The 144,179-nt window shown below is 47.0% G+C and overlaps 1 long non-coding RNA gene across 1 annotated transcript; it reads right to left on the bottom strand.

Annotated features, from left to right (window-relative positions):
* Positions 1 to 38,963: 38,963 nt before the first annotated feature.
* Positions 38,964 to 137,183, bottom strand: LOC147124039 (uncharacterized). Its single transcript, XR_015079515.1, has 3 exons — positions 137,057 to 137,183; positions 47,915 to 48,008; positions 38,964 to 40,532 (listed from the first exon to the last, which is right to left on the bottom strand). It is a non-coding gene; the product is annotated as an uncharacterized LOC147124039 (long non-coding RNA).
* Positions 137,184 to 144,179: the final 6,996 nt, after the last annotated feature.

Below are 144,179 nucleotides of genomic sequence, written 5' to 3'. Positions count from 1 at the left end.
GCCGTACAGTACAGCTGCAATTTTTTCAAAGATCCTCTGGGGATTCTTTCATTAACGTTCTAACCTTGTAAAGGGCAGGTGCAGCAAATAAGTTGACACAGTTAGAAACGATGGCTGATTTAATTGGCACGTTGAAACAGCAGATGCGAGGTTCTGGAGGAGTTACTTGAAAGAACACTGGTGACCTTTAGAAGTCGCGGAGGATTATGAAGGGGAATTAATAATTCAGCAAAACCTGATATGTGAAAATGTGAGAGGAAGCACGGCAGGCCAAGCCTGGAATTTTCAAACTGGGAAAAGAAAACCGTGATATTAACTGAAATCAAATTACAACCCAGTTTCAGATATATTGAGGAAACAAAAAGACACAGATGTGCACTACTCTGGAGATGCTTTTTCCCTGATATTGGAAAGACGTCAATCCAAATGGGAAATCTTCAAAATAGTTGCACAGTGGAATTATGTGCAATTTTCAGTTCTGCAGCAGTTTTAAATAAAAATGTCCAACTCAATTTATTGTGTGCAAAATGTCTTATTTAATTTTGTAAAAAGTTTACCCTTATGTTTATGGTCACATATATTGAGAGAGATTTTTCTGTTCATGTACCTGGGCATCTTTGAATTCCTGAGCTCAGTGGATAGAAGAAAATCAGATGGGGAGGACCACACGCCTTCAGCGCCTTGGGACGTTTTACTATGTGAAAGACGCTATATAAATTTCAAGTTGTCGTTTCTGTTGTAAGAGAGCCTGTCCGACTATCCTTCCATTAATTTAAATGAGCAGAGAATCAGGTGGACTCCCTCCTGGGCGTGCACAGAGCCTAGGTGGGCCTCAGTGTCAGCTGTGGCTCAGTGGGTAGCACCCTTACCTCTGAGTCAGAAGGTTGTTGGTTCAAGTCCCGCTCCAGGGACTTGATCACATAAAGGCTAGGCTGGAACTCCAATGCAGTGCTGAGGGAGTGCTACACTGCCGGAGGTGCCGTCTTTCAGATGAGACGTTAAACCGAGGTCCTGTCTGTTCTCTCAGGTGGACGAAAAAAATCCCACGGCACTATTTCGAAGAAGAGTGGGGGAGTTATCCCCGGTGTCCTGACCAATACTTCTCCCTTACCCAATATAACCAAAACAGATTATCTGGTCATTATCACATTGCTGTTGGTGGGAGCTTGCTGTGTGCAAATTGGCTGCTGTGTTTCCCACAGTGCAACAGTGACTACACTCCAAAAGTACTTCATTGGCTGTAAAGCGCTTTGAGACATCCGGTGGTTGTGAAAGGTGCTATATAAATGAAAGTCTTTCTTTCTTCAGGTGATCCAATATACTCAGCCCCAGGAACAGGAAGATCTGCTACAGTGGATCATGTTCATATTGTGTGTGGCAATAATTTTCTGTGAATCTATAACTGTAAAGTAAAACTTGATAGATCTGTTTAAAGGTCATATGCGAATTAATCTGTCGAAATCTTGAAATGTAACAAAATCATTTTAGGATGCAAACATGAAAGAAAGGTAGCAATATCTTTAATTTATATAATGCCTTATCACATCTTGTGTGATTAAGGGTTACAGAGCCAAGGTGGGTAGATGGAGTTAAGATACAGATCAGCTACCATCTAATTGAATGGAGGAATAGGCTTGAGGGGCTGAATGGCCTACCCCTGTTCCTATGTTCCTATCTTACAGAAATATCCTAAAGCGCTTCGCATGCTGTTACTTTGAAGTGCATTCACTGTTGTTTTATGGACAAACACGGCAGCCATTTTTAAAACTCCAATTATCAATTTGATTTTTGCAATCCTATTCTTAAAAAATCATATGATAACCTCTTCCCTGATCCCCACATGCCAGTTGGTTTGTCAAGGAAACATACGATCAAGAATTGTGGACACTGTTGATTATATTCTTCGGCTAAGGTGAAACAACTCTATAATGTTATAGATGATAAAATGTCGTGGCTTCGCTATTGCTATGGCACATAGGAAGATCCTCTGCGATTTTCATTTGAAACCACAGCTCCTTAAATCAGACAAAACTGCACCTATGTTAAGGAGGTTAGGTATTTTTTTTTTTAGTTCTGTCACAGCCACTTAGGCACATTCAGCGGCCAGACATGCACCACTGAGCAAATTCTCAGAGTCTGTACCAGCAGCTAGGTACCTCAATGGCAAACAGCACATATTGTAAAATTGCGGGCAGTGCGCTCATGATTATCCGATAGATGCTGGCATTGGGCATGGCATCTCGTCATCAGCATTGCCTCCGAAAACCTGGGCTTCTGTGCCTTAATAGAGCCATGGGGGAAAAATTCAGTATCGCCCCGTTTGGGGCGCCATTATCGACTGTGTGCAAAGTTTAGCGCCTGGCGCTAATTATCGCCTCTGACGGCAAATTTGGCTTTTATCGCCCCTGGAGGTGATTGGAGCGCTAAATCAGACACTTCACACCTGTCTTAAGGCGCAAAGGCCGAGGAGCGAGGCGCTACCTCAGAGCGCTGGCGAAGCAAGGAAGGGCAAATCAAAATAAACCTGCAAAGTGCTGCTCAGTACTCAAAACTCCTTCAGACAGCGTTGAATCTCTCCAGAAGTCTCTCTCTCTCTCTCTCAGAATGCATGGTGCAAAAATGTCACCAACAAAAAAAGGCAGGAAGCGGTCACCTTTAAATAGCGCTCCCCCAGTCCCTTCATGACTGCAAAACACTCCCCTCAACCTGTCGCTGCTAGCAGCAGGTGGTAAGGCAGGGGGCGCCACTCAATATCTGGTCCAGGGCGCTAATGGGGCGTTGCGCACTCGGCTGACGTCACGATCTGCCAGCGCAGGAGATCATGGCGGTAGTGTTTAGCGCTGCTGCAAAATGTCTAGTAATTTTGCGAGCAGCGCAAATATCGCCACGCCCAGGCGCTGGTTGCTTTGCGCCCCATTAGCGCCCTCTTAAGGCACTAACGGGAGGCGCAAACAACTGAATTTTGCCCCCATAGAGTCATAGGGGGTGATTTTAGCTCAGGTGCGGGATGGTGTCGTGTTATCCGAATTTCGTGTTTCTCACACAAATCTAAATGGGTGTGGGAGATTGATGCAATTTTAACTCAATTGGCCAATTGATTTCCAACGTGTGGGAAGCCTTTGCAAAGGGATTTTTCATGACTGAAAGTCCCCTCCGATGATGTCATTATTGCTGCTGCATTTAAGGTCTGCAGCAAGCCTTGCTTCTTCTGCAGACTGCTAACCTTTTGCCCTTTCATGCTAGAGGGACCTATGGGCAGAATGACAATCGAGAGACCTAGATCTGCTCCCAGGTTTGATGATGTGGCCCTGCAAGCATTAGTTGAGGGAGCAGGAGCTCAGAAAGAGGTGCTCTTCGCTTCTTCAGGGAGGAAGGAGCCTCCCTAGCAGACCAAGGCTGTGTGGATCCAGGTGGCAGAGGAGGTCAACTCATTATCAGTACCCCGCAGAACCTGGATTCAGTGCAGGAAGAGATTTCATGACCTTCTGCGCACTGGAAAAGTGAGTATGGATTTCCCATCACCCTCAATCTGAACCCCATTGCCTTTCCTCATCAGCACTCAGCTTTAGCAATCGCTTCCTCCACATCCCACTTGACACTGACATCCATGCACCCTTATCCATTCCCTTTCTCTCTATGGTCATATTCACATCACTATTCGGCTATGCAGCCCTCACACTCCCTATCATTCTGATGCTTTGAACACAACTGACAACACACAGGGAGGGCCCTTGGTCTTGCCACCTCACTCCATCTTTGTCTCCTTCTAAGTATCTATGCTATGGAATCTCTACACTCACTCCTTGACTCTCACTCAAACTCCACTTGTCTCCCTCATTGCAGGAAAAGAGAGCTCACAATAAGTGAGAAAGAGTGAGGACAGGAGGAGGGCCACCCTCAGTAGCCCACCTCACCCCCTGGGAGGAGGCGGTCCTGGAGATCGTAGGAGTGGAGGAAGATGCGCAAGTGGGGGGCGGACAGATGGGTGCATCACAGCAAGCTGGAGACAGAATAGTTTTCCATCTCTCTCATTGACATTGCATGAGTCGCTGATAATGATTCTGAAGCTATAACAGATGGACTTATGATCATCTGCAATATGCAGTGTGCAAGTAACCTTGGCATCACATCTCTGACTCTTTCCTTTACTCCCCCACCGGACCATCGCAAGCAGCTGTTCCCACTAGCCAGGAGGAACAGCCTGAGCATCCAGACTCCTCAGAGGAAGCCGCAACCTCTGAGGGCGCAGCATCAGCAGAATGCAACGCACCCAGCACCAGCACAGACACTCAAACCTCGGTGGGACCTTCGTGACATAGAGTAGTATTGTCACCTGGTGTATCACAGCTCACAAGTGAGCATCAGCAGATTGTGGAGACAGGGACAGCAGTGGAGAGTGCTAGTCAGAGGGCGCAGGACTCTGCCAGCTCAGCTCAGCTGCATGTCAACCCTCTGCCTCTGGGTCCATCCATAAGATCAGCGGTGCTGGAACTCCAGGAACAGATGCAGGAGTCTCTGGCAGGTTTGGTCTCCAGGGTCGATGCGAGTGTGGAGCGAATGGAGGAGTCCATAGCGAACATGAGCAGAGCCTTTGTGGAGTCATTGGAGCATCAACGCATCACCATGGAAAGGATGGCAACCTCTATGGAGGAGATAATTCACCAGAGTGCAGAAAACATGCAGAGTGTTCATAATAGAATGACATCTCTGGAGGAGCGATGGTCATCTATTGAACAGAGAAAACAGACCTTCATGGAAGTCCTTCTGCGTAGGACTGCCAGTGCAGAAACGGATCCCCATGGCCCCCTGATGTACAGCAAGGTGCTCTCAAGCCACTTCCAAGCGTTGGCCCCTTCTGGCCTGTGCAGCTTCAGGTGAGTGAGCAGCAGCTTGGCGCTCCTGTTGCTGCTTCTGTTACTCCTGGTTCTGCTGGTGCCGCGGCTGGTGTTCGAGCTCATCTAATGCCCAGAAAGGAAGGAAATAAATGGCTCCCATGCTTCTGGTATATGCCTCCGTTGAGGGAGCACTGAGTGAAGGTGGCGAGCGGGGTTTCCCAGGAGGTCACACTGCAGATGGGTGTAAGGCTCCAACCTTCCACAGGTGTGGTTAAGGCTTCTAAAAGTTGCCCCATTTTTTGCGATTTTAACCCCCCACCCACCTCGCGGCCCAATAAAAATTGAGGCCATAGAGTTATACATCACAGAAAGAGGCCCTTCGGCCCATCGTTTCTGCACCAGCCATCAAGCCCTGTCTATTCTAATCCCATTTTCCAGCACTTGGTCCATAGCCTTGTATGCTATGGCATTTCAAGTGCTCATCTAAATGCTTCTTGAATGTCGCGAGGGTTCCTGCCTCTACCACCCTTTCAGGCAATGAGTTCCAGATTCCAAACACCCTCTGGGTGAAAATGTTTTTCCTCAAATCCCCTCTAAACCTCCTGCCCCTTACCTTGAAACTATGCCTCCTGGTTATTGACCCCTCTACTAAGGGGAAAAGTTCCTTTCTATCTGCCCTATCTATGCCCCTCATAATTTAGTACACCTCAATCAGGTCCCCCCTCAGCCTTCTCTGCTCTAAGGAAAACAACCCCAGTCTGTCCAGTCTCTCTTCATAGCTGAAACGCTCCAGCCCAGGTAACATCCTGGTGAATCTCCTCTGCACACCCTCCAATGCAATCATATCCTTCCTATAGTGTGGCGACCAGAACTGCACACAGTATTCCAGCTGTGGCCTAACTAACGTTTTGTACAGCTCCATCATAACCTCTCTGCTCTTATATTCTATGCCTCGGCTAATGAAGGCAAGTATTCCATATGACTTCTTAACCACCTTATCTACCTGTCCTGCTGCTTTCAGGGATCTATGTACATGCACACCAAGGTCCCTCTGATCCTCTGTCCTTCCTAGGGTCCTACCATTCATTGTGTATTCCCCTGCCTTGTTAGTTCTCCCAAAATGCATTGCCTCACACTTTTCAGGGTTAAATTCCATTTGCCACTGCTCTGCCCATCTGACCAACCTGTCTATATCATCCTGTAGCCTGAGGCTTCCCTCCTCGCTATTTACCATTCCACCAATTTTTGTGTCATCTGCGAACTTACGGATCATACCTCCTACATTCATATCTCGATCATTAAAGTACACTACAAACAGCAAGGGACCCAGCACCGATCCCTGCGGTACACTACTGGACATAGGCTTCCAGTCACTAAAACAACCTTCGACCATCATTCTCTGCCTCTTGCCACTAAGCCAATTTTGGATCCAATGTGCCAAATTGCCCTGGATCCCATCTTGACCAGTCTCCCATGCGGGACTTTGTCAAAAGCCTTACTGAAGTCCATGTAGACTACATCAACTGCACTAACCTCATCCAGACACCTAGTCACCCCTTCGGAAAATTCAATCAAATTGGTTAGACATGACCTCCCCCTGACAAAGCCATGCTGACTATACTTGATTAATCCCTGCCTCTCCAAGTGGAGACTAATTCTGTCCCTCAGAATTTTTTCCAGTAATTTCCCTACAACTGATGTTAGGCTCACTGGCCTGTAATTCCCTGGTTTATCCCTACTACCCTTCTTGAATAATGGTACTACATTAGCTGTTCTCCAGTCCTCTGGCACCTCCCCTGTGGCCAGAGAGGTTCTGAAAATTTGTTTCAGAGCCCCTGCAATCTCCTCCCTTGCCTCACACAGCAGCCTGAGATACATCTCGTCTGGGCCTGGGGATTTATCCACTTTTAAGCCCACTAAAACCGCTAGTACCTCCTCCCTCTCAATGCTAATTTCTTCAAGTATATCACAATTCCTCTGCCTGACTTCTATGCCTACATCGTCCTTCTGGAGGTGGGGAAATATATGATCAGTGGAGGTGGGGAAACATGATCCATGGATGTGGGGAAACATATGATCAATGGAGGTGGGGAACATACCCATTCATATACCAGTTTTAGTTTGAGAATTTAGTTACATTACTTCAAAATCATTAAGTGGTGTTGAGTTTAATGGGGTGTTCGTGCTACTAACTGTTCGGGTAAGGTAGCATAGTGGTTATGTTACTGGTACTAGTAATCCTGAGGCCTGGACTAATGATCTGGAGACGTGAGTTCATAATCCCACCATGGCAGCTGGGGAATTTAAATTCAATTAATTAAATAAATCAGGAATAAAAAGCTAGTATCAATAATGGTGACCATGAAGCTACCAGATTGTTGTAAAAACCCATCTGGTTCACTAATGTCCTTTAGGGAAGGAAATCTGCTGTCCTTACCCAGTCTGGCCTATATGTGACTCCAGACCCACAGCAATGTGGTTGACTCTTAACTGCCCTCTGCAGTTCAAGAAGGCAGCTCACCACCACCTTCTCAAGGGCAATTGAGTCCATGAATGCCGGCCTTGCCAGCGACGCCCACATCCTATGAACGAATTTTTGAAAAAGCTCCCTATGCGTGGGTCTCATGCGGTGGAAGTAGCCACAGAGTTCATTTCCTGATTCCCTATAGTCAGCTGCCAGAAAGACCCAGTAAAAACAGAGCTTTCTTGTGGCGTGCCTCGGCAAATGCGTCAATTTTTTTCTGGGGTTGGGTTGGAATCGACAGCACCAGCACATTATCAAACCCAGCAGAAAAGCAGTATTGGTGCAATTACCCAGTGGTTTAGATCCAGAATGGAGTCAGTGTACAAGATAGTGTTTATAAACTAGTAGCGAGTGGCTGAAAGGTACTACATGTAAAGTTGTTATCAGCAAAAACATAGAAACATAGAAAAATAGGAGTAGGAGTAGGCCATTTGGCCCCTCGAGCCTGCTCCACCATTCAATATTGTAATGTATATACCTTTAAGGGGGGAACTACTTTTTACAGCTCATATATACTGTAGTACCGGCAGTGACCACACCTGTATATAGCACTGAGTAGTAATCTGTACAGTTCAGTTCCAGAGTGAGCCACGTTGAGTAAACACCTGTTGTACTGTTCTCCTGCAGTCTGGTGTCTTACTACTGACGGACACAATATTGGCGACGAGACAAATTCGATCATACCTGCAACTCTGCATCACCTCCCAGGGATTCGTTCCTGGAGACCAGTAGATTGGAGGTCAAGGCCAGAGACACGGGCGTCGACCACGGGCAACCGCCCAGTCATCCAGCAGAGACTCGAGAATTGCGGGGGAGGCTGTTGAAAGCCAGGCTTGGCTTTCCAGTTGCGGTGGTCCAGCGAAACGGGCTGGCAACAGGTAGTGCGCAGACCCTTCCCGGACAGCGGCAGGCTAGAGACGGACCAAGTGGCACAGCAAAGGGCCGAGCAGCGTCGACGGGGGAGAGAGAGAGAGGGCAGAGCGCACAGGGCGCAGCCGGTGTTCAGGGGCCGAGTAGCATCGAGGAGAGGGAGAGAGACGTGCAGAAACTCGCGAGGTGCCGCCATTGCCACGAGGACCGCCGAGAGCGGCGTTGGCAGCAGCGCAGGAGAAGCGCGTGAAACCTACAGGGTGCCGCCATTGCCACGAGGACTGCCGAGAGCGGCGTTGGCAGCAGCGGGGGAGGAAGGAAAGCGTGGGAGATGCCATTTTAAGCCATTTTAAACCACACCCAAAATGCTGAAGAGTGGCAGTATCACCGCATTTGACAATGAAGTCGAAGATTGGACTACATATGTCGAACGAATAGAGGTATACTGCAAGGCAAATGAGGTGTCAGATGACAAGAAAGCGCCGGTGTTGTAAAATTTAATGGGTGCAAAGACGTATGGCTTATTACGAAATCTAGTAACCTCAACGAAGCCAGTGGAAAAGAGTTTTGGAGACATAGTGACGATACTAAAGGAACATTTAAACCCCACACCGCTGCTGATAGCAGAAAGATTCAAGTTTCACAAACGGAACCAGCATAAGGATGAAAGCAATGCTGAATATTTAACAGAACTGTGCAAACTATCGAAACACTGCCAGTTTGGAACGGGGCTGGCAGATACCTTCAGGGACAAGTTTGTGTGTGGTCTTCAAAGTGAAGGAACCCAGAAATGGCTTTTATCTGAAAAGGACCTTACGCTGGACAAGGCTTTCAGCATTGCGGTATCATATGAAGCAGCAGCACGGGGCGCTGCAGAGATACAACAGAGACCGCAAGAATATGGCACAAATGAAATGTCAAAGAGAACAGAGAAGTGCTATCGCTGCAGCAGAATAACACACGACCACAATGATTGCTGGTTCAAAGACAAAGTATGCAGACAGTGTGGAAAAGTAGGACACATAGCACGAGTCTGCAGGTTGGGAAAGAAAACCAGCAATAAGAAATCTCCAAAAGAAAAGTACAAGAAGGTACATAAGGTGACGGAGAATAGTGCAGATGAACAAAAGAGTGATACCAACTCCGAAAGCAGGGAGCTGAGTTGTCTGAAACTAAATAATGTGATCAAAACGGAGGATCACCGAACCATTTGGGTCACTCTCAAGATAGCAGGAGTCCAGGTAAAAATGGAATTGGACACAGGATCAGCCCTAACAGTCATAAACCGATGGGACTACGAGCGGCTATTCTCACACATACCCTTGAGAGACACAAAAATTACTTTGAAGACGTACACGGGGCAAAAAGTCTACCCCAAAGGAAAAATAAGGGTGACCGTTATATATAACGGTAAGGAAATACCAAAACTAGACCTGTATGTATTGCAAGATGGAGGACCACCATTACTGGGACGTGAATGGATCCGGAAAATAATAATAATAATAATAACAATCAACTTTATTGTCATTGTTAGTGCACAAGTGCAGTACAACGAAATGTAAGCTTGCGGCTCCCGAGAGTGTACATTTTGATTAAGACATTTAACATACATTTGACTTGTAACATAAACATAAACATAAACACAATAAAGTGCATTGGCAGATATGCAGGCTTTAGAGTTTATTTGCAGAGTTCAATAGGATGACAGCCCTGGGAAAGAAGCTGTTCCTAAATCTGCTCGTTCGGGTGCAAATGCATCTGTAGCATCTCCCAGATGGCAGGGGCGTGAACAAACTGTGGCTGGGGTGGGTAGGGTCTTTGATGATGGTCAGTGACCTCCGTAAACAACGTTTCTGGTAGATGTTCTCAATGGTCGGTAGCCGGGTGCCGGTAATGCATTGGGCAGTTTTGACTACCCGCTGCAGGGCTTTCCGGTCATAGGAGCTACAGCTGCCATACCACATTGTGATACAATTCGTCAGGATGCTCTCTATTGTGCAGCGGTAAAAGTTAGAGAGGATCTGGGGTGACAGGTTACACCCCTTCAGCCTCCTTAGGAAATATAGGCGCTGCTGGGCCTTCTTCACCAAAGAAGAGGGATTGAGGGACCAGGAGAGGTCTTCCATGATGTGGACTCCGAGGAACTTAAAGCTGTCCACCCTTTCCACCACAGCCCCATGGATGTGGATGGGGGTGTGTCTTCCGCCTTTAGACTTCCTGAAGTCCACAATGATTTCCTTGGTTTTCTTGATGTTAAGGGCCAGGTTGTTATCGGCGCACCACTTCATGAGGTGCTGGACCTCCTCCCTGTAGGCTGACTCATAGCTGGATACAGATGGATTGCCATTCCATACAAGCACTGACTGTGGCTGCCAAAAAGGATGACGACGTCACACCTGGGCGACTGTCAAAGATCCTAACCGACGCGCAAGAAGTGTTCCAGCAAGGACTCGGAACACTAAAAGGCATGACCGCAACAATTAAAATCGAAGAAAACGCAAGCCCAAAATTTTTTAAGGCCAGACCGGTACCTTATGCGATCCGCCCAGCCATCGAAGCAGAGCTGGAGAGTTTGGAACGTTCAGGAGTACTGTCCAAGGTAGACTGGAGCGAGTGGGCTACACCCATCATCCCTGTGATGAAAAAGTCGTTGAAAAGCCTGGGGAACCAAGGAAGGTTTGCATCTGTGGGGACTTTGAGGTAACAGTGAACCCAGTCCTTCACACCGTACAATATCCACTTCCGCGGATTGAAGATATTTTCGCCTCGCTATCTGGAGGGAAACGCTTCACTAAGATTGATCTGGCCCAGGCGTATCTGCAAATGGAGGTAGAAGAAGCATCAAAAAAATCCCCCACAATCAACACCCATAAAGGTCTCTATCAATACAACCGGCTGGTATTCGGGGTAGCATCAGCTCCGGCTATTTGGCAAAGGGCAATGGAACAAGTCCTGCAAGGGATCCCAGGGACCCAGTGTTATTTGGACGACATCCTGGTCACGGGCGAAAATGACAGTGATCACCTCGCCAACCTGGAGCAGGTGCTCACTAGATTGAATAAATATGGGCTCCGAGCTAACCGCCCCAAATGCGAGTTTTAAAAAAAACAGATCTCGTATTTGTTGTGTCTGTGTGTTGATAGAGACACTGAAGACAGGAGTTTGGTTCATAGGTGTTTACTAAACAAAGTCTGGAGGGGAACTAACGGATACAACACAATATACAGTCTTATATAGCCCGAGTGGCCATTACCGGCATTACAGTACACATGGGGCTCTTAAAGGCACATACACTACAATTCCTCCCCTTTTAGCGAACCAGTACATAATATTTTAAGTAATTATTAATTACATGTTATAAGAAAAATAATATACACATTGCTGCAGTTAATTAATTATAAGTCAGTCTCTCTGGAGGCTTCCTGACTCGGTCCGGATAACGCTTCGGTGGTGTAGTAGTTTCTGGTGGTGTAGTAGGTTCTTTTGGCAAGGCTGATTCGGCTTGAATGCCAGTGTCGGGTTCATCGGGTTCCAGTATCACCGGATCGGAGGTAGATATGGGTATCTCTACTTCATCGTTAGGCGTATAGAGTTGTGGTGTAGGTTGTCCCTTTTCGGATGACTCTATGATTTGGTCAGCATGGCACCTTATTATGCTTTCTCCGATGTCCACGGTATACATCAGCGGTCCTAGTCGTGTGCAGATAGTTCCAGGCTGCCATTTCTCGGTACAGTAGTCCCGGGCCAAAACTTGTTCACCTATCTGGAAGGTTCTAGTTGGCCTTTCATTCATGCCTTGAAATTGCCGGTTCTCCACGTCCCTTCTGATGTTGGGCTTGATCAAATCCAGCCGGCATCTTAGGCTTCTATTGAAGAACATCATGGCGGGAGTTTGGTTTGTAACCATATCTGTTGCATTCCTGTATGCGAACAAGAAGTTATCCACCTTGTGCTGAAGTTTTATGTCTTCATTATCTATGGCCTTTATGGCCTTCTTGAAGGTCTGGACAAACCTTTCAGCCAATCCATTGGTGGCGGGATGGTATGGGGCGGACGTGTAGTGCTTAACCCCATTGTTTTTTAAGAACTTTCTGAATTCTTCGGACACAAATTGTGGTCCATTATCAGAACAGATCTGTTCCGGCAGCCCATTCCTGGCAAATATTGTCCTTAATACTGTGATGGTTTTTTCCGTGGTGGTGGAGGACATCTTTATTACCTCCGGCCACTTGGAGTGTGCATCAACCACGATTAAGAACATTGAGTCCATAAATGGACCAGCAAAGTCAATGTGTACCCTTTGTCAGGGAGATGAGGGCCACTCCCATGGATGTAGAGGGGCTTGGGGTGGAGTGTTTTGGACCTTCTGGCATCCTAGGCAGCTCTTGGTCATTTCTTCTATGTCTCCATCGATACCTGGCCACCATACAAACGCTCTGGCTAGGTTCTTCATTTTCACTCCACCCAGATGCCCCTCGTGAAGCTCCTTTAGCACTTTATCCTGGAGTTTGGGTGGAATCACCACTCTGGATCCACACATCATGGTTCCTCGGCATACTGACAGCTGTTCTCTTCTTTGCGAGAATGCTGGCAACAGTGGTTCGCCATGTGCTGGCCATCTCTTCACCGTTAAGTCGTAGACTCGTGAGAGAGTCGGGTCATTTCTCGTTTCCTTTTCAATGGCAGAATTTGTTACTGGTAGACATTCCACTATGGTTGAGTGGAACATCTCCACTGGGTCTACTGTAGGTGCCTCTTCTACCGTTGGCAACGGTAGGCGCGGTAACCTGTCAGCATTCCCATGCTGTTATGATCCTTTGTATTCTATGTTGTATTGTTGTGCCCCTAGAAAAAGGGACCACCTCTGTAGCCTTTGCGCTGTCATAATGGGAACACCCTTTTTAGGGTTGAATATGGAGATGAGGGGTTGATGGTCAGTCAACAAGGTAAATTTTTGTCCGTGTAGGTAATGGTTGAATTTCTTCACTCCCTATACCAGGCTGAGTGCTTCCCTGTCAATTTGGGCATAGTTATGCTCAGCTGAGTTCAATGAGCGTGACGCAAAAGCTATTGGCCATTCCGAGCCATCAGGGAATTTATGCGATAATACTGCTCCTATGCCATAAGGGGATGCATCGCACGCCAGTCTGATTGGCAGTGATGGGTTGTAATGAGCCAAAATTTCTTTGGACGTGATTAAGTCTTTACAATTATGGAAGGCACGTTTACAGTCTTCGCTCCATTTCCAAATTACTCCTGTTTGTAGCAGTTCATTAAGAGGGTGTAGAAGAGTTGATAAGTTCGGTAAAAATTTATGATAGTAATTTATTAATCCCAGGAATGACCTTAATTGTGAAACATTTTCAGGTGCTGGGGCTTTTATGACCGCTTCAATTTTTTCAGGTGACTTATGCAACCCTTCCTTATTAATTATGTGGCCACAATATGATATTTGATTTTGGAAAAATTCGCACTTGGGGCGATTTGCTCGTAGGCCCCGTTCTCTCAGCCTAGTGAGCACCTGCTCCAAATTGGCAAGGTGCTTGTTGTCGTTTTCTCCTGTTACAAGGATGTCGTCTAGGTAGCATTGAGTCCCCGGAATCCCTTGGAGGACTTGCTCCATAGCTCTTTGCCAGACAGCTGGAGCAGATGCTACTCCGAAAACCAGTCGATTGTACTGGTACAGACCTTTGTGTGTATTTATCGTGAGATATTTTTTAGAGGCCTCTTCAACCTCCATCTGTAGATATGCCTGTGCCAAGTCAATTTTGGTGAAACGTTTCCCTCCGGATAGTGAGGCGAAAATATCTTCTATCCTCGGAAGAGGATACTGTACCGTGTGAAGGACTGGGTTTACCGTCACCTTGAAGTCTCCACAGATGCAAATTTTTCTCTGTTCTTCAGATTTATCATTATTCAATGCTTTCTTTATGACTGGAACGATGGGTGTTGCCCACTCGCTCCAATCTATTTTGGATAATACGCCTGCATTTTCCAAATTCTCCAGCTCTGCCTCGACTGCTGGACGAATTGCGTATGGCACCGGTCTTGCTTTAAAAAACTTGGGAATTGCTGCATCTTCCACTTTTATTGAGGCGGTGATGCCTTTCAAGGTTCCTAGTTTCTCTTGAAACACTTCTTTGGCGTTGGCCAAGATGTCTTTTAATCAATCAGGTATGACATCATCATCGTTTTTTTTCTTACTGGTCACCGTCAGTGCCTGAATGGAGTGCCAGTCTAAACGTATTTTCCTGATCCATTCACGTCCCAACAGCGGTGGGCCACCATCTTGTAGAATGTATAAATACAACTTTTGTATTTCCTTGCCGTTGTATAGAACAGGCACCCTTATTTTTCCTTTGGGGTATACTTTCTGCCCCGTATATGTTTTCAAGATAATGGATGTGTCTTTTAAAGGTATATGCGGAAATAGCCGCTCGTAATCCCGTCGATTTATGACGGTCAGAGCTGATCCTGTATCTAGCTCCATTTTAACTGGGGACCCTGCTATCGTGAGGGTAACCCAAATGATCTGGTAATCATCTTTGGCAAGTACATTATATAATTTGAGACAGCTTAGTCTCTTGTTTTCGGAGTCGCTATCGCTCTTCTGGTCTTCGGAGCTACTGTCCGTCATCATTTGTACCTTTCTGTACTTTTCTTTATTGATTTTTTTTTTCCTGTCTGTGGATTTATTTTGTCCAGATCGGCATACCCGTGCAATGTGTCCAATCTTTCCGCATTGCCTGCATGCTTTGTCCTTGAACCAGCAGTCCCTCCGGTTATAGGTGGATCTGCCGCAGCGATAACATCTCTCGAAACCCTGTGTCATTTCATGGGTGTCGAAGTCCTGTGTCTTTTGTTGTATCTCTGCAGCTCCTCTTGCGGCTGCTTCGTATGATACAGCCATACTGAAATCCTTGTCCAGTGTTAAATCTTTTTCAGAAAGCAGCCTTTTCTGTGTTCCTTCACTTAAGAGACCGCAGACGAATTTGTCTCGAAGATAATCTGCTAGTCCTGCCCCGAATTGGCAGTGTTTTGATAGCTTTCTTAATTCGGTGAGGTAATCAGCGTTACCTTCATTCTTGTGTTGATTTCTCTTGAAGAATTTGAATCATTCCGCTATCAGCAGCGGTGTTGGGTTTAAGTGCTCCTGTAGGGTATCAACAATTTCTTTAAAATTCTTGTCCTTTGGTTTGGCTGGAGTGATTAAATTTCGTAACAGCCCGTATGTCTTTGCGCCCATTAGATTTAGCAGTACTGAAGCTTTTTTTTCATCTTCTATTCCATTTGCAGTGCAATATACCTCCACTCTTTCCACATATGTGGTCCAATCCTCGATCTCGTTATCAAAAGCATCAATATTGCCAGACTTAGGCATCTTAGAAAAGGTATGGCGCGTCCCGCGCTTTTCTTTCTTTTCTGCAGAAAAGATATGGCGCTTCCCGCGCTTTCCCGCTACTGCCGCAGATGACAACGCTGTTTCCCGCGGTTTCCATTCATTTTTTATTTATTTATTTACAGTTGGAGACTCGTTCCCGCCGGACTTTCTCTCTAGGTCTGAACGCCGACCTGCTTGCAGCGCCGGCCGTCTTCCGAGTGCTCCTTCCCCGTCTGTTGCTGCTTGCTTCCGATTTCGCTGCTTGTCCCAGCTGTAGAGCCAGCCGCTGGAGCCCCAGCCTGACGCCCAGGAAGGATTAGCGCAGTACCTGCCACCAGCTTGGCCAGCTGGTGAAACCACAGCTTCTTTCACTTTCTTGATTCTTCTGGACGTCAGAGGAATCGATGTCCTTGAGGTGCTGCCGAATTGCAGGTAAGTCCGTTTCCACTTCGTCGCCGCTGTTGTGTCTGTGTGTTGATAGAGACACTGAAGACAGGAGTTTGGTTCATAGGTGTTTACTAAACAATGTCTGGAGGGGAACTAACGGATACAACACAATGTACAGGCTTATATAGCCCGAGTGGCCATTACCGGCATTACAGTATACATGGGGCTCTTAAAGGCACATACACTACAGTATTGTGGCCACGTTATTGATAAAGAGGGGTTACATAAGTCCCCAGAAAAGATTGAGGCAGTAGTCAAGGCTCCAGCACCGGAAAACGTGTCACAACTGAGGTCATTCCTCGGGCTGGTAAACTACTACCATAAGTTCTTGCCAAATTTGTCTACAATACTACACCCACTGAACAACCTACTGCAAACTGGAGTGCCATGGAAGTGGAGTGATGAATGTAAACGAGCTTTCCAGAACAGCAATACACTAATCACATCGAAAGAGGTATTGACCCATTTCAACCCAGCACTACCAATTCGGTTGGCGTGTGATGCGTCACCCTACGGCATTGGAGCGGTGCTGTCGCACAAATTCTCGGACGACTCAGAGAGGCCAATAGCCTTTGCGTCACGATCACTAACCTCAGCCGAGCGTAACTACGCCCAGATTGACAGGGAGGCCCTTAGCCTAGTGTGGGGAGTGAAAAAGTTCAATCACTATCTGCGCGGGCAGAAATTCACCTTGCTGACTGACCACCAGCTCTTGTCTCCATTTTTAATCTGAAGAAGGGTGTTCCGGTGATGACTGCGCAACGACAAAAAAGATGGTCACTCTTTCTAGGGGCGCACCACTATGAGGTTGAATATAAGGGCACGAAACAGCATGGAAATGCTGATGGGCTATCATGCCTGCCACTGCCTACTGCGGAGGAAGCACCAGCAGTGGATCCTGTCAAAATATTTCATTCGACTATAGTTGAATACCTACTGGTAACTGACGCTCTTATAGAAAAGGAGACCCGAAATGACCCGACATTGTCTCGGGTATATTATTTGACGGTGAAGGGATGGCCAGCACATGGCGACTCACTGTTGCCAGCATTCTCGACAAGAAGAGAACAGCTGTCAGTGTGCCGGGGGACCTTGATGTGAGGATCCCGAGTGGTAATTCCACCCAAGTTAAGGGATAGAGTGCTCAATGAGCTTCATGAGGGTCATCTGGGAGGGGTAAAAATGAAAAGCCTAGCCAGGGCTTATGTGTGGTGGCCGGGAATCGATAAGCAAATCGAGGACCTGACCAAGAGCTGCTCAGGATGCCAGAAAGTCACAATGCACCACCACATGCCCCTCTATACCCATGGGAGTGGCCCTCATCTCCATGGCAACGGGTGCATATTGATTTTGCTGGTCCATTCATGGACTCAATGTTTTTAATAGCCGTGGATGTGCACTCGAAATGGCCGGAGGTCATCAAAATGTCCTCCACCACCACGACGAAAACTATTGCAGTCCTACGGACCATTTTTGCCAGGAACGGCTTGCCAGAACAGATTTGCTCCGATAACGGACCACAGTTTGTGTCCGAAGAGTTCCGGAGGTTTATGCAGAAGAATGGGGTAAGGCATTACACATCTGCCCCGTATCATCCAGCCACAAATGGATTGGCTGAGAGGTTCGTACAAACCTTTAAGAAGGCAATAAAGGCTATGTACAATGACAACATTCTGTTGCAGCATAAGGTGGACAATTTCCTGTTCGCCTACCGGAATGCGACACATGCAGTCACCAACCAGGCCCCGGCCATGTTGTTCTTTAACCGAAGGTTAAGATCTCGCCTGGATTTGCTCAGACCAAACGTACGAAGAGATGTTGAGAGTAAGCTATTCCAGCACATCCATGAGAAGCCAACAAGGAGCTTCAATGTAGGGCAACCAGTCTTGGCCCGCGACTACCGAACAGAAAAATGGCAGCCTGGAACGATATGCACACGGCAGGGCCCACTAATGTACACAGTGGACGTTGGGGAGAACATCGTGAGACGCCATGCTGACCAGATCCTAGAGTCACAGGAATAAGTCAACCCCATGCCTCGCCCATACGTACCTGGTGATGAACCCAACATACAGGTCGCATCTACCCCAGAAACAGTAGCATCGGAAGCTGATGCCCCACCCGACGACAGGGTGCCAGAATCGCCTCCGCACCAAGCGCGAGACACTCGGGAAAGGCGCTATCCAGAAAGGATCAGGAAGCCTCCCCAAAGACTGAATATATAAATGGACTATTTTCAGCTAACGTTGTATGTTAAAAGTGTTAATTGTAACTAGTTTGATATTTAATTGTTAAATGAGTGTTATGGTACTGTTAATCTAAAAGGGGAGGAATTGTAATGTATTTACCTTTAAGTGGGGAACTACTTTTGACAGCTCATGTATACTGTAGTACCGGCAGTGACCACAAGTAGTAATCTGTACAATTCAGTTCCAGAGTGAGCCACGTTGAGTAAACACTTGTTGTACCGTTCTCCTGCAGTCTGGTGTCTTACTACTGACGGACACAACAAATATGATCATGTCTGATCCTTTATCTCAATACCATATTCCCACTCTCTCCCCATACCCCTTGATGCCTTTTGTGTCTAGAAATCTATCTATCTCCATCTTAAATATATTCAGTGACTTGACCTCCACAGCCTTCTGTGGTAGAGAATTCCACAGGTTCACCACCCTCTGAGTGAAGAAATTTCTCCTCATCTCAGTCCTAAATGTCCTACCCCATTTCCTGAAACTGTGACCCCTTGTTCTAGACCCCCTCAGCCAAGGGAAACATCCTCCTTGCATCCAGTCGGTCTAGCCCTGTCAGAATTGTATACGTTTCAATGAGATCCCCTCTCATTCTTCTAAACTCTAGTGAATACAGGCCTAGTCGACCCAATCTCTCCTCCTACGACAGTCCTGCCATCCCAGGAATCTGTCTGGTGAACCTTCGCTGCACTCCCTCTATGGCAAGTATATCCTTTCTTAGGTAAGGAGACCAAAACTGCACACAGCACTCTAGATGTAGTCTCACCAAGGCCCTGTATAACTGTAGTAAAACATCCTTGCTCCTGTACTCAAATCCTCTTGCAATGAAGGCCAACAAACCAGTTGCCTTCCTAACTGCTTGCTGCACCTGCATGTTTGCTTTCAGTGACTGGTATACAAGGACACCCAGGTCCCTTTGTACATCAACATTTCCCAATAAAACTCTGCCTTTCTGTTTTTCCTACCGAAGTGGATAACTTCACATTTATCCACGTTGTGCTGCATCTGCCATGTATTTGCCCACTCGCTCAACTTGTCTAAATCTAATTATTTTTACTTTAGCATTTGATGGGGAAATATTAGAAACCTTAACAGCAAGATAAAATGTGAGCAATGTAACAGGGAATGTGCCAATGATCTTTGGGTAGCACCATCTTTTTAACAGGCCGGATCAAGTTAGACTGCCTGAATAGTGAAAGATATCGAGGTAGAATTTCCATGGGTGTTCTCCCAAATTCCTGCTGCAACTTTGGTGGATGATTCATGGAAACCCCGGAGAACAGCGCAGAAGGCCACTTTCTCTGGAGCTTCCTTCAATCTTCCACCGAAGTTACAGCAGGATTACGAGAAAGAAAGACTTGCATTTATATAGCACCTTTCCCGACCGCCTCAAGAAGTTCCAAAGCGCTTTACAGCCAATGAAGTACTTTTGAAGTGTAGTCGCTGTCGCAATGTAGGAAACGCGGCAGCCAATTTGCGCATAGCAAACTCCCACAAACAGCAATGTGATAACGACCAGATAATCTGTTTTCGTTATGTTGGTTGAGGGATAAATATTGGCCAGGACAACAGGAATAACTCCCCTGCTCTTCTTTGAAATAGTGCCAGGGGATCTTTTACGTCCACCTGAGAGAGCAGACAGAGCCTCGGTTGAACATCTCATCCGAAAGATGGCACCTCCGACAGTGCAGTGCTCCCTCAGTACTGCATTGGAGCATCAGCCTAGATTTTTGTGCTTAAGTCTCTGGAGTGGGACCTGAACCCACAACCTCTGACTCAGGCGAGGATGCTACCCACTGGGCCACTGACGAGTGAACACTCAAGTAAATTCTATCTGATCAGTATTGTATAATGTTTGTGAAGTGGCCCAATCAATTTGAAGCACTTTCAGTTCGAACTTCTGTTCAGCACTTATTCCTACTGCTCATCGTGGCCAAAACAAGCTCCGAAACATACATTTGTTGACAGCCTATCATCATTTTCTTTCCTAACTATGGTCCTATGTAAACTTCAGGTCATTCGAAACTCGGCTGCCTGTGTCCTAACTCGCACCAAGTCCCGTTCACCCATCACCCCTGTGCTCGCTGATGTCCATTGGTTCCCAGCCTGGCAACACCTCGATTTCAAAATTCTCATCCTTGTTTTCAAATCTCTCCGGGGCCTCGCCCCTCCATAGCTCTGTAATCTCCTTCAGCCCCACAATCCCCCCGAGATATCTGCGCACCTCAAATTCTGCCCTCTTGAGGATTCCTGACTGTAATCGCTCAACCATCGGTGGCCGTGCCTCCTGTTGCCTAGGCCCTAAGCACTGGAACTCCCTCCCTAAACCTCTCTGCCTCTCTACCTCTCTCTCCTCCTTTCAGACGCTGCTTAAAACCTACCTCTTTGACCAAACTTTTGGTCATCTGCCAAAATTTCTTCTTATGTGGCTCAGTGCCATATCTTTGTCTTATAACACTCCTGTGAAGCACCTTGGGATGTTTTACACATTTAAAGGCGCTATATAAATACAAGTTGTTGTGGTTGTTGTTGTAACTGTCAGTTATACTATATTAGTTCTCTATGCTATATTAATTGGCACTGGGAATTTTCATTGTCATAGAGTCATAATAGAGTCATAATGGCACAGAAGGAGGCCATTCGGCCCATCAAGTCCGTGCCAGCTCTCTGTAGAGCAATCCAGTCAGTCCCATTCCCCCGCTCTATCCCCGTAGCCCTGCAAGTTTATTTCCCTCAAGTGCCTATCCAGTCACCCCTTGAAAACATTGAGTGTGTCCGCTTCCACCACTTCCATCGGCAGCGAGTTCCAGGTCCTCACCACTCGCTGCGTAAAAAGATTTCCCCCACATCCCCCCTGTATCTCTTGCCCAAAACCTTAAATCTGTGTCCCCTAGTCCTTGTACCATCAACTAGTGGGAACAGCCTTTCCCCGTCTAGCCTATCCAAACCCGTCATAATCTTGTACACCTCTATCAAATCACTCCTCAACCTCCTTTGCTCTAATGAAAACAAATCCAGCTTCTCCAACCTATCAATGTAGACAAGATCCCCCATCCCCAGAACCATTCTGGTAAATCTCCTCTGCATCCTCTCAAGGGCGTTCACATCCTTCCTAAAGTGTGGTGACCAGAACTGGACGCAATATTCCAGTTAGGCATAGATCCAGAAGCGGTGTGGGCTTACATGCTAACGCAATTTCCTGAGCTTATTCTAAAACAAGCTACTGTACATTGATTTGACTTCCTAAGTTTTTCACGTTGGCAACTTATTTAGTTTGTGTTCTAAAAGATCGGCACCTGTGAGTCAGCTTCACAAATTTAAAATTTTAAATCCCTCCACTCTCCTATTGGTGACAATTTGCCATCTCAGTCCGGAATTCTCATCCCAATCCACTCCATCTTGCTACCTCTCTTCACACTTTTTTAAATCTCTCATTAACCATACCTCTGCTCACCTTCCCCCTCACTCTCTCCTCCTCTTTGAATTCGAAAATGAATTGTGAAGCATCTCGGGTCGGTTTTTGCCACACTAAAGGCATTATATTGTGGCAGAACCACTGAATGACTCTGGCTAACTGTATATAATTCTCTTTAACGATGTTCTAACACCAGCCTAAACCTGTACCATTGTGTTAGGCATTACTGTGTTTTGTATATAGAGTTTGCATGTAGGGGCGTGGCCCCTTTAAGAGCGCGGGAAAACGCGGGCAAACGCGATGACGTCACGTCGCAAACCACGGGGCTGCCCAGGCAGTCCTCGTGGCATCTCCGTTGAGTAAAGACCTGTTTAGTTGTTCTCTTGTGTCAATCTCCGTTATTCGTTGGAATTCGTTAATTCCCACAATTTCAACAAAAGGTGCTGTAAAACCGGGCCTCCTGCCTAGCCTGGTGGCCAAATCCTGGACCTAGTTTTTTTTTGTTGTATTTGTACAGAACATTCCTGTAAATGTTAAGTGGTCTTCAGAATGAAAAGACCATTTAATTTTCCAGCAGTTCCGGCACATGGCATTTTTAATAGTCCTCTTCACTTACACTTTCCACAGGAACCAACGATCCAGACTGAAAGGAATTGTTTAAAAAACATTCGCCTCTACACAAGAATGTAAACAAAACAGTTGCAACATGACAAACTACAGCCATAATGTCAGACTGTAAAGGTGTTAGCCACATTCCTGATGTGTGTGATTTGGCAAGTATGTGACCTGCCAAGCATATAAATTACTCTACATCCTCCAATCTAGGCCATAAAGAACACCCCTGCTGCTAACCTCCACTCCACAGTGAATGCAAGAGAGCAGAAGGATATTTTCAAGTAATGTGTAAACCCAAGTGCAGACTTTTCAATATAAATCATAAAAGCTAAGCGGATAAGGTTTGTAACAATAATATTCCCATTGAGTACAAATGGAATTTCTCTCTGCATTACCTTTTGAAATCACTGTTTATGTCACTTGTTGGAAGTTATTTATGCTGTTGTAACAACTTGTAATTTTATAATGCCTTGAAAATGTCCCATAGTGCTTCAAGGTGAGGTGGGGGGGTGAGGGGGGCTGGGTGGCAGAGAGGGATAGGAGTTCCAATCAGGAAGAGGGGAAGAAATTAGGGGAAGTGACTAAAAGCACAAAGGGATTTTGTTTTTTTGGCCCTTTTGATGGTTCTGAGAGGTAGCAGGTTTGGGAATTCCAGAATGTAATAGTAGAGTGGTAGAAACGTGTGTTTTTTTAAAATTCGTTTATGGGATGTGGACGTCGCTGACAAGGCCAGCATTTATTGCCCATCCTAATTGCCTTTGAGAAGGTGGTGGTGAGCCGCCTCCTTGAACCGCTGCAGTCCGTGTGGTAAAGGTACTCCCACGGGGCTGTTAGGTAGGGAGTTCCAGGACTTTGACCCAGCGACGATGAAGGATCATTGTGGAACAGAGGGAAGGGAAGATGCACAGTAGGCCCGAGCTGGAAGAGCGGAGAGCATGAGCAGGGACATAAGGCTGGAGAAGATTCAGGTGTAACGAGGAACAGGCCATGGGGAAAATTCAAAACAATGACAAGGATTTTAAAGACAAATGGATATCAGTGAGGAGAGGGGTGATGGGAAACATAGAAACATAGAAACATAGAAGATAGGAGCAGGAGTAAGCCATTCGGCCCCTCGAGCCTGCTCTGCCATTCAATGCGATCATGGCTGATCATCCAAATTCAGTACCCTGTCCCTGCTTTCTCCCCATAGCCCTTGATCCCTTTAGCCTTAAGAAATATATCCAACTCCTTCTTGAATATATTTAATGAATTGGCCTCTACTGCCTTCTGTGGTAGAGAATTCCACAGGTTCACCACTCTCTGGGTGAAGAAATTCCTCCTCATCTCTGTCCTAAATGGCCTACCCCTTATCCTTAGACTGTGATCCCTGGTTCTGGACTCCCCGACCATCAGGAACATCCTTCCTGCATCTAGTCTGTCCAGTCCTGTCAGAATTTTATAAGTTTCAATGAGATCCCCTCTCATTCTTCTAAACTCCAGCGAGTATAAGCCCAATCGACCCAATCTCTCCTCATAAGTCATTCCTGCCATCCCAGGTATCAGCCTGGTGAATCTTCGCTGAACTCCTTCCATGGCAAGTACATCCTTCCTCAGATAAAGCGACCAAAACTGCACACAATACTCAAGATGTGGTCTCACCAAGGCCCTGTACAACTGCAGCAAGACACCCTTGTTCCTGTACTCAAACCCTCTCGCTACGAAGGCCAACATACCATTTGCCTTCTTAACTGCCTGCTGCACGTGCATGCTTACCTTCAGCGACTGGTGCACAAGGACACCCAGGTCTCGTTGCACTTCCCCTTCTCCCAATCTATTGCCATTCAGATAATAATCTGTCTTCCTGTTTTTGCCACCAAAGTGGATAGCCTCACATTTATCCACGTTATATTGCACCTGCCGTGCTTCTGCCCAATCACCCAACCTGTCCAAATCATACTGGAGTTTCTCAGCAACCTCCTCACAGCACACACGCCCACCAAGCTTTGTGTCACCTGCAAACTTGGAGATATTACATCTAGTTCCCTTGCCTAGGTCATTAATATATATTGTGAATAGCTGGGGCCCAAGGACTGATCCCTGTGGCACCCCACAAGTCACTGCCTGCCACTCCGAAAAAGAGCCGTTTATTCCAACTCTTTGCTTTCTGTCTGCCAACCAGTTCTCTATCCAAGTCAATACCTTGCCCCAAATCCCATGTGCCTTAACTTTACACGCTAATCTCTTAAGCGGGACCTTATCGAAAGCCTTCTGAAAGTCCAAATACACCACATCCACTGGTTCTCCCTTATCTATTCTACCAGTTACATTCTCAAAAAATTCCAGTAGATTAGTCAAGCATGATTTACCTTTTATAAATCCATGTTGACTTTGTCCGATCCTGTCACTGTTTTCCAAGTGCTCTGCTATTACATCTTTTATAATGGACTCTAGCATTTTCCCCACTACTGATGTCAGGCTTACCGGTCTATAATTCCCTGTTTTCTCTCTACCACCTTTTTTGAATAGTGGGGTAACATTAGCTACCCTCCAATCCAAAGGAACTGTTCCAGATTCCATCGAATGTTGGAAGATGATCAGCAATGCATCTAGTATTTCTAGGGCCACCTCCTTAATACCCTAGGATGTAGATTATCAGGCCCATGGGATTTATCGGCCTTCAATCCCGTCAATTTCCCTAACACCATTTCCCTACAATTACTGATTTATTTCAGTTCCTCCCTTTCATCAAACCCTATGTTCCCCGACATCTCTGGGAGGTTAGTTGTGTCCTCCTTTGTGAAGACAGAACCAAAATATGTATTTAATTGGTCTGCCATTTCTTTGTTCCCCATTATAAATTCCCCTGATTCTGACTGCAAGGGACCTACGCTTGACTTCACCAATCTTTTTCTCTTCACATATCTATAAATGCTTTTACAGTCAGTTTTTTGCTCCCAGCAAGCTTACTCTCATATTCTATTTTCCCCTTCTTAATTAATCCCTTTGTCCTCCTTTGTTGAATCCTAAACTGCTCCCAATCCTCAGGTTTACTGCTTTTTCTGGCCAATTTATATGTCCTCTCCTTGGATCTTATGCTGTCTCTAATTTCCCTTGTTAGCCACGATCGAGTCACCTTTTTTGTTTTATTTTTATGCCAAACTGGGATGAACAATTCCATAGTTCATCCATGCAGTCTTTGAATGTTTGCCATTGCCTATCCACCGTCAACCCTTTGAGTGACATTCCCGAATCAATCCTACCCAACTCACACCTCAGACCATCGTAGTCTCCTTTATTTAACTTCAGGACCCTAGTCTCTGAGTCAACTACTTCATTCTCCATCTTCATGAAGAATTCTATCATATTATGATCGCTCCAACCCAAGGGGCCTCATAAAACAAGATTGCTAATTAATCCTTTCTCATTACATAATATCCAGTCTAAGATGGCCTGATATCTGGTTGGTTCCTCAACATATTGGTCCAGGAAACCATCCTGTAAACACTCGAGGAATTCCTCCTCCATAGTATTGTTACTAATTTGGTTAGCCCAATCAATATGTAGATTAAAGTCACCCATGATGACTGCTGTGCCCTTATTGCACGCTTCACTAATTTCCCTTTTAATGCCATCCCCAACCTCCGCATTACTGTTTGGAGGTTTATATAACACTCCCACTAACATTTTCTGCCCCGTGGTATTTCTCAGTTCTACCCATACAGATTCCACATCATCAGAGCTAATATCCTTCCATACAATTGTATTAATCCCTTCTTTAACCAGCAATGCTACCCCACCCCCCTTTCCCTTTTGCCTGTCTTTCCTGAATATTGAATACCCCTGGATGTTGAGTTCCCAGCCTTGGCCACCCGGGAGCCATGTTTCCGCAATCCCAATCAAATCATATTCGTTTACCTCTATTTGCGCAGCTAATTCATCCACCTTATTATGAATGCTCCTCACATTAAGACACAAAGCTTTCAGGCTTGTTTTTTTAACGCTCTTAGACCTTTTAGAATTATTATTTACTGTGGCCATGTTTGATTTAAACCGTTGATTTCTCTGGCTGCCGCTTTTGTTTTTCTCCTTCCTATCTTTGCTTTTATCCTTGTTTCCCTTTCCTTTGTCTCCCTGCTCAGGTTCCCAACCCCCTGCCATTTTAGTTTAAACCCTCCCCCAGAGCACGAGCAAACACTCCCCCTAGGACATCGGTCCCGGCCCTGCCCAGGTGCAAACCATCCGGTTTGTGCTGGTCCCACCTCCCCCAGAACCGGTTCCAATGTCCCAGGAATTTGAATCCCTCCCCCTTGCACCATTCCTCTAGCCACATATTCATCTGAAATATCCTTCTATTTCACAGGCTTTACGTCAAGACATGCTCAAATGGATTCATGAGGGACACCTCGGAATTGAAAAATGCAAAAGGAGAGCAAGAGACGCTGTTTATTGGCCTGGCATAAGTAAGGACATTGAGAACATGATAGGCAAATGTGAGACATGTCAGAAACATCAAAACAAACAAGCAAAGGAACCAATGGTAGTAGCTGACTTACCAACAGCACCATGGCAAAAGGTTGGTATGGGCCTTTATCATTTGAATGGTAAAGACTATCTATTAGCGATTGACTACTATTCTAGCTATCCTGAGATGGCGCTGCTCTCAAGCACATCAGCAAGCAGTGTCATAATGCATGTTTAATCCATCTTCGCCAGACATGGAATTCCCAGGATTGCCGTGAGCGACAATGGTTCGTGCTTCAACTGTAAGGAATGGCAACAGTTTGCAGCACATTATGACTTTCAACACATCACATCCAGTCCTCTGTATGCTCAGTCGACTGGTAAGGCAGAGAAAGGTGTTCAAGTTCTCAAACAGCTACTGAAGAAAGCAACAGAAAGCAAGTCTGATCCTTATCTCGCCCTGCTGAGCTACCGAGCCTCACCTTGAGACTCTGGTTCTTCACCTGCTGAACTCCTAATGGGTCGCAAGTTGTGCACCACGCTACCCTGCTGTGCAAAAGAAAAGCAGAGTAAGGAACTGAGACAGAGACTTCAACTGTTAAAGCTGAAACAGAAATCACACTATGACAAGTCATCCAAAACTCTGAAACCATTGACAAGGGATGATGTTGTCAGGATTGAGGATCCAGATGCATGGAACAGGAAAGCTACAGTTCTTGAGGAAGTAGGACCAAGGTCATACACTGTTAGAACTGAGGAAGGACAGATTCTCAGGAGGAACCGCTGTTCCCTCCTGAAAACACAAGAAACTATCCAAGAGCAAATCGATGACAATGCCGCAACTGAATCTTGTCACTCACCACCAGAACAATCTAACACAAACACACATACAGGCTCTCATGAAAACATATCAGACCTACCTGTGCTGAGAAGATCCACACGTGAAGTAAAAAAGCCTGATAGACTTAATCTTTGAGTATAAAGAAAACTATAATGAAAGAATCAAAAGCTTAGACTTCATAAAGTAAAGCTTTGAAAATGTGTTGACTGTTGTGAAGATGTTTATGTCGTTATGATTGATTGATATTGATTTTGTTTAACCTCTAAGGAAGGGGGATGTAATGATCAGTAACATGTCATTCTAAAATGGTACACTAGGTGGAGCTGTATGTTTAGTGGTGGGCTACCCACAAGGCAATAGTCAAGATGGATGCCTGTACACTAGTCCACATGGCTGAATAAATGACTAGCAAAAGCTAGCTGTTCATAACGAAAACGTCTATTTATTTATGAACATAACAAGGGTTCAAGCCCCATTCCAGAGACTTGAGCACAAAAATCTAGGCTGACACTCCCAGTGCAGTACTGAAGGAGTGCTGCACTGTCGGAGGTGCTGTCTTTCAGACGAGATGTTAAACCAAGGCTCTGTCTGCTCTCAGGTGGACATAAAAGATCCCATGACACTATTCAAAGAAGAGCAGGGGAGTTTCCCCAGTGTTCTAGCCAAAATGTATCCCTCAATCAACATCTAAAACATCTGATCATTATCGCATTGCTGTTTATGGGACCTTGCTGTGAGCTGATTGGCTGCTGCGTTTCCTACATCACAACAGTGACTACACTTCAAAAATACTTAATTGGCTGTAAATCGCTTTGGAATGCCTAGTGGTCATGAAAGGCGCTGTATAAATACAAGTTTTCCTTTCTTTTCTTTCTTTGCTATCTAAATAGAAGGTAGTCAGGAGAAATATATTAAATAGCATAGGTAACAAAAACCTAGATTATGGGCTGGATTTCATTGAGGAGGCGGGACTACAACTTTCGGGGTTGTAGTCCCGCCTCCATCGAGTTCTAGCCAACCCACGCGATTTTGACTTGATTGACCTTGTTGAGCCCACCCAGTGGGCTCAGCAAGCCAATTAAGGGCCACTCGGCAACAGGTAACGTCACAGATTGACATTTCATCTGTCAAGACCTTTTGACAGATGAAATATCAGTGATTGACAGCTGTTTGAAGCTGTCAAACACTGACAATCTGTACTCCAGGTTAATTCCTTCCTCTCAGGATGATTTAGAGATCTCCCCGGAATAGAAAGCTGAATGCTGCAACTTTTGACAGATTGCGGCCATTCTGCTTTCTGTGCCGGTGAGATGAGGGACTCCCGAGACCTGAAGGAAGGAAGGCTGTAAAGGCAAGTAAAAGGACATCCAGGTGCCTTTGAGCATCTGCATTCCCCAATCTTTCACCATTTAGGAAATACTCTGCCTTTCTGTTTTTTCTACCAAAGTGGATAACTTCACATTTATCCACATTATAATCCATCTGCCATGTTCTCGCCCACTCACTGAGCCTGTTGAGATCTCCTTGAAGCCTCTTCACATCCTCTTTGCAACTGATAATGCCATGTAAGTAAAAGTTCTTTAAACACTTTACACACACCAAACACACTTACCTCAATCGGCAAAGCCTCAATCGGCGCATTTAAATGAAAGAGTTCATAATAAGGAAGCATGTCAGAACAGAACAGAACAGAACAGAATCCCCACAGTGCAGATAGAGGCCATTTCGGCCCATCGAGCCTGCACCGACGCATATCCCACCCGATCCCCGTAACCCCTACACCAACACATATCCCACCCTATCCCCGTAACCCCACGTATTTAATCCCCCTAACACTAAGGGTCAATTTATCATAGCCAATCAACCTAACCCGCACATCTTTGGACTGTGGGAGGAAACCGGAGCACCCGGAGGAAACCCACGCAAACACGGGGAGAATGTGCAAACTCCACACAGACAGTCACCCGAGGCCGGATTCGAACCCGGGTCCCTGGCGCTGTGAGGCAACAGTGCTAACCACTCACGCATGAGGAGCTGAGACAGTGGTTGAAGTGGCCTGGAGTAGAGTGGTTCTTAAGCAAATGTTGCTTTGTAGTCTACAAAGCTGCTTTTACTTAAGAAATGGAACGCTACACTGGACTATTCCGAAACAACAGCAGAAAATGCTGGAAACACTCAACAGGTCAGGCAGCATCTATGGAGAGAGAAACAGAGTTAACGTTTCAGGTCGATGACCCTTCGTCAGAAATGGAAAAAGTTGGAGAAGCAACAGATATTTAAGCAAGTGTGGGGCAGGGAAAGGGAGAAGGGGAGGAAAAGGGAAGGTCTGTGATAGGATTAAAAGACAAAAGGGATGATGGTGCAAGGCAAAGGTAATGGGACAAGTTAAGAAACAAAAGATGACTCTAGATGAGGTGTAAATGACAATGGCAGAATCATCAACAGCTGCTATGTGAGAGAGAAAAGAAAACATAGGGGCCGAGGTTATAGTCTGAAATTGTTGAACTCGATGTTGAGTCCAGAAGGCTGTAAAGTGCCTAATCGAAAGATGAGGTGCTGTTCCTCGAGTTTACGTTGAGCTTCATTGGAACAGTGTAAGAGGCTGAGGACGGTGAGGTCAGAGTGGGAGTGGAGCGGAGAATTAAAGTGGAGTAGACAAAGGGGAACCAGTAGATGTGGTGTATTTGGATTTTCAGAAGGCCTTCGATAAGGTCCCACACAAGAGGTTGGTGAACAAAATTAGGGCACATGGAATTGGGGGTAATATACTAGCATGGATTGAGAATTGGTTAACAGACAGAAAACAAAGAGTAGGGATAAATGGGTCCTTTTCAAGATGGCAGGTTGTGACTAGTGGGGTACCGCAAGGATCGGTGCTTGAGCCTCAGCTATTCACAATCTATGTCAATGATTTAGATGAGCGGACTAAATGTAACATTTCCAAATTTGCTGATGACAAAGCTAGGTGGCATTATCAGTTGCAAAGAGGATGTGAAGAGGCTTCAAGGAGATCTCAACAGGCTCAGTGAGTGGGCGAGAACATGGCAGATGGATTATAATGTGGATAAATGTGAAGTTATCCACTTTGGTAGAAAAAACAGAAAGGCAGAGTATTTCCGAAATGGTGAAAGATTGGGGAATGCAGATGCTCAAAGGCACCTGGATGTCCTTTTACATGAGTCACTGAAAGTGAATGTGCAGCTGCAGCAAACCATTAGGAAGGCAAATGGTATGCTGGCCTTCATTACAAGAGGATTTGATTACAGGAGTAAAGAAGTTTTACTCCAATTATATAGGGCCTTGGTGAGACCACACCTGGAGTACTGTGTACAATTTTGGTCTCCTTACCTAAGGAAGGATATACTTGCCATAGAGGGAGTGCAACGAAGGTTCATGAAATTGATTCCTGGGATGGCAGGACTGTCGTATGAGAAGAGATTGAGTAAACTAGGCCTGTATTCTTTTGAATTCAGAAGAGTGAGAGGGGATCTCATTGAAGCATACAAAATTATTGCAGGTCTTGATAGGGTGGTTACTGGGAGAATGTTTCCCTTGGCTGGGGAGTCTAGAACCAGGGGCCACAGCCTCAGGATGAAGGGTAGGCCATTCAGGACTGAGATGAGAAGGAATTTCTTCACACAGAGGGTGGTGAATCTTTGGAATTCTCAACATAGAAACATAGAAACATAGAAGATAGGAGCATGAGTAGGCCATTCGGCCCCTCGAGCCTGCTCCGCCATTCAATGAGATCATGGCTGATCATCCAAATTCAGTACCCTGTTTCTGCCTTCTCTCCATATCCCTTGATCCCTTTAGCCTTAAGAAATATATCCAACTCCTTCTTGAATATACTTAATGAATTGGCCTCTACTGCCTTCTTCGGCAGAGAATTCCACAGGTTCACCACTCTCTGGGTGAAGAAATTCCTCCTCATCTCTGTCCTAAATGGCTTATCCCTTATCCTTAGACTGTGACCCCCTGGTTCTGGACTCCCCGACCATCGGGAACATCCTTCCAGCATCTAGTCTGTCTAGCCCTGTTAGAATTTTATAAGTTTCGATGAGATCCCCTCTCATTCTTCTAAACTCCAGCGAGTACAAGCCCAATCGACCCAATCTCTCCTCATAAGTCATTCCTGCCATCCCAGGTATCAGCCTGGTGAATCTTCGCTGCACTCCTTCCATGGCAAGAACATTAGTCCTCAGATAAGGTGACCAAAACTGCACACAATACTCAAGATGTGGCCTCACCAAGGCCCTGTACAACTGCAGCAAGACATCCTTGTTTCTGTACTCAAACCCTCTCGCTACGAAGGCCAACATACCATTTGCCTTCTTAACTGCCTGCTGCACCTGCATACTTATATTTCAGTGACTGGTGCACAAGGACGCCCAGGTCTCATTGCACTTCCCCTTCTCCTAATCTATTGCCATTTAGATTATAATCTGCCTTCCTGTTTTTGACACTACCCCAGAGGGCTGTGGAGGCTCAGTCATTGGGTATATTCAAAACAGAAGTCGATAGATTTCTGACTAGTAAGGGCATCAAGGGATATGGCGATAAGGCCGGTGAATGGAATTGAGGTAGAAGATCAGCCATGATCTCATTGAATGGCGGAGCAAGCTCGAAGGGCCGAATGGCCTACCCCTGCTCCTATTTCTTATGTAAGAAGTCACACAACACCAGGTTATAGTCCAACAGTTTTATTTGAAATCACAAGCTTTCGGAGCGCTGCTCCTTCGTCAGGTGAAATGGAGAGATGCAAAAAGACACAGCTTATATAGTCAGAGAATAATGCCAGATGATTACAGGTAATCTTTCTAACTGCCATTTATCACACCTCGGCAGAGAGATAATCACAGCAATCAAAGGTGTGAATGGCGTCCAAACAGGTCAGTCAGGAAAACATTACATCAAAGAACAATGAGGTGGGGTCACAATGGGTCAAATGTTGCAGATGCTGGGGTCTGTATGAAAAACATAAAACAGACAAAAAAACATTTTTTTTTTGCTGGAAATCACAGCAGGTCCGGCCGCATCTGTGTAGAGAGAACAAGCCAATGACGACTCGAGTCTGGGTGACCCTTCGTCAGGTGGGGTTACATGTAGCATGAAATGAACCCAAGATCCCGGTTGAGGCCGTCCTCATGAGTGCGGAACTTGGCTATCAGTTTCTGCTCTACGATTTTGCGCTGTCGTGTGTCTCGAAGGCCGCCTTGGAGAATGCTTATCCGAAGATCGGAGGCTGAATGTCCTTGACTGCTGAAGTGTTCCCCGACTGGGAGGTAACACTCCTGCCTGGCGATTGTTGTGCGGTGTCCGTTCATCCGTTGTCGCAGTGTCTGCATGGTCTCACCGATGTACCATGCTCCGGGGCACCCTTTCCTGCAATGTATGAGGTAGACAACGTTGGCCGAGTCACATGAGTATGTACCATGTACCTGGTGCGTGGTGTCCTCACGTGTGATGATGGTACCTGTGTTGATGATCTGGTTGTTCCGTGTGTTTGGGAAGGGTTGTGTGGTGTCTTGGTCGCTGTTCTCCTGAAAGCTGGGTAATTTGCTGCGAACGATGGTCTGTTTGAGGTTAGGCGGCTGTTTGAAGGCGAGTAGTGGAGGTGTGGGATTGGCCTTAGCGAGGTGTTCGTCATCATCGATGACATGTTGAAGGCTACGAAGAACATGGCGTAGTTTCTCCGCTCTGGGGAAGTACTGGACGATGAAGGGTATTCTGTTGGTTGTGTCCCGTGTTTGTCTTCTGAGGAGGTCTATGCGATTTTTCACTGTGGCCCGTCGGAACTGTCGATCGACGAGTCGAGCGTCATACCCCATTCTTACGAGGGTGTCTTTCAGCGTCTGTAGGTGTCCATCGCGTTCCTCCTCATCTGAGCAGATCCTGTGTATTCGCAGGGCTTTTCCATAGGGGATGGCTTCTTTAACGTGGTTAGGGTGGAAGCTGGAGAAGTGGAGCATCCTGAGGTTGTCCGTGGGCTTGCGGTAGAGTGAAGTGCTGAGGTGTCCGTCTTTGATGGAGATTCGTGTGTCCAAGAATGAAACCGATACTGAGGGGTAGTCCATGGTGAATTTGATGGTGGGACGGAACTTGTTGATGTTATCGTGTAGTCTTTTCAGTGATTCTGGAAATGTCGTCGATGTATCTGGTGTATACTGTTGGTTGGAGGTCCTGTGCAGCGAAGAAGTCTTGCTCGAACTTGTGCATGAAGATGTTGGCGTATTGGGGTGCGAATTTGGTCCCCATGGCTGTTCCGTGTGTTTGGGTAAAGAACTGGTTGTCGAAGGTGAAGACATTGTGGTCAAGGATGAAGCGGATGAGTTGTAGGATGGCGTCTGGAGATTGGCTGTTGTTGGCGTTGAGTACTGAGGCTGTCGCAGCAATGCCGTCATCGTGGGGGATACTGGTGTAGAGTGCCGAGACGTCCATCATGGCGAGGAGTGTTCCTGGTTCAAGTTCCTGGTTCAACTGGTCCATGGGTGCTGAGTTTCTGTAAGAAGTCTGTAGTGTCGCGACAGATGCTGGGGGTCCCCTGTACGATGGGTTTCAGGATGCCCTCGACATATCCAGAGAGGTTCTCACACAGGGTTCCGTTGCCTGATACGATAGGACATCTGGGTGTGTCGGCTTTGTGTATCTTTGGGAGGCAGTAGAAGTCTCCCACGCGGGGAGTACGCGGGATGAGAGTGCATAGGATGCTTTGAAGGTCTGGATCGAAGGTCTTGATCAGTCTGTTGAGTTGGCAGGTGTGTTCTTTGGTCGGATCTGCGGGTAACTGTCTGTAGTGTTCCTGGTTGTCCAGTTGTCGGTATGCTTCTTTGCAATAGTCCGTTCTGTTCTGTATGACGATGGCTCCTCCTTTGTCTGCTAGTCTCAAGAACAGATGGGGCAGAGACAGAGAAACTATTCTAGCTCACGATAACCCTCTGGAGGCTCAAAAGTAAATAAGGGTTATATTAATACAAAGCACCTTCAGTCACCTTAAAGGTTCTTCATTTCACATACACTAAAAGACAACCAGATGAACAGGAGGTTACACAATATTTAACAAATACAGACCAAAGCCAGTATCAGTAGAGTGGCTCTGTGGCCACTCCTCTTCCCAGTCACTTTAGATGGTATCTCTGAATGATAACAGTGCTGGAGCCTCTTGTATATGTTTGGTCCTACTCTCTGCCTTAGCTCTACTCTCTACCTTAACTCACAAATACCAATGTGCATGTGAAATAATATCCATAGCAGACTGTCTGTGTATTGTATACTGCTGCGAACCAGGTGCAATTTTTTACATACACATTAAATATTTCAATTACAGTATTTGCACAACCCAGAACTCCACTTCCTTGTGTTCCGTCAGCTGAGGCTCTATGGCACAAAGCACCTCTGTGAATGTTGTATTTACTTGTGGCACCAGCTTCCTGCAATCGATATAAGAGTCTTACTCCTTTTGAGCGGCTCAATAAGTTTGCAACAATTCCTGCATTCCCTGGAGTCCTCAGTTAGAGTGCAGGCAGTTAGAATCACTCCATAATCCATCACGGTTGACGGTGTCGAAGGCCTTTGTGAGGTCAAAGGCGGCCTTGTACAATGGTTGGTGCTGTTCCTTGCATTTCTCTTGTAGTTGATGCGCGGTGAAGATCATGTCCATTGTGCCCCTTAGTGGGCGGAATCCACGTTGCGACTCTGGGAGGTGCTCTTCAGTCACTGGGAGAAGACGATTTAGGAGGATTCTTGCGATGACTTTCCCTGTGGCAGACAGCAGGGAGACTCCTCTGTAATTACCGTAATCGGACGTGTCACCTTTCTTGAAGATGGTCACGATTGCGGCGTCTCTGAGATCCCCTGGCATTCTTTCCTCCTTTCAAATAAGAGAAATTAGTTTCTTCAACACCGTCAACCATGAGGGATTAGGGAGTGTCCTCAAATTCGGCTGCCCTCAAAAGTTGGCACCACCCTCTGCCTACTTCACGACGACATACAAGCCGTGATCCTGACCAACGGATCCACCACAGACCCAAATCACGTATGGACCGGAGTCAAGCAAGGCTGTGTCATCATACCAACGCTCTTCTCGATCTTCCTGGTTGCAATGCTCCATCTCACCATCAGTAAGCTCCCCGCTGGAGTGGAGCTAATCTACAGAACAAACGGGAAACTGTTCAACCTCCGTTGCCTCCAGTCCAGGTCCAAGGTCGTCCCATCCTCTGTCATCGAATTACAGTATGCAGATGATGCTTGCATCTGCGCACACTCTGAGGCTGAACTCCAAACCATCATCAATACTGTCACCGAAGCGTACGAAAGCATGGGCCTTAGACTGAACATCTGTAAGACAAAGGTCCTCTACCAACCTGCCCCCACCACACAGTACTGCTCCCCGATTATCAAAATCCTCAACAAGGCCTTGGACAATGTGGACCACTTTCCATACCTCGGGAGCCTACTGTCACCAAGGGCAGACATCGACGATGAAGTCCAACACCTCCTTCAGTATGCCAGTGCAGCCTTCGGTCGCCTGAGGAAGACCAGGACCTCAAACCCAGCACCAAGCTCATGGTCTACAGAGCCACCCTCCTGTATGCTTCAGAGACATGGACCATGTACAGCAGGCACCTCAAAGCACTGGAGAGGTATCACCAATGCTGCCTCTGCAAGATCCTGCAAATCCATTGGCAGGATAGGCGCACCAAGGTCAGTGTTCTCGGTCAGGCCAACATCACCAGCATTGAAGCTTTGACCACGCTCGATCAGCTCTGATGGATGGGCCACATCGTCCACATGCCCGAGACAAGACTCCCAAAACAAGCGCTCTACTCAGAGCTCCGACATGGCAAGAGAACCCCAGGTGGGCAGAGGAAACGTTTCAAGGACACCCTCAAAGCCTCCTTGAAAAAGTGTAACATCCCCATCGACACCTGGGAATCCCTGGCCCAAGACTGCACAAAGTGGAGGAGAAGCAGCCGGGAAGGTGCCGAACACCTCGAGTCTCTTCGCCGGGAGCAAGCGGAAGCCAAGCGCAGGCAGTGCAAGGAGCGCACGTCAACCCAAGCACCCCACCCACCCGCCCCTTCAACCACCGTTTGCCCCACCTGTGACAGAGACTGTCGGTCCCGCATTGGACTCATCAGTCACCTGAAAACTCATTTTTAGTGTAGAAGCAAGTCATCCTCGGTTCCGAGGGACTGCCTAAGAAGAAGAAGAAGTTAGAATCACCACCTTGGCCGAGCTTAGAACCGTCTGAATTCTCAGGTAGGCCAGATCCAAATGAGCACAGTCAATTTTTTTATTAACAGCCCTGATGGAGCAAAGTTCTTGGCTCGGCTCAAACCTTTGATTTCACAGACTGGATGAGACTCAAATGAGTACAGTCTTCCTCCGAACAGCAGGTGAGCATCGTAAGAGGATGAAAGCTTTAATAGCTTGTGGGGAGTTTAAGAGCATGTGGCTCTTGACAAGAGCAGGCCCTCTCAAGGTAGGATGAAGAAGGCCACTTGGACAATCCTAGTTTCTGCATCCAGGAAGAAGCTATAGTCTCCCCATCGCAGCATATAGTAATTTTTAAATGATTACACCTTTCTGCCTCCATTTTTGTGAAGAATTTCCCTTTCACTAGTTTGAACCTCTATCTCCATGATTCACATTTCTGTTTGAATTTGAAGTAGTGTTCTGGATTTACTGTTTCTTTACCAGCTAGAATCATAGAAACTTACAGCACAGAAGGAGGCCATTCGGCCCATCATGCCTGTGCTGGCTCTTTGAAAGAGCAGTCGTGCTTAGTCACGCAACCCCCCTGCTTTTTGTCCGTAACCCTGCTATTGACTTATATATGAGCTATTCACTTTGTCTTCTCCAAGAATGAAAAGCCCAAGGTTCTCCAATCTTTGATCAAATCTCAGTCCTCTAACACTTGGATCAGTCCCATAGTTCATCTCGGCATCACCTCCTGGGCTTGAATACCTTTCTTGTGACTCAGTGATCAAAGAGGGGCAAAGTACTCAAGATATTGTCTTACCACCGCCCCTTGACATTCAATGGCATTACCATCGCCGAATCCCCCACCATCAACCTCCTGGGGGTCACCATTGATCAGAAAATTAACTGGGCCAGCCACATAAATACTGTGGCAACAAGAGCAGGTCAGAGGCTAGGTATTCAGTAGTGAATGTCTCACCTCCTGACTCCCCAAAGCCTTTCCACCATCTACAAGGCACAAGTAAGGAGCGTGATGGAATACTCTCCACTTGCCTGGATGAGTACAGCTCCAACAACACTCAAGAAGCTCAACACCATCCAGGACAAAGCAGCCCGCTTGATTGGCACCCCATCCGCCACCTTAAACATTCACTCCCTCCACCACCGGTGTACCATGGCTGCAGTGTGTACCATCTACAAGATGCACTGCAGCAACTCACCAAGGCTTCTTCGGCAGCACCTCCCAAACCCACGACCTCTTCCACTTAGAAGGACAAGGGCAGCAGGTGCATGGGAACACCACCACCTTCAAATTCCCCTCCAAGTCACACAGCATCCTGACTTGGAAGTATATCGCTGTTCTTTCATCATCGCTGGATCAAAATCCTGGAACTCCCTCCCTAACAGCACTGTCAGAGTACCTTCACCACACAGACTACAGTGGTTCAAGAAGGCGGCTCACCACCACCTTCTCAAGGGCAATTATGGATGGGCAATGAATTCTGGCCTTGCCAACGACCCCCACATCCCATGAACAAATTTAAAAAAAGAATAAAAGCTTCTGGCGAAGGCATGGGCAGGAGCAGCTCCAAGGAGTTTGAGTGAGGATGCAGTGCAATGGGAAAAGGATGGGACCTCTGTCTCAGGTACCGCTAACTGAAACACGATGGAATAAAAACACATACTGAAATCTGCAAGAAACCGCATGTAAGACATTTCAGTAACAACACAAGCCATGATTTGATGTTGTGGTGCCAGTTAAGTTTCCAAATTTCAGAATATACGAAAGAAGCACTGGGAAAGGTATGGATGTAATACGATAGGTGTATCACGGGTAGTGACGGTACTGTGGTGGTTATGTTGCTGGACTAGTAATCGAGAGGCCTGGATTAATGATCCGGAGACATGAGTTCAAAATCCCACCACGGAAGCTGTGGAATTTAAATACAGTTTAGTAAAAAGTTAGTATCAGTAATGGTGATGTAGGGGGTTTTTGCACAGGCGTGTTCGGGTCAGTCAGCTTTGCCTCTGACTACCTTCCTTGAGCGGTTCGAATCGCTCGCCCCCTGGGTTCTAGACACCGGACTTAGATACAGGCAGCGATACAGAGAAGACTCGAGTAGACAGGTGGTTGGATGCAAACAAAACCAAGATTTTATTGAAGAGGAAAACTTGATACAATCTTATGGAAAATTATAAGTGTACACTTCTACAGGCAAAAATTACATGAGAGTCATAATAATTGATGGGCCTTCAATAACCACAAAACTAGAAGTTATAGACTTAAACAAGTTGGCTTTTAATCACTAAGATCAGAGCTAACATCTCAACACGCCGACTGGTTCACAGGAATGAGTCATACAGATCCTGGGATCTTTATGTAAGAGAAGTCAGGGGCGGAGCCAAGAGCCAAGACCTGGAACCTCCCAGGTTAGTCGGGAAAGAGGAAGTGAAACTATACACAGTGGGGGAGGGTAATATACATGAGTGCAAAACGAATACAGGATCAAGACAAACAGATTTCATTACAATAATACTATACTTATACGGGGAATGGGGAACACATGGCACATCGAGGGAAAACAACTATCTTAACAATCCCCTTATCCTTATCCCACCCCCTATACCTAACTAGGTTAATCTATGAGGGGTCAGAATTCATGCTCACCAATCAAAAGGGTTTGCTAGGCTCAAAACAGCGGTTGGGTTCGGGGTTCGCTCTTGGTGCTCTCTGGAGCCTGCCGTCGTCACGTGGGCTCCGGGTGCTGCAAGGGCGTTGTCCAGGTTCGAGTACCCCAAAGTTACAGTCTCTGCTTGGGTACTTTACTTTGCAGGGATGATTCTTCGCCGACAGCTTGAGTTTGCATGAAGATACTCGCAGGTCAGCTGAGGCTGAAGGCCCAATGATTCGAAGCCTACCCTCAGTTGGCCTTCCCCGGGTGGTTTTCCTCCTCCCTTCGTCGCGTCCCGCTTCGCCTGGCCTGAATTGCCCATGTTCGCCTGACCCGGTGTTGGGGCGAGTCTAGATGGAGTTGGAGAGGGCACGGGCAAAGGCCAGGGGGTAAGCGCGGGACGGGGGCAAGGGCGGCAGCCACAAGGGCGAGGGGCCGAAAGACTGGGGAGCAGTGATACCGACAGCAGTCGAGCAGCAGTCTTCTTCTTCTTCCAACGACTACCCCTAATTGCTACCTGGGGGCCTTCAATTATACCTTCATCGAAAAACCTTATCTGCCCGCCAAATCAGGTTAGTTCTTTGTTTTATTTTTGGCGGGCTAGTTAAAATAATGGTAGCAATCTATACTGATGGGTTTTTAGATGGCCGGTAATTGCTTCTACCGGCCCGATAATGGATTCGTATTGTCCTGAAAGTCCTTGATGGGCTTGTCCAGCCTCGATGGATGTGTTTAACCTGTTTCCGATTATGTATGCAGACTGTTTGATGACTTTAACTGTAGGCCTCATTGAATTCAGATCTGCCTCTGATTTGGCCTAATACATAATTCACAGTTTGTCTGGGTCCCAAATCACAAAGTTCTGTTCACAGGAAACCTGCAGCCTTAGTTTCGATTTACCTCAAACAGCCTGGGTTGCAGAATCCATTTTGGAGACCCGCAGGCTTTCTGCCACGAGGCACGGACGCCATCTTGGGCACCCTTATTAATTTCAAAGAAATGTCCACACAGGGTCCCTTTTATCGATAATAACCTTCGGGGAAATGCACAAATTTTGTGAATCTTACGGTGACCATGAAACTACCGTAATATCATAAAAACCCATCTGGTTCACTGATGTCCTTTAGAGAAGGAAATCTGCCGTCCTTCCCCAATCTGGCTTATACATGATTCCAGACCCACAGCAAGCCACTCAGTTGTTCAAGGGCAATTAGAGATGGACAATAAATGCTGGCCTTGCCAACGACGCCCACATCCCGTGAGCGAATAAAAAAAATGCATGAATGTGTTAGCGCGATCAAAGGAGTCGCCAAAGAAAAGGAAGTCTGTGGGGTTCATTTGAACCTTCACTGTTTGGGTGCTAAACTGGGGGAGTGGATTGCTGCCCAAATGTTGTGGTTGATCTGCTCCACCAGTTTATTGCCTGAGTGTGTAAGGTGAACATTACCCACTGTGTGTGTGTGCATGTGTGTACGGGCATGCCATTGCAATATTAAGAGATAAGAACAGCACTTAACTTGGCAAGTGTCTTTAAGGTGTTGAATTTCTTACTCATCTGGGAAGTGACCTTTTTATTGCAGAAACTGTATTCCATTGCTTTGCCACCTCCTCTCAGATGGCCCTAACTGCTGCCTTCTGAGGAGGGTGTGCCTCACAGCCATAATTCGCAACCTTCCTTTCTATCACCTCCCTCAGCATAACATTTCAAAAATGAGAGTTGTGCTCACTCCCCTCTGGGAACTGGTAGACCCCTGGTTCATCTCACCCAGAACATGCAACTTCCAGCAAACAGAGAGTGCACGTGTTACTGTAAGGAGCTGTCCCTGCAGATGCTCCCATTCAGGAGATTCTGCCCCTCCAGTGCATAAGGTAAACCATGTTGGGAGAGCTTACATCGGAACAGGAGTTAGGCCAATTCAGCCCCTCGAGCCTGCTCCGCCATTCAATTAGATAATGGCAGATCTGTACCTCAGCTTCCATTTACCCGCCTTACATAAAAACATAGAAACATAGAAGATAGGAGCAGGAGTAGGCCATTCGGCCCCTCGAGCCTGCTCCGCCATTCAATGAGATCATGGCTGATCATCCAAACTCAGTACCCTGTGTGGTGTATGTAACCTGTTCCACCTTAAGAGAACTTAAGCCTGTTCCACCTTAAGAGATGTACTACTTTCTCTGGCTGCTGTATACGTAATACCGGTGGTGGCCACCGGTATATAAGTACTGTGTAGTGATATTGCTGTTAGTATAGCCCTGACCTCCAACTAGTAAAGACCTGTTGAAACGTTATTCTTGTAGTCTGTGTCAGTAATTAATCTTAAATACAACTAGAACACACAGACTTAACAGTGGCGACGAGTCCGATTCTTACCCTGCGGCAGTTTATATCCACGGCGGCTTCGTCCACAGAACGGGCATCGAAGAGAGGCATCCACCCTCATCACCCTGCTGGAAGACACGTCGCGCGGCAGGCATCGAGAACCCGGAGTGCAGAAGATATCCTGAACTCGAAGCCTCCATCAGCGGCAGTCAGCTATCTTCCTTCTACCTCGGTGGTGGGTAAGCCGGTCAGCGGCGCGAGCAGAAAGTCAGCCGCGTTGGCTGTACAGACGGGGAGGGAAGACGGAGGAATAAGGGCGGTGAGATCGATCGCGACCGGAGATAAGGGCTGGGCCGCATTCGGGCCGAAAGGCGCAGCGCGGGGACATCGATCGCGGCTGGTGATAAGGGCCGGGCCGCATTCGGGCCAAAAAGGCGCAGCGTCTGGGGCGACTGAAGGCGCGAGAGCCGCGGTGAAGGCGAACGCAGCCGGTGCTAATAACCGGGCTGCAAGAAGGGCTGTGAGGCGCGACATCGGGGAAGCGCGAATGCCCGAGGGAGCCGCGGTGAAGCGGAGACAGCGTCGGGGGAGTTACTAACCGCTGGGAAAGGGGAGCAGCAGCGGCACGCCAAACACCATTGCAGCCAGCGGGTGAAGAAGGCGAGCGCGGGAAAGACCGCCAAGCGCGGGAAACCGGCATTTTGTAGGCGGAGGACGAAGACAAGAGCGGGAAGCCGCCATCTTGGAAAAAGGGAAATCACTAAAAAAAAATTGCAACGATGCCTAAACATGGGAACATTAATACCTTTGATAGCGACATCGAAGATTGGGCCACGTATGTAGAACGCATACAAAATTATTGTGAAGCAAATAAAATCCCAGGTGATGAGAAAGCACTAACTTTATTAAACTTAATGGGTGCGAAGACATATGGGCAATTGAAACACCTTTTATCACCAGATGAACCGGCGGAGAAGACGTTCGAGGAGATTGTTACTGTCCTGAGAAATCATCTAAACCCCACGCCGCTGATGCTAGCGGAACGATTTAAATTTTACAGCAGAAAGCAGCTGAAAGATGAAAGCAATGCTGAATATTTAATGGAATTGCGTAAGCTAGCAAAGTACTGTCAGTTTGGAACGGGACTAACAGATGCGCTAAGAGATAAATTTGTGTGTGGATTATTAAAAGAAGATACACAAAAGCGACTGCTCGAGGAGAGTGAGCTGACGCTTGAGAAAGCGGTCACTATGGCAGCATCACACAAAGTCGCAGCGAGAGGCACGGCAGTAATGCAGCTACGGTCACCGGAACTCAGTACAAATCAATTGGTTTTGAGTACTGTAAAATGTTATCGTTGTGGAAAGACAACGCACGATCAGAACCAGTGTTGGTTTAAAAACCAAGAATGCAGAACGTGTGGCAGGCTTGGCCACATAGCTAAAGTATGCCAGTCAGGAAAGAAGACCAGCAACAAAAAGTCACCGCAAGGAAAGTACATAAAGGTACACAAGGTGACAAAGAACAGTTCGAACGAACAGAAGTCAGATTCAGACGCCAGCAGTAATGAACTGGGTAGCTTAAGAGTACACAACGTTGGTAAGGATGCAGATCTCCAGACAATTTGGGTCACTCTTCAGATCGCAGGAGTCCAAGTAAAGATGGAATTGGACACTGGATCGGCATTGACGGCCATGAATAAGAAAGATTACAAAAGGTTATTCCAACATATTCCCCTACGGGATACGGAGATTATATTGAAAACATACACGGGGCAAAGAGTGTACCCCATCGGAAAGATAGAGGTAAAAGTGGTCCACAAGGGCAAAGAAAGCCAAGTAATGGACTTATATGTGCTACCTGAAGGAGGTCCACCACTACTGGGACGGGAGTGGATTAGGAAAATGAATGTGGACTGGCACTCCTTAAAGGCACTAACGGTAGATTCCGGGGAAACAGATGTCAAACCTAAACGATTGTCCAGACTATTGGATGATGCTAAAGAGGTGTTCCAGCAGGGACTGGGAACACTGAGAGGAACTACGGCAAACATCAAGATTGATGAACATGCACACCCAAAATTTTTCAAAGCCAGACCGGTACCCTATGCAATACGACCTGCTGTAGAAGCGGAACTGGAAGCGCTAGAACGTTCAGGTGTACTGTCTAAGGTAGATTGGAGTGAGTGGGCTACGCCCATTGTTCCCGTTATGAAACGTCCTTCGAGCAACAAGCCAGGAGAACCAGGGAAGGTTCGCATCTGTGGAGACTTCAAGATCACCGTTAATCCGGTGCTTCACATGGTGCAGTATCCGCTTCCGCGGATTGAGGATATTTTTGCTTCGTTGTCTGGCGGGAAACGCTTCACCAAGATAGACCTGGCGCAGGCGTACTTGCAGATGGAGGTTGAAGAAGAGTCACGCCAGTACCTCACGATCAACACGCATAGAGGTTTGTACCGGTATAATAGGCTGGTTTTTGGAGTGGCATCGGCTCCAGCAATTTGGCAGAGGGCCATGGAGCAGGTATTACAGGGAATTCCAGGCACACAATGTTACCTGGACGATATTCTGATTACAGGAGATGGTGATGAAGAACACCTCGCAAACTTGGAACTGGTGCTCAACAGACTGAAAGAGTATGGACTTCGAGTTAATCGGCAGAAATGTGAGTTCTTTCAGAAGCGGATCTCGTACTGTGGTCATGTCATTGACCGGGAGGGGCTTCATAAGTCTCCTGACAAGATAGAGGCAGTTGTAAAGGCTCCCGCTCCGGATAATGTCTCTCAGTTGAGGTCGTTTCTAGGATTGATCAACTATTACCATAAGTTTCTACCGAATCTATCCATGGTACTGCACCCGCTGAACACTCTTTTACAGAAGGGGGTACCATGGGAATGGAGCGAAAACTGTAAGAAGGCATTTCGCAAAAGCAAAGAATTGATCACCTCAGAGGAAGTGTTGGCTCACTTCAACCCGACACTGCCTATTCGGTTGGCTTGTGATGCTTCTCCATATGGTATTGGGGCAGTACTCTCACACAAGTTGCCAAATGGCACGGAAAGGCCAGTCGCGTTTGCATCCAGATCATTGACCTCCGCTGAGCGCAACTATGCGCAGATCGATAGGGAGGCTCTCAGCCTTGTATGGGGAGTGAAGAAGTTTAATCATTACCTGCAGGGCCAAAAATTCACACTTCTGACAGACCATCAGCCGTTGGTATCCATTTTTAACCCTAAGAAGGGTGTTTCGGTGATGACAGCACAGAGACTCCAGAGATGGTCCCTTTTCCTAGGGGCACATCAATATCAAATAGAATTCAAAGGTACAAAGCAGCATGGCAATGCTGACGGGCTGTCGCGCCTGTCACTACCTGAAGAAGAAGAGACGACGAAAGTTGACCCTGTTGAGTTATTTCATTCGACCATCATCGAGTGTTTACCAGTCACCAATGCAAGTATTGAAAGAGAAACCAGGAACGACCCGACACTGTCCCGAGTCTACGAGGTGACAGTGAAAGGATGGCCAACACATGGTGATCCTCTGTTACCGGCATTCTCGGCAAGGCGAGACCAGCTGTCCGTCTGCCATGGTACTTTGATGTACGGGACAAGAGTGATTATTCCTCCCAAGTTAAGGGAAAGAGTTCTAAAGGAACTGCATGAAGGTCATCTGGGGGGAGTTAAGATGAAAAGTCTTGCTAGGGCTTATGTATGGTGGCCGGGTATTGACCAACAGATAGAGGAGTTGACGAAAAGCTGCGCTGGGTGCCAAAAAGTGCAAAATGCACCTCCGATCGCACCGCTACACCCATGGGAATGGCCTTCAGCCCCATGGCAACGCGTACATATTGACTTTGCTGGTCCATTCATGGACTCCATGTTCCTAATTGCGGTGGACGCACATTCCAAATGGCCAGAAGTGATCAAGATGAATACCACTACTTCAGAAAAGACAATTGCGGTGTTAAGAACAATATTCGCAAGGAACGGATTGCCAGAACAGATATGTTCGGACAACGGACCACAGTTTGTGTCGGAAGAATTCCAAAAATTCTTAAAGAAGAATGGGGTGAAACATTATACCTCTGCCCCATATCATCCGGCGACAAACGGGTTGGCCGAGAGATTTGTCCAAACATTCAAAAAGGCAATAAAGGCCATGAACGATGATCAGATTCCGCTGCAACACAAGGTGGACAATTTCCTAATGGCATATCAAAATGCCGCTCATGCAGTAACTAACCAAAGTCCTGCCATGATGTTTTATAACAGGAGGTTGCAGTCCAGGTTGGACTTGTTAAAACCAAATGTGCGGAGGGAAGTGGAAAACAAACAGTTCCGGCATATTAATAACACGACCACTCGAAGTTTCGACGTAGGACAACCAGTGTTGGCAAGGGACTATGGAAACGAAAAATGGCAGTCCGGAACAATTCGTGCCAGACAAGGACCTCTGATGTACACAGTAGATATTGGTAACAATGTGATAAGGCGTCATGCGGATCAACTGGTAGAATCGAGAGCAAGGGTCGAACCCATGGTTGCGACAGAGACAACTGTGGAAGACGTTAATGAACCTGAAGCATCTACCTCGGCAGGGAATGTACCTGATGATGACGTCCAATACATAGGAAACCAACTAGAGGAGTCACCTCAGCAACAAGAATCAGAGACCACTGAAAGGCGTTATCCAACCCGAATCAGAAGGCCTCCTGAGAGACTGAACCTTTGAACTGTTTATACCTGAAGTTATATATGTATATATGTTATTATGTTATGTTAAATGGGGATATGACTGTTAAGCTAAAAAGGGAGGATTGTGGTGTATGTAACCTGTTCCACCTTAAGAGAACTTAAGCCTGTTCCACCTTAAGAGATGTACTACTTTCTCTGGCTGCTGTATACGTAATACCGGTGGTGACCACCGGTATATAAGTACTGTGTAGTGATATTGCTGTTAGTATAACCCTGACCTCCAACTAGTAAAGACCTGTTGAAACGTTATTCTTGTAGTCTGTGTCAGTAATTAATCTTAAATACAACTAGAACACACAGACTTAACACCCTGTCCCTGCCTTCTCCCCATATCCCTTGATCCCTTTAGCCTTAAGAAATATATCTAACTCCTTCTTGAATATATTTAATGAATTGGTCTTAGCTGCAAATCATTTGATACCCTTTCCTACAGTAAGCAAATGAGGCGATCTTGGGAAACTTGGGGAGGTTCCCACGATGTGTTAGAAATGTAGATCGAGTCAAGACAAAAGCACTCGTGGTCACCATTTTAGTGATGGTAGCAGCATTTTGTGATTGCCAAGCTTGTGGTTGCCCCACGTGAGCTGCCTCTTACATACAGTCAGACCTCATTTACCACAACACTGGGGAAACATCCCTGCTTAGGATAAGTGAGTAATTTGGGTAACTGAATGCCTATCATTCTGCATTAAACAATACTAATTCGGGATAGAAACTGACAATAAAAACATTATACACAGAAGGCATACTGAGTAGTCCTGCAATTTTGGTTAATTGGTCAATTTGACATCTGAAAACAAAGAAAGACTTGCATTTATATAGTGCCTTTCACGACCACCGGAAATCCCAAACTGCTTTGCAGCCAATGAAGTACTTTTGAAGTGCAGTCACTGTTGTAATATGGGAAACGCGGCAGCCAATTTGCGCACAGCAAGCCCCCACAAACAGCAATGTGATCATGACCAGGTAATCTGTTTTCGTGATGTTGATTGAGGGATAAATATTGGCCAGGATACCGGGGATAACTCCCCTGCTCTTCTTCGAAATAGTGCCCTGGGATCTTTTACATCCACCTGAGAGAGCAGATGAGTGGATTACAACTGCTCATGATTGTTACATAGAGATATCTTTTCTAACGTGAGGTCATATCCTGCATTGCCATCAAAAGATTTTTTTTAAAGTAATCAGTATGTACACCTCCTACAGCAAACAATCCAGCCTTAAGCTGATTAAACAGCAAGCACATTTTATGCTAATGACGGTGGGTAGTTGCACCTCCCCGAGTTTGGGAAATGGTTAGATATGGGTTAGCCAATGAGGTTGTCTCCACGAGGCTCACCTGATGTGAGCTGTTTTCTGATGACTGCACCGGCCAGTAATTCCATACTTTAATAATGATGTAAGTTCAGTCAGATCGAAAACGGCTTGAATGCCTTAAAAAAATAAAGATCAAAGCTGAAGAAAAAAAGTAATGACTTTTTTTGTTGACATTAATATCTCCTTTGTGGGTTCCTGTGGGAGAAGGAAAACTGACACGATAACCACTTAATACCTATGCATTCTAGTTTCTTGCTAGCGGTGCCAGAGGTAAAATTCCACTCTGAAGCACATTGCCGTTAATGCTGTATTCTATATACAATGGGTGCTTGTTTTAAAGCTTTCAAATGCACTAATGCATTAAAAAATGCCCTTCTGAACATGCATTTTTGAACAAGAACAAGAAAGTTAACACAAGTGAGATGTATATTACTTTACCCTGAAGCAGCTAATCCATCAGATGTTCTCCCTGCGCAGCTAGTATTTCAGACGTTTACACACCCATTTGGGTAATTCCTTAAAAAGCGTAACATTGTTAGCGTGAAGAATTCTTTAAACCTTACGACTTTTCACCAATTGCCATAGTCCTTTAAGTTAGTATTGAAAATTGTGTTAACCCGTGTTCAAAAACAACTGCAGTTGGTGGTGAGAATGTTATCCAGATTCGAGTTATGGGCCCCTGTTTTAAAAACAATAGGATAAATCTACATCATCACTGTCAAGACAGTAATTTGACAAAAATAGTGCAGCGCCAGTAAAAAAAACTTTTTCTCAGAAGTTCGAATTAAGGTTTATTTCAGAAAAGAGGCCAAAAAACACCCAGAAGCTAAACTGCAGCCTAAAAGCAGAAAAGTGCAATTAGCCTGTATGCAGTGGATGAACCCTTTAAATAGCGCTGCTGAAGGGTCCTTCCTGCCTGCTAGCGCCGCGAGCTGCTGAGCGAGTTTATCACGAGGCAAGCCAGGTGCTGGGGCAGATCAATATCACAAAAGGGTGCTAAAACAAGCACAGGACCCTTAATTAAATATTTTAATCAGTGCTTTCGCCACATGCCCTGGGCACCCATGGAGCAGCCCGAACCAATATGGCGGGTGATGCACTTCCGGCACGGAATGAGCGCGTGCGTGCCGCCCGTCATATTGGATGTATAGGTGCCCATTTTGCGCCTGAAAATCGGTCGCGCCGCCAACAAATTTCTCGGCCCTTTCCTGGCTTTGCTTTGTCCCTGTTTGCTTTTTCAAAAATGACCTCAAATCACCAGCTCTACCCAACTTGCACCAGCATCGGCCTACACCCAGTGTCACGCAAGACTTGTAGTGCTTCCCTGCTGCAGAATGGCCATGTGCAGTAGGCATTTAAAGGCCTGTAAGGTTGTATGAATGTTTAGGACGGAACAACAGTCAAACAGTAACAAATTGTGCGGAAACACACCGCAGCATGCTTATTTGGAGCAGCTATTTCATCATGAAAGCCGTTCCTTAGCCTTATCTTGGGAGTTTCCCTCAGATCTGCCATTCCCTGAAGCATTTGGAGCCAGGGTGTTGCTGATAGCGCTCATCCTGTCAGCTATCTACTGCCAGGCCAGTTGCACCAGTCTTTTCTGTGGAGCACGCTCTTTAGCGCCAAAGAGCATTTTGGATGTGGATGTGTGTGTGTGTCGGTGAGGAAACCTTCATTGTGCAGACATTTCCTAACTCAAAACCCTTTCGCTTATCTTGCAGGTGAAAATGAAATGATTTAAATAGCAAGTGGAGCACTTTGAACTCCTGTCATCCACGCTCCTCACGAGAACGCTCCTTCAAGCAGCTTAATGTGGAAGCGAGAGATTGCGTAGAATTTGGGATGGATTTTCCTCATTTGGGCATAAAGGAGTGCTTGGGTGTAGTGCATAGAGGAAAATTGGATGAGAAAAATCCCAAATTTCCATCTGTCCGTTTAGATGGATTAGGCAGGCTCCACTGCATGCATGTAATCCTCTCACCCAGTTTGCCTTTGTGTGCTGTATCCAGGCAATCCATTATATCTACATGCACTAAGAGGACAACCTGCCCCAATATGGCATGCTTTCCAGTCTCGAATATCAAGAGTAACCGCCATTCAAATCCAAGCGGCGGAATCGCTCACATCCACCTATTTACAACTGATTTGCACCGGTTCAGGAATTCCTCTATTTCACTGTCACCAGCACGAGGCGATTGTGCAGTGAATGAATCTCACGGCACAAGCTGCCACAGAAATGTAAAGGATTACCATTTTAGATTTTAAACTTTCTGCACTAAAATCCGATAGAGCTCGTGTGAACTGACATAAATGCACCTAACGCGTCTGACTCCAGGTCAGAAGGCTGCGTGTTCGAATCACGTCGGGGGTCACAGGGTTTTCACAGTGCCAGGGTCCGGGGTTTATAGCAGGAGTGTTTGAAGGATGGACTGCTCAGTGTGGGTGCAACAATAATTTTAAGCTCCTTGGGACGTTTTACTACTTTAAAGGCATATATAAATGCCAGCTGCTTTTTTTTGCGTCACTCCATAGGAAGAAGAAAAACACATGCTAACAGAAATAGTTTGATTGGGGGAATGGCACCCACCTGATTTATGTGTACGTTAAAAAAAAATCTTTGACAGAAAAAGGAGGAAATAAACCACTCCACTTGCTGACGAGTTCCTTGATCATTCTGTCCTGGCACAGGATTCAAAGTGTCTCTTTCCACATCTGCTTATGTTGAATGCCTGATTATATAGCATCATTTTCATGTGCTATTGATTGGTTAGGCGCACTTATGCCAGTTCACACGAGCGATATCATATTGTAGGGCAGCAGGTCCCACCACATGAAAGAAAAATATAAAATTTGATTCTTCATGCGCTTCATTACTAATGCTATTTTCTTTTAAAAAGAACCTAAAGCTTTATATATTGATTATGACATGTTAAAGGGATTGTGCAGGAAGTTTTTGCCTAATTCAGTTTATTTATCAAGGCAATTGGTATACTGTCTGGCTCTATTTGCACCTCCTTTGATCTTAGTGAGTTTTTCTTAACACTGTGTACCACTGGTATTCACTGAATCTTTCCTTTTCTCAGGCCCAAACTAATCCTGACATGTAATAATTATCACTTGTAGTTATTATATCATTAAGGCAAACATTCTTGTGTATAATTATACATTACTCAATATTCCATGAAGCACATGTTTTCTTATTTAATAGCTGATTTGCCAACAAGCACAAATACGATAGCAAAGGTTGACATTTTTTGGGGTTTAAAGTTGGTGCATTGATTAATACATCAAATTCCCAGTTAGGCTGGAGTTAGCCTGGCTCTTTGGTTGCATTCAAGCCACCAAGTCACAAGTTCTGGGTTCAAGCCCCACACCAGGGCATGAATACAATAATCTGGGCTGATGCTCTGGTCAAAATGCTGGAAAAACCAATGTAAAAAAGCCCTGCATGTATATAGCACTTGATCGCATCTTCCAGGAATTCTTCACATTCAATGAATTTGTTTCTTACCAAGTGCCATTTTGTACACAGTGCAATCCCAGTTTATCTGTTTTTGGTGATATTGGTTGAAGGTAAAATAAAGAAAGACTTGCATTTATATAGCGTCTTTCATGACCTCAGGATATCCCAAAGGACTCCCGCAGCACTGCACTGCACTGGAATGTCAGCCTAGATTTTTAAGTTCAAGTACTTGGAGTGGGATTTGAACCCACAACCTTCTGACTCAAAGGCAGGAGTGCTACTCACTTTTTTAAAATATAAATATACTTTATTGAACATTAAGAACATTTACAACATCTTGATCATTTCATTGTATGATACAAATCAATTCCGCCACTCTGCACAGCCATTCCGCCACCACATTTTAACATCAAAACCTGAAGTTTAATTTGCCTCCTGTATAACATATATAAATCGATTGTACTTTAAAAATTGGTTGTAAAATACTATCCTTAAATTCCTTTCTGAATAAAACACCCACAGAGCCTTATAATGATCTTTTAGCTTATATTTAAAATACTCTTTTAGATTGAATCTCCTCCCCTTAAAAAACAGAGCATTCCTTCTTTGCACAATCACAAATCTAGCCAAACTGAACATTAAATTAATGGCCGCTCCACTAGACTCGGGCAGACTCTCCTGCAATCCCCATCTCAAAATTGAGTCCCACGGGATTCCCATTCTCGCTCTTCAGTCCCCACCCAGCAAAAAAGCTTCACACAACTGTCGAACATAGTACTTAAAGTCATGTAACAGCGGACATAACACCAGTAAATGGGACAGAGTCTCATCCCGTGTCCCACACACTGGGCAAGTTGCCGCCTCCACTCGCCCAATCTTGCACAAGACCATCATGGTAAAAATCCGGTTATGAGCCAATTTGAAATCCAGCTCAATTCACTCTGGACATTTAAAATTCGCCCACACTCCCTTCCAAATCCTGTTGAAGTCCAGCTGTGGGTATATACTCTGCCAAAACTCCTGACCAGCAGGTGTCTTGAATTTCCATTCCCTAATTACCTCATAGAAATTTCGAGTATTACAGTTGTCAAATTGAACCAACTCTCCCCCTTTCTCCAGTACAAAGCTTGGAAAAGCAGGACGCATTTTACTTCCTTTGGAGATTTCCGCATTTATTTCTTCCATCCAATCCTGTGGATTTGCCCTCACAATCATCTCATACATAATTCCTATTGCTTTTTCCTCTACCTCCTGATCCTCCTCCCACACCATGTCCCTCGGTGTGGAGATGCCGGTGTTGGACTGGGGTGGACAAATGTAAGAAATCACACAACACCAGGTTATAGTCCAACAGCTTTATTTGAAATCACAAGCTTTCGGAGCGCTGCTCCTTCATCAGGTGAAGTGGAGAGATGCATAAAAACACAGCTTATATAGTCAGAGAATAATGTCAGATGTTTACAGGTAATCTTTCTAACTGCCAATTATCACACCTCAGCAGAGAGATAATCAGAGAAATCAAAGGTGTAAATGGTGTCCGAACAGGTCAGTCAGGAAAACATTACATCAAAGAACAATGAGGTGGGGTCACAAGGGGTCAAATGTTGCAGATGCTGGGGTCTGTGTGAAAAACAAAGTAACAGACAAAAAACATTTTTTTTTGCTGGAAATCACAGCAGGTCCGGCCGCATCTGTGTGGAGAGAACGAGCCAACGACGACTCGAGTCTGGATGACCCTACGTCAGGTGGGGTTACATGTAGTGTGCCATGAACCCAAGATCCCGGTTGAGGCCGTCCTCATGGGGGCGGAACTTGGCTATCAGTTTCTGCTCAACGATTTTGCGTTGTCGTGTGTCTCGAAGGCCGCATTGGAGAATGCTTACCCGAAGATCGGAGGCTGAATGTCCTTGGCTGCTGAAGTGTTCCCTGACTGGGAGGGAACACTCCTGCCTGGCAATTGTTGCGTGGTGTCCGTTCATCTGTTGTCGCAGTGTCTGCATGGTCTCGCCGATGTACCATGCTCCGGGGCATCCTTTCCTGCAACGTATGAGGTAGACAACGTTGGCCGAGTCACATGAGTATGTACCATGTACCTGGTGGGTGGTGTCCTCATGTGTGATGATGGTATCTGTGTTGATGATCTGGCATGTCTTGCAGAGGTTGCTGTGGCAGGGTTGTGTGGTGTTGTGGTCACTGTTCTCCTGAAAGCTGGGTAATTTGCTGCGAATGATGGTCTGTTTGAGGTTAGGCGGCTGTTTGAAGGCGAGTAGTGGAGGCGTGGGGATGGCCTTAGCGAGGTGTTCGTCGTCATCGATGACATGTTGAAGGCTGCAAAGAACATGGCGTTGTTTCTCCGCTCCGGTGAAGTACTGGACGACGAAGGGTACTCTGTTGGTTGTGTCCCGTATTTGTCTTCTGAGGAGGTCTATGCGATTTTTCGCTGTGGCCCATCGGAACTGTCGATCGATGAGTCGAGCGTCATATCCCATTCTTACAAGGGCGTCTTTCAGCGCCTGTAGGTGTCCATCGCGTTCCTCCTCGTCTGAGCAGATCCTGTGTATTCGCAGGGCTTGTCCATAGGGGGTGGCTTCTTTAACGTGGTTAGGGTGGAAGCTGGAGAAGTGGAGCATCGTGAGGTAGTCCGTGGGCTTGCGGTAGAGTGAAGTGCTGAGGTGTCCGTCTTTGATGGAGAATCGTCAATGATGTTGAGGAAGTACACATTGCGGTCGGAGGAGGGGAGAGGCCCTTTAAAATCGACGCTCAGGCGTTCGAAAGGGCGAGTGGCTTTTATCAGGTGGGCTCTGTCTGGTCTATAAAAGTGCGGTTTGCACTCAGCGCAGACTTGGCAGTTCTTGGTCATGGTCCTGACCTCCTCGATGGAGTAAGGCAGGTTGCGGGCCTTGATGAAGTGGAAGAACCTGGTGACCCCCGGGTGGCAGAGGTCATTGTGGAGGGCCCTCAGCCTATCGATCTGCGCGCTGGCGCAGGTGCCACGCGATAGGGCATCTGGGGGTTCATTGAGCTTCCCAGGCCGGTACAAGATCTCATAATTGTAGGTGGAAAGTTCGATTCTCCACCTCAAGATCTTGTCATTTTTGATTTTGCCCCTCTGCTTGTTGTTGAACATAAAAGCAACTGAACGCTGGTCAGTGAGCAGGGTAAATCGTTTTCCGGCCAGGTAGTGCCTCCAATGGCGCACAGCCTCCACAATGGCCTGGGCCTCCTTCTCGACCGCGGAGTGTCTGGTCTCCGGGCCCTGGAGGGTTTGTGAGAAGAAGGCCACGGGTCTCCCCGCCTGATTAAGGGTGGCGGCCAGGGCAAAGTCGGACGCGTCGCTTTCCACCTGGAAGGGGATGGATTCGTCCACTGCGTGCATTGTGGCTTTGGCAATGTCCTCCTTGATACGGTGGAAGGCCAAGCGGGCCTCTGCCGTCAGGGGAAAAGAGGTGGACTTGATCAGCGGACGGGCTTTGTCTGCATAGTAGGGGACCCACTGAGCATAGTAGGAAAAAAACCCTAGGCACCTCTTCAGAGCTTTTAGGCAGTGGGGCAGTGGGAGTTCCATAAGGGGACGCATCCGGTCCGGGTCGGGACCGATGACCCCGTGTTCCACAACACAGCCAAGGATGGCGAGGCGGTCTGTGCGGAATATGCACTTCTCCTTGTTATATGTCAGGTTCAGGAGTTGGGCGGTGTGGAGGAATTTCTCGAGGTTTGCGTCATGGTCCTGCAAGTCATGGCCGCAGATGGTCACATTGTCCAGGTAAGGGAAAGTGGCCTGCAGCGCGTTTTGGTCAACCATCCGGTCCATCTCCCTTTGGAAGACGGAGACCCCATTGGTAACGCCAAAGGGAACCCTAAGGAAGTGATAGAGGCGGCCGTTTGCCTCAGAAGCAGTATACTGGCGGTCCTCAGGGCGGATGGGGAGCTGGTGGTACGCTGATTTCAGGTCAATGGTCGAAAAGACGCGATACTGCGCGATCAGGTTGACCATGTCAGCTATGCGGGGGAGTGGGTAGGCGTCCAGCAGGGTGTAGCGGTTTATTGTTTGGCTGTAGTCGATGACTAGGCGTTGTTTTTCGCCGGTCTTAACGACCACAACCTGGGCTCGCCAGGGGCTGGAGCTGCCCTCAATAATCCCCTCCTTCAGGAGCCGCTCCACTTCGGTTTTGATGAAAACCCTGTCCCCGGCACTGTATCGCCTGCTCTTTGTGGCGATGGGCTTACAGTCTGGGGTGAGGTTAGCAAACAGTGGGGGTGGTGGGACTCTGAGTGTGGAGAGGTTGCATCTGGTGCGCGGCGGGCAATTTGGAGGCTGCTGGCTGCGGACTGTGAGTGGGGGGAGGGGGCCACCGTACGCCATCGTAACGCTTTTGAGGTGGCACTGGAAATCCAACCCCAGTAGAACGGCAGCGCAGAGGTCGGGCAGGACCAGGAGTTTAAAATTATTGAACACAGTCCCGTCTACTACTAGTGTCACCACGCAGTAGCCACCAATGTCCGCTGACTGGGACTCGGAGGCCATAGAAATCCGTTGGTGCGCAGGCAGGACTGGGAGAGAGCAACGCCGCACCGTGTCGGGGTGGATGAAGCTCTCTGTGCTCCCGGAGTCAAAAAGGCAGTTTATTGCATGGCCGTTTACCTTAACGTCCATTTTGGACCGAGCTAGTTGGTGCGGTCTCGTTTGGTCCAGCGTAACAGAGGCCAGCGTAGGGGTCGGTGTGTCGCTGCGGGTATCAGATGGGGGGGGGTTGGTGGCCTGCTGCGTCCCGGCTGGTGTCCAAGATGGCGGCGTCCATGATTCCCATGTGGCTGGAGTCGTCCAAGATGGCTGCTGCTGCGGTGGTTCGCACATGGCTGGGGAGGCCCAAGATGGCGGCCCGCACGGCCCACACGCGGCGCTGTTGGGGGCCCAAGATGGCGGCTCGCACGGCCCACACGTGGCGCTGCTGGCGTTCGGGGTGGCTTTGGCCTTGCAGACGCTGGCGTAGTGTCCCTTTTTTCCGCAGCCCGAGCAAGTCGCATTCTTCGCCGGGCAGCGCGCTCTGGGGTGTTTGGCCTGGCCACAGAAGTAGCATTTCTGGCCTTGGGATACTGCTGTCTGGCTTTGGGACACTGCTGCGGTAGTTGGGCCGTCGTTGGGCTGTGGCTGGGGTGGCACGGTGCTATGGGGCTGTCCTACCGTGTCCCAGGTTGTCGTTCCCCGCGGCGTCCACGGTGCAGAGGAGTAGGCATCCATGCCCCGGTAGGCTGCGTCCAGCGTTAGTGCAATTTCGGAGGCTTTGTCGAGGGTGAGGTCACTCTGCTCCAGCAGTCGCTGTCGGGTGTAGTTGGACCTGTGGCCCGCTACGAAGGCATCCCGGATCAGTTCCTCCGTGTACGTAGTGGGCGTTACCGCTTTACACCCACAGGCCCGGCCAAGCATGGACAGAGCTTGGAGGTATTCCTCAGTCGATTCCCCAGGTTGTTGCTTGCAACTCCCCAGTAGGTGCCTGGCGTATACTTCATTCACAGGGCGCGTGTACTTGGTCTTGAGGAGCTGGAGGGCGGCTGTGTATGAGGTCGCGTCCCGGATGACTGAGTACACTTGGTGGTTCACCTTGGAGATCAGGACAGACAGTTTGTTCGCATCCGTTACGACCGCAGTGGAGGCAGTCAGGAATGTCTCGGAGCACATGAGCCAGTGAGCAAACTTGGTGGAAGCGTCCGCTTCCCGACTGTCCAGGTCCAGGCATGCTGGTGTGAGGATCTTCTCCATTATAAAAAATTTAGTTAATAAAATTGATGCGCCATCAATTACTCAAAAGACTGAGGTTAAGCGAGTAACAACCAGGCTTTTATTAACTAAAGAATGAAGGTCTTGTCTCGAGTGGTCGACCCGTCCAGAATACTAAGGGACTGGGAGGTAGTCACTTATATACCTGGAATAGTGGGAGGAGTCAGCCGAGGCATGTCCAGACCTGTACCTAGTGGAATACACATACACTTACAGACAGGTACAACAGTGGTTTACAACAGTGTCCAAGAATGAAACCGATTCTGAGGAGTAGTCCATGGTGAGTTTGATGGTGTGATGGAACTTGTTGATGTTATCGTGTAGTCTTTTCAGCGATTCTTCGCCGTGGGTCCATAGGAAGAAAATGTCTGGTGTATAGCGTTGGTTGGAGGTCCTGTGCAGCGAAGAAGTCTTGCTTGAACTTGTGCATGAAGATGTTGGCGTATTGGGGTGCGAATTTGGTCCCCATGGCTGTTCCGTGTGTTTGGGTAAAGAACTGGTTGTCAAAGGTGAAGACATTGTGGTCAAGGATGAAGCGGATGAGTTGTAGGATGGCACCTGGAGATTGACTGTTGTTGGTGTTGAGTACTGAGGCTGTCGCAGCGATGCCGTCATCGTGGGGGATACTGGTGTAGAGTGCCGAGACGTCCATCGTGGCGAGGAGTGTTCCTGGTTCAACTGGTCCGTGGGTGCTGAGTTTCTGTAAGAAGTCTGTAGTGTCATGACAGAAGCTGGGGGTTCCCTGTACGATGGGTTTCAGGATGCCCTCAACGTATCCAGAGAGGTTCTCACACAGGGTTCCGTTGCCTGATACGATAGGACGTCCGGGTGTGTTGGCTTTGTGCATCTTTGGGAGGCAGTAGAAGTCTCCCACGCGGGGAGTATGTGGGATGAGAGTGCGTAGGATGCTTTGAAGGTCTGGATCGAAGGTCTTGATCAGTCTGTTGAGTTGGCAGGTGTGTTCTTTGGTCGGATCTGTGGGTAACTGTCTGTAGTGTTCCTGGTTGTCCAGTTGTCGGTATGCTTCTTTGCAATAGTCCGTTCTGTTCTGTATGACGATGGCTCCTCCTTTGTCTACTGGTTTGATGACGATGTTGCGGTTGGTCTTCAGAGCGTGGATGGCATTGCGTTGTGCTTGGGTGACATTCTGGACTGTCTTGTGAGTGCGGCTGATGAATCTGGCGTTGATGCATCTCCTGACAGCTTGAGCATACATGTCAAGCTTAGGGCAGCGACCCTCTGGAGGGGTCCAATTTGACTCTTTCTTCTTCGGTTGCTGCACTGCGGATCCCTCTGTCTGCTGATCTGGATCATTGATTGTCTCATTGGGTTCGCTGCTGACATCTTGGGATTTGTGGAAGAATTCCCAGAGCCTCATTCTCCTGATGAATTCCTCTGTGTCTGCCGCGAGACCGATGGGGTCCATTTTGGTGGTGGTGTCCCTCACTATCGCTTCCGGCAACCAACCTGGAATCACCTCGTATAATACATCTTTCACAGATATAATCCCAGCTTTTATAAAAGCTTGATTAAATAAAACCTCTCCTTCGATGTTGACCCACCTGTTCAAAAATAAGGGCTGTTCTAAAAATTCCTCAGCCCCCTTGGGCATAAACTGCACACTTTTTAAAAATTGGGCCCAAGTCTCTACAACCCCCTTATAAAACCTAGGGAGAAGTTTAATCGATTTCAAAAACATATTATTGTATTCCATATTCAATATCCCCTGCCCTCCTATCCCACTTCGTTTTAAAAAATGCTCAAAACAATTCTTCCAAAAACTTGTATTTGACTTCTGAAGAAATCTCTTCACCCATTTGATTCTAAAGGATTTTTTCTTCAAATCAATATCTGGGAAATTGAGTCCTCCCTGATTTCTCCGTCCAATGATGGTATTGTAAGCCACCAAGGCTGGTTTCCCTTCCCATAAAAACCTCACACAATCCTCTCGGATGGACTTTTCCGCCCACTCAGGAATATCCTCCACCGTCAATAAGTACCATAGCTTAGATAGCAGGAGGGCAGACACCACTGTCGCTCTTCCTTGCACTTTCAACCACCTTCTTTCCCATCTTCCCAAAATCTTTTTAATTTTCATAACCTTCAGTTCCCAATTTAATCGATCCACTTCATCCCTGTCTTTCATGCACCCCATATGCACCCCCAGAATTTCCAAAACCTCCACCACCTTAAAGGGACATTCCCCCCTACCCCTCCCTGCAACCAGGCATTGGGACTTACTATAATTCACTCTGGCTCTTGAAGCTCTACAATATTCCTCCACTACGTCCATAGCTTTCCTCACTGACTCCCCATTTCTCAATGTTAAGGTTGTGTCATCTGCATATTGGTGTATCACCGACACCAGCCCAGAACTGGGGACCACAATCCCAACTACACCTTGTTTCTTTCGCATCATGTAACTTAATGGTTCTGCTACCAATGTGTACAACAATGGGGACAGGGGACAACCCTGTCTCACTGACCTCTGTGTCGGAAAATACTTGGATAAAAAACCATTACATTTAACACAGCTAAATATATTTGAATAAAAAATCCTTATCCACTGAATGAAATTTTCCTTGAAACCAAATGCTTCCAAAACCTTCACTAAAAACTCATGAGAGACCCTATCAAAGGCTTTCTCTTGATCTATCTTTAATACATAAGCCTCCCTCTCACTCTCTTCCATGAGCTCTATCGCATCTCGGATTGAGACCACAGAGTCTGCGATGTCCCGGCCTATGACTCCATAGGACTGAGAGGGCCAAACTATCTGTAGTAACACGTCCTTCAAACGATTTGCCATAACCCTCTCCAAGATCTTATAATCCACATTTAATAATGTGATGTGCCTCCAATTCTTCAGATCCCGTCTATCCCCTTTATTTTTATATAAGCTAAGCTTATGATCCCTCTCCTCATAGATGGGGCCAGGCTTCCCTCAATTTTAATTTCCTTAAAAACTTCTAAGAGCAATGGACTTAAAATCTCGCAAAATTCTTTATAAAATTCTGCACTTAGCCCATCGGACCCTGGGCTTTCCCCCCCCCCTTCATTCCACTTATTGCTACTTTTATTTCCGCTAATCCTACTTCTTTGTCACACATGCTTCTCTCATCCTCCTTTAAACCCTCTTCAATAAAAGCAGTAACCTTCTCCATCGCCAAATTGGAAATGTCTTCTTTAGTATATAACTCTTGATAAAAGCTGCTAGCCGCCTGTAAAATCTCCCCACTTTCATGAATGATCTTCTCCCCAACCTTCAACTCTTCAATTAACGATAATCTCTGTCGCAGCTTTTCTTGCTCTAGAAAATATCTAGTGCATCTTTCGCCCTTCAATGCATCTCCAGCCTTTGCATGGAGAATGGCCCCCTTGCATTTTTCAGCTTGCAATAATTCCCACTCTTCCTTTAGCACCCGGAACTTAGTCTCTGCTCCCTTATCCCCTCCGTCAACTGCTTTACAGACATTCGTAAACCTTTTATTTATATTCTCTTCTCAATGCCGGTTAGCTGCCGCCCTCTTTTTCCCATAACATACTGAAAAAACTTTTACCTCATATTTGAAATTATCCCACCAAACTCTTCTTTCTTTCAAGTACAAAGGTTCCTTCCGAGCATCCTTTATTATATTTATAATCCCTTCTTTATAAACAATTTCTTTCAGGTATTGATTGTTTAAAATCCACACCCCTGAACCGATCTTAACTCTGCTGTTCCTAATTCTAAGAACCAAAGCCGAGTGATCAATAAAAAATACTTTTTTATAATAAATCTCCATCACCTCAGAACTTAACCCTTCCCACATTAACACAAAATCTATTCGGCTCTGTTTTAAAACATCACCCACCCAACCTGATCTGGCGAACTCCCTTTTTATGGGGTTCCGGTCCCTCCATAAGTCTCTCAAATTTAAATTTGCCATCATTTTTACAATCATCCCTCTGGAGTTATCATCCTTAAAGGTCATCTGTGCTGAAATGTCCATCTGAGATAAAAATACATTAAAATCCCCCACTATACAAGGATTTTGCACCTCTGCCGCTTCAGTGAATAACCCCTGAAAAAACTCGCGACGCTTGCAATGGTCGTTCGGTGCATAGATATTAAAGAGATCTCAATTAAATCCCTCCATTTTTACCCTTAGCCGTAAAAATCTCCCCTCAGCGTCCTTGTCCATCAATGCAACGTTCTCTTTTATGGACGGACTCACCAAAACAGCCACCCCTCTACGGTTATTGTTTGCACAACTCGCAAACGCCTCTCCCTTCCAAACCTTCTGAACTCTTTCTAGGATATCCTCATCCCAAAAGGTTTCTTGCAGACACAAGTCCGTACCTTTAAAACCCTGCAACAGCTGCTGCAATTTCTTCTCACCCCTCAGTCCATTCACATTAATCGAGACCAATGTGATCATGGCTCCGAATAAGGGAAGTATGCCTGATAATCTCCCCATCATTTAATCTCTGGCCCTTCCCTCCTCACATGCTCCTTCCCAACTTCTCGGGCAGCCGTTGCTTTTTCCTGCGGCCTCCGACTCTTTTTCCCCTCCTGTTTAAACTTTCCCTGCTGGTTCAGCCTCTTCGTTGCATTAAGTTTGGGTCCAGGAGTTGCCCTTCCTCCCTCCTTCTGCCCCTCACTAACCTTTCCCTTTTCACATGATGCCACCCCACCCCCAACTTCCATGTCTCTGTCCCCCTCTAATTCCTCGCACTCAAGCTCTTCTGCAACCCCCTGTGCCTGCTCCCCGTCCGATACATAATCCTGCTCCCCGTCAGATACTTCATCTCCCATAGAGAGTCTTCCTGCTATCGCAGTTTCTCCCACTGTGCCGCTCCCTTCGACCACATCTCCACCTCTGACCCTTGCATCCTGTTCCCTCTCTCCATGGGACAATGGCGCACCTAAATTGTTCCCTTCTGACGTCTCTATCTCGCCGATCCCATCCTGCTGTCCCTTTAAGGCTCCCGCTTCTTGCTCCCTCTCCCCGTCCTGCCCCCTCCCGCTCACCAAGATATCCAACTCCCTGCCTCTCCCCGGAGCACCCACATCCACCACACACCCCGCTCCTGCCTCCTCTCCCCCCGCAGACACCAGACTCCCCAGGGGGAGCCGAACTGCACTAAGGCTCGAGTCTACACTCGTCCCTCACTGCCCGCTGCCGTCTTTGTTCCCCTCCACAGCACTCGGCGTGTTTTCCGCCATCTCCATCCCGTCCTCCGATCTGCCATCCTCTGCCTCTTCCTGTGCTCCTTTCTCCTTCATTTTACCGGCTGTGTCCTCCGACTGCACCGCTCCTCCGGCCATTCCACTCTCATCTCCTTCTCCTTCTCCCATCTCCTCATCACTCATATCGCTCCCTTCTGCCACACACTCACAGCAGGTGGGGCCTTTGTGACACACCCCACAGCTCTCCGCCTTGCAGCTCCAAGCGATATGTCCCGACTCACCGCACTTGTAACAATACAAATCTGGACAGTTTCTTACGAGATGGTCATGTCCCAGACAATAGTAGCACACCTTTACTTGGTTATTGTGCAGCACACGAAAGTACTGCACTCCTTCCAGTGTCTCAAACTTCATACTGTACGGCAAAGACCTCACCCCCTCTGGGAACCGCACCTTTACATACCGGGTTCTGTCTGCTACCCGTGTTCCCGGATAGGACCTCCTCTTTATTTCAGAACAGATTTTAATGTCCCATGACTCCAACTTTTTGCTCAGCACTTCATCCTCAATGTACATTGGCAAGTTCAAAAATTAAACCACCATCTCCAATGAATATAGCAGAGTCACCTCCAAGAACTTCTCACCATCTTTCAGACTGAGTAGCAGTTTTTCCACCTCCTCGCGGCCACTGACCGTCACCTCAAATCCCACATTCGGCTTTGGTCGGCAGGCAAAAGTCCTCATGAACCGCCTGGATTATATCCCAGGCTCGAATCTTCTTATCTTCACATTGCACCACCACCGTATTTTCTTTACCAAACCTCCTGAGGTCCCGGCCCAAATCTTTGAGACTTTGTTTTCCCCTTCCCACCAAAGTTTCTTCCCTAATTAAATTCCTCTCGGGAATATTGTCCTCTGAGGGGCCCGGCACTCCGGACCCCTCAGCAGCCATCTGGCTGTTTTTTGTGGGCCAAAAAGGCCCTAAAACCTGAAAAGAACACCCCAAAACCCACCACCAACTTTTTACAAAACTCCCTCCAACTCCCAGCTGCAATTAGGCAACCAGTCACACCTGGCTCACTCCTAGCCCCTCCCACCTAGAGAGTGCTGCCCACTGAGCCACGGCTGACACAAATGTGGACCAGGACACTTAAAGAGCTCCCTGCTGTTCTTCAAACAGTGCCATGGGATCCTTAACATCCACCTGAAAAATAATTATGGACCGAAAGAGCCTCGGTTAATATCTCATCTGAAGGAGGTACCCCGACAATACAACACTCCCTCAGTGCTGTACTCATCTGAAGGAGGTACCCCGACAACACAACACTCCCTCAGTGCTGTACTCATCTGAAGGAGGTACCCCGACAACACAACACTCCCTCAGTGCTGTACTCATCTGAAGGAGGTACCCCGACAATACAACACTCCCTCAGTGCTGTACTCATCTGAAGGAGGTACCCCAACAACACAACACTCCCTCAGTGCTGTACTCATCTGAAGGAGGTACCCCGACAATACAACACTCCCTCAGTGCTGTACTCATCTGAAGGAGGTACCCCGACAACACAACACTCCCTCAGTGCTGTAGTCATCTGAAGGAGGTACCCCGACAACACAACACTCCCTCAGTGCTGTACTCATCTGAAGGAGGTACCCCGACAATACAGCACTCCCTCTGTGCTGTACTCATCTGAAGGAGGTACCCCGACAATACAGCACTCCCTCTGTGCTGTACTCATCTGAAGGAGGTACCCCGACAATACAGCACTCCCTCTGTGCTGTACTCATCTGAAGGAGGTACCCCGACAACACAACACTCCCTCAGTGCTGTAGTCATCTGAAGGAGGTACCCCGACAATAAAGCACTCCCTCAGTGCTGTACTCATCTGAAGGAGGTACCCCGACAACACAACACTCCCTGAGTGCTGTACTCATCTGAAGGAGGTACCCCGACAACACAACACTCCCTCAGTGCTGTACTCATCTGAAGGAGGTACCCCGACAACACAACACTCCCTCAGCAATGAGCTGGAGTATCAGCCTAGATACACCCAGAAAACTCTGTATTAGATCATGCCCAGAATTCTACTTTTTGCTCGTAAAATTAGCATAATTATTTATGGAAATGAATCATTTTGTAAGTTTTTATTCACAACTTTTCACATCTGTGAGGATGAAATCGTATAACCATCTTCATCAGAAGGTAGGTTTTACAAGGGCAAAAGCAATTATATCCTCATACATAGGAAATGGTTGGCGGACAGAAAGCAAAGAGTTGGAATAAACGGGTCATTTTCCGAGTGGCAGGCAGTGACTAGTGGGGTACCACAAGGATCGGTCCTAGGACCCCAGCTGTTCACAATATATATTAATGATCTGGACGAGGGAATTGGATGTAATATCTCCAAATTTGCAGATGACACAAAGCTGGGTGGGAGGGTAAGCTGTGAGGAGGATGTCGTGAAACTCCAGTACGATTTGGACAGGTTGGGTGATTGGGCAGAAACATGGCAAATGCACTATAATGTGGATAAATGTGAGGTTATCCACTTTGGTGGCAAAAACAGGAAGGCAGATTATTATTTGAATGGCAATAGATTGAGAGAAGGGGAAGTGCAAAGAGACCTGGGTGTTATTGTGCACCAGTCGCTGAAGGTAAGCATGCAGGTGCAGCAGGCAGTTAAGAAGGCAAATGGTATGTTGGCCTTTGTAGCAAGAGGGTTCGAGTACAGGAACAAGGATGTCTTGCTACAGTTGTACAGGGCCTTGGTGAGACCGCACCTTGAGTATTGTGTGCAGTTTTGGTCACCTTGCCTGAGGAAGGACGTTCTTGCCATGGAGGGAGTGCAGCGAAGATTCACCAGGCTGATACCTGGGATGGCAGGAATGACGTATGAGGAGAGATTGTGTTGATTGGGCTTATACTCACTGGAGTTTAGAAGATTGAGAGGGGATCTCATCGAAACCTATAAAATTCTGTCAGGTCTGGACAGACTAGATGCAGGAAGGATGTTTCTGATGGCTGGGGAGTCCAGAACCAGGGGTCATAGTCTACGGATAAGGGGTAGGCCATTTAGGACTGAAATGAGGAGGAATTTCTTCACCCAGAGAGTGGTGAACCTGTGGAATTCTCTGCCACAGAGGGCGGTGGAGGCCAGTTCATTAAATATATTCAAGAAAGAATTGGATATATTTCTTGAGGCTAAAGGGATCAAGGAATATGAGGAGAAGGCAGGGACAGGGTACTGAAATTGGATGATCAGCCATGATCTCATTGAATGACGGAGCAGGCTCGAAGGGCCGAATGGCCTACTCCTGCTCCTATCCTATCTTCTTCTTCTAAAAACAAATCTTAATAGATAAACGCTGGAAATTTGAATGATTTGCAGAAAATGCTCCCAATGTACAGCAGATCCATCAGCACCTGAAAAGAGAAAATACAAGTTAACATTTTGTGTAGCGACCCTTCCTTGGTTCTGATCAAAATGGTCTACTTGAACCATTAACCCGTCCTTTCTGTAGAGGGTAGTGGATCGCTGTTTATTTCCAGAATGTTCTGCTTTCTGTTTCCAATCTGATTAAGAAGGGCTGATCATAACTGGGAATGCCTTATAGGCTCATCCAGTACTGGATGTCGGACAAGCTTTAAGATGCTCCTTAAAACCTAACTCTTTGACCAAGGCTTTGGTCGTCTGCCCTAATATCTCCTTAGGTGGCTCGGTGTCAACTTTTGTTTTGAGAACACTCCTGTGAAACGCCCAGGGACGATTTACTATGTTAAAGGTGCTGCACAAAGGCAAGTTGTTGTTGTAAGCTTGGATATATATTCATGGTTATCTGTAAACTTGTGACTATTTTAAGTAAGTAATGGAAAAATGACAACGTGTGCAAGCATTCCAGATTTGGCTGAGCAGTGACCAAGTCTAATTCAGGAAGAGTCCTTTTGAAACATTATAACCTGTGAAGCCATTTGTCCGCACACCACCTCCAAGTTCCCCTCCAAGTTACACACCATCCTGGCTTAGAAGTATATCGGCCGTTCCTTCATCATCACTGGGTCAAAATCCTGGAATGCCCTCCCTAACAGCACTGTGGGAGTACCTTCACCTTACCTTGGCCTTCAGGTATAGAACAGTCAAAGTCAAAGTCAGTCATGTCACACTAATCACATAGAAACATAGAAACATAGAAGATAGGAGCAGGAGTAGGCCATTCGGCCCCTCGAGCCTGCTCCACCATTCAATGCGATCATGGCTGATCATCCAAATTTAGTACCCTGTCCCTGCTTTCTCCCCATATCCCTTGATCCCTTTAGCCTTAAGAAATATATCCAACTCCTTCTTGAATATATTTAATGAATTGGCCTCAACTGCCTTCTGTGGTAGAGAATTCCACAGGTTCACCACTCTCTGGGTGAAGAAATTCCTCCTCATCTCTGTCCTAAATGGCTTACCCCTTATCCTTAGACTGTGCCCCCTGGTTCTGGACTCCCCGACCATCGGGAACATCCTTCCTGCATCTAGTCTGTCCAGTCCTGTCAGAATTTTATATGTTTCAATGAGATCCCCTCTCATTCTTCTAAACTCCAACGAGTATAAGCCCAATCGACCCAATCTCTCCTCATACGTCATTCCTGCCATCCCAGGTATCAGCCTGGTGAATCTTCGCTGAACTCCCTCCATGGCAAGAACATCCTTCCTCAGATAAAGCGACCAAAACTGCACACAATACTCAAGATGTGGTCTCACCAAGGCCCTGTACAACTGCAGGTTCAATGTCAGCAAGTGTAGCACCCGTTGGTAATCCGGTTAGTAACTCATTGCGCCTGAGTGTATCAGCACTCACAATACAAAGTGCACATTTTAATTTTGTGTCGCTGTTCTTCAGCTTTGCTTTCTCAAGTGCAGCTATGTGACATTACAGCAATCGATGGTCTTGGTATCAATGATGAAGGAAACATTGCATAGGGGTGTATGTGAAGGAAGGCACGCCCAAGAAACCAGCACTCCCTCAGCAATGTACTGGAGTATCAGCCAAGCTGCACCCAGAAAACTCTGCATTAGATCATGCCCCATAATGGTATTTTCTCATTGGACGGCTAAGAGTTTGTTGCATTCCTTGTGTCACTCTTAACAGCTGTTTCAGCTTCTCCGCTATACCCGTGTGTCGTGTGCCAATTTGGCCTATTCCAAGTCAATTTATGCATTGCTCCACCACTGGAATGCTAGCTTCCACTCTGCACCAATGACATCTTTTCCATTAAAAGTCAAAGCTTGGGGAGTAAACCTTCAACTACCCATTAACTATTCTTAAGAAGTTAATTATTGTTATGCACAGGGTCACTGGATTAACTCGGAATACATTTGTTTACAATTGTAGGAGCATGGACACAAATTAATGCTCATTTCATTACCACTGACCTGGCGAATGATTATATTGTGACAACAACAATAGCTTACAATTCTACGGTGCTCCTCAGTTTTTTTTCCCTATTCATTCACGGGATGTGGGCATTGCTGGCAAGGCAAGCATTTATTGCCCATCCCTAACTACCCTTGAGGAGAGGGGGGAGGGGAAGTATCAAGGCAGCGGTTGGAAGGGAGGGAATTCCAGAGGGTTGGGGCATTGTGACCGATGGAACGAGCACCAATGGTAGAGCGGGGGAAGCAGCGAACAAGAAGTGTTAGAGCCAGTGTTAGAGGAGCAGAGTGTCTGTGCAGGGACACGAAGCAGAAAGGGATCACGGAGATAGGTGGGGGTAAGTCCCTGGAGAGGTTTAAAGGTGACGGTGTGCACGATGGGAGCAGCAAAACCAACAAGGAGTGCATTGGAGAATTAACATTTTGAGATGATAGGGTTTCATCAGCAGAGTGGAAGAGTAAGAGCAGAGAAGGGCAATGGTTCAGACAATTAGCATGTGTGCTCACTCGAACACTCGCAGCAAATGCACCTCTTAATCTTAACTCTGCCATAGATTTTAAAGCTAAGTAAAATGTTACTTTTACATTTGTTAATCTATTATACCAATCGTCAAAGCAGCATTCTGTACCATTCAATAAAAAACATAATTAAGTTTATTTGGAACTAAATTGCTTATGCTACAGGATTTATTCTCATCCACTTGTGACACGCTGCATTGTGTTTATCCATGTGGAATTCAGATAATGGACCAAAGGTTGTGGATTCCAACATCACCTGGGAGATTTGAGCTTATTCCTGATCATTCTGACACCAGATAAGGATTAAGGCAAACCACAAGATTTTGATGCACTACCCACTTAACGAGCAGTTAAACTGGGGTCTTATCTGTCCATCCTAGTGGATAAAATGGATCCCACAGTACTAATCTAGAGTACCGGCTGATAACACTGGATATGACATTTCCCTGAGAATCCTCCCCCCATAGATTTTCCCTTCACTCCAGTGTGAAGATGCAGCATCTCGCTGGACGAGTCTAGTTAAACAAGATAGGTAAAGTTAATGTTCTACAAAGCATCAGAACGACACTCATCAAGCTAAGTAGCGGAATTATACCACATTGATTTCCACCAGAATTGAAGGATTACTAAATCCCGTGCAAATTACTTGAGGGAACATTATCTTTCCTCACTGACCGTCCACTATCTCAACAGATCCAGCTGCGTTTTAATGTTCCAGTTGACCACAAGTTAACCATCTTATCTGGTAGCCATAGGACTACTATTTACCAGCTGAACAGAAAGAAGGTAAACAGGCAACAAATATACAAGTTTTCAAATGGGAATGCAAGCATGAAGTGTCAAAATAACATTTAGATAAATAACCATATAAAATTCCAATGCAAAACGTATAAACAATGCAGTATACAGCAGTTAACCTCAACTTGGTGATTCAAAATAAATACAAAACATACTTAAAGTGTAATAATGTAGTATTGTTTTACTATTATTAAATATTTGTGCCAGGTTAACAACCAATAAGTAACATAATGATAATTAAAGAATGTAGTAATGTTCAACACTGTTCTAAAACCATGATGTGGAGATGCCGGTGTTGGACTGGGGTGGACAAATGTGAGAAGTCACACAACACCAGGTTATAGTCCAACAGCTTTATTTGAAATCACAAGCTTTCGGAGCGCTGCTCCTTCGTCAGGTGAAGTGAAGAGATGCATATAGGCCCAGCATATATAGTCAGAGAACACTGCCAGATGGGCAGTTAGAAAGTGTAGTGTATGTACCTTTAAGAGAGAACTACTTTTACAGCTCCTGTATACTGTAGTACCGGCAGTGACCACACCTGTATATAAGCTTTGCGCATGCCTCTGTACCCCCAGTCTTGAGACTACCCTACTCCAGTAAATACCTGTTGATTGTTAAGTTACAGCATCCGTGTTGTTATTGAAAAACAGCATACTCTCAGAATCACGGATCTAACAGAAAGATTACCTGTAATCATCTGGCAGTGTTCTCTGACTATATATGCTGTGCCTATATGCACCTCTTCACTTCACCTGACGAAGGAGCAGTGCTCCGAAAGCTTGTGATTTCAAATAAAGCTGTTGGACTATAACCTGGTGTTGTGTGACTTCTCACATTTGTTCTAAAACTGTGTGAGTACATACTGCTTACGTACGAGTAACCATTGAACTTTCGGGGACTTGAATTGGACTCCACGGGGTAACACTCTGACTGAGGTGGGACACCAGTCCCAGAAAGAATTAAATGGTCGTCCTATGGTCCCTACAGATTGGCATGCGGGAGCGGGAAAGACAAGAAAGAACTTGCATTTCAACAGCGTCTTTCACAACCTCAGGACATCCCAAAGTGCTTTACAGCCAATGAAGTATTTTTGAAGTGTAGTCGCTGTTATAATATAGGAAATGCGGCAGCCTATTTGCGCACAGCAAGGTCCCACAAAATGACATGTGTATCTGATCTTGTGGTGTTGGTTGAGAGATAAATATTGGTCAGGATACCTGGAACAACTCCCCTGCTCTTCTTCGAATAATGCCATGGGATCTTTTACATCCACCTAAGAGGGCAGATGGGGCCTCGGTTTAACGTCACATCCGAAAGACGGTGCCTCCGACAGTGTAGCACTCCCTCAGTAGTGCATTGGATTGTCCACCTAGAATTTGTGCTCAATTCTCTGGAGTGGGACTATGAACCCATAACCCCCTGATTCAGAGGCAAGAGTGACACCACTGAGCCATGGCTGATACTGAGCCACAGAAGGAGGAAGACTGTTGATTTTGCACCAGTTCCACTGACTCTGTCCACCAAATTGCATAATATAACAAACCGCTCAGTATTAGTGTGCCACTGCCAATGGTGCGATGAAGCAAATGAATCGCCTGGTGTGTGGTGGGGTCTTCAACGAGCAACATCTCTCTACTGTGGCTGATCTTCCCCCATTGCATTTTTAATATTTTCTCTGCCTTGTGTGGTGCTATCCTGGAAAGCCCTCTCAATGGGTCAACAGTTCAGTGCAAAGTCTTGGCTTCGCCGGGAGTTTTATCATTGCTCTCATTAATCCTTGCTCCACTCCTCCAAAATTGTGATGCGGTTTGGCATATGACTCTTATGAACTGGATGTGAATGCAGCATCCATGAAGACAGCAAAGAACATTTTAATTAAATGATTTTGGACTGTGTATGAACTGCATGCTTTTACCAGGAGACTACTTCAGAACACATAGCAACAATGACAAAATCATTTAAAGCTTTCCTCAATGAAATTGCCAAGCCTATTAAAGAACTTGAATTTATATAGCGCCTTTGACCACCTGAAGATGTCCCAAAATGCTTGCCTGCTAACTAATCACTTTTGATGTGCAGTCACTGTTGGTATGTTGGCAAATGCAGCACCAATTTGCACCCAGCAAGGCCCCTCTAACAGCAGTAAGATAAATTACAAAGGGTGTTGTTTGAGGGATACATGAGTGAGCTCTTCTGCACTTTCTTCGAATAGCGTCAAAGCAAATGAGATTGTTGACATCTGCCTAAGCAGGCAAACAAGGCCTCGAGTTAACTTCTCAGCTAAAGGGCATTGTGGTGGATCTTGACTTTGTGCAATAGCGTGATAGCAAGTTGGCAGCCCATTTTACATCTCTGAAGATTTTTATTTCTATTAACTTCAATGGAAGTAAAAATGGGAAGAGATGTCAACAATCTGTGAAAGCAGCAGCCACGAAGACAGCAAAGAACATTTTAATTAAATGATTTTGGACTGTGTATGAACTGCATGCTTTTACCAGAAGCTCTGGCAAAACAGCATGCCCTCAGTCCTGGATTATGTGCCGGAATGGCCCTTGAACCTATGACCGTTTGATTTAGCTACACTCGTAGATGACTCTATGGATACTGATGTGATATTATCTCGTATTGGTTATTTTAACAACAGCTGCACAGCACTCAACAGATTTAAAAGATTCTAAAGGTCTTCTGGCACTCGCAGCTAGACTGGAGTGTTTCCTGATCAATTTTCTGTCTTGCTGAGCATCTTTTGGGAGCCAGGTGCCTAGGCCCAATGTGCCAAAAATCTGTCCCCACAGAAATGTCTGTTTACTTTTTTTCAAATAAAAAATGGTGCAACTTTCAAATTAGGCACAAAAGCGGGTGTTGAAAATGATGAGCAGTTTTGAGAGGACAGGCATCATCTCCATTTGAAAGTAAACACCTCAATCATTTATAGTGTTGCTGACTGCCTTTTGAGTAAAGCAATTCTGAGTGTTGTCCTTTATTTTGAATTAGTGGGGTTGAGTAGGGTTGAGGGTTGAGTAGTTCTAAAGAGTTCAAGGTCAGCTAGAATTTCATGTTTAGGTGGTTGGAAGCTCAAAGTCGACTCTTTTCATTTTGGCGATATTTGGGGTCTTCTTCACCAGTATTAGTTGAAGGACAACTTGGCTCATTTTGGTTATGATCAGATCATTTCTTATTGGAAAAGTCTAATGGGTTAATGTAATGTATGTACCTTTAAGGGAGAGAACTACTTTTTACAGCTCCTGTATACTGTAGTACCGGCAGTGACCACACCTGTATATAAACCCTGAGTAGTTCTAGAGTAACCCTCATTCAGTAAACACCTGTTGTACCGTTTCTCCTGCAGTCTGTGTCTTATTATACACAGACACAACATTGGCGACGAGCAGATTCGAACCTACCTGCAACTCTGCATCACCTCCCAGGAATTCGCTCCTGGAGAACAGTGGAAGGAGGTCGAGTCCAGAAGCACGGGCGTCGACCACGAGCAACCGCCCAGTCATCCAGCGGAGATTTGAGCATCGCAGGGCAGGCTGTTGAGAGCCAGGCTTGGCTTTCCAGTCACGGTGGTCCAGCGAAACGGGCTGGCAACAGGTACTGCGCAGACCCTTCCCGGACAGCGGCGGCTAGAGCCGACCGAACGGCACAGAAAAAGGCCGAGCAGCGTCGACGGGGGAGAGAGAGAGGGCAGAGCGCACAGGGCGCAGCCGGTGTTCAGGACCGAGCGGCATCAACGGGGAGAGAGACGAGAGAGAGCAGAGCGCAGCCGGTGTTCAAGGGCCGAGCAGCATCAATGGGAGAGAGAGACAAGAGAGAGCAGAGCGCAGCCGGTGTTCACGGGCCGAGCAGCGTCAACGGGGGAGAGAGGCGCGCAGGAAAACGCGAGGTGCTGCCATTGCCATGAGGACCGCAGAGAGCGGCATTGGCAGCAGCGCAGGAGCAGCACACGAAAACCACAGGACGTCGCCATTTGCCACGAAGACCGCCGAGAGCGGCGTTGGCAGCAGCGCGGGAGACGCCATTTTAAGTCACAGCGGGGAAGAAAGGAAAGCGCGGGAGACGCCATTTTAAGCCAGTCTAACCACACCCAAAAATGCCGAAGAGTGGCAGTATCACAGCGTTCGACAATGAAGTCGAAGATTGGACGACATATGTCGAACGCATAGAAGTATACTGCAAGGCGAATGAAGTGCCAGGTGACAAGAAAGCGCTGGTATTGTTGAATTCAATGGGTGCAAAAACGTATGGCTTACTACGAAACCTAGTAGGAAAGGATTTTGAAAACATAGTGTCAATCCTACAGGACCACTTAAACCCCCACCGCTGCTGATAGCAGAAAGATATAAGTTTCACAAAAGGAACCAGCATAAAGATGAAAGTAATGCTGAGTATTTAACGGAACTGCGCAAGCTATCGAAACACTGCCAGTTTGGAACGGGACTAGCAGATACTTTAAGGGACAAGTTTGTGTGTGGGCTTCAAAGTGAAGGAACCCAGAAACGGCTTCTATCAGAAAAGGATCTTATGCTGGACAAGGCTTTCAGCATTGCAGTATGACACGAAGCAGCAGCATGGGGCGCTGCAGAGATACAATGGAGACCGCAAGAATATGGCACAAATGAAATGTCATACGTGTAGTGTATGTACCCGTCTACCTTTAAGAAAACTATTGTATGTAACCGTTCACCTTTAAGAGAACTACTTTAGGTGTGGCACTACTTGTTTGGCTTCTGTATACTGTAATACCGACAGTGACCACACCAGTATATAAGTGTTGTGGCAGGATTGCTGGGGCAGATTCGCCCTGACCTTCGAATAGTAAAGACCTGTTTGTTTGTTATTCCTGAAGTCTGTGTCGTTATTAACTGTACAACCCACAGACTTTACAGTGGCGACGAGTCCGATCGTACCCTGCGGCAAGACTACCAAAGCAACTAAAGAGCGTCGAAGAGAGGCAACCGCCCTCGTCGATCTGCTGGAAGAAAACACGAGGCTGCAGCAATAGAAAGGAGGAAGACTTTAGCAACAAAAGCTTCCATCAGCAACAGGCACTGACTACCCTTCTGCCACGGTGCGGAGTGAGCCGATCAGCAGGAAACAAGGCGGCCGCGGAGACTGTGAGTAGGGGAAAGTGTAAAGAATATCCGGAGGATAAGGGCTGTGCACTCGACCACGGTCGAGGGGGAGCGGAGCCGGTCAGAAAGTCGGGTCCAACGGCGTCGTGAGACAGCCGGACCGCGATCGGCGGGAAAAAGCCAGGCAGCGACCGAAGCCACGAAGCGCTGAGACCGGGAGCTGGCGCGGGAAGAGAGAAACTCAGCCGCAGCCGGGGAGGGAAGCACCGGACTGCGTGAGGGCTGGGAGGCGAACGGGAACAGAGCGTGTGGGAGAGGCAGAGCCGACCAAAGGAGGCTGCGCGAGAGCCAGCCCAGCGGCTGAACTGTCCTCCACCAACGGGGTACCCAGCGCCGGTAGAGCCGAGTGTGCGGGAGAGAGAGAGACAGAGCCGAGCAAGGGGAGAGAGACTGCGCGAGAGCCAGTCCAGCGGCTGAACTGTCCTCCACCAACGGGGTACCCAGCGCCGGTAGAACCGAACGTGCGGGAGAGAGAAAGACAGAGCCGAGTAAGGGGAGCTGTGCGAGAGCCAGCCCAGCGGCTGAACCTGTCCGTTGTGGGGAAAGCGTACCCCTTCCACCAGGGAAGAAACGCGGGAAGCCGCCATTAGGCGGCGAAGACGACAGAAGCGGGAAACCGCCATTGAAGTGGGCGGGGAGAGAAGGAAAGAGCGGGAAACCGCCATTTTCGCGGGAAAAGCCGCCATCTTAGGAAAAAATAAATAAATAAATAAATAAAAATTGTGTTGTACCCAAGGAAAGGAAGATGCCTAAGCGGGGGGACATCAACGATTTTAATTCTGAGATAGAAGACTGGGCCACGTACGTGGAACGTATTGAGATACATTGTAAGGCTAACAAAATATCTAAGGATGAAAAAGCTTTAACCTTACTTAACATGATGGGTGCGAAAACATTCGGGTTGTTGAAGCATCTTCTCTCACCAGCTAAACCGGCGGATCAGACTTTCGATGATATTGTAGCAGTGCTGAAGGATCACTTGAACCCCACACCGTTGATGCTGGCTGAACGATCCAAATTCTATGCAAGAACGCAGAAGAAAGACGAAAGCAACGCGGAATACTTGGTCGAACTGCGTAGGCTAGCGGAACACTGCCAGTTCGGAGGGAATCTGACAGAGGCACTGCGAGACAAGTTCGTATGTGGATTGTCCAAAGAAGGGACGCAAAAGCGACTACTGGAAGAGAACGACCTCACACTAGACAGGGCTGTCCTTATAGCTGCATCGCACGAAGCCGCAGCGAAAGGAACGGCGGAAATGCAGCTAAAGGCGGCGGCACTCGGGGTGGACCAAATTACCTCGAGGACAACAAAATGCTATCGTTGTGGGAAGACAACACACGACCAGAATCAATGCTGGGTTAAAAACCAAGAATGCAGGAAATGTGGCAAGATCGGGCACATAGCTAAGGTATGCCGGTCAGGAACAACGTACAACAATAAGGAGTCACCACAAAAATGGTACGGAAAGGTGCAAGAGGTGACTAGGAAGAGTCTGAGGGAACAGAAGTCGGACTCACACTCCAAATGCAAAGGACTGGACAGTCTGAGAATTCACAATGTGAGTAATGAAGCTGACCGACAAACTATCTGGATAACACTACAGATTGCAAAGGTCCAAGTAAAAATGGAAGTTGACGGTCATGAATAAGCATGACTATAAAAAGTTTTTCAAGCATATTCCACTACGGGATACGGAACTAGTACTACAGACATACACGGGGCACAAAGTATTCCCCATCGGAAAGATAGAAGTCAAGGTGAGATACAAGGATAAAGATCACCACCGGTTGGACCTGTATGTGTTGCCTGAGGGAGGTCCACCACTTCTGGGACGGGAGTGGATCCGAAAAATAAAGATGGACTGGCATTCACTACACACCATGACGGTGGATTCGGAAAAAGAGGATGTCAAACCGGAACGGTTGTCCAGAATATTGGACGAAGCTAAAGAGGTATTCCAGCAAGGACTGGGAACACTGCGAGGAATTAAAGCAAAGGTTAAGATTGCAGAACATGCAAGCCCAAAGTTTTTTAAGGCCAGATCGGTACCTTACGCAATACGACCAGCGGTGGAGGCAGAACTGGAAGAACTTGAACGATCAGGGGTTCTGTCAAAAGTGGACTGGAGTGAGTGGGCCACGCCCATTGTTCCCGTCATGAAGTCCTCACCAAGTAATAAGCCAGGGGGACCGGGGAAGGTCCGTATCTGCGGAGATTTCAAGATCACTGTGAATCCGGTGCTTCACACGGTACAATACCCGCTTCCGCGGATTGAAGATATCTTTGCTTCGTTGGCTGGAGGGAAGCACTTCACGAAAATAGACCTGGCTCAGGCATATTTACAGATGGAGGTCGAGGAAGAGTCATGCCAGTACCTCACCATCAACACTCACAGAGGCTTGTATCGCTATAATAGACTGGTCTTTGGGGTAGCTTCGGCGCCAGCAATTTGGCAGAGGGCCATGGAACAGGTGTTACAAGGAATTCCAAGCACGCAGTGCTACTTAGATGACATTTTAATCACGGGAAAAAATGAGGAAGAACACCTCACGAATTTGAAACTGGTACTCACCAGGTTGAAGGAGTATGGCCTTCGGGTTAATCGCAAGAAGTGTGAGTTCTTCCAAAAACGGATCTCATACTGCGGTCATGTCATTGACCGAGAGGGACTGCATAAGTCACCTGAAAAGATAGAAGCGGTCGTGAAGGCCCCCGCTCCAGGAAACGTTTCACAGTTAAGATCATTCTTGGGGTTGATTAATTACTATCACAAGTTTCTGCCAAATTTATCCACGGTGCTGCATCCGCTGAATGATCTGTTGCGGAAAGAAACACCATGGAAGTGGAGTGAAGAATGCAAAAGGGCTTTTCGCAGAAGCAAGGAGTTGATTACCTCTGAAGAAGTGTTGGCTCATTTCAACCCAGCATTACCCCTTCGTCTAGCTTGTGATGCTTCCCCGTACGGAATTGGGGCAGTACTTTCGCACAGGCTACCAAATGGCTCGGAAAGGCCAGTGGCATTCGCGTCACGATCATTGACACCCGTGGAGCGAAATTACGCTCAAATAGATAGGGAGGCCCTCAGTCTTGTGTGGGGTGTGAAGAAATTCAACCATTACCTACAATGTAAAAAGTTCACATTGCTGACAGACCACCAGCCGTTGGTGTCCATATTCAACCCGAACAAGGCCGTTTCCACCATGACAGCACAAAGGTTACAAAGGTGGTCCGTGTTACTTGGGGCACACCAATATGAAATTGAGTACAAAAGGTCCAAACAGCATGGAAATGCTGATGGGTTATCACGCTTGCCATTGCCGATGGTGGAAGAAGCGAGTACAGTGGACCCAGTAGAGTTGTTCCACTCATCCATAGTGGAGTGTCTACCGATAACAAACTCAATGATTGAGAATGAGACAAGGAATGACCCGACTCTTTCACGAGTCTATGATGTAACGGTGGAGGGATGGCCAGCACAGAGCGAACCAACACTGCAAGCATTTTCACAGAGGAAAGAACAACTGTCAGTGTGTCGAGGAACCCTGATGTGTGGATCTAGAGTGGTGATTCCACCCAAACTCCAAAAGAAAGTGCTAAAGGAGCTGCACGAAGGACATCTGGGTGGAGTAAAGATGAAGAATCTAGCAAGAGCGTTTGTGTGGTGGCCAGGCATTGATGGAGACATAGAGGAGATCACGAAGAACTGCCTAGGATGTCAGAGGGTTCAGAACGCGCCACCACAGGCTCCTCTGCATCCATGGGAGTGGCCCTCATCTCCTTGGCAAAGAGTACACATCGACTTTGCTGGTCCATTTATGGACTCGATGTTCCTAATAGCGGTGGATGCCCACTCCAAGTGGCCGGAAGTAATTAAGATGACCACCACCACGACGGAAAAAACCATCACAGTGTTAAGGACTATGTTTGCTCGGAATGGCCTGCCGGAACAGATCTGTTCTGATAATGGACCGCAATTTGTGTCCGAAGAATTCAAGAAATTCTTAAAGAGCAATGGGGTTAAGCATTACACGTCAGCCCCATACCATCCCGCCTCCAATGGATTGGCTGAAAGGTTTGTCCAGACCTTCAAGAAGGCCGTAAAGGCCACGAGTAATGAAGACATAAGTCTACAACATAAGGTGGATAGCTTTTTGTTGGCATACCGGAATGCAACACATGCGGTCACAAATCAAACTCCCGCAATGATGTTTTGTAATAGACGCCTAAGATGCCGGCTGGATTTGCTCAAACCAAACGTCAGAAGGGACGTAGAGAACCGGCAATTCCAGGGCATGAATGAAAGGGCCACTAGATCTTTCCAGATCGGTCAACGAGTTTTGGCCCGGGACTACCGTACCGAGAAATGGCAGCCTGGAACTATTGGAAAAAGGCTAGGGCCGTTGATGTACACCGTGGACATTGGGGACAATATAATAAGGCGCCATGTTGACCAAATCATAGGGTCCGTCACAAATGGGCAACCGACTTCACCACCTTACCCGGGTAATGTTGAGTCTGAGATACCCAGAACACCTACTTCCGATCTGGTAATACTGGAGTCAGCTGAACCTGACACTGTCTTTCAAGCCGAATCGACTTTGCCAGAAGCACCTACTAGCCCGCCTGGAATGACGACACCACCGCGGCGTTATCCGGACAGAATCCAGAAACCACCAGAAAGACTGAATCTATGAACTGTCTTACATAAGCTGTATATATGTTATAATGTATGTTCACTATGGACTCAGTATGTTGAAAGCTAAAAAGGGAGGATTGTAGTGTATGTACCCGTCTACCTTTAAGGAAACTATTGTATGTAACCGTTCACCTTTAAGAGAACTACTTTAGGTGTGGCACGACTTGTTTGGCTTCTGTATACTGTAATACCGACAGTGACCACACCAGTATATAAGTGTTGTGGCAGGATTGCTGGGGCAGATTCGCCCTGACCTTTGAATAGTAAAGACCTGTTTGTTTGTTATTCCTGAAGTCTGTGTCGTTATTAACTGTACAACCCACAGACTTTACAATACGGAACAGTGAAGTGCTATCGCTGCGGCAGAACAACACACGACCATAATGATTGCTGGTTCAAGGACAAAGTGTGCAGACAGTGTGGAAAAGTAGGACACATAGCAAGAGTCTGCAGGTCGGGAAAGAAAACCAGCAGCAAGAAATCTCCACAGGAGAAGTACAAGAAGGTACATAAGGTGACGGAGAGTAGTTCAGACAAACAGAAGAGTGATACAGACTCCGGAAGCAAGGAGCTGGGTTGTCTGAAACTACATAATGTGATCAAAACGGAGGATTACCAAACTATCTGGGTCACGCTCAAGATAGCAGGAGTCCAAGTGAAAATGGAATTGGACACAGGATCGGCCCTAATCATAAACCGAAGGGACTACAAGCGGCTATTCTCACATATACCCTTGAGGGATACAAAGATTGTCTTGGAGACGTACACGGGGCAAAAAGTCTACCCCAAAGGAAAAATAAGGGTGAACATTATATATAACGGCAAGGAAACACCAAAAATGGACCTATATGTATTGCCAGATGGAGGACCACCACTACTAGGACGTGAATGGATCCGGAAGATACAGCTAGATTGGCATTCCATACAAGCACTGACTGTAGATGCCAAAAAGGATGATGACGTCACACCTGGACGACTGTCAAAAATGCTAACTGACGCACAAGAAGTGTTCCAGCAGGGACTCGGAACACTAAAAGGCATAACAGCGACGATCAAAATAGAGGAAAATGCAAAGTTTTTTAAGGCCAGACCTTATGCGATCTGCCCAGCCGTCGAAGCAGAGCTGGAAGGTTTGGAACGTTCAGGAGTACTGTCCAAAGTGGACTGCAGTGAGTGGGCTACACCCATCGTTCCTGTAATGAAGAGGTCGTTGAGTATTACGCCTGGGGAACCAAAGAAGGTTCGCATCTGTGGGGACTTTAAGGTGACAGTGAACCCAGTCCTTCACACTGTACAATATCCGCTTCCACGGATTGAAGATAGTTTCGCCTCGCTATCTGGAGGGAAACGCTTCACTAAGATTGATCTGGCCCAGGCGTACCTGCAAATGGAGGTAGAAGAAGCCTCGAAACAGTACCTCACGATCAACAGTCATAAAGGTCTCTACCAATACAACCGGCTGGTGTTCAGGGTAGAATCAGCTCCGGCTATTTGGCAAAGGGCAATGGAACAAGTCCTGCAAGGGATTCCAGGGACCCAGTGTTATTTGGACGACATCCTGGTCACGGGCGAAAATGACAGTGATCACCTCGCCAACCTGGAGCAGGTGCTCACTAGATTGAAGGAATATGGGCTCCGAGCTAATCGCCACAAATGCGAGTTTTTCCAGAAGCAGATCTCGTATTGTGGCCACGTTATTGATAAAGAGGGGTTACATAAGTCCCCTGAAAAGATTGAGTCAGTAGTCAAGGCTCCAGCACCGGAAAATGTGTCACAACTGAGGTCGTTCCTCGGGCTGGTGAACTACTACCATAAGTTCTTGACGAATTTCTCTACAGTACTACACCCACTGAACACCCTACTGCAAATGGGGGTACCATGGAAGTGGAGTGACGAATGTAAACGAGCTTTCCAGAAGAGCAAAGCATTGATCACATCAAAAGAGGTGTTGGCTCATTTCAACCCAGCACTACCAATTCGGGTGGCGTGTGATGCATCACCCTATGGCATTGGAGCGGTGCTGTCGCACAAATTCCCGGGCGGCTCGGAGAGGCCAGTAGCTTTTGCGTCTCGGTCACTAACCTCAGCCGAGCTTAACTATGCCCAGATTGACAGGGAGGCCCTCAGCCTAGTGTGGGGAGTGAAAAGTTCAATCACTATCTGCATGGGCAGAAGTTCACCTTGCTGACTGACCACCAACCATTTGTCTCCATCTTTAATCCAAAGAAGGGCGTTCCGGTGATGACTGTGCAACGGCTACAAAGATGCTCCCTTTTTCTAGGGGCGCACCAATATGAAATCGGGTATAAGGGCACGAAACTGCATGGAAACGCTGATGGGCTATCACGCCTGCCACTGCCTACTGCGGAGGAAGCACCAGCAGTGGATCCTGTCGAAATATTTCATTCGACTATAATTGAATGCTTGCCAGTAACTAACGCTGGTACAGAGAAGGAGACCCGAAATGACCCGACACTGTCTCGGGCATATGATTTGACGGTGAAGGGATGGCCAGCACATGGCGACTCACTGTTGCCAGCATTCTCATCCAGAAGAGAACAGCTGTCAGTATGCCAGGGGACCTTGATGTGTGGATCCCGAGTGGTAATTCCACCCAAGTTAAGGGAGAGAGTGCTCAATGAGCTTCACGAAGGCCATCTGGGAGGGGTGAAAATGAAAAGCCTTGCTAGGGCTTACGTGTGGTGGCTGGGGATCGATCAGCAAATCGAGGACCTGACAAAGAGCTGCTCAGGATGCCAGAAGGTCCAAAATGCACCACCACATGCCCCTCTACACCCATGGGAGTGGCCCTCATCTCCATGGCAATGGTGCATATTGATTTTGCTGGTCCATTCATGGACTCAATGTTTTTAATAGCCGTGGATGCGCACTCGAAATGGCCTGAGGTGATCAAAATGTCCTCCACCACCACGGAGAAAACTATTGCAGTCCTACGGACCATTTTTGCCAGGAACGGCTTGCCAGAGCAGATTTGCTCTGATAACGGACCACAGTTTGTGTCCGAAGAGTTTCGAAGATTTATGAAAAGGAATGGGGTAAGGCATTACACATCCGCCCCATATCATCCAGCCACAAATGGATTGGCTGAGAGGTTCGTACAAACCTTTAAAAAAGCAGTAAAGGCCATGTGCGATGACGACATTCCACTGCAGCATAAGGTGGACAATTTCCTGTTAGCCTACAGAAATGCGACACATGCAGTCACCAACCAGGCCCCGGCCATGATGTTCTTTAACCGAAGGTTGAGATCTCGTCTGGATTTGCTCAGACCAAATGTACGAAGAGATGTTGAGAGTAAGCAATTCCAGCACATCAATGAGAAGCCGACAAGGAGCTTCAATGTAGGGCAACCAGTCTTGGCCCGCGACTACCGAACAGAGAACTGGCAACCAGGAACGATATGCACACGGCAGGGGCCACTAATGTACACAGTGGATGTTGGGGAGAACATTGTGAGACGCCATGCTGACCAGATCCTAGAGTCACAGGAACAAGTCAACCCCATGTCTCGGCCATATGTACCTGGTGAGGAACCCGATGTACAGGTCGCATCTACCTCAGAAACAAAAGCATTGGAAGCTGATGAATCAAGTGACGACAAGGTGCTAGAATCGCCTCCGCACCAAAAGCGAGACACTCGGGAAAGGCGTTATCCAGAAAGAATCAGGAAGCCTCCCCAAAGACTGAATTTATAAATAGACTATTTTCAGTTAATGTTGCATGTTGAAAGTGTTAATTGTAATTAGTTTGATATTTAATTGTTAAATGAGTGTTATGGTACTGTTAATCTAAAAGGGGAGGAATTGTAATGTATGTACCTTTAAGGGAGAGAACTACTTTTTACAGCTCCTGTATACTGTAGTACCGGTAGTGACCACACCTGCATATAAACCCTGAGTAGTGATCTGTACAGTTAGTTCTAGAGTAACCCTCATTCAGTAAACACCTGTTGTACCGTTTCTCCTGCAGTCTGTGTCTTATTATACACAGACACAACAGTTAAGGCTACATGTCTCTGCTAAGTTCTCTTTGATTGCTCATACCCGCTAAGTTGCCAGGACTTTATTTCATTCATATGTTGATTATTATCACCCAATGTGCATTGTAAGGCCATCCGGTACTGAAACAAGTAGGAAAGCCTTGAGGTAGAGAGAAAGGAGGGGAGATTTCTGCCACATTCCTGCGACACCATGGTATCTGCATCAGGAGATTTGGCATTTTAATTACAATTTCTGGGAATAAGCTTTAGGGTTTCTTTTTTGAGTAGAGAGCACAGGTCACAAGAAAGAAAGGGATGAAGAAGGCCATTTGGCCTATTGTGGTTCATCCATCCAGAAATTCATCTAGCGCAGGGCTTTCCATTAGATTTATATAGCTCTGATGGCTCTCTGCTCGTCCGACCACTTCCAGGATTTTCCACCGGATGTGACAAGGAACGCAAACTAGATCGACCCAAACGTGGGAGGGCGCGGCCAAAGGTCAAGCAAATCATTACAATGCGTCAGCTGATCTTTTCCCGTTGCTATGATGTGTGGGGCGGGGCGGGGTGGGCGCTGATTTACATTTTAAAGGTCCCACAGGAAGCTGAATCGATCATGGGGTGATCAATCTCACACCCCAGCCCCATGAAATTCTAACCTTTTTAATCACCGAAAGAATTAAAGGGAAGGTTAGAAAATAAAATTCTGTACGCAGAAGGTTGTTAGAATGTGGAATGCTATGTCACGAACATTTTAAAGCAGAGGCTATTATTTCTTTTAAAACAAAATTAGATCTTTGCTGGAAAAAGAGGACTATTAAAAGGTGCGGGAGTGAGCAAGAAAATGGGATTAGGCTTATGTCAAAATATTTTAACCTTTGTTTCTCTTACATCAGCTAAAGACAGAAACTGCTGTTCCATCACTGACCACGATCTGACCAGGTTGCTTTTACACAATGTTTTTAATGTAGTAGGTTTGCTGCCTGTATCCTAACTAACACCAAGTCATGTTCACTCATCACCCCCGTGCTTGCTGACCTACATTTTCTCCCGGTCTGGCAACACCTCAATTTTAAAATTTTCATTCTTATTTTCCAATCCCTCTATACTCAACCCTCCCTAACTCTGTAACCTCCTCCTGCCCTACAATCATGGTGTGGAGATGCCGGTGTTGGACTGGGGTGGACAAATGTAAGAAGTCACACAACACCAGGTTATAGTCCAACAGTTTTATTTGAAATCACAAGCTTTCGGAGCGCTGCTCCTTCGTCAGGTGAAGTGGAGAGATGCCTATAGACACAGATTACATAGTCAGAGAATAATGCCAGATGATTACAGGTAATTTTTTTTTTAAACATTTTTTTTGCTGGAAATCACAGCAGGAGAAGAGCGACCACGACACCACACAACCCTGCCATGGCAACCTCTGCAAGACATGCCAGATCATCAACACAGATACCATCATCACACGTGAGGACACCACCCACCAGGTACATGGTACATACTCATGTGACTCGGCCAACGTTGTCTACCTCATACGTTGCAGGAAAGGATGCCCCGGAGCATGGTACATGGGCGAGACCATGCAGACACTGCGACAACGGATGAATGGACACCGCGCAACAATCGCCAGGCAGGAGTGTTCCCTCCCAGTCGGGGAACACTTCAGCAGTCAAGGACATTCAGCCTCCGATCTTCATGTAAGCATTCTCCAAGGCGGCCTTCGAGACACACGACAACGCAAAATCGTAGAGCAGAAACTGATAGCCAATTTCCGCACTCATGAGGACGGCCTCAACCGGGATCTTGGGTTCATGTCACGCTACATGTTACCCCACCTGACGTAGGGTCATCCAGACTCGAGTCGTCGTTGGCTTGTTCTCTCTACACAGATGCGATCGGACCTGCTGTGATTTCCAGCAAAAAAATGTTTTTTTGTCTGTTTTTGTTTTTTGTTTTTCATACAGACCCCAGCATCTGCAACATTTGACCCCTTGTGACCCCACCTCATTGTTCTTTGATGTAATGTTTTCCTGACTAACCTGTTTGGACACCATTCACACCTTTGATTGCTGTGATTATCTCTCTGCCGAGGTGTGATAAATGGCAGTTAGAAAGATTACCTGTAATCATCTGGCATTTTTCTCTGACTATATAATCTGTGTCTATAGGCATCTCTCCACTTCACCTGATGAAGGAGCAGTGCTCCGAAAGCTTGTGATTTCAAATAAAACTGTTGGACTATAACCTGGTGTTGTGTGACTTCTTACATTTGCCCTACAATCCTTCGAGATCTCTGCGATCATCCGATTCTGGCGTCTTGCCCATCCCCATTTTTCAATGCTCCACCATTGGCGGCCATGCCATCAGCTGCCTAGGCCCATAGTTCTGGAATTCCCTCCCTAACTCTCTCCGCCTCGCTATCTCTCTCTCTCCCTTTAAGATGCTCCTTAAAACCTACCTCTTTGATAACGCTCCTGTGAAGCATCTTGGGACGTTTTACCATGTTAAAGGTGCTGTATACGGTGTCCCGGCCAATATTTATCCCTCAATCAACATCACTAAAAAGCAGATTATCTGGTCATTATCACAATGCTGTTTGTGGGGCCTTGCTGTGTGCAAATTGGCTACCGTGTTTCCTACATTACAACAGTGATTACACTTCAAAATACTTAATTGGTTGTAGCTGCTTTGGGGCGTCCGGTGGCCGTGAAAGGCGCCATATAAATGCAAATTTATATTGTAATTATCCCAAAAATGTCAAAGAGGTGGGGCAAACACCGAGTATTAGCAGAAGGATATAACTGATGTGATCAAATATATGCTCACAGAGGTAGATTCTGAGGAGGCTTTTGAAGATGGGAAGAGAGTTAGGATTTAAGAGGGGAGAAATAGGAAATGCCATGGATGTCAGGTAAGGTGCTGTACAGGAGGCCTGTTGATAAATTTAAGGCACGTGGTATTCGAGGGAGTATGGATAGGAAGTTGGTTAAAGGGCAGAAAGCAGAAATTAGTAGTTAATGCTCAGTTTTCAGACTGGAGGGATGTAAACAGTGGTGTCCTCTAGCCAGTGGGATCATTGCTCTTCTCAATATAGATAGATATATAAATGATCAGGACTCGGAGTATAAGGGGCACAATCGAAATTTATAGATGACACAAAAATAGGGAGGAGCCAGAAGGAGATCATCTTCTGAAAGGTGGAAGAAACCAACTGCTGTCCTCCTCCTCCTCCTCTTCATTGGAATCATCATCAGATGATGAATGATGAGCACTTTGTTCCTCCTCCAGCTCTAATCCTCACTGCTGCGATATGTTGCGCAGAACGCAGCACATGTAGGTGGTTCGCTTTGGTGGTTCGAATCGCCCCTCCTACTTAGTTCTATACGACAGGAATTATGGTGAACAGGATTGTAACACAGACAAGCTTTTCGGACTCAACCGTACAGTGTTTAATAAGGTTAACACACACACCCGCCTCCTGTACGTAAAATGCCTGGTGACGTGAAACAAACAGTACAACAATACACCTTGGCCCATCGAACAGGCCCCTGTCTTGTATTAAGACGCCTAAAATCACATTGTGTTGCAATACAGAGTATGAAATACACACAGAAATGTTGTGTCCGTGTATAATAAGACACAGACTGCAGGAGAAATGGTACAACAGGTGTCTACTAAACGTGGCTCACAGTGGAACTGATCTGTACAGATTACGACTCAGTGTTATATACAGGTGTGGTCACTGCCGCTACTGCAGTATACATGAGCTGTAAAAGATAGTTCCCTCCTTAAAGGTATATACATTACAATTCCTCCCCTTTTAGATTAACAGTACCATAACACTCATTTAACAATTAAATATCAAACTAATTACAATTAACACTTTTAACATGCAACATTAGCTGAAAATAGTCATTTATATATTCAGTCTTTGGGGAGGCTTCCTGATCCTTTCTGGATAGCGCTTTTCCCGAGTGTCTTGCTCTTGGTGCGGAGGCGATTCTGGCCCCCTGTCGTCGGTTGGTTCATCAGCTTCCGATGCAACTGTTTCTGGGGTAGATGCGACCTGTACGTCGGGTTCATCACCAGGTACGTATGGGCGAGGCATGGGGTTGACTTGTTCCTGTGACTCTAGGATCTGGCTAGCATGGTGTCTCACGATGCTCTCCCCAACGTCCACTGTGTACATTAGTGGGCCCTGCCGTGTGCATATCGTTCCTGGCTGCGATTTTTCTGTTCGGTAGTCGCGGGCCAAGACTGGTTGCCCTACATTGAAGCTCCTTGTCGGCTTCTCATTGATGTGCTGGAATTGCTTACTCTCAACATCTCTTCGTACGTTTGGTCTGAGCAAATCCAGGTGAGATCTTAACCTTCGGTTAAAGAACATCATGGCTGGGGCCCGGTTGGTGACTGCATGTGTCGCATTCCGGTAGGCGAACAGGAAATTGTCCACCTTGTGCTGCAGCGGAATGTTGTCATTGTACATAGCCTTTATTGCCTTCTTAAAGGTTTGTACGAACCTCTCAGCCAATCCATTTGTGGCTGGATGATACGGGGCAGATGTGTAATGCCTTACCCCATTCTTTTCAAGAACCTCCGGAACTCTTCGGACACAAACTGTGGTCCGTTGTCGGAGCAAATCTGTTCTGGCAAGCCATCCCTGGCAAAAATGGTCCGTAGGACTGCAATAGCTTTCTCCGTGGTGGTGGAGGACATTTTGATGACCTCAGGCTATTTCGAGTACGCATGCACAGCTATTAAAAACATTGAGTCCATGAATGGACCAGCAAAATCAATATGCACCCGTTGCCATGGAGATGAGGGCCACTCCCATGGGTGTAGAGGGGCCTGTGGTGGTGCATTTTGGACTTTCTGGCATCCTGAGTAACTCTTGGTCAGGTCCTCAATTTCTTTATCGATTCCCGGCCACCACACATAAGCCCTGGCTAGGCTTTTCATTTTTACCCCTCCCAGATGACCCTCATGAAGCTCATTGAGCACTCTATCCCTTAACTTGGGTGGAATTACCACTCGGGATCCACACATCAAGGTCCCCCGGCACACTGACAGCTGTTCTCTCCTTGTCGAGAATGCTGGCAACAGTGAATCGCCATGTGCTGGCCATCCCTTCACCATCAAATCATATACCCGAGACAGTGTCGGGTCATTTCGGGTTTCCTTTTCGATACAAGCGTTAGTTACCGGTAGGTATTCAACTATAGTCGAATGGAATATTTCGACAGGATCTACTGCTGGTGCTTCCTCCGCAGTAGGCAGTGGCAGGCGTGATAGCCCATCAGCATTTCCATACTGTTTCGTGCCCTTATATTCAATCTCATAGTGGTGCGCCCCTAGAAAAAGTGACCATCTTTGTAGTCGTTGCGCAGTCATCCCGGAACGCCCTTCTTTGGATTAAAAATGGAGACAAGAGGCTGGTGATCAGTGAGCAAGGTGAATTTCTGCCCGTGCAGATAGTGATTGAACTTTTTCACTCCCCACACTAGGCTGAGGGCCTCCCTGTCAATCTGGGCATAGTAAGGCTAGGCTGAGGTTAGTGATCGTGATGCAAAGGCTGTTGGCCTCTCTGAGCCGTCCGAGAATTTGTGCGACAGCACCGCTCCAATGCCGTAGGGTGACACATCACATGCCAACTGAATTGGCAATGCTGGGTTGTAATGGGCCAATACCTCTTTCGATGTGATTAGTGTTTTGCTCTTCTGGAAAGCTCGTCTACATTCGTCACTCCACTTCCATGGCACCCGAGTTTGCAGTAGGGTGTTCAGTGGGTGTAGTATTGTAGACAAATTTGGCAAGAACTTATGGTAGCAGTTTACCAGCCCGAGGAACGACCTCAGTTGTGACACATTTTCCGGTGCTGGAGCCTTGACTACTGCCTCAATCTTCTCTGGGGACTTATGTAACCCCTCTTTATCAATAACGTGGCCACAATGCGAGATCTGCTTCTGGAAAAACTCGCACTTGTGGCGATTAGCTCGTAGACCATATTCCTTTAATCTAGTGAGCACCTTCTTTAGGTTGGCGTGGTGATCACTGTCATTTTTGCCCATGACCAGGATATCGTCCAAATAACACTGGGTCCCTGGGATCCCTTGCAGGACTTGATCCATTGCCCTTTACCAAATAGCCGGAGCCGATGCTACCCTGAACACCAGCCGGTTGTACTGGTAGAGACCTTTATGAGTGTTGATCGTGAGGTATTGTTTCGAGGCTTCTTCTACCTCCATTTGCAAATACGCCTGTGCCAGATCAATTTTGGTGAAGCGTTTACCTCCAGATAGCGAGGCGAAAATATCTTCAATCCGTGGAAGCGGTTATTGTACCGTGTGAAGGACTGGGTTCACTGTCAACTTAAAATCCCCACAGATGCGGACCTTCTTTGGTTCCCCAGGCGTATTACTCAACGACCTCTTCTTTACAGGAACGATGGGTGTAGCCCACTCACTCCAGTCTACTTTGGACAGTACTCCTGAACGTTCCAACCCTTCCAGCTCTGCTTCGACGGCTGGTCGGATCGCATAAGGCACCGGTCTGGCCTTTAAAACTTTGGGCTTGCATTTTCCTCTATTTTAATCGTCGCTGTTATGCCTTTTAGTGTTCCGAGTCCCTCCTGGAACACTTCTTGTGCATCAGTTAGCATTTTTGACAGTCGTCCAGGTGTGACGTCGTCGTCCTTTTTGGCCTCAACCTTCAGTGCCTGTATGGAATGCCAATCTAATTGTATCTCCTGGATCCATTCACGTCCTAGTAGTGGTGGTCCTCCATCTGGCAATACATATAGGTCCATTTTAGGTATTTCCTGGCCTTTGTATATCACTTTCACCCTTATTTTTCCTTTGGGGTAGACTTTTTGCCCCGTGTACGTCTTCAGGACAATCTCTGTAACTTTCAAGGGTATATGTGAAAATAGCCGCTTGTAGTCCCTTTGGTTTATGACTGTTAGGGCTGATCCTGTGTCCAATTCCATTTTCACTTGGACTCCATCTATCTTGAGTGTGACCCAGATAGTCTGGTGATCCTCCATTTTGGTTACCTTATGTAGTTTCAGACAGCCCAGCTCCTTGCTTTCGGAGTCTGTATCACTTTTCTGTTCGTCTGAGCTACTGCCCATCACCTTATGTATCTTTTTGTACTTCTCCTGTGGAGATTTTTAGCTGTTGGTTTTCTTCCCTGACCTGCAGACTCTTGCTATGTGTCCTGCTTTTCCACACTGTCTGCACACTTGGTCCTTGAACCAACAATCCTTCTGGTCGTGTGTTGTTCTGCCGCAGCGATAACACTTCCCTGCTCCATATGACATTTCATTGGTGCCATATTCTTGTGGTCTCCGTTGTATCTCTGCAGCGCCCCGTGCGGCTGCTTCGTGTGATACTGCCATGCTGAAAGCCTTTTCCAGCTTAAGATCCTTTTCTGATAGAAGCCATTTCTGGTTCCTTCACTTTGAAGCCCACACACAAACTTGTCCCTTAACGTATCTGCTAGTTCGACTCCAAACTGGCAGTGTTTCGATAGCTTGCGCAGTTCCGTTAAGTACTCAGCTTTACTTTTGTCTTTATGCTGGTTCCTTTTGTGGAACTTAAATCTTTCTGCTATCAGCAGCGGCGTGGGGTTTAAGTGGTCCTGTAGGATTTCTACTATGCCTTCGAAATTCTTATCCACGGGCTTCTCTGGGGTTATTAGGTTTTGCAGTAAGCCATAAGTGTTTGCACCCATGGAATTTAACAAAACCAGTGCTTTCCTAACATCTGGCACTTCATTCGCCCTGCAGTACACCTCAATGCATTCCACATATGTCGCCCAATCTTCGACTTCATTGTCGAACGCAGTGATACTGTCACTCTTCGGCATCCCTGGGTGTGATTTAACTGTCTAAAATGGCGTCTCCCGTGCTCTCCCTTCTTCTCCGCTGGCACAAAATGGCGTCTCCCGCTCTTTCCTTTCTTCCCGCGCTCGCCCTTCTTCGCCGCTGCGGCTTCTAAAAATGGCGTCTCCCACGCTCTCCCTTCTTCTCGGCGGCTCAATGGCATCTCCCGCGCTCTCCCTCCCACGGACGCTGTTCAGCCCTTGAGCCCTGGCTGTGCTCTGCGCGTTCTCCTGTGCGCCTTTCCCGTTGCCGCTGCTCGGTTCTGAACCCGGCTGCTGCTTTACCCTCTCTCTCTGTTTTGTTTTTCCTCGACGCCGCTCGGTTTTCAACCCCCAGCTGCACCCTGTGTGCTTCACCCTCTCTCTTACCCCGTCGATGGTGCTCGGCTTTTTCTCTGCCGTCGGTCGGCTCCAGCCGCTGCTGTCTGGGAAGGGTCTGCGCTGTACCTGTTGCCAGTCTGTTGCTGGATCGTCGTGTCTGGGTAACCACGCCTGGCTCTCAACAGCCTCCCCTGTGATGTTCACTCTCTGCCGGATGACTGGGCAGTTGCTCATGGTCGACGCCCGTGCTTCTGGCCTTGACTTTCTTCCACTGCCCTCCCGGAGTGAATCCTTGAAGGGAAATGCAGAGTTGCAGGTAGATTCGAATCGACCTCGTCGCCACTGTTGAATCTGTGATTCTGAGAGTATGATGTTTTCCAATAACTACACGGAGGCTGTAACTTAACAATCAACAGGTGTTTACTGGAGGAGGGTAGTCTAAAAACTGACAGTACAGAGGCATGCTCAAGGCTTATATACAGGTGTGGTCACTGCCGGTACTACAGTATACAGGATTCAACAGTTTGTGCCATATTCTTGCGGTCTCTGTTGTATCTCTGCAGTGGCCCGTGCTGCTGCTTCATATGATACCGCAGTGCTGAAAGCCTTTTCCAGCGTAAGGTCCTTTTCAGATAAAAGCCGTTTCTGGGTTCCATCACTTTGAAGCCCACACACAAACTTGTCCCTTAAGGTATCTGCCAGTCCCGCTCCAAACTGGCAGTGTTTCGATAGTTTGTGCAGTTCTGTTAAATAATCAGCATTGCTTTCATCCTTATGCTGGTTCCGTTTGTGAAACTTGAATCTTTCTGCTATCAGCAGCGGTGTGGTGTTTAAATGTTCCTGTAGTATCGTTACTATGTCTTCAAAACTCTTTTCCATTAGCTTCGCTGGAGTTACTAGATTTCGTAATAAACCATACGTCTTTGCACCCATTAAATTTAACAATACCGACGCTTTCTTGTCATCTGACACCTCATTTGCCTTGCAGTACACCTCTATTCATTCGACATATGTAGTCCAATCTTCGACTTCATTGTCAAATGCGGTGCTCCTGCCACTCTTCGGCATTTTGGGTGTGGTTTAAAATGGCGTCGCCCAATGGCTTAAAATGGCATCTCCCACGCTTTCCTTCCTCCCCCGCTGCTGCCAACGCCGCTCCCGGCGGTTCTCGTGGCAATGACGGTGCCCTGTAGGTTTCCCGCACTTCTCCTGCGCTGCTGCCAACGCCGCTCTCGGCGGTCCTCGTGGCAATGGCGGCACCTCGCGGGTTTCTGCGCATCTCTCTCCCTCACTTCGACACTGCTTGGCCCCTGAACACCGGCTGCGCCCTGTGCGCTCTGCCCTCTCTCTCTCTCCCCCGTCGACTCTGCTCGGCCCTTTGCTGTGCCGCTTGGTCGGGCTCTAGCCCGCCGCTGTCCGGGAAGGGTCTGCGCACTACCTGTTGCCAGCCCGTTTCGCTGGACCACCTCGACTGGAAAGCCAAGCCTGGCTCTCGACAGCCTCCCCCGCAATTCTCGAGTCTCTGCTGGATGACTGGGTGGTTGCCCGTGGTCGACGCCCGAGACTCTGGCCTTGACCTCCAATCCACTGAGCTCCAGGAATGAATCCCCGGTAGGTGATGCAGAGTTGCAGGTAGGTTCAAACTTGCCTTGTCGCCAATGTTGTGTCTGTGTATAAAAAGACACAGACTGCAGGAGAAACGGTACAACAGGTGTTTACTAAACGTGGCTCACAGTGGAACAGATCTGTACAGATTACTATTCAGAGTTATATACAGGTGTGGTCACTGCCGGTACTGCAGTATACATGAGCTGCAAAAGATAGTTCCCTCTGTAATGATCAATAACATGTCATTCTATAGTGGACACTAGGTGGAGCCGTAGAGCTGTGTAGAGCTGTATATAGCTGTATGTATTAAGACTACACTACCCAGCTGTATGTATATTAAGACTACATTACCCATGAGGCACTAGGCTACCCACAAGGCAACAGTCAAGATGGAAGCCTCTACAGATACTGTACCTAGTCCACATGTGCTCAATAAAGTAACTAGCAAAAGCTAGCTGTGTTCATAATAAGAATGTCTATTTATTAATGAACATAAGATGGTACCAGGATGGTGAAGATCTGCTGAAAATTGTGAAAAGCGACATGGAGAATTTGAAGCCACCAGAGCGTTTGAAACTCACAGGAAAAATCGACTACAATTGGCAGACTCTTAAACAACAATTCGAACTCTACATTGCAGCCATCGGATTCGGTACGAAGCCAGACGCAAGGAAGATAACGTTGCTGCTCATGGTTGCAGGCCCACAGGCGATAGAGGTATTTAATACATTTGTATTTAATCCAGAGGAGAACAGAGAAAAATTAGAAGATGTGCTAAAAAAATTTGATGCACATTGCTCTCCCAAAAAGAATGAGACGTATGAAAGATACATCTTCCGTTCTCGGACACAGCAGCAAAATGAGACTTTTGATAGCTTTATAACTGATCTGAAACTGAAAGCACAGACATGTAATTTCTCTGAGCTCAAAGCATCCATGATTCGTGACCAGATTGTGTTTGGTATTCATGATAAAAAAGTCAGGGAATGTCTGTTGAGAGAAAGCGAACTAAATTTGGAAAATGCGGTGAAAATATGCCAAGCCAGTGAGCTAGCTCGAAAGCACGCGAAGACTTTCAGTGAAATCAATAATGATGCGATTGTAATGAGTGATAATGCTGCTGTCGGTGCTGTGTCCTACAAGGGGAAGAAACATGGGCAGAACAGAAATGAAAAGCAATCGGAGGATGAAATTTTTAATTGTAAACGCTGTGGTTACAAACACCAGTTAAGACAATGCCCAGTGTTTGGAAAAATGTGCACAAAGTGTAATGGAAAGAATCACTTTGCCAAACAATGCTTTTCAAAAGTAAAAACAACGAAAGGGCAACAAGTTAATGTGATTGAGGACACTGATTTAAGTGAGACATTTTTTGTAGGAATGGTATCATGTGACGATATCAAAAAAGATACAGAAAATGTGCAGCCCTCAGAAATGGATAATGCTGAACATAAAGTCAATGCAGTAAAAGTGGACAAATGGATGATCCCACTGCAGATAAATGGAGCATTAGTTACATTGAAACTGGACACTGGGGCAAAAGCAAACTTAATCAGTATGAGTGACATAAAAAATATGAAAGAAAAGCCCAAAATACAGAAAAAGTCAGTACTACTGAAGAGCTATAATGGACAGAAAATAGATTGCTTCGGTGTATGCAGACTTAAAGTGACAGTCAAAGACAAAGTGCATCATCTCATGTTTTCTGTTGTGGCTGAAAGACTTGATTCGATACTAGGTGACAAAGCTTGTGAAGACTTAGAACTGGTCAAGAGAGTCTACCGTATAAACTGTGCCATAAGCAGACCAGATGACTCAGGTGATGAAGCAGAGAGCCCATCAAGGATGAAAAGGCCAAAGGGTATCCATGTCTTCAAAAAGCCTAGTTTCTCCAAGAAGAAAGAAAAAGACTTTAAGGTCAAAGAGAAGCCAAAGGAAGAAAAGCACAAAGAGGAAAAACACAAGGAGAAAAAGTCCAAAGATATAACCGCAGCAGATGTTGTTAAGCAGTGGAAAGAGAAAAAGAAAAAGAAGAAGCCTGCACCAGAGCAGGAAGCAGTTCCGGTGGATACTCCTTCTTCCCTCAGGCCAATCTTTGGTGTTCCATTAGCCGAGGCTGCTGAGAGGACTATGCTGTATGATGGGATCCAGCTGCCAGCAGTTTTTCGAGAGTGCATTGACTACATTTAGAGTTATGGCATGAAGAGTGAAGGAAACACTGAAACCCTCTCCAAGCAAAGATTGCAAGGAGACCTCGATCTATACAAGAGCAGATTGATGACAATGCCGCAACTGCATCTTGTCATTCACCGCCAGAACAATCTCATGAAGACACATCAGACTTACCCGTGTTGAGAAGATCCACACGTGAAGTAAAAAAGCCTGATAGACTTAATCTTTGAGTACAATGTAAAGCTTTGAAAATGTGTTGACTGTTTTGAAAATGTTTATGTTTATAGAGCACTAACAAAAGTGTTACTATCTTTATTATTTTCTTGAAAGTTGATTGATATTGATTTTGTTAAACCTCAAAGAAAGGGGGATGTAATGATCAATAACATGTCATTCTATAGTGGACACTAGGTGGAGCCGTAGAGCTGTGTAGAGCTGTATATAGCTGTATGTATTAAGACTACACTACCCAGCTGTATGTATATTAAGACTACATTACCCATGAGGCACTAGGCTACCCACAAGGCAACAGTCAAGATGGAATCCTCTACAGATACTGTACCTAGTCCACATGTGCTCAATAAAGTAACTAGCAAAAGCTAGCTGTGTTCATAATAAGAATGTCTATTTATTAATGAACATAAGACCCTCCTTCAAGATATATACATTACAAGAACCTCCCCACTAAACCCCTCTGGATTGGTTGGGACACACAACACCCCCTCACACAGTACCGGTGGTCTTAAGGATGCGTGGGCTTGGACAATGCTCACCCCGATTGTCCGTTTTCTTGCTCGCTGCTTCCCCCGTGTAGAGCATGTCTCCTGGTTCCATATTGCCAATGCAGTATCCCAGTTTCGAGGTTCGTTCCTACAGTCGAAGAGCAAGGTGAGGCTCTTGTCGCTCATGGTGGTTTAGAGCAAGCGAGACAGAGAGAGAGAGAGAGAAAATGGCAAAGCTGCCTTCTCTATATCCCAAAAGTTCACTCTAGTCTGTGTAGTTGCGGTGATGTCTTTTTAATCACCCTTTCTTTGTCTTCTTTGTCTGGTTTCCCGCCTTTCAGGGCTATCCCATCTAGGTGCTAGTGTTAATGGCAGATGATGGGCCGCACTTCTCACCTGATCCTGGGTTAAGTGGCTTCCCATTAATTTACAATGGCCCTCTTTTGTCCAGTTCCGGGACTATCTCTCCTAGGTGCTCGTAACTGTATGAGTCACCTCCCCAGACCCATTGTCTTCCCAGAGAATACTGTCTGCCCAGACATTCTCCCATAATTAGTTTGTCGGCCTAGCTGGAATCTCCTGCCCATGAACATCTGGGCCCCTCCCATCTTCTCCAAACAGGCTGCTGGTCAAATCAGTAGGGACAGTCATTCAAAATGTTCGATACCAAAAATCCTTGGGGCCTGCGTTCGATGCTTACACACACCACGATCAGTCTAGAGGTGAGTACTGATGGGCACCTCCAGATCGGTTCAAGCATCTGAAGCGCAACTTAAACTTGCCGAGGACTTGCTCAATGACACACGTGGTTTTCATATGGCTGCCATTGTACAGTTCTTGGGGTTCATTGGTGGGGTCCCTCACAGGTGTCATCAGCCAAGTTTGAAGGGGGTATACTTTGCCTCCTAACAACCACCCTTTACGGCTGCTTGCAGGACTGCTGCAGGATGAAAGAATCATTGTAGCTCAAGTGGAATCTGGCACACACCTGCATGAATCTTTTCTTGTGGTTGCACATCAGCTTCACATGGATGGAATGAGATCCCTTGCAGCTGATGAATACACCTGTTTGATCTGGTGGTCCTCGGATTGCCAGGTGTGTGCAATCGATGGCCCTCTGTACCTGTGATGCGAATCCGATTGCCCGCTCATTCTGGCTATTGCTGTTGCAGGGGAAGCTGATATAACATGCGGTCCTGACAAAGAACCCAGCCATCACTTGCCTTATGTATTTATGTACAGCCAACTGGGCGACTCTCAAGATGTCTCCAGTGGCTTACTAGAAGGAGCCAGAGGCAAAGAAATTGAGAGCAGTGGTGGCTTTTACAGCAACTGGTAATGCATGACCACCAGGTCCAGCAGGGAACAGCTCTTCTTCTAGAAGGCTGCAGATGTCTACGACCACCTGATGTGTCAAACTGAGCCTCTGGAAGCACTGCTCTTCAGATAGGTCTAGGAAGCTGACCCTTTGTCTGTCCACCCTGTTAGATGGATAGTGCCTGCTGCAAAATCAGCCTCTCTGTTTCTCCCATCTCCATTGGTCCCCTTTCTGTTGTCCACCTGCCTGTTGTCCACCTGCCTGTTGCTCACCTGCAGCTCCCACCACAGCACAACCCTGCACCTGTAGATGGCGATTGTCTTCCTTGTCTGAGGTCCAATCCAAAGCAGCCATGGTGCCACCCATCTCTGTGTGAACCCCTCCAAACTCGACCAATGCACGTGTCACTACAAGAACTCTCAGCAAACCGTTTACCAGAGGGAACTGAGAAAGCAGCCGTGAGCAGTGAGCCTTTATTCATATCGGGGCACCTGCCCTTTAACCAACCCCATGAAGTGCCGCTCAATCTCGCCTCCCTTTTACTGCCGAGTTTCCTGAGTCCCGGGAAACACGTGCTGGAACCGTTAAATTCAAAATTGGATGGAAGACCCTCATCAACATATTATCATTACAGACCCGCCTCTCAAGATTTGGGTTAATCGGACGCACCCAAATGCGGCTCCGTTTAAACCACCTTGGGGTCGGGTTTCCCATATTTGATATTTTAACCTACCCGCCCGTCACTAACATGTCCATCCTTAGGGGTTAACACTCCTCCCATTGTTCGTTTCACATTTGTTTAATTTCTTGATATACTTAATCAAGTGACTTAAAATAGTGCCGAAAAATATTGGACTGTGAGAGATATTCACAGTAAATTACATTTGTTTTTATTCACTACTATATCATTTTAAGGGGTATGCTGTAGCCTCGTTAAAATTAAAATATTGGCAGTGACAGGTTTTTTTTGGAGGATTCATGATAAAGATGGATAAGAATAAAGGAGATGGGGGTAAATTTCTGCTGAGGTTCTCCCGGTTTTCTCCACAAATTTGGTGGCGAACCGCAGAAATCCCCGGAAAAACGGCATGAATGATGGACAAGTGGGAGACTCTCCGCAGAAATTCACCCCGATAAGGTAAATGAGGTGGTATTTGGGTAACACTAAGGTTTGGATATAAATTCCTGAACAGTTTAGGAGAACAGAAAGTCTGAGGGGGTTCAGGAAGGTCCAGTTTTGAGGCCCGAGGAAAGAATGAAGAAGAGACAGAGACATAGAAACATAGAAGATAGGAGCAGGAGTAGGCCATTTGGCCCCTCGAGCCTGCTCCGCCATTCAATGCGATCATGGCTGATCATCCAAATTCAGTACCCTGTCCCTGCTTTCTCCCCATACCCCTTGATCCCTTTAGCCTTAAGAAATATATCCAACTCCTTCTTGAATATATTTAATGAATTGGCCTCTACTGCCTTCTGTGGTAGAGAATTCCACAGGTTCACCACTCTCTGGGTGAAGAAATTCCTCCTCATTTCTGTCCTAAATGGCTTACCCCTTATCCTTAGACTGTGACCCCTGGTTCTGGACTCCCCGACCATCGGGAACATCCTTCCTGCATCTAGTCTGTCCAGTCCTGTTAGAATTTTATAAGTTTCAATGAGATCCCCTCTCATTCATCTAAACTCCAGCGAGTATAAGCCCAATCGACCCAATCTCTCCTCATACGTCATTCCTGCCATCCCAGGTATCAACCTGGTGAATCTTCGCTAAACTCCTTCCATGGCAAGAACATCCTTCCTCAGATAAGGTGACCAAAACTGCACACAATACTCAAGATGTGGTCACACCAAGGCCCTGTACAACTGCAGCAAGACATCCTTGTTCCTGTACTCAAACCCTCTCGCTACGAAGGCCAACATACCATTTGCCTTCTTAACCGCCTGCTGCACCTGCATGCTTACCTTCAGCGACTGGTGCATAAGGACATCCAGGTCTCGTTGCACTTCCCCTTCTCCCAATCTATTGCCATTCAGATAATAATCTGCCTTCCTGTTTTTGCCACCAAAGTGGATAACCTCGCATTTATCCACATTATATTGCATCTGCCATGCTTCTGCCCAATCACCCAACCTGTCCAAATCATCCTGGAGTTTCTCGGCATCCTCCTCACAGCACACACGCCCACCCAGCTTTGTGTCGTCTGCAAATTTGGAGACTGTGCGATGAGTCCTGATTTCAACACAGGAGTGAAAGAAAGACATCATAGAAATTATATAACATTTATCAAGACTAGTTGGCCCATCATGCCTCTACTGGTTTTAGCTTTTCAATTGGATTATCTCCTCTAACCCAGTTTACCTGCTCTTTTCCCGTATCCTTTTATATTCTTCCTTATCGAATTGCCTTTTGAATGATCGAACAGTCACTGCTTCAATAGCGGATTTGTGTTAATACATTCTGTATATTAATAACCCTCTCTTTGAAAGAAAAATTCTAGTTTCCAGTAAGAAGCCTGAGTTTATGCCTTTTTATTCCTGTTTCACTAACCAGTAAATACAATCTTTCACTGTTTACCCTCTCAAACTTTTAATAATGTTGAAAACTTCTGTTTTAACTTCTGTTAGATCCCATCTCTGTCCCTATAGAAAAAAAACACATTTTAATAATTAGGACTGGGTGCTTTTTATATTTTTTTATTCATTCATGGGATGTGGGTGTCGCCGGCAAGACCAGCATTTAATAAAAATCTGTTTTCATTCTCCTGCACCACTAGATGCCATTTCCCTGAGGAAACCTGAAGTTACCGTTCCATAGCAAGTGCAAAATTTAGTTGGTTTCCCAGGTTGGATTTTTCCCTCCCTCCTCTCTGTGGTGTAGGATCGAAGGGAGCGATTTTCTGACATCGTAGGAGGTGGGTTTGAAGGTGGGAAAGGTGGGAAAATCGGATTCAAAGAGGTCGGGGCCCGCCTCCAACCCGCCTCCGTTGGATTTTGCCGGTGCCGGTTTTGGAGGTCGGGAAACGGTCCCGCCTTCAGCTGGCCATTGCGCTATTTAACCTCCTTAAATGCTGATTAAGGGCCTCTCTAAGCCTATTTTGAGAGGCCCTTGTGACTTTTCCAGCATTTCGGCATGCTCCACGCACCTCCTGAACCACGCCAGGCAAACCTGGCGGGTTGACTCGTGGGTGGCCTCCTCACTGCTGCAGGTCTAACAAGACATCATTTACTGCAGCAAGGATTACTTGCAGGTGTCAGACCTTGGTTACAAAGGTCTCTGAGCACTTTTAGAAGGCCTTCCGAAGTCGGAGGTGCTACAGCTTGACTCCATCAACTGTGGGACCTCCTTGGAAGACCCTCTCCCCGCTTGCAATGAGCGCTTCCCCAAAGGAGGCATCTACAAGCAGCATGGGAACCATTCATTTTCTTTCTGCATTGACCTCAGATAAGGATGAGGAGGAGGAGGAGGATCTGGAGGAGGAGGTCAGAGCGCCAGTGTATCGACCAGCGGCAGCACGCAAGCACATGGTTGCCAGGGATGCAAGGGATGAACTTATCATGGCGAGATTTGCATAGGTTGCCCAAGTTGGCACATGTCCTTGGCTCCATCCTAGGACATCATTGACAATGGACATGACTCTCTGGCCTCCTTTCACTCAGGCCACCAACCTGACAACGCAAGTGTGCCGGTGTCTGCAATGTGGAGCTGCCTAAGGCAAAAGAACAGATGGCATAACGCCAACATTTTGGCTTCAAATCATTTTAATGCTTTCCAACAGGGATGGCATTTCATCAATACACAGAAACAGCCTCCCTATCTGTACACAGATCTGGAGGTTATATCCTGTAGGATTCGCAAAATCCAGGAAAATACAGTCTATATTGTAAAACCCCTGAAATGGCCACATTTTATGAACACAAGATGGAGTTGGCAGATCACATGACTCATTTCAGAAGGACATACCACTGCAGTATCCAGAACTGACTGCAATTGATATGGTAAAATGGTTACAGTAGTAACGAAGTCAAAACAAAAGTATTTACACCTCAAGGTGTGTTAATTGCTAGCAAAACGCAAACCCATCTCTGAAATCGCAGAGCACAGACAAAACCTATTATCTGTACCAAACTCAGAGGGATACAGGACAGATCCCATTAGTTTCATTTACAAGACATTAAAATAAAGTACCCGCTTTTGTCAAAGCAACCTGCCCATTACTTTAACAAAAGAAAACCCCTGATTTGGCGCCAAGATAAGGGGCAAGAAAACAGTATAACTGTTGGGGGAAAAGAGACATTAAAAAACCAACACACAGTTTCAGACAGACACGAGGTCAAAGGCAGAGTGAGTGGAGAGGTTCGATTATGGTTCGAGGAGCACGGAGGGCCTACAAGTTTGAGCAGGAGAGCAGGTTCAGGAGCTGGTCCCATAAGGAAGATTGGAGATCCCGGACGATACAGGAGCACCAAGGTCAAGGACAGTTTTACAAACCCTGGTGAGCATAGAGGCCCAACTCCACCTAGCTGATCTAGTTGAGGTATACTTTAGAGACGGGAGGGTTTTTAATATTAAGGGCTTTGTAATTCGGGAGTGTTATTCATCCTTCGTTGTGCCGTGCGCTTTCTCCACCCCCGTTTTATTATATCGCTGATCTAGAATTGATGTATTATGATAGTCAAAGTAACTCTTGTGTGTTAAATTTTAGTTCCCATTGAGAGGCGTGTTCATGATTTTTGTCTGCATTTTTTCTTCATTCTCTATGTTTTATTCTCCTTAAAAATAAAGATACCTTTGATTTAAAACTTACCTTGCCTCACCTGATCCATTTGTCTTCCGAGTCACAAGTTGGGCTAACACATCAAGGTGGTCTGGCAATAAGCCCAGTGTCTAGAACCGGTGAGGGGGCAGCGCTTCGGAACCGCTCACGAGCAGTGTGAAATCAAAAACCGATCTCGCACACCACAAGCTCGTTAAAACGACCCCTTACAATCCCTTGCCAGCTGTACCCACACAGCCTTGGTTTCTTTGGCAGGCCCCTTCCTCCGAGATGAGTGGAAGAGCACCTCCATGCTAGCTGTCACCCCCTTCAACAACATTTGCAGTGCCTCATCCGAGAGCCTCGGGTAGGCCCTTGCCTTGGAATTGGACATAGTGGTTTCTCAAAAGATGTTGGACATGGTGCAGGAAACGCAGAAATGCTACAGAATGTGCCAAGGGAGCAAGAAGTCATAAAATCAGCCTGGAAAAGTGCTGTCAACAGAGGCGAGTTTCAGTCATAAAACACTAATTGAGCAAGGGCATCCCACACCTCTGAAATCAAGCGGCCAATCATGGGAAAATCGCAAATTTTTGAAAACTATCAGTGGAGGCGAGTTTCTGACACACCCAAGCCAAAACCCGCCTCCATCTCGCCTCCAGTGGGAAAATCGCACCCCTAGTGTCAGTATTTCATTGATGTAGTGCCCATTGGAAAAAGGCACACTTTCCATCAATCACTAGACAGTATTAATGCCAATCACCGACCAGGCGGATATGTGTACTTGAAAAGCTGAAGAGAACAAGAATGAAAGGGGATGAACTGCGCAGAAAGATTAGAGATGCTTAAATTCTACAGTCTAACAAGGAAAAGGGCAAGGGGGAACTCACTGAGGTATGTAAAAGTATTAAATAACATGAATAAGTAAATCCAAAACGTTAACTTAAGGTCAATCAGGCCAGTAGAACAAAAGGATATAATTAGTGAAAAGGAAATGTAAAATTCAAAACAGATTTAGGAGAAGAAAATAATCAAAAGTTGATAAATGTTTGGAATGATCGACTAAGTCAGGCAGTGCCATCAGCCATTAGCAAGCAGCCATTAGCGGAGTTTAATGTTTCCTACATTACAATAGTGACTACACTTCAAAAGTGCTTCATTGGCTGTAAAGCGCTTTGGGACATCCTGAGGCCATGAAAGGCATTGTATAAATGCAAGTCTTTCTTTCTTTAAGATACCGCTGGATGTGAGAGGAATGCTAGAGAGATAAATTAATTGGGCCAAATGGCACTTCCTCATCATTGACTTTTTGTTAGGTTCTTATTTTCTTCAATACTTTACGTACCTCAGTGTGTATGCTCTGATTGCTGTCCAGCACCGTCGGTGGAAAGTACATTCGTGTCGATGTCAGGAAAGGCAGGAATACTCTTCACTGTGATCCCTCTCACAGACAACGAACCTTCATTGTGTTCATGTTTCAAGTTTCCTGTTCCAACTTGCAATACCTTACAATTATCGACATCAAAATCTATCTGCTGCTCTCCTTAGTCCTCTAGTTAATTGGTTTAGACTGTGTATGTATTTTTGAACAGGTAAAGCACAAAGTTGGACACATTCCTTTCCCTACCTACCCGGAGAAAAAATTCAAGCACTGCTATCAATATCTATCCAGCTTTGTGGGATCTGAAAACTATGGGCTATCAAAACTACAACGTTCCATAAAATGAATTACATGTATACATAAACTAGATATGTTAAGCATTAGAGAGCCTGTGTTCAAGATATTTGTGATATGATTACTTATATTGTATAGTGTCGGTAACGGCCATTTATCTTCTCTAACCTGATCTCTTGAGTTGCATATTTACCAACAAATTGCCAAGCTAACAATTTTTAATCACTTAAGAGCTGTTGCACGGTTCCAAGCTTTGTGCACCTCATCCACTGTCCAATTCAATCCACTCACTTATCGCCCAATGTATGGTTCTCATGCTGATTCAAAGTTGAGAATGTATCCCTGCCGACTGTCCCCTCAAGGAGGATATCCACTCAGGATTCTTGGCTGTTTTCTACCTCTGTTGGCTTCCACCCTCCTGAGACATACTGAGCACTGGGCATGCAGAACATAAGAACATAAGAAATTGGAGCAGGAGTAGGCCATTCGGCCCCTCGAGCCTGCTCCGCCATTCAATAAGATCATGGCTGATCTTCTACCTCATCTCCGCTTTCCTGCACTATCCCCATTTCCCTTGATTCCCTTAATATCCAAAAATCTGTTGATCTCTGTCTTGAATATAAACAACGACTGAGCCTCTGTAGCCCTCTGGGGTAGAGAATTCCAAAGATTCACCATCCTCTGAGTGAAGAAATTTCTCCTCATCTCAGTCCTAAATGGCCAACCCCTTATTCTGAGACTGTGACCCCTGGTTCTAGACTCCCCAGCCAGGGGAAACATCCTCCCTGCATCTACCCTGTCAAGCCCTATAAGAATTTTGTATGTTTAATGAGATCACCTCTCATTCTTCTAAACTCTAGAGAATATAGGCCTAGTCTACTCAATCTGTCCTCATAGGACAATCCCCCCATCCCAGGAACCAGTCTGGTGAACCTTCGTTGCGCTCCCTCTATGGCAAGTATATCCTTCCTTAGGTAAGAAGCTCCCAACCTGCGGAGACAACCCACTATATATTATGGCACAATTCCAAAAAGAGCAGGGGAGTGCTCCTGGTGTCCTGGCCAACAGTTATCCCTCAACTAACACCAATAAAGCAGTTTAAGTTGGTCATTTATCTCATTGCTGTTTGTGGGAGCTTGCTGTGCACAAATTGGCTGCCACGTTTCCCTATATTACAACAGTGACTACACATCAAAACTAATTACTTGGCTGTGAAGAACACTGGGATGTGAAAGGTGGTACATAAATCCAAGCTCTTTCTTTATTTTGTTCTTTAATTCACTGCACGGCAGAGGAGGTCCCTCCTAAGCAGTGGCCCTGGAGCATAATGGGCTTTGAGGAAGTATGGGGTCCAAAAAATTTGACTCACTTTTCTCATACTTGTTAATCCATTGCTAGAGAGGTAGGAATCCTCAGATCAGTACTAACCACGGGCAAATAATCCCATGGCGCTTTCAACCAACATCGCCCCACTTTTTACTCATTTGTTTTTCCTCTAAAACTTAGCAAATAAAAGTGCGTGGCCTGTTGCAGTTTAATATTCACTCATTTTTACAAACAAAAAATTCACAAAGAAAACGCTATATGCCTTTTTGCAAGGTTCCGTTGCACTGCAGTCTATTCACAATGTCACATCAACTCGTGCTTCCCCTCTGGAAACCCTTATTTCTCATGAGGCTGTTTCACTGACATAAACATTTTGAGCTAAAAAGAATCAAATGGTAAAAAAAAAATCTAGCATGTTGAACGGACGTTACTTCTCAACCCTTAGCATGCCATTTCTCTTTATCAGTACGACACAGTTCCTGAACCGATAAAGAAGCTTCACTCAGCCTCATGCTGACTGTTAGTCGAGGGGCCAAGTGGCCTATTTCTGCTCCTATTTCACATGTTCTTATGTTCTAATACAAATCCTAACATTTCACAAGTTGCGTTCATCTTAATTAAACCTCTAAGAAGTTAAATGACACTTGGCTTCAGACCCCAAGTGTGCATTTTTTTGTAGCATTATATGTCCAACCATAGTGTCTGCGGGGCACAATGATCAGCGAACTGATTCAGCAAATGACATAACATCACTCCAGATGATATGAAAACTCAATGGTTTAATGTACAGTTCATAACAAGGTTAAATAAAACCTTTTCAGCAGATGTGGTTATTTTCTGTCAGTCTTATCTTAGACGCGCCATCCATCTTCTTGACTTGCGGAGGCTGCACTTCCAAACTATCCATTTTTTAATATTTCCAACCTCTTTTTTTTTTGTTAATTGATGCAATCCTCTTGCCAGGACGCCATGTTGTTTCTGTACCTAGTCCATACCAATAAAGAATTTTTATTTCAAAAGCAAAATATTGCGGAGGCTGGAAATCTGAAATGCAAACAGAAAGTTCTGGAAATACTCAGCAGGCCAGGCAGCATCTGTGGAGAGGGAAACAGAGTTAACATTTCAGGTCAATGACCCTTCTGATGACGGCAGTTCTGGTGAAAGGACAGCGACCTGAGACGTCAACTCATAGAAACATAGAAACATAGAAGATAGGAGCAGGAGTAAGCCATTCGGCCCCTCGAGCCTGTTCCGCCATTTAATAAGATCATGGCTGATCATCCAAATTCAGTACGCTGTCCCTGCTTTCTCCCCAGATCCCTTTAGCCTTAAGAAATATATCTAACTCCTTCTTCAATATATTTAATGAATTGGCCTCAACTGCCTTCTGTGGTAGAGAATTCCACAGGTTCACCACTCTCTGGGTGAAGAAATTCCTCCTCATCTCAGTCCTAAATTGCTTACCCCTTATCATTAGATTGTGACCCCTGGCTCTGGACTCCCCCGCCATTGGGAACATCCTTCCTGCATCTAGTCTGTCTAGTCCTGTTAGAATTTTATAAGTTTCAATGAGATCCTCTCTCATTCTTCTAAACTCTAGTGAATATAAGCCTAATCGACCCAATTTCTCTTCATGCGTCATTCCCGCCATCCCAGGTACCAGTGTGGTGAATCTTCGCTGCACTCCCTCCATGGCAAGTGTAATGTATGTACCTTTAAGGGGGGGAACTACTTTTTACAGCTCCTGTATCCTGTAGTACCGGCAGTGACCACACCTGTATATAAACCCTGAGTAGTGATCTGTACAGCCAGTTGCAGTTTGAACCCTCATTCAGTAAACACCTGTTGATCATTCCCTGCAGTCTGTTGTCTGATTATTGAAGGACACAACATTAAGATACACGGATATAACATTGGCGACGACGCAGATTCGAACCTACCTGCAACTCTGCATCACCTCCCAGGGATTCGCTCCTGGAGAACAGTGGAAGGAGGTCGAGTCCAGAAGCACAGCCGTCGACCACGGGCAACTGCCCAGTCATCCAGTGGAGATTTGAGCATCGCAGGGGAGGCTGTCGAGAGCCAGGCTTGGCTTTCCAGTCACGGTGGTCCAGCGAAACGGGCTGGCAACAGGTACTGTGCAGACCCATCCCGGACAGCGGCAGCTAGAGCCGACCGAGTGGCACAGCAAAAGGCCGAGCAGCGTCGACAGGGGAGAGAGAGAGGGCAGAGCACACAGGGCGCAGCCGGTGTTCAGGACCGAGCGGCGTCAACGGGGAGAGAGAGGAGAGAGAGCAGAGTGCAGCCGGTGTTCAAGGGCCGAGCAGCATCAACGGGGGAGAGAGGCGGGCAGGAAAACACGAGGCGCTGCCATTGCCACGAGGACCACAGAGAGCGGCATTGGCAGCAGCGCAGGAGCAGCGCACGAAACCCACAGGGCATCGCCATTTGCCATGAGGACCCCCGAGAGCAGCGTTGGCAGCAGCGTGGAAGACGCCATTTTAAGCCACAGCGGGGAAGAAAGGAAAGCGCGGGAGACGCCATTTTAAGCTGCAGTGGGGAAGAAAGGAAAGCGTGGGAGACGCCATTTTAAGCCAGTCTAACCACACCCAAAAATGCCAAAGAGTGGCAGTATCACTGCATTCGACAATGAAGTCGAAGATTGGACGACATATGTCGAACGCATAGAAGTATACTGCAAGGCGAATGAAGTGCCAGATGACAAGAAAGCGCTGGTATTGTGGAATTCAATGGGTGCAAAAACGTATGGCTTACTACGAAACCTAGTAGCCCCAGAGAAGCCAGTAGAAAAGGATTTTGAAAACATAGTGTCAATCCTACAGGACCACTTAAACCCCACACCGCTGCTGATAGCAGAAAGATTTAAGTTTCACAAAAGGAACCAGCATAAAGATGAAAGTAATGTTGAGTATTTAACGGAACTGCGCAAGCTATCGAAACACTGCCAGTTTGGAAAGGGACTAGCAGATACTTTAAGGGACAAGTTTGTGTGTGGGCTTCAAAGTGAAGGAACCCAGAAACGGCTCCTATCAGAAAAGGATCTTACGCTGGACAAGGCTTTCAGCATGGCAGTATCACACGAAGCAGCAGCACGGGGCGCGGCAGAGATAAAACGGAGACCGCAAGAATATGGCACAAACGAAATGTCATATGGAACAGAGAAGTGCTATCGCTGCGGCAGAACAACACACGACCAGATTGATTGCTGGTTCAAAGACAAAGCGTGCAGACAGTGTGGAAAAGTAGGACACATAGCAAGAGTCTGCAGGTCGGGAAAGAAAACCAGCAGCAAGAAATCTCCACAGGAGAAGTACAAGAAGATGCATAAGGTGACGGAGAGTAGTTCAGACGAACAGAAGAGTGATACAGGCTCCAGAAGCAAGGAGCTGGGTTGTCTGAAACTACATAATGTGATCAAAACGGAGGATCACCAAACTATCTGGGTCACGCTCAAGATAGCAGGAGTCCAAGTGAAAATGGAACTGGACACAGGATCAGCCCTAACAGTCATAAACTGAAGGGACTACAAGCGGCTATTCTCACATATACCCTTGAGAGATACAAAGATTGTCTTGAAGACGTACACGGGGCAAAAATTCTACCCCAAAGGAAAAATAAGGGTGAACGTTATATATAACGGCAAGGAAACACCAAAAATGGACCTATATGTATTGCCAGATGGAGGACCACCACTACTAGGACGTGAATGGATCCGGAAGATACAGCTAGATTGGCATTCCATACAAGCACTGACTGTAGATGCCAAAAAGGATGACGACGTCACACCTGGACGACTGTCAAAAATGCTAACTGACGCACAAGAAGTGTTCCAGCAGGGACTCGGAACACTAAAAGGCATAACAGCGACGATCAAAATAGAGGAAAATGCAAGCCCAAAGTCTTTTAAGGCCAGATCGGTACCTTATGTGATCCGCCCAGCCGTCGAAGCAGAGCTGGAAGGTTTGGAATGTTCAGGAGTACTGTCCAAAGTGGACTGGAGCGAGTGGGCTACACCCATCGTTCCTGTAATGAAGAGGTCATTGAGTAATACGCCTGGGGAACCAAAGAAGGTTCGCATCTGTGGGGACTTTAAGGTGACAGTGAACCCAGTCCTTCACACTGTACAATATCCGGTTCCGCGGATTGAAGATATATTCGCCTCGCTCTCTGGAGGGAAACGCTTCACTAAGATTGATCTGGCCCAGGCGTACCTGCAAATGGAGGTAGAAGAAGCCTCAAAACAGTACCTCAAGTTCAACACTCATAAAGGTCTCTGCCAATACAATCGGCTGGTGTTCGGGGTAGTATCAGCTCCGGCTATTTGGCAAAGGGCAATGGAACAAGTCCTGCAAGGGATTCCAGGGACCCAGTGTTATTTGGACGACATCCTGGTCACGTGCGAAAATGACAGTGATCACCTCGCCAACCTGGAGCAGGTGCTCACTAGTTTGAAGGAATATGGGCTCCGAGCTAATCACCACAAATGTGAGTTTTTCCAGAAGCAGATCTCGTATTGTGGCCACGTTATTGATAAAGAGGGGTTACATAAGTCCCCTGAAAAGATTGAGGCAGTAGTCAAGGCTCCAGCACTGGAAAATGTGTCACAACTGAGATCGTTCCTCGGGCTGGTGAACGACTACCATAAGTTCTTGCTGAATTTGTCTACCGTACTACACCCACTGAACACCCTACTGCAAATGGGGGTACCATGGAAGTGGAGTGACGAATGTAAACGAGTTTTCCAGAAGAGCAAAGCATTGATCACATCAAAAGAGGTGTTGGCTCATTTCAACCCAGCACTACGAATTTGGTTGGCGTGTAATGCATTGGAGCGGTGCTGTCGCAAACATTCCCGGACGGCTCGGAGAGGCCAGTAGCCTTTGCGTCTCGGTCACTAACCTCAGCCGAGCGTAACTATGCCCAGATTGACAGGGAGGCCCTTAGCCTAGTGTGGGGAGTGAAAAAGTTCAATCACTATCTGCACGGGTAGAAGTTCACCTTGCTGACTGACCACCAACCACTTGTCTCCATCTTTAATCCAAAGATGGGCGTTCCGGTGATGACTGCGCAACGGCTACAAAGATGGTCCATTTTTCTAGGGGGCGCACCAATATGAAATCGAGTATAAGGGCACGAAACAGCATGGAAACGCTGATGGGCTATCACGCTTGCCACTGCCTACTGCGGAGGAAGCACCAGCAGTGGATCCTGTCGAAATATTTCATTCGAGTATAATTGAATGCTTGCCAGTAACTAACGCTGGTATAGAGAAGGAGACCCGAAATGACCCGACACTGTCTCAGGTATATGATTTGACGGTGAAGGGATGGCCAGCACATGGCGAGTCACTGTTGCCAGCATTCTCATCCAGAAGAGAACAGCTGTCAGTATGCCAGGGGACCTTGATGTGTGGATCCCAAGTGGTAATTCCACCCAAGTTAAGGGAGAGAGTGCTCAATGAGCTTCACGAAGGTCATCTGGGAGGGGTGAAAATGAAAAGCCTTCCTAGGGCTTATGTGTGGTGGCCGGGGATCGATCAGCAAATCGAGGACCTGAAAAAGAACTGCTCAGGATGCCAGAAGGTCCAAAATGCACCACCACATGCCCCTCTACACCCATGGGAGTGGCCCTCATCTCCATGGCAACGGGTGCATATTGATTTTGCTGGTCCATTCATGGACTCAATGTTTTTAATAGCCGTGGATGCGCACTCGAAATGGCCTGAGGTGATCAAAATGTCCTCCACCACCACGGAGAAAACTATTGCAGCCGTACGGACCATTTTTGCCAGGAACGACTTGCCAGAGCAGATTTGCTCTGATAAAGGACCACAGTTTGTGTCCGAAGAGTTTCGAAGATTTATGAAAAGGAATGGGGTAAGGCATTACACATCCGCCCCGTATCATCCAGCCACAAATGGATTGGCTGAGAGGTTCGTACAAACCTTTAACAAAGCACTAAAGGCCATGTGCGATGACGACATTCCACTGCAGCATAAGGTGGACAATTTCCTGTTAGCCTACAGAAATGCGACACATGCAGTCACCAACCAGGCCCCGGCCATGATGTTCTTTAACCGAAGGTTGAGATCTCATCTGGATTTGCTCAGACCAAATGTATGAAGGGATGTTGAGAGTAAGCAATTCCAGCACATCAATGAGAAGCCGACAAGGAGCTTCAATGTAGGGCAACCAGTCTTGGCCCGCGACTACCGAACAGAGAAATGGCAACCAGGAACGATATGCACACGGCAGGGGCCACTAATGTACACAGTGGATGTTGGGGAGAACATTGTGAGACGCCATGCTGACCAGATCCTAGAGTCACAGGAACAAGTCAACCCCATGTCTCGGCCATACGTACCTGGTGAGGAACCCGACGTACAGGTCGCATCCACCTCAGAAACAATAGCATTGGAAGCTGATGAATCAACTGACGACAGGGTGTTAGAATCACCTCCGCACCAAGAGTGAGACACTCGGGAAAGGCGTTATCCAGAAAGAATCAGGAAGCCTCCCCAAAGACTGAATTTATAAATAGACTATTTTCAGTTAATGTTGCATGTTAAAAGTGTTAATTGTAATTAGTTTGATATTTAATTGTTAAATGAGTGTTATGGTACTGTTAATCTAAAAGGGGAGGAATTGTAATGTATGTACCTTTAAGGGGGAGAACTAGGCCTAGAAATTCGGTAGGCTTAGCGCCGCTTTTGAGGCGCTAGAGGGCCTAGCGCCGGAGTTATGGCCAGTTTGGAAATTGAGTGGGTCCCTAAATCGGCGTTAGGCCGTTAGCGCTGCGCCGGCACCGATGACGTCATCGGTGTGCGCAGCGTCCCGGTTGCCATGGTAACCCGCCCGAACTCCGAAATTGACTTGCTGCCGCCTCACCTGTGGCAGCCGCAAGCAACGTTCTGGCAGAGGTGCCTTACTGGACTTTGCGTCGGCGCATTAAAGGCCCCGCGGCGGCCGGCCGCTTTCCCGCCGGCCGCCTGGCCGCAGCTCCCTCCCCGGACTTCTCCCCCCCCCCCCCGGGACAGATGCAAGCCCGGCACTTGTCCGAGGTGCCGGGCTCATTTTTACAATGATTTTCGCGGGCCGCGGCCGGGTGCAGGCAGCTCCTCCTTAAGGGAAGGAGGAGGCCTGCACTTCCCGAACCTGCCGCACCGCAGCGGGCACCGCAGCGCCGGAATAGCGCCGCAATTCAGCGCGTAGCGCCAGTTTTCAGGCGCAAACAGCTTTCAGCAGCGCCGGCAGCCATTTGGGCGCAGAACTAGTGAATTTTTGGCCCGCCCAGCGCGACTTAGCTCCGGCACTAACTTCCGGCGCTAAAGCCGTCGCTGCGCCAAAACCCAATTTCTAGGCCCTACTTTTTACAGCTCCTGTATCCTGTAGTACCGGCAGTGACCACACCTGTATATAAACCCTGAGTAGTGATCTGTACAGTCAGTTGCAGTTTGAACCCTCATTCAGTAAACACCTGTTGATCGTTCCCTGCAGTCTGTTGTCTGATTATTGAAGGACACAACATTAAGATACACGGATATAACAGCAAGAACATCCTTCCACAGAAAAGGCGACCAAAACTGCACACAATACTCAAGGTGTGGTCTCACCAAGTCCATGTACAACTGCAGCAAGAAATCCTTGCTCCTGTACTCGAATCCTCTCGCTATGACGGACAACATACCATTTGCATTCTTAATTGTCTGCTGCACCTGCATGCTTACCTTCAGCGACTGGTGCACAAGGACACCCAGGTCTCGTTGCACTTCCCCTTTTCCCAATCTACTGCCATTCAGATAATAATCTGTCTTCCTGTTTTTGCCACCAAAGTGGATAACCTCGCATTTATCCACATTATACTGCATCTGCCATACCTCTGTCCAATCACCCAACCTGTCCAAATCTTACTGGCATTTTTCTGCATCCTCCTCACAGCACACACGCCCACCCAGCTTTGTGTCATCTGCAAACTTGGAGATATTACATCTAGTTCCCTTGTCTAGATCATCATTAATATATATTGTGAATAGCTGGCGTCCTAGCACCGATCCCTGCGGTACCCCACTAGTCACTGCCTGCCACTTGGAAAAAGACCCGTTTATTCCAACTCTTTGCTTCCTGTCTGCCAACCAGTTCTCTATCCAAGTCAGTACCTTACCCCCAATCCCATGTGCTTTAACTTTGCACATCAATCTCTTATGCGGGACCTTATCGAAAGCCTTCTGAAAGTCCAAATACATCACATCCACTGGTTCTCCCTTATCTATTCTACCAGTTACATCCTCAAAAAATTCCAGTAGATTAGTCAAGCATGATTTACCTTTTGTAAATCCATGTTGACTTTTTCCGATCCTGTCACTGTTTTCCAAGTGCTCTGCTATTACATCTTTTATAATGGACTCTAGCATTTTCCCCACTACCGATGTCAGGCTTACCAGTCTATAATTCCCCGTTTTCTCTCTACCACCTTTTTTAAATAGCGTGGTTACATTAGCTACCCTCCAATCCATGGGAACTATTCCAGAGTTTATAGAATTTTGGAAGATGACCAGCAATGCATCTACTATTTCTAGGGCCACTTCCTTAAGTACCCTAGGATGTAGATTATCAGGCCTTGGGCATTTATCCCTCTGTTTCCCTCTCCACATTAGCATTTTCTGTCTTTATATGAAAATGTTAATTTACCGCTCTAGCAGAAATGTCTGTGGCAGCATCGACCTATACTTGAGGGCTCTGGGTTCAATCCCTTCCCAATTGCAGTAAGTTTAGGAAACTAGTGCTTCTGCTAGGTTGGCTCAGGTTGAGCACTCCTGCTTATGAGTCAGAAGGTTGTGGGTTCAAGTCACACTTCAGAGAAAATCCAGGCTGACGTGCAGTAATGAGGAAGCATGGCACTGTCAGAGCGGCTGTCTTTCCAATAAGATGATAAACCCTGTCTGCCCTCTCAGATGGACATAAAAAAAACTCCCACGGCACTATTTTGAAAAAGAGCAAGGGAGTTCTCACCAGTGCCCTGACCAATATTTATCCTTCAAACAACATCACCAAAAAAAAACAGATTATCTGGTCATTATCACATTGCTGTTTGTGGGAGCCTGCTGTGCGCAAATGGGCTGCCGCATTTCCCACATTACAACAATGGCCTTCTTCCGTGCTGTAACCATTCTATGATTCTATGAACACTTCAAAAGTGCTTAATGGACTGTAAAGCGCTTTGGGATATCTTGATGTCATGAAAGGCGCTACTTAAATGCAAGTCTTTCATTTATATGGGATTAAGAATAGTCCACTTGGGCGGTGTAGATGGACATTGAACCCCGTAACGCCAGGTGTCTGATTTTCCCTCTCAAAAGTGGTGCAACCTTCAGTCTTGTTGCAATTAGCACCAGCTGCGAGTTCAAGGTAAGGCAACAGCACAGCTGCAAAGTGTAACCGAGGGAAAGAGCAGAACTCAACAGGAGATCATTCATTTCTTCTCTTCGGCCCATCCACATAAAACACACGAGATTTACTGATGTTTGATTGCCTCCTTTGCTCTGCCGCTAACTGAAATCTGGCAGCTGAGAGAGAAAATAACTTGAGATTCTGAAGAACGGTGTGCGCTGTAAACAGGGGATCGGTATTAACAGAAATAACAGAAAAATGAATCCTCCTTAATAAGCCAGGTATTCTGTTAAAGACTATCGTGTGTGTGGTCAATCTGAATTACAAACTTAGCTGTATTTGAAGAAAGCACCAGAAAGGAAAGCCAAGGTGTAATCCTACAAATTGCTTTTTTTTTAATAACATTCAAGTTCATGGTCAGCACAACCATAGAATCATAGAAAGTTACAACACGGAAGGAGGCCATTTCGGCCCATCATGTCCACGCCGGCCAACAAAGAGCTATCCAGCCTAATCCCACTTCCCAGCTCTTGGTCCGTAGCCCTGCAGGTTACAGCGTCCCAAGTGCACATCCAAGTACTTTTTAAATGTGGTTAGGGTTCCTGCCTCTACCACCCTTTCAGGCAGTGAGTTCCAGACCCCCACAAACCTCTGGGTGAAGAAATCTCCCCTCAAATCCCCTCTAAACCTTCCCCCAATTACTTTCAATCTGTGCCCCCTGGTTTTTGACCCCTCTGCTAAGGGAAATAGGTCCTTTCTATCCACTTTATCTAGGCCCCTCATAATTTTATACACCTCAATAAGGTCTCCCCTCAGCCTCCTCTGTTCCAAGGAAAACAGACCCAGCCTATCCAGTCTTTCCTCATAGCTAAGATTCTCTACTCCCGGCAACATCCTTGTAAATCTCCTCTGTACCCTCTCTAGTGCAATCACATCTTTCCTGTATTGTGGTGACCAGAACTGGACGCAGTACTCTAGCTGAGGCCTAACTAGTGTTTTATACAGTTGAAGCATAATCCCCCTGCTCTTGTATTCTATGCCACGGCTAATATAGGCAAGCATTCCGTATGCCTTCTTAACCACCTTATCTACCTGGCCTGCTACCTTCAGGGATCTGTGGACATGCACTCCAATGTTCCTTTGTTCCTCTACACTACTCAGTGTCCTACCATTTAACATGTATTCCCTTTCCTTGTTAGCCCTCCCCAAATGCATTACCTCACACTTTTCCGGATTGAATTCCATTTGCCACTGTTCTTCCCACCTGACCAATTTATTGATACCTTCCTGCAGTCTACAGCTTCCTTCATCAGTATCAACCACACAGCCGATTTTAGTATCATCTGCAAACTTCTTAATCATACCCCCTATATTCAAGTCTGGATCATTGATATATACCACAAAAAGCAAGGGACCAAGTACTGAGCCCTGCGGAACCCCACTGGAAACAGCCTTCCAGTCACAAAAACACCCATCAACCATTACCCTCTGCCCAGCCCTTTTCATGTCAGAGAATTTGAAAAGGGACAGGCAGCAAGACAGAGCAGCCTAGAAAAAGGTACCTCCGACCCAAGAAAATCTTCAGAGGCGGGGCAGCCTTTTGACCGCTCCCATTGCAACCAACGGTCATTACAAAACGGTTGGATTTCTGCCAACGGTTCTGAGCACAGGCTCGTGTCAAGGGAATGTTGGGCCCATTCAAATGACCGGAGCCTGAAAACACAGGTAAATTCAGGTCACATCAGGTGGAGTACACTCCAGGTGGATGCTAAAGATCCCATGGCACTATTTTGAAGAAGAGCAGTAGAGTTCTGCCCGGTGCCCTGGCCAATATTCATCCCTCAATCAACATCACTAAAAATGGATTATCTGGTCATTATCACATTGCTGTTTGTGGGACCTTGCTGTGCGCAAAAGGAATGAGCCATACCTATTCAGAAAAATACACCATCCTATAGACAGAATTCTAACTTTATTAAAACATGACAAACTGGGTTTAAAAATCTAAAAGCCTCAACAACACAAAGCTGTAAATACAGGCTTTTGAGATAAGATGAGTTGTTAACACAAAGCTATAAACACCATACAAGCTTTTGAAATGGGAATTGGTTGTTGACACTGAAACAATGGCCCTATTGAAGCAAACCATTGGAGCTTCCAGAAAGTCTGAGCTTTGGGAAGAACACAATACTATAACCCAGTTAAATTGTTTTAAACCAACACTTGGTAAACAGGCACATGAAAGAGCACAATGGTATAATGTTAAGGTGTCAGAAACCAACACATCGGGAAACAGAAACACAGAACATTAAAGAACCAGGGCCTAGAAATTCAGTTGCGTGCGCCAGCCGTTAGCGCCTTAGGAGGAGTAGATCTCGAGCGCTAGGCACTTAGCGGCCGGGCGCAGGGCGATCTGCGCCTACGCCCAACTTCAGTAGACATTTAGCGCCGGCGCAAAGTGTTTGCGCGCGCTCAGCTGCGCGCGCAGCTTATGACGACATTTCGTCGTGCAACGCCCTTTGTGCGCCCCAAACCGGAACTTCAGTCGCGCCCGCCCAATGTGGGCGTGGCGGTGCTAAGAACTGTGAAGTGGAACGCAGCAGAGGCCCTGCGGGCCTCGGGGAGCGCTAATTAAAGGGCACTTACACTGAACTATAAAGGCCAGCCATTTTGCTGCAATGACTTTTGTGCAACGGATTTCTGGACAGAGACCAAGGAAGAGACCTTACTGATTTGGCCCAACATAGGAGAGGTATTTTTGGCTTCTGGCCAGAGCTTGGAAATTTGCCTCATTGTGATTTCATTGTTTGCAAGTATATTATGGGGGCTGCATGGGGTTCCAACCCTCAGTTCCAGCATTATGTGCGAAGGGCTCGCAGATGCTGTGTGAGAGGGGCTGCCCTGCCTAGACGCAGAGGGGGCATCAGGCGTCGGCAACGTAGGCCTTACCCACTCAGGGAATACCGCCAGCAGGTGTCCTATCTCACCATGACTGCCGCGACGTGTGTTAAGAGGCTGCGCTTCAGAAGGGAGGTGGTTGCAGAGATCTGCCAGCTGCTTCACAGAGATCTGCGTCCACAGCTGATGTGCAGGACGTCTCTGTCAGTGGAAGTGAAGGTCACGGTGGCTCTGAACTTTTATGCAAGCGGCTCCTTCCAAGCCGCTGCTGGGGACATAGCTAACATATCCCAGTTCGCCGTGCATCACTGCATCCGGCAGGTCACCGATGCCCTTTTCACAAGGAGACACCAATTCATCTCCTTCCCCATGACCCTGGAGAGGCAGGAGCAGCGTGCAGTCGGATTTGCGAGGATCGCGGACTTCCCCATGGTGCAGGGCGCCATTGACTGCACGCATGTGGCTTTGCGGGCACCTATCGACAATGCCGAGGATTACCACAACCGGAAGGGCTACCATTCCCTCAATGTTCAGCTGGTGTGTGACAACAGGCAGCGCATCCTAGTTGTCAATGCCTGCTTTCCAGGCAGCAGCCACGATGCATTTATCCTGCGCCAGACTACTGTGGCTGACATGTTCCAGGCACAGCCTCCCCCAAGAGGATGGCTTATCGGGGACAAAGGCTATCCTTTGTGTACATGGCTCATGACCCCGCTCCGCGCGCCCAGGACCCCTGCTGAGGAGGCATACAACGAAAGCCATCAAGCCACAAGGAACATCATAGAGCAAACGATTGGCGTCCTCAAGCAACGGTTCCGCTGCCTGGATCGCTCCGGCGGATCTCTGCAGTATTCGCCGGATAGAGTCTCCCAGTTCGTCGTCGTTTGCTGCATGCTGCACAACCTGGCTATCCGCAGGACTCAGGCACTGCCACCTCACGTTGGACCACCACCTCAGGAGGAGGAGCAGGAGGACCATGAGGAGGAGGAGGAGGAGGAGGAGGAGTACCAGCCCAGGAGGGAGCCACAAGGTCCAAGGGCCGTCCGTCGGCGGCTTATTGAACGACACTTCTAGGCCCCCTGTCAGGGAATGGCTTGTGGCAATGAAGGGACATGAATGCAGCCGCTCCGCAAGCCCTCAGCCGGTTAACACAACAACCACTTCAAACATCACACATGGACAAGCTGAATAAAGAAAAAGCTTTATTGAACAAACTCAGGGCCCTTCCCACATGAAACCCAAAAACAGACAACACCCCCAAAAAACAGTCAAACACATGACTCACTCCCACAACCTGGGGAGGAATAACAAAACTTTTCCATCCAAATGGCCTTCATCCTCGGCCTTACCAAAACAGCCCCCCCCATAGACAACACAACCACCCCCATATAAAAAAACATTTGGCAACACACTCTACTTTGTGTGCCGAGAGGGCGAGTCCTTGTCCAGCCTTTTCCGGCCCCTGGCCGACCTGCTGCTCCGCCTCAACCTGGGCCCTGTGGGTGCTGCAAGGCTGGGGGAAGGCTCCTGAGGGGCACATTGCGTGACGGCAGATGCCCTTGGGGGTCGGCCTAGACGAGCTCTGGCCCTCGAGGGGCCGGCTGCTGACTGCTGCAGCTGTGGCTGGGCAGCATCAGTCTCTCCAGCAGCTCGTGGCAGCTTCGCTGGGGGAGTGGCAGTGGCGGCTGGAGCAATGGGGGCAAGCTGACTGATGCCAGGCGCTCGCTGCTCGCCTGAGACACTGGCACTCGGCCGGGCTGGCACTGCAGCAAGCGCAGCAATCTGGTGAAGGCCAGACCGCTGTGCTGCTGCAGCGCGGCGGGTGCCCTGGCGATGCCTGCCTGACACAGCGAGTGTGGCAGCAGTGAGTGCCCGTACTGCCCTGGTCTGTGCCCGCATCAGACCAGCCAGTGACTGCACGGCACCACTGATCAACTGGCCACTCGCTGCCTGTGCTGCCCTGAAGTCGTCCCGACTCGCGTCCTGTGCTGCCCTGAATTCGGCTTGACTCGCGGCCTGTGCTGCCCTCAATTCGGCCCGACTCGCGTCCTGTGCTGCCCTAAATTCGGCCCGACTCGCGTTCTGTGCTGCCCTCAATTCGGCCCGACTCGCGTCCTGTGCTGCCCCGAATTGTTCGAGACCCCTGGCCTGTGCTGCCCCGAGTTGCTCGAAACCCCTGGCCTGTGAGGCCCCGAAATTGGACACACTATGACCCAGGAACTCGATGGCCTCAGGCAACCGTGCCACAACCCCCATGAACTCGGTGTGCTGGCGATCCGAGTCCGCGGACATTTGATCGAGGAGGCGCACCTCCTGGGCGAGGACCGTCTCCGGACTGGAGGCCGGACTCTCCCTCTGGGGAGAAGGCCGCCGAGCTGCCCGACCCTTCCCGCGTGGCTGGACGCCACTGGGCCCAGCAACTACACTCCCCTGCAACACTTCCCCCCTCTGGGGAGAAGGCCGCCGAGCTGCCCGACCCTTCCCGCGTGGCTCGACGCCACTGGGCACAGGAGCTACACCCCCCTGCAACACTTCCCCCTGCCTCTCCTCCAGGGAAGACGTGTCCCCTCCATTGCCATCCCCTGGCGCGGATGAGGGTTCCCCCGATGGGCCGCCTTCCTCTTGCTACTCCTCGTCCTCCTCTTCTGAGGGACTGTCACTGGCAGCTTCAGGGACCTCCTCCTCACCAGCTGAAAGCAGGAAGGCACAAGAGTAGCTTTAGAGTGAGGACAGGGCGTCAGCGAGGGAGGCATGAGTGGTGGCATTCAGCGCATTGGTCAGACAGTGGCAAAGGATGTAGATCTAAAGTGCAAGGGGAACGAGAGAGGTCCAAAAGGTCATGTCCTTACCATTGGGGCCCAGCACAGGGTCGGCATCTCCACATGCAACGGGGCCAATCAGCCGGCCACCCATGAGTCGACCCACGCGCTCCTCCAGGTCACTGAGCTGCTGGAACTGGGGACAGCCTCCCCCGGTGACAATCCGGCTCCTCAGATTCTGGGCCAGCTTGGCCTGCAAGAGAAAGGACGGCCTCTAACTACAGTGTGGTGCCCTGTTGTTGTGTGCACTGCCTCCCATGGTCGAATAGCTTGGCGAGTGTGGTGCCCTGTTGTTGTGTGCACTGCCTCCCATGGTAGAATAGCTTGGCCAGTGTGGTGCCCTGTTGCTGTATGCACTGCCTCCCATGGTCGAATAGCTTGGCCAGTGTGTAAAGTGCAGAAAGTGCAATTGATGTTCATGCCAGTGCCATAACTGCTGGATGAGGGCTGGCCATTAGGGCTTTGAGGTCCCTTTGCCCATAATGTGAGGTGCACATGCAAGGATGAGGAGGACACTGGAAAGGGTACTCACCCTGACAATCCGAGTGAGGTCGTTAAACTTTTTCCGGCATTGGACACCAGTCCTGGGGACATCGCAGGTGGCTGTGACCCTCTGGGCGATATCCCTCCAGGCTCTCCTGTACACCCTGGTGGCAGGCTTCTTGCCACTGTCCGGGAACAAGATATGGCATCTCCTCTCCAAAGCCCTAACCAGCACCTTTAAATCATGGGCAGAGAAGCGCTGCGCTCGCTCACGGGCCCTCTGCATCCTTCCTGGTGCTATTTCTCTCCAGCAGCAGTGTTTAGGCCTAGCTGGAGGGCTGCAGTATCCAGGGCATGGCAGCAGACCAAGTCGACCCTTCCCCCTTTAAGAGCTGGCCGGCGCCAGGGTGTCTGCTGTCAATCAAGACATGACCGCACCTGCGCTGCGCCCGGCCTCGGCGGTATCAGTCTGCACCGCCGGCTTAGCGCCTAAAGATAGCCGTGCATCGCCAGTTTTAGCGCTCGAGCAAACTCCTTGGCCAAAGCTACTGAATATCGGCGAAGTGGCCTTCACTTTGCGTCGGGCGCAAACTTTAGCGGCCGCCCGACTTTACCACCCCAAAAGTGGCTATACTGAATTTCTAGGCCCATATGCCTTCATAAATATGATATCAATAGATGCACCAAGCAATCACATGGTTTTTGTATTGAACTTGGAACACATAGGAGATGCAGAGTCTGCTTACAACCAGCTAAAGTGATTTAAGAATTGAATAGAAGAATTTCATAAAAATGGCATCAAATAGATGTGTCTGTTATAACTGTTTTTTATGATAAGTTTTGAACACCTGCACAGCAGACAGAATTCTGCAAGCTAACAGCTGAATTGACAGTAAGAATAGAAAGAATTCAACAGAAAGATGACTAGAGACAATTAGCTTATATCAGCAGAAAACTTCAAAGGATATAACACTGAAAAAAGGGTATAAAATATAGAACTTTCAAATAGGAAGTCAGAAGTCGCTGAAAGGGGCAAAGCGATTCTCTCTCTCTTCAGAGGCAGGCTCAGTAAGTTTTTAACTCTTTGAGTCTCGGGGATCAAAAAGTTACTTTTATTTGATTTTGGTGGATATCCTGGATTAAGAAAGGAGTAGAAATGTAAAAATGGAACGAAGTTAAGATTTGAGAATAAGGATCTCTGAGAATAAGAATTGTAAGCTAATTGTTTTTGGAACTGTTAATGTTGTGACTGAATCACCAGCTGTTAACTACATGTCGGTTCTTTAATAAATCTATATATTTTTAGAATTGTCTCACATAGTACTTCTGTATCAAACTCGCAAACTCAATCTCTGTACACTCTTTGGTGAGGAGTTGCAGAATTCTGGGGGAGTTTTCCGGACCCTCATAATATTCGGAAGGTTACAGTCTAGTTAAACTTATTAAAAGTGCTATCTGGAGCACGGTAACATGTTCAAGTCATTCCTTTCCTTTAAAGAGAGATAGTCTGGACCTATAGACCCAATTAAGCATCTTATAGAATTCGGCTATCTCTAACTTTAGTTGAAGGTGAACATCTGGGGAATACGCCCAAAAAGGGCTAGGACTAGTAATTATCCCTTCAGCATTTCCTACATTACAATGGTGACTACACTTCAAAAGTATTTAATTGGCTGTAAAGTGCTTTGGGATGGCCTGAGGTCGTGAAAAGTGCTACATAAATGCAAGTCTTTCTTTAAGTAGTCTGAAACATAATGTTAAACGCTCCTTTAATAGAGAAAATAATTTGATATAAGCCATTAAGCATTCACATGATAACATCAATGACATTAGATCCTACCCTTCAGAGAGATAATGGCTAAAGGATGGGAATTTCCTTGGAGCTGTTTACGATGATGCTACAGCAACAGAGCAGGAACAACTCTGAGGAAAGTCTAGGCCAATGTAAAGGAATTTAAATCAATGGCATGACTATCGGGTGGGTTCTACTAAGGGTGGATGATCTGAACCGTCAGATAGTGTCCCAGGTGGTGAGATAAAAAGTTAACCCACAATCTTGACTAGTAAACAGAATTAGTCACTAATAAATCCAATAGGGAATTCAGCAGAAGCTTCTTTACCCAGAAAGTTGTTAGAACTGCTGCCACAGGGAGTGGTTGAGGCGAATAGCAGAGATGCATTTAAGGGGAAGTTAGATAAGCACATGCAGGAGAAAGGAATAGAAGGTTATGCTGATAGGGTTAGATGAAGAGTGGCGAGGAGAGGCTCGTGTGGAGCATAAACGCCAGTATGGGTCAGTTGGGCCGAATGGCCTGTTTCTGTGTTGTACATTCTATTTAATTCTAAGCAACAAATGATAGAGGCTTGTACAAAGAATGCAAGAGCATCTGCTCTCGTAGGTACTGCAAACCTGTGTTAATCCATTTGAATGGGAATGAGTCACTTAAATGGGAAATCTAAGGCGTTGTGTCTTGAAATAATTTATTTAATTAATTTTATATCCTAACAAAGAACCAGTCGTACAAATACCAGCACTGGCACTCAGCCCATTTGGTACAGCTATGCAGGAGCCGGGGTTGGTGATGAAGATAACAGCCTTCAGCAATCTTCCAGCACAACTTGAGTCACAGTTCATCAAGAGTGGTAGACATTGCCATGGACTTCATCCAATAATTTAAGGGAGATTGTAGAGCAGAAACGATTTACAAGAATAGTTCCAGGGATGAGGGACTTCAGTTACGTGGATAGACTAGAGAAGCTGGGGTTGTTCTCCTTAGAGCAGAGAAGGTTGAGAGGCGATTTGATAGAGGTGTTCAAAATCATGAGGGGTCTAGACAGAGTAGATAGAGAGAAAATGTTCCCATTGGCAGAAGGGTCGAGAACCAGAGGACACAGATCCAAGGTGGTTGGAAAAAGAACCAAAGGCGACATGAGGAAAAACGTTTTTATGCAGCGAGTGGTTGGGATCTGGAATGCACTGCCTGAGAGGGTGGTGGAGGCAGACTCAATCGTGGCTTTCTAAAGGGAATTGGATCAGTACCTGAAGAAAAAATATTAGCAGGGCTCCGGGGAAAGGACGGGGGAGGGGGACTGGCTGAAGTGCTTTTGCAGAGAGCCGGAACGGGCTTGATGGGCCAAATTGCCTCCTTCTGTGCTATAACCATTCTATAATTCTATGGTTCTAGGATGCACCAAAACCAGTCACTATGTGTCCATGTCGAAGTCATTATGCAACAGCTTGCTAGCACACTTTCCCCCGAGTCAGAAGATTGTGTGTGCAAGCCCCACTCCAGGACTTGAACAGATAATCTAGGCTGACATTTCAGTGCAGTACTGAGGAAGAGCTCCACTGACAGAGGTGCTGCCTTCGGGTTCAGATGTTGAACTGAGGTTTTATCTGCCTATAGCACTATTTAAAGAAAAGTGAGTCCTGGTCAACATTATTCGCACTGAGTCCTGGTCAACATAGAAACATAGAAACATAGAAGATAGGAGCAGGAGTAGGCCATTCGGCCCCTCGAGCCTGTTCCGCCATTCAATGCGATCATGGCTGATCATCCAAATTCAGTACCCGGTCCCTGCTTTCTCCCCATACCCCTTGATCCCTTTAGCCTTAAGAAATATATCCAACTCCTTCTTGAATATATTTAATGAATTGGCCTCTACTGCCTTCTGTGGTAGAGAATTCCACAGGTTCACCACTCTCTGGGTGAAGAAATTCCTCCTCATTTCTGTCCTAAATGGCTTACCCCTTATCCTTAGACTGTGACCCCTGGTTCTGGACTCCCCGACCATCGGGAACATCCTTCCTGCATCTAGTCTGTCCAGTCCTGTCAGAATTTTATAAGTTTCAATGAGATTCCCTCTCATTCTTCTAAACTCCAGCGAGTACAAGCCCAATCGACCCAATCTCTCCTCATATGTCATTCCTGCCATTATTCATTTTAACATTATTCCTTCAACCAACAGCACAAAAAACAGATGAACTGGTTACTCATCTCACTTGCTGTTCGGTGGACCTTACTGTGTACAAATTGGCTGCCAGGCTTACCTACATAACAAAAAGTGACTGCACTTCAAAAAGTAATTCATTGGCTGTGAAACACTTTGGTACATCCTGTGGATTGTGAAAGGTGCTATGTAAATGCAAGTTCCTTCTTTACCTTGGATTACTATATGTGTTCCTTCAAAATTCCTGACAGAGCAACATTTTGCATTAGTTAGGCTTTCTATGTCTTGTGTGGCATAGGAAAAAAAAACACACCAAAGGAGCAACTGCAGGTCAGTCACATGCTTTCCCGAACTAGGTGATCTCTTAAATCTCAGGGCAATTTATTGCACACATGTGCCGTTCAGACTTGTGAGCATAGGAGAGGCTTTCATTGCATGAACACAGGTGGTCTGAGGTGTACGCTGTAAAATTGCTAATGCGGTTGCTAATTTCCTAGAGACGACAGATGTTTCATACATTTTATTCGTTGAACTAGCAAAGGCTTGCAGCGCAGTGTGTTGTACAAAGTGCTTAACTGGTCATTGACCTTTGAATTGATACCAATACATGCAGTGAAGGGGCACATTTTACAGGGCTATGGGGGAAGGGCAGGGGAGGCGGGACTAATTGAATAGCTCTTTCAAAAAGCCGGCACAGGCATGATGGGCCGAATGGCCTCGTTTTTTGCTGTAACAGTCTATGGGCTAAAAATTCGGTGGCGCCACGTTTGGGGCGCCAAGCTCGCCTGGGCGCCGGAAGTCCCGCTCCGGAAGGAGCCGGGAGCGCCAGCGCGATATTCAGTTTGAGCGCCCCAAGAGGGACGCGTGGCACTGCTCGAGGCGCCCACGTCCCTCTTGGGGCGCTGAAACTGAATATCGCAGCGCAACGTGCCACAGCGCCACACGCTGCGGCACGGTGCGCTGCGGTACTGCAGGCCTTCCTCCCCTTCTTAAAGGGGAGGGGCCTGCACCAGCGCGATCACCGATCGCGAGTGCCGGCAAAAGGGCCCGGCACCGAGGAGAAGTGCCGGGCTCTCGGGACACAGCCGGCACTGCCCGGGGGGAGGTGCGGGTTAGGAGGCCGGGGAGGGCGGCGCGAGGAGGTGCTGGCAGGCGGCCACCGTAAAAAATGGCCGCCCCGCACCGTCCCTTTAATTAGCGCCACTACTGCCACAGGTAGGCTCCCTGAACCGGTCGCAATTTGCGACCGGCGCTACGGGGGGTGGGGGGGGCGCGACCCAATATCGCGTTCGGGGCGGTAGCGGGGCACTGCGCACACCGATGACATCATCGGTGGCGGCGCAGCGCTACAGGCTAACGCTGCCATTAGCGCCCCGCTAAATTTCGCGGGAGGCGTGGCCAGTGGCACTAAAGCCACTGAGTGCCCTCTTTAGGCGCTAACTGATGGCACAGCTCACCGAATTTCTAGGCCTATGATTCTATGAGACATGAATAACTACTACTAATTCTGTTTGCTCAAGGCTGTCAGATTAAGAAGTGGTATCGCTGTTTTAAGAGAAAGGTAGATATTGTTAGATTTAGCCTCCCTGGCTATTTATATATAAAAACTGACTGCTTTGCTAAACAGAGATATAAACGTCTTTCTTGCAAAGGAGACCAAACAGCTTCTCTGGAGCGCACCAGGCTTTCATAGAAGCTAGCTTTGGGTGGGACACACTTCCAAGTGCCAGCAACAACAACCTGTTCATCTGAACATTTTGGGAAACACTGGGGTTTGGATAGGTGAATAATTCAGGCAACGAATAGCAGATTTATTTCAAAGTAGTACTGTTGTATTTTTAAAAATATTGGCCTGGAGTTTCCGCTAGGATGCACGCAATTCGTCCAAAATCGACCAAACCACGCAAAAGATCGTGGAATTTTAACTGTGAATTTACGTCCAGTGCAAATAGAGTTTCCGCGATCAACTGTGCTAGTTTAAAAAATGTCGCGCTGGAAGCTGGCCCCGCCCACAAAACTGTCCCCGCCCCCAGATCAGCAGCGGCAGCAGCGGGAGCGGCGGGCCTGTGAGGGAGCAGCGGCTGTGGGAGAAAATAAAGGTCGTGATTTTCAGGCCCAGTCGAGCAGCGGCAGCAGCAGGAGCGGTGGACCTGCGAGGGAGCAGCGGCTGTGGGAGAAAATAAAGGTCGTGATTTTCAGTCCCACTCGAGCAGCGGCAGCAGCGGGAGTGGTGGACCTGCAAGGGAGCAGTGGGAGCGGCGGCAGAATTCAAGAGTGACATCACAGTACGGAAAGTGACACCGGCGCAGGGGAAGAAGCTGATTGGTGAGTAGTGGGTGAGTGCTTTTTTTTCTTCTGTTTTAACTTTATTTCTTTTAAGGTAGTTCATAGTTAAGGTAATTTGGGAGATTGAGAATCCGAGAGTTTAAATTTGAGGTAAGAGTTTTTTTAATTAAAAGTACGGCAGGGGACCTCAGTCCCGTGCATTGCACAGCCTGCAGCATGTGGGAATTCCTAGATGCTTCTGGCAGTCAGGATGACCACATGTGCAGTACGTGCCAATGGTTTGGCCAACTTGAGATCCGGTTTTCAGAGCTCGAGCGTCAGCTGGAGGCACTGCGGTGTATCCACGAGGCTGAGAGTTACGTGGATGGCACATTTTTAGGCGTGGTCACCCCGCAGCTTAAGAAAGTGCAGTCAGAGAGGGAATGGGTGACCACCAGTCAGAAGAAGGGGGCAGGCAGGTAGTCAGCAAAGCCCCAGAGTGCATCTCACTCAACAACCGTTTTTCTGTGTTCAAAAACGATGAAAGTGACGGTTCCTCTGTGGAGTGCAGCCACAGCCAAGTTCACGGCACTGTGGGTGGCTCAGCTGCACAAGAGGGGAGGAGTAAGAGTGGAAGGGCATTAGTAGTAGGAGACTCAATATTTAGGGGTGCAGACAGGTGTTTCTGTGGCCGCAGACGTGATTCCAGGATGGTATGTTGCCTCCCTGGTGCCAGGGTCAAGGATGTCTCTGAACGGCTGCAGGGCATTCTGAAGGGGGAGGGCGAACAGTCAGAGGTTGTGGTTCACATTGGCACCAATGACATAGGTGGAAAGAGGGATGAGGTCCTGCAACAAGAATTTAGGGAGCTAGGTAGCAGATTAAAATGCAGGACCTCAAAGGATGTAATCTCTGGATTACTCCCAGTGCCACATGTTAGTGAGTATAAGAATAGGAGGATCGAGCCGATTTTAATATGGCCAAAGTGGACTGGGATCAGCTACTTGTCGGAAAATCCACATCAGAGCACTGGGAGTCATTCAGAAAGGAAATAGAAACATAGAACCATAGAAGATAGGAGCAGGAGTAGGCCATTCGGCCCCTCGAGCCTGCTCCGCCATTCAATGCGATCATGGCTGATCATCCAAATTCAGTACCCGGTGTTAGATCCGTGTGTTAATGGAGACACGGAATGCAGGAGTTGATTTAACAAGTGTTTACTGAACAAAGTCTGGAGGTGAACTAACTACACAAGACGCTATACAGGCTTATATACCCGAGTGGTCACTACTGGTACGACAGTATACAGGGGCTTCAAAAACATAGTTCCTCTTAAAGGTACATACACTACAATTCCTCCCCTTTTAGATAAATAGTACATAACATTTTAAGTAATCATTAAATAACATTTTTACAAGAACAATAATATACACATTTGCTGAAGTTAATCAATTACAAATTTAGTCTCTCTGGAGGCTTCCTGACTCCGTCCGGATAACGCCTCGGTGGTGTAGTAGGTTCTTTTGGCAAGGTCGATTCGGCTTCAATGCCAGTGTCGGGTTCATCTGGTTCCAATATCACTGGATCGGAGGTAGATACTATGGGTATCTCTGCTTCATCACTAGGCGTATAGAGTTGTGGTGTAGGTTGTCCTTTTTCAGATGACTCTATGATCTGGTCAGCATGGCGCCTTGTTATGCTTTCTCCAATGTCCACGGTATACATCAGCGGTCCTAGTCGTGTGCAAATAGTTCCAGGCTGCCATTTCTCGGTACGGTAGTCCCGGGCCAAAACTGGTTGACCTATCTGGAAGGTTCTAGTTGGCCTTTCATTCATGCTTTGAAATTGCCGGTTCTCTACGTCCCTTCTGACGTTTGGCTTGACCAAATCCAGCCGGCATCTTAGGCTTCTATTGAAAAACATTATGGCGGGGGTTTGGTTTGTAACCACATGTGTTGCATTCCTGTACGCAAACAAGAAGTTATCTACCTTATGTTGTAGACTTATGTCTTCATTACCCATGGCCTTTATGGCCTTCTTGAAGGTCTGGACAAACCTTTCAGCCAATCCATTGGTGGCGGGATGGTATGGGGTGGACGTGTAGTGCTTAACCCCATTGTTTTTTAAGAACTTCCTGAATTCTTCGGATACAAATTGCGATCCATTATCAGAACAGATCTGTTCAGGCAGCCCATTCCTGGCGAATATGGTCCTTAATACTGTGATGGTTTTTTCCGTGGTGGTGGAGGACATCTTTATTACCTCCGGCCCCTTGGAGTGTGCATCCACTGCGATTAAGAACATTGAGTCCATAAATGGACCAGCAAAGTCGATATGTACCCTTTGCCATGGAGATGAGGGCCACTCCCATGGATGTAGAGGGGCTTGTGGTGGGGCGTTTTGGACCTTCTGGCATCCTAGACAGCTCTTGGTCATTTCTTCGATGTTTCCATCGATACCTGGCCACCACACAAACGCTCTTGCTAAGTTCTTCATTTTCACTCCACCCAGATGCCCCTCGTGAAGCTCCTTTAGCAATCTATCCTTGAGTTTGGGTGGAATCACCACTCTGGATCCACACATCAAGGTTCCTCGGCACACTGACAGCTGTTCTCTTCTTTGCGAGAATGCTGGCAACAGTGGTTCGCCATGTGCTGGCCATCCCTTCACCGTTAAATCATAGACTCGTGAGAGAGTGGGGTCATTTCGCGTTTCCTTTTCAATGGTAGAATTTGTCACCGGTAGACATTCCACTATGGTCTAGTGGAACATCTCCACTGGGTCCACTGTAGGCGCCTCTTCCACCGTTGGCAACGGTAGGCCCGATAACCCGTCAGCATTCCCATGCTGTTTTGTTCCTTCGTATTCTATGTCATATTGGTGTGCCCCTAGGAAAAGGGACCACCTCTGTAGCCTTTGCACTGTCATAATGGGAATGCCCTTTTTAGGGTTGAATATGGAGACGAGGGGTTGATGGTCAGTCAACAAGGTAAATTTTTGTCCGTGTAGGTAATGGTTGAATTTCTTCACCTCCCTCCCACACCAGGCTGAGTGCCTCCCTGTCGATCTGGGCATAGTTATGCTCAGCTGAGTTCAATGAGCGTGACGCAAAAGCTATCAGCCGCTCCGAGCCATCGGGGAATCTATGCGATAATACCGCTCCCACGCCGTAAGGGGATGCATCGCACGCCAGTCTGTTTGGCAGTGATGGGTTGTAATGAGCCAACACTTCCCTGGACGTGATCAAGCCTTTGCATTTATGGAAGGCACGTTTACAGTCTTCGCTCCATTTCCAAACTACTCCCGTTTGTAGCAGTGCGTTAAGAGGGTGCAGAACCGTCGACAAGTTTGGTAAAAATTTATGATAGTAATTTACTAATCCCAGGAACGACCTTAATTGTGAGACATTTTCAGGTGCTGGGGCCTTTACGACCGCTACAATTTTTTCAGGTGACTTATGCAACCCTTCTTCGTTAATGACATGGCCACAATATGATATTTGTTTCTGGAAAAATTCGCACTTGGGGCGATTTGCTCGTAGGCCCCGTTCTCTCAGCCTCATGACCACCTGCTACAAGTTGGCAAGGTGCTCGTTGTCGTTTTCTCCTGTTACAAGGATGTCGTCTAGGTAGCATTGAGTCCCCGGAATCCCTTGCAGGACTTGCTCCATAGCTCTTTGCCAGATAGCCGGAGCTGATGCCACTCCGAAAACCAGTCGATTGTACTGGTACAGGCCTTTGTGTGTGTTTATCGTGAGATACTTTTTAGAGGCCTCCTCAACCTCCATCTGTAGATATGCCTGTGCTAAGTCAATTTTGGTGAAACGTTTCCCTCCGGATAGTGAGGCGAAAATATCTTCTATCCTCGGAAGAGGATACTGTACCGTGTGAAGAACTGGGTTTACAGTCACCTTGAAGTCCCCACAGATGCGAACTTTTCTCTGTTCTTCAGATTTATCATTATTCAATGTTTTCTTCATGACCGGGACGATGGGTGTTGCCCACTCGCTCCAATCTACCTTGGATAACACGCCTGCTTTTTCCAAATTCTCCAGCTCTGCCTCGACGGCTGGACGAATTGCGTATGGCACCGGCCTTGCCTTAAAAAACTTGGGAATTGCCGCATCTTCCACTTTTATTGAGGCGGTGGCGCCTTTCAGGGTTCCTAGTTCCTGTTGAAACACTTCTTTGGCGTTAGCCAAGATTTCTTTTAATCGTCCAGGTATGACATCATCATAGTTTTTTTTCTTACTGGTCACCGTCAGTGCCTGAATGGAGTGCAAGTCTAAACGTATCTTTCTGATCCATTCACGTCCCAAATGCGGTGGACCACCATCTTGCAGAACGTATAAATACAACTTCTGTATTTCCTTGCCGTTGTATACAACAGGCACCCTTATTTTCCCTCTGGGGTATACTTTCTGCCCCGTATATGTCTTCAAGATAATGGATGTGTCTTTCAAAGGTATATGCGGAAATAGCCGCTCGTAATCCCGTCGACTCATGACGGTCAGAGCTGATCCTGTATCTAGCTCCATTTTGACTGGGGACCCCGCTATCGTGAGAGTAACCCAAATGGTCTGGTAATCTTCTTTGGCAATTACATTATGTAATTTGAGACAGCTTAGTCTCTTGCTTCCGGAGTCGCTATCGCTCTTCTGGTCTTCGGAGCTACTGTCCGTCATCATTTGTACCTTTCTGTACTTTTCCTTATTGACCTTTTTACTGTCAGTGGATTTCTTTCCAGATCTGCATACACTTGCAATGTGTCCCATCTTTCCGCATTGCCTGCATGCTTTGTCCTTGAACCAGCAGTCCTTCTGGTCATGGGTGGATCTGCCACAGCGATAACATCTCTCGAAACCCCGTGTCATTTCATGGGTGCCGAAGTCCTGTGGCTTTTGCTGTATCTCTGCAGCTCCTCTTGCTGCTGCTTCGTATGATACAGCCACACTGAAAGCCTTGTCCAGTGTCAAATCTTTCTCAGAAAGTAGTCTTTTCTGTGTTCCTTCGCTTAGGAGACCGCAGACAAATTTGTCTCAGAGAATCTGCCAGTCCTGCCCCGAATTGGCAGTGCTTAGACAGCTTTCATAATTCGGTGAGGTAATCAGCGTTACTTTCATTCTTGTGCTGATTCCTCCTGAAGAATTTGAATCATTCCGCTATCAGCAGCGGTGTTGGGTTTAAGTGCTCCTGTAAGGTATCAACAATCTCCTTAAAATTCTTGTCCATCGGTTTGGCTGGAGTGATCAAGTTTCGTAACAGCCCGTATGTCCTTGCGCCCATCAGATTTAGAAGTACCGATGCCTTTTTATCATCGGCTACTTCATTCGCCTTGCAATATACCTCCACTCTTTCCACATATGTGGTCCAATCTTCTATATCACTATCGAAAGCAGTAATATTGCCAGTCTTTGGCATCTTGAAAATCTAAAATGGCGCTTCCCGTGCTTTTCCTCCGTCCCCGATGGATCAAAATGGCGCCTCCCGCGCTTTTCTTTCTTCCCCGCCGAGTTAAGATGGCGCCTCCCGTGCTTTCCCGCCGCTGCCGCTGCTGCCAACGCTGTTCTCCGCGGTTTCCGTTGCGACCTGCAGCTTTTCGCGGTATTTCTATTTTTTTTTAATATATCGCTTCAATAGTTTCTCCGTTACTTGGAGAACCGTTCCCGTCGTGGAGCGGACCCTCTGGGACTTTCCCCTCCCTCTGCTCGGTCTGAACGCCGACCTGCTTTGCAGCACCGGCCGCGCCCTGAGTGCTCCACCCTCTCTCTCTCTTTGCTTCTGCTTCCCAACTCGCTGCCCGGCCCCGTTGCAGAGCCACCCGATCGAGCTCTAGCCCGCCGCAGCCCAGGAAGGATCAGTGCACTACCTGCCACCAGCCCGTTTAGCTGGTGAAACCACAGGTTTTTTTTTTCTTGCTTCTGGCTTCGACCTTCGTCTGAGGAATCGATCTCCTTGAGGTGCTGCCGAATTGCAGGTAAGTTCGTTTCTAACTCGTCGCCACTGTTAGATCCGTGTTTTAATGGAGACACGGAATGCAGGAGTTGATTTAACAAGTGTTTACTGAACAAAGTCTGGAGGTGAACTAACTACACAAGACGCTATACAGGTTTATATACCCGAGTGGTCACTACTGGTACTACAGTATACAGGGGCTTCAAAAACATAGTTCCTCTTAAAGGTACATACACTACACCCGGTCCCTGCTTTCTCCCCATATCCCTTGATCCTTTTAGCTTTAAAAATATATCCAACTCCTTCTTGAATATATTTAATGAATTGGCTTCTACTGCCTTCTGTGGTAGAGAATTCCACAGGTTCACCACTCTCTGGGCGAAGAAATTCCTCCTCATTTCTGCCCTAAATGGCCTACCCCTTATCCTTAGACTGTGACCCCTGGTTCTGGACTCCCCGACCATCGGGAACATTCTTCCTGCATCTAGCCTGTCCAGTCCTGTCAGAATTTTATAAGTTTCAATGAGATCCCCTCTCATTCTTCTAAACTCCAGCAAGTACAAGCCCAATCGATCCAATCTCTCCTCATACATCATTCCTGTCATCCTAGGTATCAGCCTGGTGAATCTTCGCTGAACTCCTTCCATGGCAAGAACATCCTTCCTCAGATAAGGCGACCAAATAGAGAGAGTACAGCACAAACATGTTCCTGTAAAGGTCAAGGTGGGACCAAAAAGTCCAGCCTAGGGAACCCTGGATGTCAAGGGATATACAAGAATGGATCAGGAAAAAAAGGGAGGCTTTTGGCAGATATAAAGGACTAAAAGCAGTGGAAGCCCTAGAGGAGTATAGAAAGTGCAGGGGGTACTTAAAAAAGAAATTAGAAGAGCGAAGAGGGGGCATGAAAAAGCACTGGCGGGCAAAATAAAGGAAAATCCCAAGGTGTTTTATAAGTATATTAAGGGCAAGAGGATAACCAGGGAAAGAGTAGGGCACATTAGGGACTAAAGTGGCAATCTGTGTGTAGAGCCGGAAGATGTAGGTGAGGTTTTAAATGAATATTTTGCATCTGTGTTCACTATGGAGAAGGACGATGTAGGTGTAGAAACCAAGCAGGGGGACTGTGATATACTTGAACAAATTAGCATTAAGAGGGAGGAGGTACTAGCGGTTTTAGCAGGCTTAAAAGTGGATAAATTCCCAGGCCCAGTCGAGATGTATCCCAGGCTGCTGTGTGAGGCAAGGGAGGAGATTGCAGGGGCTCTGACACAAATTTTCAGAACCTCTCTGGCCATGGGGGAGGTGCCAAAGGACTGGAGGACAGCTAACGTAGTACCATTGTTCAAGAAGGGTAGTAGGGTTAAACCAGGGAATTACAGGCCAGTGAGCCTAACATCAGTGGGAGGGAAATTATTGGAAAAAATTCTGAGGGACAGAATTAGTCTCCACTTGGAGAGGCAAGGATTAACCAAGGATAGTCAGCATGGCTTTGTCAGGGGGAGATCATGTCTAACCAATTTGATTAAATTTTTCGAGGGGGTGACTAGGTGTGTGGATGAAGGATGTAGTCTACATGGACTTCAGTAAGGCTTTTGACAAAGTCTCGCATGGGAGACTGGTCAAGAAGTTAAGAGCCCATGGGATTCAGGGCAATTTGGCACATTGGATCCAAAATTTGCTTAATGGCAGGAGGCAGAGGGTGATGGTCGAAGGTTGTTTTTGTGACTGGAAGCCTGTGTCCAGTGGTGTACCGCAAGGATCAGTGCTGGGACCCTTGCTGTTTGCAGTGTACATTAATGATTTAGATATGAATGTAAGAGGTATGATCAGTAAGTTCGCAGATGACACGAAAATTGGTGGAGTGGTAAATAGCGAGGAGGGACGCCTCAGGCTACAGGACGATATAGACCGGTTGGTCAGATGGGCAGAACAGTGGCAAATGGAATTTAACACTGTAAAGTGTGAGGCGATGCATTTTCGGAGGACTTACGTGGCAAGGGAATGCACAATGAATGGTAGGACCCTAGGAAGGACAGAGGATCAGAGGGACCTTGGTGTGCATGTATATAGATCCCCGAAGGCAGCAGGTCAGGTAGATAAGGTGGTTAAGAAGGGATATCGGATACTTGCCTTCATTAGCCGAGGCATAGAATATAAGAGCAGGGAGGTTATGATGGAGATGTACAAAACGCTAGTCAGGCCACAGCTGGAATACTGTGTGCAGTTCTGGTCGCCACACTATAGGAAGGATGTGATTGCTTTGGAGAGGGTGCAGAGGAGATTCACCAGAATGTTATCTGGGCTGGAGCGCTTCAGCTATGAAGAGAGACTGGACAAGCTGGGGTTGTTTTCCTTAGAGCAGAGAAGACTGAGGGGGGACCTGATTGAGGTGTACAAAATTATGAGGGAGATAGTTAGGGTAGGTAGAAAGGAACTTTTCCCCTCAGTAGAGGGGTCAATAACCAGGGGGCATAGTTTCAAGGTAAGGGGCAGGAGGTTTAGAGGGGTTTTGAGGAAAAACTTTTTCACCCAGAGGGTGGTTGGAATCTGGAACTCACTGCCTGAAAGGGTGGTAGAGGCAGGAACCCTCACAACATTCAAGAAACTTTTAGATGAGCACTTGAAACGCCATAGCATACAAGGCTACGGACCAAGTGCTGGAAAATGGGATTAGAATAGACAGGGCTTGATGGCCGGCGCAGACACGATGGGCCGAAGGGCCTCTTTCTGTGCTGTATAACTCTATGGGGGAGAAATTGGGTGGAGCCGCAAACGGGGCGCCAAGCTCGCCTGGGCGCCGGGTCTTGCGCTGCGATCGGAGCAGTAGCGATCGCCGGAAATTCAGCTTGAGCGCCCCAAGAGGGACATGAGGCGAGGCTCGAGGCGCTCCGCGTCCCTCTTAGGGCGCTGAAACTGAATATCGCAGCGCAACGTGCCGCAGCGCCACACGCTGCGGCACGGCGCGCAGCGGTACTGCAGGCCTTCCTCCCATTCTTAAGGGGGAGGGGCCTGCACCAGCGCGATCGGTGATTGCGAGTGCCGGCAAAAGAGCCCGGCACCGAGGAGAAGTGCCGGGCTCTCGGAAAACAGCCGGCAATGCCGCGGGGGGTGATCAGGAGGCCGGGGACGGAGGTGCTGGCAGGTGGCCGCCGAAAAAACTGGCCACCCCGCACCTCCACCTTAATTCGCACCACTGCCGCCACAGGTAGGCCCCGTGAACCGGGCGCGCTTAGCGAATGGCACTACAGAGGCGGTCGCTGCCAAATATCGTGATCGGGGCAGTAGCGGGGCGCTGCGCACACCGATGATGTCATCGGTGGTGGCGCAGCGCAACAGGCTAACGCTGCCATTAGCGCCCCAGCTAAATATCGCGGGAGGCGTGGCCAGTGGCCAGTGGCGCTAAAGCCACTGGGTGCCCTCTTTAGGCGCTAACTGGTGGCGCAGCCCACTGAATTTCTAGGCCTATGACTCTATGACTCTATCAAATTAATCACCATGACGAGTTTCCGCTAATTGCGCCCGTTTGTGGGCCTTTCAGGAGGCTCTTAAAATTAAGCCTTTTTTTTAGGCGCAAGGACACTAATTGGCACCTTTGAAAAGCTTTTTAAAAATTATTTAAATTTACTAACAAACTGACTGCTGTACAGTAATGTAACCAGCAAATAGTTCTGTATTTTTTTTACAGTTATTTAAAATCGGGTTACTCACAGGTGATAGACACTCTGATTAAAATGCTTATTTTTTGTGATAAACCCATTTTCAGCTGTATTAATAAAGCTGCACCAAGATACCACACGTAAATATATCGAGGAATATTTTTAATGCAAATTTTTTAAAAATTAAATTATGTCAGAAAACGTTGCCTGATTATGCTGGTACATGGCAGATTTTATGTTCGGCGATTTGCAAATTAGTTTGAGTGGCAATTGAACACAATTTGCGCCCAGATTGCCGATTGCCCCCAAAGTGGGAACGCTTGGCCCTGATATTAAATTATACATGCTGTAGCCTTATGGAATTAACAATTAGGAGAAACCTCATAAATTGCATTTAACCATTTAGTCACAATATGGTGGGCTAAATGGCCTCATTCTGTGCTGTAAATGTCAGTGATTATATGGTTGTACGGTCTGCCTATAAATGTTCACTAACATCGCTCAGTGACGACACATTAATCGGATAAGGGAGGATGAAGACCCCAGTATAGCCAATTAGTTTAAGCGGAAATTGAGCGCAATGTGCGCCCGGATCGCCGATTGCCCCCAAAGTGGGAACTCTTGGCCCTGATATTAAATAATATACGCCGTAGCCTTATGGAATTAGCATGGCATAGCGGTGGATCCAAACTCTTTTGATAACCACACAGGTCACATAAGTGCTATTCAACGACAACAAAAGCAACTTGCATTTATATAGCGCCTTTTAACGTAGTAAAACATCCCAAGGCGCTTCAGAGGAGCGTTTTATCAAACAACATTTGACACCGAGCCACATAAGGAGATATTAGGATAGGCTTGGTCAAAGAGGTAGGTTTTAAGGAGCATCTTAAAAGGGGAGAGAGAGGTGGTGAGGTTTAGGGAGAGAATTCCACACCTTATTCAAACAAACGGCTTTTACTTACATAATGCTAGCATCAGGTATTCTCAAGGCAGGTGCAACATAGGTTCGATGAAGGCTATACTACATCATTCTAATCAATCTTTTTTACCAACCCTCAGAAAAGCACCCTCTCCAGCACCAGTGTTACAATTTCCACTTCTCACAGTGGCCTCTTTGAGTCAGGCTGCCAATATTGTTCCAACGAATTCCCCATTCTGCTTTGCTGTGTGCCATGAATATATATCTACTGGGAATAAGACTTGAGACTCCCTGAAGCTCATTTCAATTTAGGGCATTGGCAGTCCTCAGAGCGAGGCGATTTGCATCCCTTTGGTTCAGACTGAATTCACAACCAAGTCCCATCCCTTGTTTTAGTGGAATTACACAGGACTAAATACTGGAATTACAATGGGAAACATCAACCACTGCTAATGGTGTATAAGAAAAATCAAAATGGTCCGAATTCAGATTCCAACCACCCGCACAAGACAGAATTACCATGAGAGCGCAAGATAAGTTCAGATGGAGAAAGCATTAATCGCATTTGATCTCAGCCTTCCAGAATACCAACCCAAACATCTTTCCATTATACTCATAATTACATAGGATGTACGGCACAGAAACAGGCCAACCAGTCCATGCCGGAAATGATTAAGATATTCCAAATATGTTTATAAATGGGAAGGGGAATTCAATCTGAAAATAATGCATACGGGACACTTTCCTTTATTAGCCAAGGCATAGAATATAAGAGCAGAGAGGTTATGCTTGAACTGGATAAAACATCAGCTAGGCCACAGCTAGAATACTGCACGCAGTTCTGGTCACCACATTATAGGAAGGGTGTGATTGCACTAGAGAGGATACGGGGAGATTTACGAGGATGTTGCCTGGGCTGATGAATTTTAGCTATGAGGAAAGATTGGATAGGCTGGGGTTGTTTTCTTTGGAACAAAGGAGGCTGAGGGGAGACTTAATTGAGGTGTATAAAATTAATAAGGGCCTGTAGAATGGATAGGAAGGACCTGTTTCCCTTAACAGAGAGGTCAATAACCAGGGGGCATAGATTTAAAGTAATTGGTAGAAGGATTAGGGGGGAGTTGAGGAGAAATCTTTTCACCCAGAGGGTGGTGGGGGCCTGGAACTCACTGCCTGAAAGGATTGTAGAGGCAGAAACCCTCATCACATTTAAAAAGTACTTGGATATGCACTTGAAGTGCCGTAACCTACAGGGCTACGGACCAAGAGCTGGAAAGCGGGATTAGGAGAGATAGCTCTTTTTCGGCCGGCTCGGACACAATGGGCTGAATGGCCTCCTTCTGTGCCATAAATTGCTATGATTCTATGATTCTATGAAGAGATGACGCCAGTGGAAGAGACAGTACCTTACACAGCAATGATTGGTCAAAGGGTCTCCTTGTGTGCTGTAAGTTCTATGATTCTCTAAAATAACCATCCAACAGACGGCATATTTACATCTACCCCAATCCATTTCCATTCTGAAATTAGACACATTTCTTATGAAGCCTTAAAACGTAAAATATAAACCTATATTAACATTTATCAAATCCACCATTTTTCAGTCAAGAATGTTCTGTAAGTAATTCTTTGATACTATACTGCATGGGTTTGGCACAGGTTTATCTGCCAGTTTTTCATACTTACTAGCCAGTATTTCCACATTTTGAAGGTAAAAGATTTGTGGGGCTATGGGGAGAGAGCAGGGGAGTGGGACTAATTGGATAGCTCTTTCAGCGAGCCAGCACAGGCACGATGGGCCGAAGGGCATCCTTCTATGCTGTATGATTCTATGATTCTATGATCTCTAACACAATTACACCATACATATTCTTACCCTAGTGTGGCATAAATTTTTAATTGGTAGTTTTAATAATAATAATAATAATCAACTTTATTGCCATTGTTAGTGCACAAGTGCAGTACAATGAAATGTAGGCTTGCGGCTCCCGAGAGTGTACATTTTGATTAAGACATTTAACATATATTTGGCTTGTAACATAAACATAAACATAATAAAGTGCATTGACAGATGTGCAGGCTTTAGAGTTTATTAGCAGAGTTCAGTAGGATGACAGCCCTGGGAAAGAAGCTGTTCCTAAATCTGGTCGTACGGGTGCGAATGCATCTGTAGCGTCTCCCAGATGGCAGGGGGGCGAACAAACTGTGGCTGGGGTGGGTAGGGTCTTTGATGATGGTCAATGACCTCCATAGACAGCGTTTCTGGTAGATGTTCTCAATGGTCGGTAGCCGGGTGCCAGTAATGCGTTGGGCAGTTTTGACTACCCGCTGCAGGGCTTTCCGGTCATAGGAGGTACAGCTGCTATACCACACTGTGATACAGTTTGTCAGGATGCTCTCTATTGTGCAGCGGTAAAAGTTAGAGAGGATCCGGGGTGACAGGTTGCATCCCTTCAGCCTCCTTAGGAAATATAGGCGCTGCTGGGCCTTCTTCACCAAAGAGGAGGTATTGAGGGACCAGGAGAGGTCTTCCGTGATGTGGACGCCGAGAACTTAAAGCTGCCCACCCTTTCCACCACAGCCCCTTGGATGTGGATGAGGGTGTGTATTCCGCCTTTAGACTGCCTGATGTCCACAATGATTTCCTTGGTTTTCTTGATGTTAAGGGCCACGTTGTTGTCGGCGCACCACTTCACGAGGTACTGGACCTCCTCCCTGTAGGCTGACTCATCGTTGTTGGTGATCTGGCCTACCATCGTGGTATCATCCGCAAACTTGATGATGGTGTTGGAACCATGAACAGCCACACAGTCGTGGGTGAAGAGGGAGTAGAGGAGGGGGCTCAGCACACAACCTTGTGGGGCCCCCGTGTTCAGGGTCAGGGGGGGCAGGTGTAGTTACCTAATTTGACAGACTGGGCTCTGTTAGTTAGGAAGTCCAGGGTCCAGTTGCAAAGGGAAGTGTTCAGGCCAAGAGTGTGGAGTTTGGTGGCCAGCTGGGGCCAGCTAGTCGCAGACATGAAATGACATGTAATATGAAATGTTGGACCCCAGGCGTGGTAACCTTATAACAGACATAATGAGGGGCAATGTGATATATAAACGAACCAAGTGTTTGAACGGCTGTATACTACTACAAAACATTACCCTGAAAATGAATAAAAAGTGAAAGAATTGCAAACTGAGGGATAAATGCCTTCAGTTTGATAACAAAGGCATAATGCATCACCAAGTTGTTGTTGTTGTTGTTGAATAGCACTTATGTGACCTGTGTGGTTATCAAAAGAGTTTGGATCCACCGCTATGCCATGCTAATTCCATAATTCGTATATTATTTAATATCAGGGCCAAGAGTTCCCACTTTGGGCGCAATTGGCGAACCGGGCGCACATTGCGCTCAATTTCCGCTCAAACTAATTTGCTATGCTGGGGTCTTCATCCACCCTTATCCGATTAATGTGTCGTCACTGAGCGATGTTAGTGAATATTTATAGGCAGACCATACAACCATATAATCACTGACATTTATAGCACAGAAGGAGGCCATTTAGCCCACCATATTGTGACTCAATGGTTAAATGCAATTTACAAGATTTCTCCTAATTTCTTCCTTTCTTTGCCATGTTGAGCTTGGAATAAACTCTTCAAATAAGTACCTTTGAATGTTTTGTTCAAGTGGCCACATTTCTGTTGAGCGAGCTGATCCAGCTCCGTTAGCACAGCAACAGTGTTGGGGCCTCAGCTATTTACAATCTATAGCAATGACCTAGATGAAGGGACCAAGTGTAATGTATCCAAGTCTGCTGATGATACAAAGCTCGTTGGGACAGTAAGCTGTGAGGAGAACACAAAGGCCGGAATTTTGCCGGCGCTCAGGGGCCAGGTTTGGAGGCGGGACATCGGGCAAAATCATAAAGATTGACAGCGGGTCGGAAACCCGCTGTCAACCCGCCTCCAATCAATCTTCCCAAGTGTCGGGTCCCCAATTTGTGCATGGGTCCAACACCTAGCGGTGGGAAGAGGATTATAGCCACTTAACTGCTTGTTAACAGGTTGTTCACAGACAGTTAACAGGTTGTTAACAGGCAGTTAACAGGCTTTTTGCAATGTTGACAGTTCTACTGCGGGCTTCACGACGTCTGGACACCACGCCAGGTAAGTGTGGCGTGCTGTGGGTCTACTGTAATGTTGCTGCATTGATGACAGCTGCAGAAGTGGTGTGAAGGATCCAATGGTGCACTGGTGAGTTTCAGAGGTAAGATAATGTTGGGAAAATAATTTTTAATGCATTTACATTTTTCTGTAGGTAACAAGTTTTGATTTGTATGTGTAGCCCCACCTCATTGGGAGAACCTCTCTCACCAGTGACAGATCACTTCTGTAATCTCACCTGAAGCTGCCACCTGTTCTAGCCTAAGGAGGGAGGCACTGGAGAGCCTGGGTTCAAGAGCTCACCTGTGAACAGTCTTTATCAGTGTTTGCAGCACCTCAATGCTGTCAAATACTGAGAAATCAGCGGTAAAAAAAAAAGGGGATGGCCCCTTTAAGAAAACCGTCAGATGATGCGTCATCAACTGACGTCATCTGACACCGGCTTCCTCTTATTTGGCCGGCAAGCCCGCAGGGTGGGCTTAACAAGGCCAATTGACGCAAAATCACGTTAGTACGTCTGATGTCGTTGGGGGCGGGACTGGAACCCAGAAGGCAGCTGTCACGCACCCAAACCACCTTGGCCAAAGAGTCTACAAAAGGATATAGATAGACTAAGTGAGTGGGCAATAAGGTGGCAGATGGAGTATAATGTACGGAAATGTGAGGTTATTCACTTTGGTTGGAAGAATAGAAAAACAGAATGGCCCAGAAATCCGGGATGGGGGCTTCCCGCGGGTGCAAGCCCCCGATCTGCACTTAGCTTGCGCACCGGCCGTTGAGCTCTGGGCCTCCGTGGAATTCCGATCCGGGGCCTGGTCCAGCTGCTGGCGCGCAGTGCTTGCGTATCCCAGGGGCGCAGTTCGTTCGATGCATCCCCTGGGATCACGTGGGCCATGGGGAGCCAATCGGAGCAGGGAATGCTCCATTCATAAGTCTGACAGGAAGTGCTGTCAAGACTTATAAATACTACGGCCCCAAAATAGCACTAAATCTTCAAATAATTTTTTTTTAAATCACATTTTTTTAAACAAACTATAAATTACATGAAATAACTATTTTAAACAATAATTTAAATTTTTGAAAAAAATAATTTTATTTTCTAACAGGGCTAAAAATAAACTTACCTTGCTTTAAAATATTTAAAAATAATAAACCTGTGGAAAAAATGTTTTAATTTTAATTAATTCACCACTTACTTTGTAAAAAGCAGGCCTTACGCCTGCTTTTTACATTTCTAACTTCTGCAGACTTACCCTCGCGGGAAAACCTGTAAAAAAAACTGAAGTTTGATGAGCACGCGTTCAACCTCTGAACCTCTTCGTTCAGAGGAACGGAAGTGCCGGTTTCCCGCGCATGCGCAGTACATGCAGGAAACCGGCACTTCCATTGGGCCTACAGGTGAGTACCCCGTGCGTACTCACCCGTGGAGACCCGAATTTCTGGGCCAGTATTTTTTAAATGGTGAGATACTTTCAAATGTTGGTGTTCAGAGAGATTTGGGTGTCCTCGTGCAAGAAACACAGAAAGCTAGCATGCAGGTACAGCAAGCAATAAGGAAGGCAAATGGAATGTTGGTCTTTATTGCAAGGGGGTTGGAGTGTAAGAATAAAGAAGTCTTGCTACAATTGTACAGGGCTTTGGTGAGACCTCACCTGGATTACCGTGCACAGTTTTGGTCTCCTTATCTAAGGAATGATATACTTGCCTTGGAGGCGGTGCAACGAAATTCACTAGATTGATTCCTGGGATGAGAGGGCTGTCCTATGATGAGAGATTACATAAGAACATAAGAACATAAGATATAGGAGCAGGAGTAGGCCAATCGGCCCCTCGAGCCTGCTCCGCCATTCAATAAGATCATGGCTGATCTGATCCTAACCGCCAATCCACTATCACAGAACCATCTCCTGAATCTAACAGAATTAGACACACGAAATAGGAGCAGGATCAGGCTACATGGCCCCTGGGCCCGCTCCGCTACCCACAGGGCCATGACCGATCCGAACCTAGACTCATGTCCAAATTCCTGCCCGCTCCCCGTAACCCTTAATTCCCTTTACTTCTAGGAAACTGTCTATTTCTGTTTTAAATTTATGTAATGATGTAGCTTCTACAGCTTTTTGGGGCAGCATATTTCATGGACCTACCACCCTCTGAGTGAAGTAGTTCCTCCTCATCTCAGTTTTGAAAGAGCAGCCCCTTATTCTAAGACTATGCCCCCTAGTTCTAGTTTCACCCATCATCAGGAACATCTTCCCCGCATCCACCCGATCCAACCCCTTCACAATCTTATATGTTTCAATAAGATCGCCTCTCATTCTTCTGAACTCCAATGAGTAGAGTCCCAATCTACTCAACCTCTTCTCATATGTCCATCCCCTCATCCCCGGGATTAACCGAGTGAACCTTCTTTGTACTGACTCGAGAGCAAGTATGTCCTTTCTTAAGTATGGACACCAAAACTGTACGCAGTATTCCAGGTGCGGTCTCACCAATACCTTGTACAACTGAAGCAATACCTCCCTATTTTTATATTCTATCCCCCTAGCAATGAAAGCCAACATTCCATTGGCCTTCTTAATCACTTGCTGCACCTGCATACTAACCTTTTGAGTTTCGTGCACCAGGACCCCCAGATCCCTTTGTACTTCAGTACTTTCCAGTTTCTTGCCATTAAGATAATAACTTGCTCTACGATTTTTCCTGCCAAAGTGCATAACCTCACACTTTCCAGTATTGTATTCCATCTGCCAAATCTCTGCCCACTTACTTAGCCTGTCTATGTCCCCTTGCAGGTTTTTTATGTCCTCCTCACTCACCACTTTCCCTCCCATCTTAGTATCATCTGCAAACTTTGATATGTTACACTCGGTCCCCTCCTCCAAATCGTTAATATAGATTGTAAAGAGTTGGGGACCCAGCACTGACCCCTGCGGAACATCACTAGTTACTGATTGCCAGGCTGAGAATGAACCATTTATCCCAACTCTCTGCCTTCTGTTAGATAGCCAATCC

This window comes from Somniosus microcephalus, chromosome 1, assembly GCF_052327205.1.
Source record: "Somniosus microcephalus isolate GS21.2 chromosome 1, FLI_Smic_1.0, whole genome shotgun sequence".
NCBI classification, from domain to species: Eukaryota; Metazoa; Chordata; class Chondrichthyes; order Squaliformes; family Somniosidae; genus Somniosus; species Somniosus microcephalus.
Note: the sequence above shows the minus strand (reverse complement) of the source record. Positions and strands in the feature narration are given on the sequence as shown.